This window comes from Seriola dumerili, unplaced genomic scaffold, assembly GCF_002260705.1.
Source record: "Seriola dumerili isolate Sdu_G_001 unplaced genomic scaffold, Sdu_1.0 BDQW01000036.1, whole genome shotgun sequence".
Lineage (NCBI taxonomy): Eukaryota > Metazoa > Chordata > Actinopteri > Carangiformes > Carangidae > Seriola > Seriola dumerili.
The window spans coordinates 5,146,749-5,270,997 of NW_019174291.1; the positions used below are offsets into that span (position 1 = coordinate 5,146,749).

The following is a 124,249-nucleotide window of genomic DNA, read 5'->3' on the forward strand; positions in this document are numbered from 1 at the left end:
TCCTTGCACCCAGAAACAAGCCACTACTCTGACACCAGCTTCAATGATTAGTTGATTGATTAATTAATTGCATGAGACAAAACTGATTGGCAACAATATTGATATTTGATCATTAGTTTTCTCTGACAGTTAACCCAACATCTTTTGGTTTTGGACCAGTGGCAGATCTAGAAAATTCTACATGGGGTGGCAAATGGGTGGCAAGAGGTCTTGGCAACGTGACATGGAAGGATGGTGTGTGGGAAACCCCATATATATGTAAATGGATCAACAAAAGAGCCACAAAAATACTTTCCAATTATTTATCGTTATATCATTCCCTGTATCAACACACTACACAAGGGATTTTAGTTTCTACAACGAAATTCAGTTTGGCATTCTCTTAAAAGCAGCAGGCACAAGATTAAAAATACAGACTGACACAAGACAAAAACTAGATAAAACAACAACATACCGTGGTCCAGCTGGAACTGCAGTAGGAGGACCCTCTGTCCCCCTGTCGTCATCATCTGCCTCCTCATCACTCCATGCCTCTGTCCCTCTTTCTGAATCTGAATCCTCATCTTCAGCCCTCACATTCATTTCTTCTTTTTCCTCTTCTCCTTCACTTATTTCTTCATCTATTCCTTCTGTGGCCTCCTCCTCTTCCTGCTCACTCCAGCATACTGTCTTCTCCTCCTTTTTCATTTCTTTCTTTCTCTTCCTCCTGTTCAGTCCTCAGCATTTTCATTTTTTACATTTCCTTTTCATTTTTAATCACTCCAGCTACTCTGGCCTGCAAGAGTAAAGATGTGAAAAGCTCTGGTTAAAATCCTTGTATGACATTACACTGTAGGGCCATGTAGCAAATAAGTATAAGAAATATAAATCACAGGCACACAAGCAGTTATGTTTAGACTACTTATTCCCATTGTATTTGCTATTTTCCCAGTTTGACAGTGAAGGATGTAACCTGGTTTTATTTGTGCAGCCTCATTGCTGTGATACTGTATGTGAGAGTAAGTGGATTCTATAGTTCTGCTTAGCTAATCAAAATAAAAATGATCAATGTTCTAGCACTGTCCCTGTCAGTTGTAACTTAACCCCAGAATCACAAGCGAGCAATTGATTTCACTTTTGGCTAATGATTAATGGACATGCTCTTATTGTTGAATTGCCTTTAGCATATATTACATTCATTACAAATTTAACTATAAGTTAAATTGGTGTGTTTAAACTTCACCTGGGGAAACCCACCTCCAGATGCTCGGAGCAGCTCGGTTGCTCTCTTTGCCGGGCTGCAGGCAGACTCGCTGTGTGTGAAGGCCGCTCTGTGCATTTAATGCTGGGCCATGGCTAAATACTTGAGCCTAAGATTACATTTACAATTATTCACTCTTGGTCAATTTATTGTTTGATTCAATGCTTTGGGAAGCTTGTGGACATAGTGGTGATTTCTTTTTACAAGTACAATTTTAAAAACACAAAAGTTAGGGGGGGAGCCGGGGGGGCTCTACAAGGCTCCTTGCCCCACTGTAGATCCAGCCCTGTTTTGGACCATTAGTCATAGAATAAAGGCAATCTAAATATGAATTGTGATTTATGATACAATCAATGGATCATTGAAGACAACAGGAGACCACAGTGGGCCCTTTGCTGCATGTCATCCCCTCAAAATCAGGATGGAGGATCCATTGAAGATGTTGTACTTCAGTGGTGTGAATTTATGACGTATTAGTGATTAATAAAATTAATAAATTAATATATAAATTATACTGTGTAAATCTGAGGCCTTTGCCTGGTTGGTAATCCAACTTGCTGTAATGTTATTTAATGACCCCTCAAGAAAATCAAGCGTTTAACGTCCAAATGTTTTTATATAATACGATCAAAATAATAATCAACACCAGTGTGTTTAAATCAAAAACAAAAAACTACAACTAAAGTTAAACTGAAATTATGTTAGAAAATAAAACTACCTAAAATTAAAAATGACAGCAGTTAATTAAATTCTACATGAGATATGTGGGAAAAGTCAAAGCACAGCCGTGATCTGATGTGTTTTATTGTGATTTAAAGCTGATCCCTGTACAGGAGGAATTCATTCATACATCCCACAGACATGAAGAACAGACAGACGTGTCTCTGATCTGAACTGCAGTTCAGCTAAAAAAGGTTTTTGGTTAATGAGCTTCACACGTCAAAGCATCCTTTCAAAGCATCCACCAGTGTGATATTTCAAAACAAAAAAGAGCTGATTTTTATAGAACATGACGCTTGGAAGGAAGATGAAGAATAAAAAACTGATGGATGGTTTGTAAAATGAACAGCAGGAATTTAATCTTGTTTTATGAGCTAAAACATGCAAAAACATTAAAAGTGGAAATGTGAGGAAATGCAGAATAAATCATTAAAATATGAGATGTTTAAGCCCAGTTAGTCCTCAGTCTGTCTCTGAAGAGTCTGTAGTTGTCCTTCTAATGTCGACAGAGTGAGCCCTCTCTCTCCTTTTATCTAAACTTTGAATCAACACCAGATACTATAGTAAAAGTCTATAATTCTACATAGAAAGAATAGAAATATAGAAATAATTAATCTCTGTTTATATCTAAATCTCACATTTAATAAACCTCATCACACCTAAGAGCTTGAGCTATAATCACGGCTTTAAATACACAATCAGCTGATAGAGACTCGGATCTTTGTGTAGTACCTTTGAATAAAACGTGTCAACATGTGTGCAACAATAAAACTACAACTGTCCAGTTTTGTCACAAAGCATCTCCAGGTCCTGGGATTAGAAACTCATCTCTGAAACCCTGAACTGTCAAGATCCCCAAAACAAATCCTGAAATTCATCTTAAATCCAGCTGCTGGTTCTCAGTCCTCTTGTTCTGGTCTTTTTCCCAGAATGCACTTCAGTCTAGAGTCCACCTCAGCACAGAGAACTGCTTTCCTTTTACTGATCCTCAATAAAGTGCCTTCGAGCTCAAAGTCCAGAAATCCTGCAGTTTGTTCTGATGTCAAACAGCAATGCAGTTGAACAGGTCCCTTATGTTAAAAAAAATCAAATCTGGAGCATGTGATTTAGTACAAACATGAAATGTAATCCTGTTAAAATCAACTAAAAAAACTTAACAAACCCACATGTAATGTCTCAAAAATGTGATTTTAAATAACATTACAGTGACTTTACATCATTGAGGCCTAGTCACAGCAGTTTCTATAGCAACACAAGTTTCAGAGCTAAGTCAGTTAAATTAAATAAAATTTATTAAACCAAATTTGAGAACTAAAAACGTTAAAAGAAACGTTACAGACTACTTTTAAGTTGTGTCAATGTCATGTTTTATCATCATTTATCCAAAAAAAAATCACTTGATACTCTTTCTTGTAGTGTGGTAGCTATGAAAAAATACTCTGCTAAATGACTTCAAAAATACAACCTGGTTAATGTTCCATTAAGTACAGGTAATGTTAGCCTGTTGGAGAAGCTAACTCTTTTAAGCAACAGTTAGCATTCAAGCTATTTGTTTGTTGTATTAATGCATTTGAGTGAGCAACTTTAATACACAAAACTGAACCAAATAACGTTAGCCCCACTCACTGTTAAAATGTTAGAGCCAGTGACTATGTCGCCAAATAACATTAGCCCTAATTACTATGATGCCAAATAATGATAGCCCCAATCACTATGTCAAAAAATAATTTTAGCTCCAGTCACTAAGGTGCCAAATATCATTAGCCCTAATCACTATGTCACCACATAACGTTAGCTCCAGTTGCTACATCACCACATAACGTTAGCTCCAGTTGCTACATAACCACATAATGTTAGCTCCAGTTGATACATTGCCAAATAATGTTAGCCTTAATTAATACATCACCACATAATGGTAGCCCCAGTCATTAAATAACATTACCTCCAGTCACTAAGTCACCAAATAACATTAGCCCAAGTGACTATATCACCAAGTTCTTAGTCCCAGTCTTTAAGTTGCCACATGTTAGCTCCAGTTGGTAAGTCACCAAATAATGTTAGCATAAGTCACCAAGTCACCAAATAACATTAGCTCCAATCAGTAAGTCACCAAATTACATTAGCCCTAATCACTGTCACCACATGACATTAGCTCCACTCACTACATCACCACATGACGTTAGCTCCAGTCACTACATCACCGCATGACGTTAGCTCCAGTCACTACATCACCGCATAACATTAACTCCTGTTGGTACGTTGCCAAATAACATTAGTTCCTGTCTCTGGCCAAGCTTTCAGCATCACCTGTGAAGGCAATAAAGACACACTAATGAATTTTGCTGTGACAGTTTTCTGGTGTGACCAGGCCTCAACCCTGTTTTCTCCACAGGTGAAAATCACATGTGAAGTTTAAATCCAAATAAATGATTTTCCATCCTTTATAATTTCAACAGAAGAAACCCCAGATTTATGGATTAATTTTTCTATCTACCAGAATTTTCTGATTTCAAATCAGTTTTTCATTAAAGAGAAATTGTTCGAGAGCTGATTCTTTTCTTGACAGAGGAGCTGATTTTTCAGGCCAGTTTTTTCCTCAGTTCTCTCTGTTATGTTCTTTATTCAGCCTCATTGTCATCATCATCATCATCAGTTTCACCCCATTCCTTCTGTTTTCTCTATAGCGTGACAAGAGACAAAAAAACAAAGGTATTTTTGGTGGATTCTGTTAAAGCGGCAGTCTAATGGAAGAATCCAGTCAGTGCTGGTTTAATGGATAATAATCAGGACTGGAGTATAATTAAAAATAAAAACCGCCATCATGCTATTGCAACTCAGTCAGGGGCTTCTTGGAAAATCTAGAACCTTGGAAATCGGCTCTTCAGAGAACATCGTCAGAGCTTTCCTGGACAGGTGCTCGGGTTTTGCGGCGGCGCGGTCGCAGCGTGGTGAAGCAGGACGAGGCGGTGAGCGCGATGCGGCTCAGGCCCACGTTCAGGCAGTGGACCTCGGAGGTGACCGGCACCTCGGAGAAGAGGGCGCGGTCCCGGGACAGCCGGGCCGAGCCGCTGCCATCACTGCTCTCGATGTCTTTGACGATGTTTAGGATCTCCTGACGCTCCGCCTGCCGAGTCAGTCCCCGAATGTTTAAAATGGCTGACACGTGCTTCTTCCTGTACAAACAGAGAGAGAGAGGATGAGGAATGAACAGGAGGTGTCACTCCATTTGTTTTCACAGAACCAAAACGGAGTAAACAACCTTATTTTGGAAGCTAAAGTCAATCACAGGCATTTTGAAATGTCATGAATGAAAGAATGATATCTATCAAAGACAACAACAACATTTTTTAGTCAATAGTTGATGACAATGGTGGCATCCTATCTTGATACAGCAGCGTTTGCACTGTTGCATTTCAATAATTAAACACGAATTGTTGATTGTTGGTGTTGTGTGCGATGTGACAAGGTAACACCAGGGACAGTGGTCGTGTATGATTGTGCTGCTCACACCCTCACACCACCTGCTCATGATGGCAGCCTGAGTATTTTTATGCTTCAGGTCTATTTTCCTCTGCTTCATGAGCAAAACTACAGTGACTGTGTATCATTATGTATAATTCAATACTGTACCTGAACACCTGTGTTATATTTATCTATGAGATCAGACATTTCTACTTTAACCACATTAAATAATTTCTGATGCTAATTTAAACAAATGTACCGACTGGAGCGTTTTTCAAACTAAATTTATTCTAACCTGGATTTCCTCCCATCATATACAGAACACCCTTTCATTCAAACATATGTAATAAGGCCCCAATATATCAACAGCTTTCTCATTTCTAGTCTCCTCTCATAATATAATCAAACTCCTGTTTAGAAAGTAAATATTCTGACTTGTATTTTCTCACTGTGTGGGATGAATGAGGAGTATTCATCCAGTAGAAAACAATGACATGCAGAAAATCGATCAGAGCAGATGGTTTCTAACTCACAGTACAAACCACATCCACCTCCAGTTAATATGAATACCGATGTTTTAGTGACATGAACAGAAACAGATTTTACCAGCAGAGCTCCCAGTCAATCAGTCAGTCAATCAGTCAGTCACTCATTCAGTCAGTCAGTCAGATATCTGCTGAGCTGAACAGCTCACAGACAGGCTCTCAGTGTGTGTACCTGAACATACTGCAAAGCTAGAGGAAGAAAAGAAGAAAAAAAAAAGAAGAACAGGAATAGTGTATTTTATTTTGTTTTTTGTGTGTTATTACCTGACATCTGGAAACTCTCTGACCAGAACTCCCACCTCCATCTGGATGGAGGGGACGTCCTCCAGCTGGATCATCTCTGAGATGTGAGACAGAGCGCTGTCCAACCAGCTGGACGGAGACTCCTGAGAGACAGACAGAGAGACAGACAGACGGATCATACATCTATAATTAATGAACTACAGCAGCTGATAAATCTCTCAAAGTTGTAACTAAAGCCTCATTCAGACTGAGTTAGTAAATGTCATCATGACCTTTGACCCTTAACACTGACCAGGTCTTTGAAGAGGACTTTGATGTGTTTGCCTTCGTCTCTGAGCCGACCAGCCATCCTCTTCCTCATCTTCATCGAGGTGCAGATGATTCTGCCTCGCATGACCGAGCGAAGGTACTCCATCACCACCCGCCGGTGGACCTCCGCTACCAGCAGCTGAGGGCGAGAGACACAGAGACACAGAGACAGACAGACAGCGAGAGAGAGACAGAGATGATTGAACTAATAAACTGTATCTGTTCTCAGTTTGATGGAACAACATGACCAAGATACACTCATGTTCACTCAGTGTCCAGCTGTGCCATGTGTGTGTGTGTGTGTGTGTATGTGTGTGTGTACCTGGTATGGAGGACTGTCCATCCTGTGATACTTCTTGAAGTGATCTTTGATCAGAGCCTCAATCTGCTCGTACGGCTCTGTGTTGCTGAGCCACTTCCTCTTCACCAGCCGCTCAAAGAACGGCTGAAACACACACACACACACACACACACACACACACACACACACACACACACACACACACACACACACACACACACAGATTATTATTATGACTGTTTGATTGTCATAGCTCAAATCAAAGAAGATGAGTGATGCAGCTTTGTGGACTTTTTTGTCTTGGATTTTCCAGGCTACATACATAAAATGTTTTGCACACTACTGCACATCTTTTGTGTTAAAAGATCTGTATTTCAATAATATTCTCCCAAAAGAACTGAACATTAGACCAGATTAGACAAAAGACTATTGAGTATAGTTATTATAATATCTAAGGTATAGACTATAAAGTCAAATATCAATACAGAGGTCACAGCATGTCTAGATTTTCTTATATCATATATTACATTAATATGGGAAACAGGTTAACTACCTGTAGTGTAATTTGTTATTTCCTCGATTGATTTAAATGTCTCATTTGTTGTTTTTTTCATTGTGAAACTGAAGTTGCACAGAAAACAGTGTGAGGACATGAACACACACAGGTTTGTGTTCAGATGTCACACAGTGAGGTAAGGCATGAGGCAGTGTTCAAGATACAGAACAGATGTTTGTTAAAGTAACCAAGATCTTAATTGAACTATACACTGAATATATGAATAACCGAAACTCCACTAATCAAAACTAATATTAACTGACCTGATGGAACATAAACAATAGATGAACAGTGTCTCTCTGTGTCGTGGATTCTGAGTGTTTCAGTAAACACACTCATTATAGATAATGGGTAAAAATTCAATTGAATTCAAAGCTTTATTGGTAAAGACAACAGAGGCGTGGCCTGAACGCAACAGAGAGAGAGAGAGGGTGAAGGGACTGAAGGACAAACACTGACTGCATTGTTCACAGGCTTGTATGTCAATGTGTGTGTGTGTGTGTGTGTGTGTGTGTGTGTGTGTGTGTGTGTGTGTGTGTGTGTGTGTGTGTGTGTGTGTGTGTGAATGTACCCTAATGTGCAGGTACAGCCGTTCAGACAGGACTCTGACTCCCTGCTGTACGATGTGATCCAGAGCTCTGTTGGCTCGACGTAAAGAGTCCTCAGTGACTGACGGGTCACACTGAGCACAGCGCTGCACAAAGCCTCTGCACACACACACACACACACACACACACACACACACACACACACACACAGAGATTATTATCAAGAACATCAATGTTACAGGTCAAAGACATCTGATGAAGGAACAACAGTGAATCTGATTCTGTAGACTCGGTTTGTAAAATGAATTTAAGGTATATGAAGGACAGAGTTTTGACAGGGAAGAGGAAAATCAGCTGATGCTAATTGATCAAACATGTCAGTCAAATGTAGCAGGAGAGATGTGTGTGTTTTAAGTCTAAAATATTTAAATTGCATCTTTTCATTTGCTGAACAGAAACCACTGAACAGTCATGGTGGGATTTTTTTACTATTTTAGTCATTACTCCTGAGCCACACGAACAGTGAGTGTGTGGTCCAGTCCAGTTCTAACACAATGTCAATTTAACACTCTGCAGATATGACAGAGAGCACTGAGGGTGCACCGACTCACAATGTGATCATAATCAGCAGAGGTCTACTACACAACAAATAATACATAAATCAGTTTCAGATAATGCAAAACAATTTGATAAATAAAGTTCCGTCTGGGAACCTTGTTCCTAATATTTTTATTTTCATAAGGAAGAACTTTCTCCTTTGTTTCCACTGAGGTACCAGCTGATGAGAATGCATTGAAATGAGCCTCTCTGTGAAGCTCATCACTGTGTCTGACAGTTATCTGACAGATTGAGGAGGTCCCTGGTGCAGCAGCAGGTCTCTGTGTGTCTCTACCTGAAGGGGGGGCAGCAGTTGACCAGGGCGATTGTCTTGGACACGTATCCGTCCTCGCTGTCTCCAAACAGGCCATTCTGCACCTTCTCATGGAACATCTCCACTTTACGCTGGAAACTGAGAGAACACAAGACTCATGATCACTGTGTGTGTGTGTGTGTGTGTGTGTGTGTGTGTGTGTGTGGTGTGTGTGTGTGAGCATGCGTGTGTGTGTACCTGTAGAGGAAGTCAGCCAGGCCGTTGAGGCTGCACTGAGCCACTCTGGAGCCCAGACTCATGTTGATGGAGGCAGACCGCTCCAGATCCACCTGCAGCCTCTGAAACAACACACACATATTCAGTGACTTCTTTCATATGACAACAACTTTTAGCAGATTAAAAGTAAATTTATTTGTACACAACTTTTCTTAGCACACTCATAGAGCGGTGCACACATTAATCAGACCAACACTTGATCCACATGTCAGGAACAAATCTGCTACCAGATCAGTGGTGGCCACTAGAGGACAGCAGCTGGTTCCATTTGAAATCAGTGTGTGTGTGTGTGTGTGTGTGTGTGTGTGTGTGTGTGTGTGTGTGTGTTTGTGACCAGGAAGTCCTCACTGTTGACTTTGGCTGCAGTTGAAGGACACACTCAGAAAACAATCAGTGTACAGATGCAGTGGAATCCATCTTTGCGTAACACCACTTCACTCTGATTCAATAACCTTTATTTAACCAGACAGGAAACTCTGATCAGAGCTGCTGGGTGGAGTTGGACTGGGGGGCGGGGGTGTGTGTGGGGGTGTACCTGTATGACGGTTTTGGCCAGAGTGATCTGATACTCTTCGATGTGCAGAGTCTCCATCCACCTCTTCTCCTCTTCATCCAGGACCTGACTCAGCTCTGTGGTCACTTTAGCCTGCAGAGGGAGGAGCCGGGCATCAAAACAAACACACCTTAAATTTAACCACAACCTACACAAGCTTCTAAGACTCAAATCATACTTTTAGATGATAATTTTTTGTTTGGTTCTAATAATTCATTGGAGAAAAAGATCACTTATCAGGCTTTTATTTTGAAAACTAAAACAGGAAAAGAAATTTCATTATTTATTTACACATCAGAGAACTTGTATTTACATTTTCTGTGTTTTTATATTTCTACTCCTTCTGGTTTCTTTTCAGATTTTTCAGATTATTTTTTCATACAAAACATTTGCTTTTATTGTTCAGTGAGAAACATCAGCGTCTTATATTAAGAAAAATATAGTTGGGGTATTTAACTTAACTACATGATCTGCACAGTCACTGACAAACACTACCGGTTATTACCTCCAAGGAGGTTATGTTTTCACCCGTGTCTGTGTTTGTTTGTCAGCAGAATTATCCAAAAAAAGATTTTGGGGCAGATCCAGATGATTTACTATGAATTTCACTTTTTTCCTCTGAAGTCTGTTTGATGTTTCTACAGGGATTTTAAAAGACAGTTAGAATTTCAAATAATAACTAACAGAACTAACTAGAATAATAGTAATGCTAATACATTATTATTCATCACAACAGTTGAGGGAGGAAATGACAAACCTTCAGAATCCTTCAGAAAACATCACTTTATGTGTGTGTGTGTGTGTGTGTGTGTGTGTGTGTGTGTGTGTGTGTGTGTGTGTCTCACCCTGACAGAGTTGAGACAGTCCAGCTCCAGTCTGTCCACAGTCTCTGACGGCAGCAGAGGACTAAGCTGAGAGCGGCTGAACGGGCTTGTGATACACACAGTCCCCAGAACATCTCTGAAACAACAAACACACACACACACATGATGTCTGAACATACACACATCTACACAGAACCTTTCTCAGAGAACCAGGAACCACTGAAGGAACGAAATCTGTGCTGTACAGTCCTACAGATATAACAAACGCTCCACTGGTGACACTTAAATGTGTGTACCTGTCGTAGATGTTGTGCAGCCAGTCCAGCAGAGAGTAGATGTCAGTGATCTCCAGCTGGTTGTCGGTGATGGCTTCCAGTTGCCTGGCAACCGCCTGGTGGTAACTCTGCACATACACCTGACAGGTCAAATATTAAAGGTTAAAGTTAGATGAAGTCAGAGAGTCACCTGATTCATCTTCTGAGGCTCATGAATGTTTTATATGAATCTATCCAACAGTTGATCAGACACCAGGTGTTTCTTTGTCCAGGTGTGTCTCACCTGAAAGGCCTGGAACTCTTCGGGGTAAATGGAGACCACATTTCTGTTGGCGGCCCCCAAGTCCTCCACCACACGTGCTCGGAGCCGCCCTAGGTATCCATCCAGCTCCCCAGCTGTGAACTCTGCTCTCTCAGGCAGTGAGCCCTCAGCTGCCTCCTCCACTGCCTCCCTCCACCTCTGTTTCAGCTGACGAGGCCTCGGGCCCCCTGGGGCTGCTCCCTTGCGGACGGCCCAGTCTTTATCAGCCTGCTCCTCCTGTTGCAGCACCTGCACACACACAGACAGACTCAGGTGAGGTCAGCCCTGACACCTGTGACCACCACTATAACCACGGCAGCAGCAGCCCTCACCTGAACCACCAGGCCCAGGTTCGGCCCAGCTGTGGGGGACCTCAGAGACTCCCGGACCACGGCCCACAGCTCCTTCTGCAGCTCCTCGTACAGCAGCTCCACGTCCTTCGCCTTCCTCCGCCCGCCGTCTTTGACACCCGGGCTGGTGCTGTCCTCCGGCTGTGTTGCGCCGCCCCGCTCAGCGGCGGCAGACTCATTACACTCCTGCTCCAGCTCCAGGATGTGAGAGTCAGCCAGGAACAGGTCCCGCTTCCTCACCAGCTGCAGGATCTCCAGGACTGAAGGACACAGACACAGAGAGAGAGAAGGACTGGTTCAGACTTTATCAGTGACTCCTCTAACTGTCACTCAGACCAGACTGTCAGCTGACACTCAGAGACTGGTCAAAGTGACATGCAGCAGATGTTCTGTCTGTTTGCTTCAGGTGCAGGAAGAACCAGAGCTGCTGATGTTTGTCTGGAGCAGATGATACAGTTTTCATCTTCATTACAGCTGTGGTTGTAATTAACAGCCACAACAGTCTCTATTTGTGTGTGAATGACTCTGTATTTGAGCTCTGACACTTATTCAAGTAAATCATTTGAGAATGATCTGTCATATCCAGTAGATAAAGTATATATGAAACATGAGACAGAGGCACTGGTGGTGGAGAAATGTTTCTCATTTTAACTAATACGCTAGAATTACCTCCTCGTGGTTGTTTCCCCTTGTTTCCCAAGTTACAGGAAACATGGTCAGTCTCTCCTTTCAGCGTTACAGCAGTGAATAATGACCAGATGTGTTTTTACAGAACATTATGGTGTCACAGTGAAGTTGACCTTTGACCTTTTGGATATGAAATTTCATCACTTAATTTTATGCTGTTAGACATTTGAGTTAATTGTGTCATAATTAGTGTATCAATTTGTGAGTTATGGCCAAAAACATGTTTTGTGAGGTCACAGTGACCTTTGACCTTCGCCAAAATTGAAGTCCAAGTGAATTTTGAAGAAGTTTCCTCAAAATGTTACTGAGATATCATGTTCATGAGAATGGGATGGGCAACCTTAAAACACAACGCTTGCTGCTATTACTTACAAACTGGTATTTATGAATGTATGTTTGGACATTTAGTTTGTTAAGTTTCTCATTTCTCTCTCTCTCTCACTCATACACTACATGTATGACTGACAGTGAACATGTTTTATATATTTATATATAAAGGTAAAAGCTTCTCTGGGTTTATCTACTCTCTGCACATACTACTTTTATTCATGTCTGTTTTGTGATTCTCTGACTGTTTAAAATGAATTGAAGTCTCTGAACTGTACACATTAATCATTATTAAAATACTGCAAAATACTACACACACACACACACACACACACACACACACGCACGCACACAACCCACACACACACACACATACATGTGTCCCCTCTGACTTGACTGAGCTCTGGAGGAGGATTCGTTTGATTTGAACATCAAAGCGGCCTCAGGAGGACGGAGCTGGAGGTTCCCACAGAATCACTGATCAGGTTTTCAGCGTCAGCTCATGAGTGTGTGCAGGGACACACGTCTGAGCTGATGTCAGACCGGTCATCAGGTCTCAGTGCAGACCACACCAGGTTCAGGTCTTTGTCTCTATGTGTGTATGTTCATGTACATATATGACATGCATGTAGGAATATGCAGCACAGAGAGAGTGAAGTAGTGAAGCCATGGATCTACATAAAAAAACAGCACCAGATGATGTTTTATTTCAGTGAGAAATGATCTAATCACCATGAACCAGCTGACAGGCAGTGAACCTGGGGCCTTCAGGGCCGTCTGGGGCCTGGGGCCATTTGATTTTGGTTGTATGATATATGTGTATTAATTTTTACTGCAGTGTGGTGAGAAGAGAACATGTGAAGCTTCACTGAACCTTCAGACTAATCTGAGACCAAACTTTAACTTCCATTGGTTTTTCCACCTTCTGTCTCAAACAAAGTTGAGATAACAAAGGTTGATGACCATGGACACTGACTGAAAGCTTCTCATGTAGCCAAAAAGATCTGAGCTCATTTTGAAGCAGAAGAAATGGTCCCAAACAGATTTCTCTCAGTGAGTTCACAGTCTGATCCTCTAGAGACCACAGAGCTGGTCTGAGGTCAGTGTTTACTGTCTGTCAGTATGAGGTTGTTCAGGGAGGATCCTCTCTGACTGTCAAAACTGTGATGATGTCACAGCAGCACTGTGATGACATCGTCTGAGCTCATTCATGCCAAGCTGACACACAAGGAGGAGCATTTCTGTTACACTTGGCTGCTTTAACGTCAGCGCTCTGCTGCTAATCATCGTTATTCACCCACACCCCAGTCATAATTACAGCCCCAGTGACTTCCTGTTGTTCTGTTGACTTCAATATAAACCACTGCTTACTGGTGGCAGAACAAGCTGTCACTGGAAGAAAACCCGAGGACTGTGAATGAAGTTGTGCAGCCTGGAGGTTTATTCTGATGGGACATCAGAGATAATGTCCTCAGGAAGTGGAAGTCATACTGAATCACATCAACATGTCTGTGAGTTCAGACCATTCGTGACTCTAAGTCACCTCACACAGTATTTTTGCCCCCCACCCCCAGTACACCCCCTTCAGCTTTTATCTTTCTATTTTGTCTTAGTCTTGCTCAACATTCAGACCAGACCAGGTCCTATCACCATGAGTGAATTACTGAGTCCCTCAATAGGAACAAAATAAGAGTCAAACCAGAAACAGACTGCTGATAATCAAAGAGGAAATATGACTCAGTTTTTCAACACATCATAATACTGCAGCCGCCGGATAATACACAGTCAGGAAGTACACACACACAGAGAGGGAGACAGGAAATGATGTCTTCTCCGACATAGACTGCTGCATCAGAGAAGAGCTTTGCCAGGGCTACTCTTTCAAAATAAAGGCTCTGCGTGTGTGTATGTGTGTGCTGGTGAGAGACAGCAAGGATGTGAGACTTCCAGATGTTGTTGTCTCCTTCATCCTCCTCAGTGTCGACACAGGAACACACACACGCACACGCACACGCACACGCACCCGCACACGCACATGCACACACACACACACACACACACACATACAGGTTCAGTTCAGGTCCAGGTCTACGTGAGTGGATTGTTAAAGCTGCTCACTGTCAGTCCTGGTGGGATTTTCTGTAGCAGTCTGATTCAGCTCAGACTGTTTCCTCTCATGCAGAGTCCACGTCCTGCCATGTGTTCCTGAAAACTGCTCTGAGGATTTTCTCTGAGAAAAGATGAAACATGTTCGTAGACTTCTTTTAAACAATGGAAACAGCAGCTAATAAAACTATTTTCAAACTGCATTGTGAAAGCTGGAGCTGCTGAGTCAGACTTTAACTGCTCAGATCAACCTGCATAGGGAGAGATACTTTTAAGAGTGCCTATTTAAATGTGTTTAATGTACATACTCAGTGTGTGTGTGTGTGTGTGTGTGTGTGAGAGTGAACAGTAGCTGTATTGTGTAAGTGTGTGCAGCTCGTAACCTGAGCTGTGTGTTCACATTTTCCTTGTCTCCTGTTGTAGGAGTCTCCAGAGGAGGAGAGCTGCTCCTCCTCTAAAGACTCACGACTCAGCAGCTTCTCACCTGAACTGTGACGCCTCCACAGACCAGTGTCTGTGTCAGTGTCTTTGTAGTGGAGGACGTGAGAAGATGAACCCTCAGGACTCTTCTCACATGTCTAACTGGGATCACTCAAACTGATTTGGGATAAACTCTAACCCTTATTTTGTTTTAACACAGAATGTGGGAGGTGGAGGAAGATACTGTCAACTGGCACCAGCAGGTTTCTGACACGTCATTCAGTCACCATTCAGTGACCTGAGGCTCTACCTATCATTATTTTCATGAATTAAAACCAGTTAACACTAAATCCAGTTACCAGTTTTCATGTTGTGTCTGATCTCTGTAAACCATTGTAAGAAAATGATCATTGTTTATTGAAATTGTTGTTATGTTATTGTATGTTTTTTTCAGGCATTGAATAAACTGATTAGTAAAGTAACACATGCAGTGAATGGTGGTTGATGATGTGACAACAACTGTCTAAAACAATTTTAATAAAAACTAAACATTATAATCTTCATGAAGGAGGATTTACTGCAGGACTGTTGTATTAGACTACATCAGTTTTAGTTGGATGTTTCTAATAAATTGCCTAATGTCAATAACGTGTGGTCACATGTTTGACCGTCCAGCCGATGCTTTTATTGTGAAGTAGCTTAATAAACCTCCTGTGACTTGGCGAAATCTGTTGTTATTTCTCCTCAGAGCTGCAGCTCTTCTTCTCTGCTTCTCTTCTTCTTCTCTCTCAGTGCGTTCGAGGCGTCAGTGTTAGGACAGTCCAGCTGCTTCCCTGCAGGCACAGCTGGATCAAACATGTTTCCTCTGATATTTCAATATATTCCTGTTAAACCCTTCATAAGTTCTTCATCTGCAGACACACTCCTTTACAAATATACAATAAAGTGAATGAAACTACAGAATCTGATCTGCTCTGGGTGGAGGTGTTGATAGACCTGCAGACTGGAGCTGCTCCAACTGTAATTTTCTTGGCTGATGGGTGATTATTATTATTGATGACCAAGACACAGCAGCAATGCTGGCAGTGTGGACACATGCATGTGAGATGCAGCAGCAGTTTGGCAGGTAGCTGTAATGCACAGGTGAGGTCAGAGGTGTGGTTCTATTTTTGCCTCTTTGCCTTCAGCTTCTTGAAACTGGAAATGTTCAGCAGGCGATGGAGCTTCAGTGTCTGATTAGTTTGTTGTTCTGCATGTTTTTGTGTTTGTTCCTCCATTTCTTACTTTGGCTTCACATAACTGCAGCTTTGTGTCTCCTTCAGTCACAGGAAGAACTTCCATGCTGACAACATGTGTGTGTAGCTGTGTGTTGTGTGTTGTGCAACATGACCCATCCTGTGATGTATGAGTGTAAATGTGACCGACACACACAATATACTTATTATTATTATTCTTCTTCCGTAAGAAATTTCAGCAAATAACTATTCCCGCAGCTTTGACAAAACCCAGACAAATTATGAATCAAAACTCCATGGCGACATAAATACCAAAAAACTGTGAAAAATCTCCCACAGAGAACGAATGGAGAGACGTCATGAAAATGACCAAATACACCCCTTTTTGGAGCCCTACTGCTTCGTCATATTCTAATGTGGAAACATGGCTGAAACTTTAAACAGGTCACAAGACTTGAGGCTTTTTTAGGTTGAATCAGTATTTTCATAACTATTATGGTTTTCACAAAATCACAGTTTAAGTTTTGTGTCATTTTTAGACAATTTCAGATTTTATGATGGGTGTGTATTACACTGAATGTTGAGAGACAGAGTGGATGACATCACGCGCACTCTAACTGACATCCCTGAAAATTTTCCTCCGAAAAAAAATCAAACTCCTTTAAATCCCACAATTTCCAACCATTATAGTTAATTTATATATAAAAACAGAGAAGTTTGTGCTCTATCACCCAGTGTTTGTCTCATCAGAAATCTTTTATGCTGTTCATTTTAAACTGAGCTCTGAAGTTCTTGCCAAAAACAGAGCTGAGGGGAGTTTTGACACTACGATAAAACCTCAACCTATCATTGTCTTTATTGAAGTCTTGGGAAGCTGGTAGTGAAGAAACTTTTCCGATGCAACTTGTAGTTTTCACCTTAAAAGCTGCTGTCTTGACTCACACAGAGACATGAGCAACAACAGGGGCTTCTATCAGAGACTGAAGATGCTGCAGGTTCAGCTTTTCCTCTTTGGGTGTTCATGGAGCAGTTTCAGAGAAAGTCTGTTTGTGTGTGTGTGTGTGTCTGTGTCTGTGTGTGTGTGTGCTGACAGTCAAAACAGAAGCCACTTTCCATGTGTCAGATAAGTGATTATCAGCAGACTGTGCAGGCGTCTCTGACAGGAAGTCATCAGCAGCAGACAGTTGGTCAGTAAGTGAAGGACGTGCTAATGATTGACAGGTCCTGAGTGTGTCTTCTTATCAACACTGAGTTACACAGCTGAGGAGCTGACAACAGTCCAGCTGCTGTGGTGAACGGTTTACACAACTTCAACCTGAGTGTGGTGAGTTCAGGGGCTGTAAGAGTCTTTAATGTGGACTTCCTGTTTCATGTTTCACCTTCTACCTGAGACCTGCAGCAGCTCGCCAACAAACCACCTGCAGAGCTGCTGCTGGTAATATGACCATGGATTAATGACTGTAGTGTACATTCCTGGTCTGGCATCAGTCACAAGCCATTGAAGAAGTCCATTGTAAGGACATACAGAGTTATGGACCCACGATTGACACTTTGTGACTCTTCCCACCATCAAACTATCAAACTGATAGGAAACAGAGACAAAGGACCCTTCTCTCACAAACAGACCATGCTGTTAGTAGGTCAGAAAGACACAGAACCAGACCAAGGGTCAAAGGGTCAGCTCCAGAGGATCAACCAATGGACACCGGGCAACTGGAGAATGTAGGCAAAATCTCCAGTTGTGATTAATTCCAGATTTGAAGGATGTAATATGAAATCAACACTTGTATTACTCCTATCTGTCATTATAAGTGCCATTAGGTTTATGTTATTTCATTTAATGTTTTATGGTCATGGTAAAAGACTGATGTTTATAGGTAAGCTTTAGAATTAAACTATAAAGTTTTGTGGAAAATTACTCTCTTCTCCAAGTTGAAACATAGGAGCAGAAGGGTGACGCCCCTGGAATGTGCGCCAGCCCCCAGGGGATAAAACAGTCATGATCAATTCACACATTGCAAAAAGCTCAAAGCCCGGCTCTGTAGCCATGTAAACTTGTAGCTCTAAGCTGCTAGCCACAAACTCATAGCTCTTAGCCATTTTTGCACTTTATTGTTTTGTCCGCATCCTTTCTTCTTTCTTTGCCACATGCTCCAAGTAACATTATTTTTGTCTACATGCGCGATCTTTCATTTTTATAAGCCAAGTCAAGACCAACTGAACAAAAACAACAGAAGTGCCTCAGAGTAATTTTGTAACTTTTAAATCATCATCAAGTTTTCTTTTTTGAAGATTCTGACAACTTTAGAGTCATCTGGTCAACGTCAGTCTCCTCTAAAGTTATCCAGCCAAAGTGAAGAGCATTAGAGTTATTTCGCATCAACCCACAAGAGACACCAGCAGATAACATCTGCACGACTGCCTGCAGAGAAGCCGAGCAGAGATCAAGAGTGCCCGAGACAGAAAGTCTCCTGGCAAACTCCACCAGAGCTGAACCGCTGAGACACCGGCAGAATCCGTCATCGTGATAACGGGACACGGCCTCCAGGAGAATCCACCTAGATCCCGCGTCTCCAGGGTTACCACAGCAACCACAGCCACCTGGGTTCCAGCCGAGGGTCTTCAGCTACAGCGCAACTCACAGTAGGCCGGTCTTAACACTCTGCTCATGACTGGGTTGATGTCGAAATATAGCAATATTTAATCATCAAACCTAATTCGTAGATGTAGCATCATTAGCTGTATAGCCATAGTGTATAGCCATAACATATTCTCTCCCACCATTGCCAACTCATCACACTGCTCATTTCATTATTATTTTCATCTTTATGATTATTACACCTTGCATTTACTCTGTAGATAGTAGTTTAGTTACTAAACTCCTTTATTTACACCCAGTTGTTGTCCTGTTGTATTCTTTTGATGTAGAGACTGGAGATCCATCTGATATGACATTGATCACATTAATCAATGAAGTAATTCATTGTTGCCCTCCCTGAGGACTGGTGCCCCTTTCAACAAGAGAAAAATTGAAATTATGGTGTTAACGCTACATGACACACACACACACACACACACACACACACACACACACACACACACACACACACACACACACACACACACAAAGAGAGAGTGAGAAGCAGGAGTTTGCAACGGGTAAATTCCACACAGTGTGTGTGTGTGTGTGTGTGTGTGTGTGTGTGTGTAAGGAACACTGAGCTTGTCTATCATCACTCTCTCCTTCTCTTCACCTCAAACATAAACTCTACCTGCAGACTGAACGAAGGTCAAACTGAGTCCAGCAACAAAAGCACCAACGAAGAAGTCCCCTGAGCTCTAGGTCTGAATTAGACTCAGTCTCACCTGAGGTCTCACCTGGATCACTGACATCCAGGAGACTAAATCCATCTTTCCATTTATCATCTGTATTTTACATTGACGACTTGTGTGTGAGCTACCAGCATCATGTGACGCTTCAGGTGACACAGCGATGTGATGCTGCCTGTATGTGTTGCAGTGAACTAGGCTGGTGTTGGAAATTCATAGATTTGGTTAATTTGTTTTTGCAGATGATAAACTTCTCTGAGCTCCTTCTTAGGGTCAGGCAATTATACAAAGAGTTACCAAACTGACATCATGACTCTCCACCTGATTTGATATGTTTGATGAATTCATTCCTTCATACAGACAACAGAGAATCAAACTCCACAGGCTCATGTACACAACCAGTGAAGAGATTCAGTGGGTTCAGTCGTGACAATGTTCTACCTGCAGTTTTTTTTATTATTTTTGGCCATTTTCTGCCTTTATTTCATAGAGATATTGGAGAGTAGGGGAATGATATGCAGCATATGGTCCGGCCGGCCAGGAGTCGAACCAGAGACTCGCTGCTCAGATGTAATAAATACTGTCACACACGTTACACGACAAACAAGCTAAATGTAAACACTGTTAGAAAACAGCAGTGTATCTCTGCACTCACTGCTCGGGAAATCAGCTATACAAAAGCAGCATTCCTGAGTGTTGTTTACCAGCAGCTGAACAGTGACATGAATGTTAAGCACACTGTGAGTCCCAGCCACAGGTTGGAGACTGAAATTGATTGTTCCTGACAGACCAGTCCGTGGACAAAAACACAAACACAACTGACTGGACTATAACTGAAGACATGCAAGTTTTAGACCTGTTCTCATCTATTTATAGTTCTTTAAACAGATGTTTAAAATATCACACAGTTAGAGTACAGTTGTTACTTCAGACTGGTACCTGTCTGTGTTTAACTATCGGTCTGTCCACAGTCACACACTCTGCAGCAGCATCACACCATCACTGATGGTGTGTAGTGTGTACTGGTAGAAAGACACACAAACAAGCAGGAGACAACAGCTTTTCCTCTAAACAGAAGCCCAGACAAATATTTGATTTCATAACAACTATGTTCTCTATGTGGGCTGTCTGAACCTCAACACACCACAGCTGTTTCGCTCGCTCTCACGCTCGCTCGCAGGCACATACGCTCAGGTTAAAGTTAATTATGGTTTATTACTACATCAACATTATGGTTGGTTGTGTTTATTGACAACACTGAGATTCATTGACAACATCTCAGACTTCGTTGAGGAGACAGAGGCAAAGTCCTGGACTTAGTTCAGCTTTAAGTTCATCATGATGGAGAAGAGAAGTTCTATATAAGAATCTCTATAAGAATATTGGACACTATCATCTAAAAACAGGAAAATCATAAAAGTAGAAATTCAGTAAAAATAATATCATTATAAATAATTTTTTTCTAAAGTCTCTACACATGGGAACTTCATGTTGGTGAAAGATGGTTATACACAGAAAAAGAAAACATGATCTGCAGGTCTGTAATGGGACTCATACTTCTGACTGACACTCACTACCACTTTTTATTATTAGTTTGATTGCTTCCCTGTTAGCCTCTGTGATAGCTGTTGCTAACCTTCCTGGGGTGTACACAAGGCAGAGATTGGGCTGGAGTTTGCGACATGGACTTGAGTCACTCACACACTGACTTAAGATGTCCTCAAAAGACTTATCTTTATTTTACTATCTCTCCCAAGGAGGTTATGTGTTTCCTTGTCTGTTTGTCAGCAGGATTACACAAAACCCACTGAACCCATTTGGATCGGACTTGGCAGAGGGATGGGACATGGTCCAGGGGAGAACCCAGTAAATTCTGGAGCATGTACAGATCTGCACTCTACTAAGCGCCTTTTCAATTCTTTAAAATGTTTTTGGCATTTTTACATTAAAGCTCCATATAGTCTAAATGTCTCTGTCCATGTGTAGTTTGATTATAAAGCAGGTCTAGGTTCTGTATTAATACTGTGAAAGTATCAAAGCCTCAGTCCACAGAGAAATGCACACAGCCTGTATTCAGAAACTGAGCCTTCAAACCAGCCGTCAGGACTTCTGGAGCTTTGTGATGTCACAACAAAGCAGTCACCGCTCTCAGCCATGCCCCAAGCCCCGCCCACCTGGACCCAACCTTGCAGGATTTGGTTTCTCTGAGTGTTTTTATGAAATCAGCTATTTTCAGCTGATCTCTATTCAGGACTCTTAGTAGTTTATATTCAGCCTTCGGTAGAGCATAGCCGGACCACTGTAGTCCAAATGTCTATTGGTCTAATTTCAGTGCTGACTGACCATCACCATTTGCATTTATTTGCATTTAGAGCCTCCTCTCTTCTGATTGGCTCACTAACCTGTTGTTACTAGAGCTGCAGAGAGAAGCCTGAGAGAGGAGATGTAAAACTACACTGAGATGGTTTTTGGTTCTTAAAACCACAAATATATCTTCTTATGGATCAACACTTCAAATAAAACACAGAAGAAGAGGAACATATTGAAAAGGAAATGTCTGAAAATCTGAATTTCATTCCCTACTTTACCATCATGTGTAAGTTATATAAAGGAGTGATGATGAAGCATGACATGGTTTGAATCCTTAAGATACTGTATGTTAGTACAGTGTACTCAGCAGACTGGATGCAGATCGTTCATCACAACCATTAGAGCTTGAGATTTGACTTGGACTTGTGAGCATCTGTGACACAATGTAAAAAAATGTGGCCTGTGAAATCGTCCACTTTGGATGATCCAACCACTTTATTTGATATATTGAAAACAACTGACAGCATTTGAATCCTACATGAACTTCTTCAGGTAGAATAATGGTTTGTGTTTGTCTTTATTTAATGATTGTTCAGAGCTTGTTGATGTCTCCTGATAACCATCATATGTGCAGGAGGATGATGGGGCTCATCTCCATCCACCATCCATGCAGAACAGAGCGTGGAGATGGTTGTGTTGATGTTTGATGCTATGCCGCTGAATACCTGCTGTGCAGAAGTGTGACTGATGTGTATCTGTCAGCTCAGCTCTGTATGCTTACATAAGACAGCAGAAAGCATGAAGGGAACCATAAGAGTGGACCGCCACATCTGTGTCAAACCGAGGTCAGACACCATCAGAACATGTCAGTAACTCTTTTTTTTAATGAATTTAATGATTAAACTTTTACTTTTTGCAGCCCTTGTTTTGTCTGGACTTTTTTGGGAGTGTTTTTAGAGTTTTTAGAGCATTTTCTGGCAAACTAAACTACATCATCTTCATGTGAAATGACTTTAAATGAAGCTACAGGTTCAACACTGCAGGTTGTGCAGCTGTACATGAGCTGAAGCCTCAACAGTTGAACAAAGTGATCGAGAACCACTGAACCGCAGAACAGGACTGTGTGTGTGTGTGTGTGTGTGTGTGTGTGTGTGTGAGAGTGTGTGTGTTTTGTGTTATTGCTAAACAAAAGTAGACGAGTCAGGGTTATTTGTACCTGCATCACTGTTATGTACCATTTACACACACACTCACACACACACACACACACACACACACACACACACACACACACACACACACACACACACACACACACACACACACACACACACACAGAGTAACCTGATCTGCTGACACGGTGGTTTATCAGCATCTAAAAACAAGCCCTTATCTGACATCCAGAACTTTCTGCTCTGAATAAAACTGAACTGAGACTCAGTGTTCATATTCCCCTCAGTGTGTTCATCATCACACTTCAGACAGCAGAGTGTGTTTCAAGGACTCTGGTTCCTGGTCTGGTCTCAGTTACTGGGGACCAAGCAGACCATTTAACTGAATCCTGTGTCACTGGGAGACTCCACTTTGTGATCACGGTGATAACAGTCATAGTGAGTGCACCAGTGAAGCAACATGTCAGGACTGAAGGCTTTATCTTACCTTTAATTACAGTTGTTCTCTGACTGGCTGCAGCGATAACACTGTTGCTACCAGGACAATGGCGCACATTGACCGACTGGTCCTAACATCTCCAAAAATACCAGAGGAAATTTCCAAACAAGATACCGTATATATGAAGTCTCAATAGAAAAAAAGAACGTAATGCAGTGATATAACAGTCCTTGGGTAAATGGTAAATGGACTTTACACTTATACAGCGCTTTTCTAGTCTTACTGACCACTCAAAGTGCTTTACAGTACTTGCCACATTCACCAATTCACTCATTCATACATCACACCCATACGGCCACAAACACAAGAGTGATCAGTTTGAAGGTGAACGGTGAATAGAATAATTACGTTCTACCAATCACATATTTTTAATTATTTTTAATAAAAATCAGCTGATAATGATTGGTCAGGAACTGTGTCTCCATCACAGAGTTCATCTACCAGTTGATTTTTACACTGTAAAATATCCCAAACACCAGAGACCTGGATCATAATTCTTAAATAACTACATTAAAGGATCCTTATCAAAAATGCTTTTTTCAAATCACCCAAATTGGTGCGGTTCTGCCTGAGAAGCCCATGGTTACATAAATAAACTCAGCTCCAAGCTCCAAGCTGCCGTCTTTACTGACACTTTAATATTGACACATTATTTTAAAATGGGAAACACCAACATCATAAGTGTTAATCTGCAGTTTCCTTCATCATTGGTCTGACAATGTCTGATAAATCAGGAGTCTTTATGTCAAAAAAGATTGGCTGATTTGAAAGTCTCAAATATTAAACTGTATGAGCTCCAAAAATCCAGACTCAATTGAGCTTGAATATTCATGTGTTCATAACATCACAGCTGCAATGTTTACATTTCTGATAACTGATCAATCATTTGAGAAGTTTCAAAGAAAATAAATTCTCTGGTTTCTGCTTCTCAAATGTAAATTTCTGCAAGTGTCTTTAGTCCTCTGTGACTGTAAACTGAATATACTGTTCACCTTGAACTCTGGGAAAACTGTGATCGACATTTTATAAACCAAATGATTAATTGAGGGAATTATTGATAAATTAATTGATAATGAAAATGAATACAGGTTATCTACCATACACAGTATGTATGATGTGACACAGTGGGGTTATAAAACAGAGCAACTGTTTTAACATGTAAACAAGGGTGTGGGGGAACTGAAAGCACACTGCACACGCACACACACACACACGCACACACAAACGCACACACAAACGCACACACAAACGGACACACACACACACAAACACATTTGAATCATTCATTAGAAAATAGGAGAGTAAACAGGGTGCGATAAACAATAGACGCCCTTAAAAAATTTCCAGGACCGGCCCAATACTTATGATCTTACACACACACACACACACATACACACACACACACTTCCCAAATACATTCCAGAGTTCTTGTGGGAACTCCTGGAGAATTACAGCATCTCAATGTAACCCAGTTGGCTTCAAGGTCACCTTCACTAACCTGTCTGTCCGCTCATACCTCTCCCTCTCTCTCTCTCTCTCTCTCTCTCTCTCTCTCTCTCTCTCTGTCTCTCTGCCCCCCCGGTTCACTGTCAGCGTCAGGGTCTAGAATAGCCTGCCGGCTGTCGACAGATGAAGATAAGATCAGTCAGGCTGGTGTGAAAACAAACTGGATGATAAAACTGGATGACAACTTTAACAGACAAGGACAGAGAGAGAGAGGGAGAGAGAGACTGGCAGAAGTCAGTATTTCTCTAAAAAAAAAGAGAATCTCCAGTCTCTTAACTTCTGCAGCACAAATGTGATACTCTGTCTTTTCAGACTTAATTAAACTCCTCAGTGCCTCCGTTGGATCCAGTCCAACTCTGGTCCTGGGTCAGATCTCCAGAGTACACACAAATAGCTGTAATCATAATCCCGGTCTGGGTTCAAGGTGGTCTTTAATAAAGGCCAGGGTATCAAACACACAACACCACCCTCAAAGTTTCCTCTGATGAAAGTCACCAAGAGTCATTTACCCAGTCAGTTGGACCAGCTAACTGTTGACTGGTCTAGCTGACGGGTCCAGGGTAAACAACTCTTGTTGACTTTCATCAGAGGAAACTTTGAGGCCTTTTTACATCGTCACATCCACATCACTATGGATTATCTATAAAGTCTGGTGAAATACAAAGTCAGCTTGAAGCCCCTTCTTGACTTGATGTATTGTGGGTTTGGAGAGTCCTCAACACACAGTGTGGTGAAATCCAGACATTTGGCCATTGTTTCCCGAGGGGAAGTTATTATCGCCACTCCCCACGCTCTGCTGTGCTAACCTGGGGTTTCCTTGTAGGCTGTGATGAGGTCAAAGAGTAGACAACAAATATTTCTGCATCGTCTATATTCACACCATAATCCCTGTGAGTTGGCTGACGGACATGAGTTGGTATGTATTACCCTCTCATGGTTTGTTTCTTACCTGATAGGGGCTCTCTGGGTTTGACCTCCTCCACGACCTCCTCCTGCACCAGCTGCTCCTCAGGGCCCTGAGATGAGTGGTCAGCCATGGACTCCCTCTTTAGCTTGCCAAGACCCACCATCTTCATGAAGGACAGGCGGCGGCTGGTGGAGTCACACTCGCTCTCCGAACAGTTCAGCTCGCCATTGGTGAAAGACTCCTTATAGGAGCTCAGGGTGTCACGATATTTCCCTGCAAACCTGAGAGTGACAGAAATGATACAGACTCTGCTCATCCTCTATTGTAGCAACAAAGTCCCATGATCCCTCCTCACCTCAACAAACTCATAAACTCTCTTTCCTTCATCACTTCCCACATCTCCCTTAACCCCAACAACTTTTACCCTGACAAACTCCCACCAAGTCCTACTGTAGCTCTTTACCCTAACAATCTCCCATGATTCCTCTCTACCTTAACAATCTCCCATCATCCATCCTTACATTAACTGAATCAACTCACCCTTTTTAACTCCAACCTTTACCTCAACAGATTTCCCTTGTTGCTTTTTATCTCAAAAAAGTCACCTGATAACTAAAACAAACTCTCATCATCCCTCTTTGGCTTCAGCTCCTCCCATCTTTCTTAACATCAACAAACTTTCATCATTTCACTTTCTCTCAACAGACGACCCTTCTCCCTGTCAACCTTAACAAGCTCCAATCTTCTCGCTTTACCTCAACAGTTTTTATCCCACCTTACCTGAGCAGACTTCCTTCAGAGCTCCTCCTCCCCCTCTTCTTTTTCTCTGCAGGTGATGGGGTTCCCTGCAGCGACCCCTGTGGGGAGGGGGTTGCACTTCCTTTGTTCCTCACTGACACTCTCAGGGTCTTCCCCAACTTCCCAAGAGTCTTCAGTGGCGACTTAAACTTGAAGGAACTCTTTGCTGAACCTCCTCCTCCTCCACTTCCCTTTTTCCCCTCGTTGGCCTCGTTCTCATCCTCCTCATCCTCAAATGGGTTGCGGTCCCTCGGCACGTCGCCGTCCAGGAGAGAGCTGCCGGGTGACCAGTGGTTGCCATGGCCGCTGCTGTCATGGATGCTGTCGTCGTCGTCGAAGGGGTTGTGATGGTGATGGTGGGGGGTGATGTTGAGGCTCATCCTGCGGAGGATTAAAGCGTTGTCTAGAGTTGGACCACCGCCTTTCAGGCGCACTGGGAGGTTCTTGAGGATGGGCATGATGGAGCTGGGGGAGGGGGAACAGGGAGGGAGGAACCTAGGGAGGAAGGGGAGGGAGATGAAGTTATCAATGTTCTTTGTAGCCATGTGACTCAGTTATAGAATCACCAGTGAAAGACAGAAACCATGACAGTCAGGCATGAAGTACAAGTCAAACACAAACTGTTCTACACAAAAAGAAAAAAAAAGACAGAGGACTCATCACCCTAAAGGCCAGACCCATCCAGATTCTATAACATCCAAATCCTGAATAGTTTCTACAGTCGAGTTAAGAAAATCTACAACCAGAGCTGAACAGGTGGGAACCTTGAGGTTACAACCAGACAGCACTACCTCAACCTGATCTGGTCAGACCGGGACAGTCACTGCTTTCTTAAAGCTCCATATAGTCTAAAGATCCAGTCTAAAGTCCATGTGTTCTTTGAGTATAAAGCAGGTCTAGGTTCTATATTAATACTGTGAAAGTATCAAAGTGCTCAGTCCACAGAGCAATGCACACAGCCTGTATTCAGAAACTGAGGCTTAAAACCAGCCGTCAGAACTTCTGGAACTTTGTGATGTCACAACAAAGCAGTCACCACCCTCAGCCATGCCTCAAACCCCGCCCACCTGGACCCACCATCCAGCCTTGCAGGATTTGGTTTCTCTGAGTTTTTACCTGAAATCTGCTATATTTTTATTGGATCACTCAGAAAACATTCAGCCAATCAGAAGAAAGGCTCAAAACCTCCTCTCTTCTGATTGGCTCACCGACCTGTTGTTATTAGAGCTCCAGAGAGAAGCCTGAGAGAGGAGATGTAAAACTACACTGAGATGTAGTTATATATTTTCGTCTGGATCAACACTTGAAATACAACACAGGAGAAGAGGAAAATATGGAGCTTTAAAAATATTATTATTACTGCACACTTTGACAAAACAGTGGAGTCTATGTCTGCTAAGGTTTCCAATCCACCACGTTCCTGAGATCAACAATCGTATCCTCTGTTTTGCTAAAGTTAAGATGAAGGAATAACTGTTGGCACCATCAGTCATTAATTTAGGCTACAAGCTGCAGAGGACCAGTGGAAAACTTTGCACTTCAAAATGAACCAAATATAATAAATGAGTAAATAAATAGTCCCCTGCCTCAGCACTGATTACAGCTGCTATTAGAAGCTGCTCAGCTAACTGCTCTCTGGAGAACATTTCAGATGTGTGCCCATTTAAATGACCTTTTATCTTTATTTCTTTATATGTCAAAGTGAAGGGAAATCAGAGGCACAAAAGTTAATAATTAATCACTGCACTCCAAACAAAAACTAGAACTTCTAACCTCACCTTGTCTTCATCTAATGCATGTGCTGATGAAGACTGTGAGATACAGCTGAAAGCCCTGAACAAACCTATAAAGTGAGCCTCCTTTGTTAAACATTTTTTATTAAAAAGAAAAGTTTAGTTTTTTTAAATTTGAATAAAACTGATACATTTAAATGATAAGTTATAAAATGACTTCCTGTGATGATTATTTCTTTTTACTGTTATTTTTAATGATTCAACCATGAGTCACTGAAGCTGTGAATTTGAAATATGTTGCAGTCCAGTTCTCTGCTCTTTCAAATGATGTACTCACAGCACAGCATCTCTTCTACATTGACCACACCTGAAGAATCGGTCTGTTGTGTTCAGACAATGTTGTGGTCTTTTAGCCTTTGAGCTGCTGATAAGACCCCACCCTCACTGAGACAGTCACTTTATGACAGCTGCTCAGATAACACAGAAGTCGGGACTGAAGCAAACACTTGGTGACGCACAGTCACCATGGAAACGCATTTGCCTCCTCCACCTCCTGAAAGATGCCCAGTTGAGTTCAGGTCAAGGACAGAGGAGGGGGCAGTTTGACCTTTCTTACAGTGGAAGATTCATTCATCCTTCTCAACCAATATAACATTCAACCAAAGACTCACAGACACAAATGTCCCTTTATAATCAACTATCTACACCACTGGTTTGTGAGTTAGTGCAAAATCCATTAGCATATTCATGTTAAAGGTACTATATGTAACAATGTGAAGCTATTAACATTTATTTATCACTTTTTTATTACTGCTGTGTGAACAAATTGTAACAAAAATTTAAAACTGAGACTTTCTTGTTTGCTTACAACAGCCTGTGGACTGATTTCTATGTGATGTTTATGCTTGATCCTGGGCCTCAAAGTTATAGGTTTTCATGAATGACAGAACAGTGAGTAGCATCAACTGGTAGTCAAGCTAGCTTCCAGAGACAATAGCCTACTGCTGCCATAAGAAGGCAGTGAATTACATGATGAATACAAACAGGCATCAGATCTTTTATGGGACAGAATGCTGGTCTTTTTTCTTTTTTTTTTAAAGAATTTTTTGGGCTTTTTGTGCCTTTAATGGACAGGACAGTAGAGGGACAGGAAATGGGGAATGACACACAGGAAAGGGCTGTCCGATGCAGGAGTCGAACCAGGGGCCAGCTGCAGTGAGGACTGTAGCCTCTATATATGGGGCGCCTGCATAACCCACTGCGCTACGCGACGCCCCAGAATGCTGTTCTGAGATGAGATGTAAGGAGAGACATCAGTTCTAGGGTTGCTCAGTTTGAATTTTTTTTACAACCAATAGATGACACTCGTTAACCTTCCATTAACCACTAACGGACAAGATTAAAGTGTACTATTTAGAATGGACGAGTGTCTGTGACCCATTAAAAAAATACCAATACAACAAATGTTTGGTTTTTTATAATACAGGGTTTATTTTTACATGTGCAGAACCGGCATAATAGCTTTGATCTATTCTTCCTCGAGTGAGCTGCTACCTGCTGTGCAAAGTAATAAAACAGATCTGGTCCTCCTGTAAAAGTTTTGGAGCTTCTGTATGAGATGCTTCGATCAGTGATTGTGTGTTTTTAAAACTTATCCGTGGGCTGCTGCTCACTCTTTCATCCTGGAGCTCAGTGTAGCCCCAGTGTTTGTAGTTAAACAGCACCGTGCTGGACAGGTGACAGGTGTGTCTACAGTGTCTGTGCTCTGAAAGATGTCACAGCTGGAAAAGAGGAAAAAAAGTATGTTCACTCTGGTGTTGTGTTTACATCACTGTTGATCGGAGCCGATAAATACCTGCATTTACTGCGGAATCATGTGACCCAGGTGTGAATGCTTTTGTTCCATTGTCTCCCGTGGAAAAGGAGCTTTAATGAACTAGAGGTGAAAATCACAAATCAAGTTCATTTCAAAGCCTCGTAGTCAATTCAACCCATGATGAAGCAAATCAAGACAGCACAGGTGTGTGGTTGACGCACATCACACTGTCAGTATGATGTCCTTCACACAACTGACTCTTCAAACGGTCCACATCAATGTGAAATGGCACTTACACCCAAACAATGTGAGTCCAAAAGGTAAAGTTTAACTAGGAACTTGCTCTGTTTTTTTCAATACCTGACTTTGTGCCATGGCAACAGATAATGCTCATTTCTGATTGGCTGCCAGGTGTCTGTTCTTCAACAACCACACTGATGCTTCAGGCTCTTTTGGCAGTTTAATCACTCAAGGAACCCTGAGCTCAAGGATCAGTTGAAACTTTCTGGGCTCCCACAGTTGTTTGACTCTACTCTGACCATAGTAACAGAAAACCCTAGTCTCTGATTGGCCAGCTCGTAATTACAGTTTAACCTTTGTTCAGAGATCAAGGTGTACTAACCTGCAGGTAACCATAGCAACAATATTGATGCTGGACTACAAACACACCATAAAACACAGAGGCGTCACTGACAGAGCTGCTCCTCAGTGAGCAGGTCGACGGGAAGTCAGGTCCACCCAGGTATAAAACAGCTGATGTCACATGGTCCCACAGCCATAAACTCATCAAACATTAACGGACGGCGGGTTTTTCCTGAGCAGAGATCAGCTCAGTCACGATAATGATTCATGAAAACTTCTCAATGACTGAGAGTTTCAGATGAATGAAAATACTGATAAGAATTTCGTTCTCTGTAAGTAGACGACCTTCTATCATGAGTACAGTCTCTAAAACTTTATCTGGGATTCATGTGAAACCACCGGTGCAGACAGGAAGTGGAGGACCCGGACAGTACCATGAGAGACCCGTGTTTTACCCTCCAGTGATCCAGACTTGTTCATTTTGTAAACTAGTAAGAGTGTGTTTGAGCTGATATTCAAATTCTTTTCTTTTTTGACTCAAATATGAAAAAAAAGATAGTGTCTCTGTATCAAGTCCTCTCACAACAGAACAATTAGTTTTAGACAATTTTCCATCCAATACATCTGAAAACCAAGAAGACCAAATTTATTAACTATCGGAGATGTTGGAGATGATATCTGGGTGTAATCATGGACCTGACACTTCCTCATTTATCTTAACACAATGTAAAGACAGCAAAGAAAGCAAGAACATGATGTTATTATGAGGCACTTTAAATGTTCTTCTTATTTTGCTGTTTTTAGTTCTTGTGATGATGTCGAAAGTGAAGGTAACTGATCCTTTACACAAAATATAGTAAAGACCATGTCTATGTCACAACACAAAAGAATCTGTGTCTTCAGTCTCTCTTCATATTAGAAACTGGACACAACAGGACCAGCAGATTTCTCAGAGACCCAATATACAGACAAACAGAGCAAAGACCACCTGAAGGATCACACTGCTGCAGTGGAGCTCATGAAAAAACAACACAATGGATGGGCCGAGCTGAAACATGAAGCCAACGCTGAAGTGACAAAACCAAAATCTAATGACCACTGGAGTCTGGCTCCAACAGTGAGTCAATCCCCATAGACTCCCATTTTAAACTGTCCAACCTTACAGCAGAAATAAACATGTCTACAGCCTGGTACAAAAACAGTTTTGGTCTCTAGAGCTAATTTCCTCCTTCATGACGACTGTTTATATAACTCACCTGTTTACATTTTATTAAGACTTAAAGTAGAATTGGTGTGGCCTCTTTGAGTGACAGGTAGGTGAACTCTGAGGTTCAAAACCACCCAAACACAACAGCTGCTTTTTAATAACTCATATCTGACATGTCCTGTTTTTTAGAACAGAGGTGAAACTAATGATCTTCATCATTACTCAATAACCAGTACTCAATTGTTCTCTTGGTTGGTTGTTTAGTTAATTCAGATTCATATTCTCAGTTCATTCTCTCTTGACTCTCAGAGTCGAGGTGATGTCTTCAAATGTCTTATTTTGTCCAAAAACCAAAGCCAAAGGTGAAAGGTAACTGAGTACTTTTTCTGCAGTACTGAAGTACAAGTTTGAGGTACTTGTGCTTTACTTGAGTATTTTCTGCCACTTTATACTTGTACTCCACTTTCTAAGCCTCATTTTTCTGTCAAACATATGATCAGTTTAAAATCTATAAACACAACAGTGTTTCACTTAGATGCTCACATCTGAACATAACAGTAACATATATAGAATAAACACACTTTTATCTGAACTAAAGATCCTGACTCTCCTCCCACCTCTGTTCAGTTCGTTCAGTTTGTTGATGGACTAATTGATTTACTGACCACGGATCATTTCACCTGGAGTGAAAAGAAATCTCAAACCAGAGAATCAAGTTTCAAGAGTGTGTGTGTGTGTTTGTGTGTGTGTGTGTGTGTGTGTGTGTGTGTGTGTGTGTGTGTGTGTGTGTGTGTGTGTGTGTGTGTGTGTGTGTGTGTGTGTGTGTGTGTGTGTGCATGAGGTGGACTGGGAGCGGATGTTGTTCATGCTGTTGGTTTCCAGTCTCAACAGCTCAGGACACACTGCTGCAGCCAGAAATAGAAACACACACACACACCTTCCATAACAGTGAGCATAAAGGAAAGTACTACACACACACACACACATGAACACTAAGGAAAACACACACAGACACACTGGTGCTCAGCGTGCAGGGCGAAGTGGGAAGTGATTCAGTAGTGTTGGTTCCATAAATACCCAGCAGCCCCGGCGGCAAGCTCAGGAAACCCATGCAGAGCCCAGTGGTGCTCACACACAATCTGTTTTCTTCAAGAGGGTCGCAGGGCATCGCGGAAGCTGCTGGACACAAACAATGGGAGCGGAAAGGACAGCGATAGTGTGACGGACCGAGGCGAGGACTCCTAGGTCTCTGAGCACCGCTGGGTGTGGTCCAGTCACAACTCCAGAATACCAGGACCAGGGTGGCAGGACCCGCAGCACGTTTTACACTGTTTGTTGAAGCTGAAGCTGGTCCTGGAGAACAGCTGAAAGCCAAAGTCGAGACCAGTTTTCAAACGATAAGATACGTCCACAAGGGGACATGGAGGGAGAGACATGAGACAAAGAAAGTGACAGGTGTGCACTAGCATCTTAAAAACTGGACGTGAATTAATGCACACACTGATGTCCCTCCAGAATAAACCTCCACAAAGCCACTAAGAAACTAAAGAAACCACAGGCTGCAGAACTTCATTCAGAATCCATCCATCCATCCATCCATCCATCCATCCATCCATCCATCCATCCATCCAGCCATTATCTATACCGCTCATCCTTATAGGTTCGCAGGGGGGCTGGAGCCAATTGCAGCTGACATTGGGTGAGGGCGGGGTACACCCTGGACAGGTCACCAGTCTATCAAAGGGCTGACATATAGAGACAAACAACGACTCACATTCACATTCATACCAGTGGGCATTTTAGAGTCAACAATTAACCTAATATGCATGTGTTTGGACTGTGGGAGGAAGCCAGAGTACCCAGAGAGAACCCCGCAGACACAGGGAGAACATGCAAACTCAACACAGAAAGGCCCCAAGCTCAGGTCTCAAACCCAGAACCTTCTTGCTGTGAAGTGACAGTGCTACCGCACCTCTGTGCCGCCCTCATTCAGAATCCTCCTGTTTTCAAGTTTCCTTCAGTATCACACTAATCCAGTGATAGCTGTCTGTACATCATGATACACTGCAGACAGGAGTTCTTCACAGATAATTTGGAAAAAATTTTCAAAATTTGAACAAATATAGGATAAAAAATGGGGCTCAAGTTTTTATCCCACAGTGTAACTCACAGAATCTACAGCAACAAAATCCATTAATATTAATAATAAAGTTAATAATCTTAACTTTTGTCCTGTGTGATTGATATAACTCAACAGTCTGTGTGGTGCAATGGAAAGGCCATTAAGCACAGGAGCAGTGATTCAAAGGTCTTAATACCACCACAGTCAAACTTTAAGAAAAGCAGAGAGTGAGACTGAAGACAGAATGTGAAGCCAAGGTCAGATACAACAGAGTCTAGATGATGCTGACTATGGCTGCAAAGACACATGTAAATGTGTCTACATATAAAGAGTGTTATGAGTAAATGGTGGTGATAGAGGAGCAGACATGCACAGTTGCCATATCTTTACAACATGTGCTGTGTACCAGGAGACTGAGTCAAAGAGAACATTTCATGTCTGTACAAGAGGAAAAGAAAACACACATGTTCAGACCTCACAGGTGTCCCACCTGTGTTTCATGTTATTCTGAGGGTTAAAAGATGGTGGTGATAACACACCAAGAGATGAGGAAGGACACACCTCAAAGACACAGACAGTTTTAAAAAGTCTGTCCATCAGTAAAACGTTCAGTCTGTGGAAGAACATCAAACTGCACAAACAATGAAATCAGAACGTTTGTCTCAGACTGAACATATAAGACAGCAGCCTGTCTGGTTTATACATTATTAAAGTAACACTGTGTAACTCTCGCTGAGCAGTGACAACAGCACCCTCTGCAGCCACAGATGGCAACTACAGGACACTGAGTGCATTTTCTGTTTTGGAGAGCTCTGGAAGCAGCGTAGCCCTGGAAGCTAACAGCTCTTGTACAGAAAACAGTCTGTCAGTCTCAGTACAAACCAGCAGTCACACTGTCCATTCATGTCAAGTCAGCATCCTGCTGACCTGAACATTTGAAGCCACAGCAGCTGTGTGCTAACATGTAGATGCTAGGAGCTAATGATGTCAGAACTGAATATACAGAGCTAGCTTCTTCTTTTAGCTAGCTAGTGTCACACACAGTATTGCACACTTCTCACAGGAGGTCGTACCTGCCCAACTCAAGAGTGAAAGAGGCATAGACATTTATAAATAGACGCAGCATCGGTCACTTCAGCCCCCTGCTGCGATATGTCAACATCGTTGCCATATTGGACCGGGCAAGACTACCCTGTAAACAAATAGGAATAAATAGAGGAGCTGTTGTTTTTCTGGATAAAAAGCTCTATAAACTTTATATTTCTCAATTGATTTCAATGAGTTGTTTTTATATTTGTGCAGTGAAAATAAAAGTTTAGTCACTAGTTACTTAGAATCGTGATAGTTTAGGCTGTAATCACTTATTTCCATAAGGATGAATGTGTATCAAATTTAGGTTCATAGAACTGAATTACATGGTGGAAAACAATTCATTATCATAAGGAATAGTGAGTAAAACAAATAAAATAAAATAAATGAAGTAAGATAGTGATACTATGGCTGTCAGTCTTCTGTCTATATTTTCATCAGTGAAAGGATGAGACACAACTTTATTGATCCCAGAGGAGAAATTCAAGTGTTAAAGCAGGATGACATATGTACATGATAGGCTATGGTAGAAAAAATAAGTAAACATATAATACACTTTAATATGGAATATATGTGTAATTTAGCATGAAGTGAGATGTAGTAGTAGTACAATATATAACAGTATAATACAACAGTATATATTATTATGTGTCTGCAATGCAATAGCATTATCCTCTAAATACAATGAGGTGTAACATGAATATATTTTAATATTAAAGCAGCAGCATAATATTAGATTAGGAATAGTAAATAGTAGCCTAAATTTAGCATAAATAGTAGTTTAATTTAGTAAATACAGTAATGTGAGTTTTAACTGTTCCTTATAACAATGAATTATTTTTCACCACATAAGTAATTCAGTTCATCCAAACCTAACGCTGATACACAGCTCCTTAGGAAAGCAGCGATTACAGCCTAAACTCTCCCGATTCTAAGTAATTAGTGACCAAACTTTTATTTAGACTCCACGTAGATCATAAACCCTGGAATATAAAAATGACTCATTGAAATATAAATGCTATAGAGCTTTTTATCCAGAAAAACTGAAGCTCCTCTGTTTACTTGCACTTGTTTACGGGGCAGGTCTTGCCTGGACCAATATGTCGGCATCGTTGACGTATGATCGAGTGGCCTATGTGGCATCTACATATCTATGTACACTATATAAAGAGGCACCATTGTCCCTGTTACAAGTCAGTGTCCCATCAAAAAGATTTTGCAGCGTGCACAGACCCACACTGACTGTCTGCTGAGGCATTTAACTGTAAAACCATCTTCAGATCTGTGCAGGTACAAGCGTTAGCATGTTGAATGTGCATGTGTGTCGTCCTCACACAAACGTCGATATGTTCAACACAACCTTTCAACATCACATGAAGTTGAAGAGGTAACAACCTTTCAACATCACAACACACAAACAGGAAACCAGGAAGAGAAGCAGATATCCAATCAGACGGAGGCCCAGCCCTCAGCCTTGACCTCCAGTATGGATGGAGAGTGAGTGTGTGTGTGTGTGTGTGTGTGTGTGTGTGTGTGTGTTCCATGACTAATGTGCGTATAGATAATCAGCTGATGTATGGCTGCTGGAGGAAGCAGTAGGAACAGTCAGTACGTTTAAAAATACAGACAGGAATCGTTTAAGAAAAACAGCTGACAGCTGATCACTGACTTCCTGCTCACACTTTATCACTCTGTCCTGCTTAACTGTAATTCATGACTCCATTATAATCTATTATACAACTGTAGGAAAGGACACTCTGTACAGCCTAATGTATGATGACTCTCATGGTGTCAAAGCGTCATAAATAATGTTGTCAACTGTTTCTGTTCAAGGTCTTGTGGATGAATTATTCTGTGTTGACACAACTGGCCCACAGCAGATTCATAACATACAAACATTTTTTACATTAAATGGTCTAACACCAACTAAAACAAGGCTGTATGGAAAAAGGTACGCAGCTCCCAGGGGAGAGAGAGAGGCAGCAGGTGAGCTGAACATCCACTCTGAAAATAAGTTGTGTCCCATGTCTTAAAACTCACAGCTCACTTCTCCTAACACCACAGTATTGAGAGCTCAGAGGAGAAGCTGCAGTGCAGGCAGAGGTCAAGCTAAGCTAACAGGCTAGAATATGAAAACATAGCTAAGCTAACAGGCTAGGCCAGGGGTATTCAAAGAGGTCCAGTTACAAAAATGTCCTCCCAGCAAAGATCCAAATCTTATATTGTCACTCGAAATAGTGCACCCTGATGTAAATAAAAAACAACATATGTACTTTTCTATGTCATTTATTGTCAAATTTCAAGTGTTATATACTTTAAACATACTGACAAGTCTGAACTTGTATGGCACTTGAATGGAAAACATTACTGTAGTTGTCTTTACTACATTTCAAGTAAATGAATTTCTTCTTCTTCTTCTAAACAAAAGACCTTTGAGCTGCCCACCCCCTATTTTAACCATGTATTAACTAGTGGCATTAAACCCAACAGGTCCTCACACATCTCTTTCTTCTCTTTGTGAAGAAATCTCACATTCACCAAAAGCTGGGCATTATCTGTTACATTGGTGGACTCATCAATGGCTAAGGATATGCATACTGCGTTTTGAACAGCTGCATCAGGCTGTGCCAGTACATCCTCTGCTAATAGTTCAGATTTTCTGGTTGTTGTTGAAGCTGACAATGGGATTTGCTTGATTTTTTCCACACGTCGTTTTTTTTTTACCGTCCAGTAAAGTCTCTGCAGCCTCAATTAAGCACTCCTTCACCACCCCACCCCCCCCACCCCCCAATCTCTGGTGCTGAAAGGTAAACAATCGATTTGATTGGCTTGGCTATTGATGACGTTTCTGTCGTATAAACTAAATTAGCTGCGCATGCACGAATGATTTATCTTTTTATTAGGCCTAATATTATAATTATAATATAATTTTCACGGGTCCGGGAAGAACTGTCACTGGGTCCGTGCCCGGATCGCGGTCCGCCATTTGGTGATGCCTGGGCTAGGCTATGTAAATGTAGCTAAGCTAGCTTTCATCTCCAGCAGCACAAGTTGTCCAAGTGGAACAGACTGACTCTGTCATGTTTCTGTGTAAAAGCATCACAGATAAAGAAAGTGCCAGAAGAGTGAACGTTGAATGAAAAGATGTTTTCTGTCTCTTCTGTCACGCAGTGAGGTCAAGTTGGGGTTTTTGTCCTGTCTCCATGTCTTGTCATTTCCTGTTTTATTTTGAAAGGTTAACTCTCCTCTCGTTTCAGGTCACTTGCCCTTCCTCATGTGTCACCTGTCTGAGTGTCTTCCCTAATTCCTGATTGTGTCCACCTGTTTTCCATTTGCCCTAATGTGTCTTATAGTCTGTGTCTCCCTTTGTCTTGTGCCAGAGTGTCTCGTTCCAGTCGTGCACCCCAGCCAAGTTATCACAGTTCTTGCCTTGCCTTGTCTCTGCCTTATCGTACTTATTCTTTACCTCCAAGTGAGTGATTTTTTGTTTGTATTTTCATAGTCTAGAGTTTTCTGTTTGTCAAGTTTGTAGCAACTTTTGTAGCCTCCTTGTAGAGTGATTTTCTGTTGGTTTATTCCTTTTTGTTTTAGCAGTTTTGTCCCTCCATTTGGAGTGGTTTTTGTTTATTAGATTTTTCCCCATAGCATAATTTTCATAGCTGTTTTTATTTGTCACTCTCTCTTGAGGTAGGAATAGTTAAATAAAGTCTGCCTAATTGTCACTCTGCATCTGAGTCCTCTTTCAAGTCCAGGCCTGACATCTTCATTTTTACTAATTAACCATTTAATTCACTGAGCAGCTCTGAGGCTACCGGCAGCTACCAGCATCTTTTAAGGTGGAATGTTTCCTTGTGTGTTACTCAATGCATGATTGATTTTTGGAAATGAATCAATACATCATATGACAAATTTGACCATTTATTTGTTTTTATTAGCTCTCTACATGACATACACTTGGGTGATGATCGGATCTTCAAACTCTTAAAATGTATTTCAACCAGATTATGTGAGCTGTGGATATTTTATTTCATCACCTGGAGAAAATAAGTGGCAGAGCATCACTCTGGTGCACTCCAGCAGCACTACACCTATACCAGTCAGATTAATACACATCTGACATTGTCAGTGGAAATATGAACTCTCATATGGTTTTATGAGTCAGTCAAAAATGACAGTAACATTCATTATGTCTTTGTTATTCACAGTAGACCTCTGTGATGCTAGATGATTTGTTTGACTGTGTTCCTCCCTCAGCTCCTCTGAGGCGGGTTAGAGTTAGTTAGGTGTGACCTGTCCTCGATAACCAGGTGTCCCAGTGAGTGTTGATAAACCTCCACATGCTGCAGGCTGACAGGCGCCATATATACTGACTACATACTGACGACTCCACATTTTCTCATCTATAATTCGCAATGATCCAGTGTGAAGAAGCAGCATCTTGGTGATTTAAGTTAAGTCACTTGGCAGCAGCTGAAACCAGTTATTAAGAAATAAAAAACAGCAGCTCAGCTTCTAGTTGAATTCATGTGTTTACTGTAATCTGTTCCCACACACACACACACACACACACACACACATGAATGGTAAATGGCCAGTGATGTAGAAACTCCCCTTCACTGACAGAAAGCACCAGACGTTCCCACAGAGCTGCAGACTGAGGTCACTGATGAACAGTCACAGCTCATCACTCAGCTCTTCTCTCTTCAGGGTTCCCATCAGTTAAAGGAGGGACTGAAATGTCTCATTACATAAAATAGCACTGATTTAGTCCTTCACTTCCACATTTTATCCTGCTGGTTTGACCTCTGGATCAGTGAGAGCAATCTTGTCGGGATGAGTAAATGTGCCTTTAAGTCCCAGCTGCTCCAGTGGAGCTGCTCAGGTCACACTGGTTGTAAAAATTTCAGGTGTGAATATGTGGAACTGTTAGTGAACAGAGGTTCACACACAGACACAGGTTAAAAACAATGATCCAAATCACCACTTTGGAGTCATTATGATGTTAATGAGGTTCTTGAATTTCTCAGGAACAGTGAGAACACTAAGTTTTATTTAAATACAACTTTAATGCAGGACTTTTAATTGTAATGAAGTATTTTCATACTGTTGTATTTAACTTCACACTTGAGTAAATGAGTTTTCTCTGCTGCTGGATGTGGTTTTTCTTGACAGCGGCTGGTTGGTGATGGTCGCTTGACAAGGGCTTCGGCTATCTTTACGTTGAAAGACAAGAGGTTATAACACATCTTCTAAGCAGCTACGTCTTCAGGACAGTTGGAGGCTACATTGAGTCGCTATAGGAAAATGACAAGACGGGCTGGGGCTAGCTGGTTAGCATACTAACTCCAGTAGAAGAAAAGGCGTGATAGAGACAAGAGTTAACATCTGTGTTTGTTTCCACCTCTGGAGACAGATGTTGGTGAGTAAAGGAATGAAGTGTGATGCTGAACTCACAACGTTTCTTCTAGACTGGTAAGTAAACAGCTGTTAATGCTAACATTAGCTATGTAGCGATAGCAAAACTTACATACAGCTCCTTTAATGAAACACTAGAGAGCAGGAAACAGATACCAGAGGACAGTGTCTGACAAGATGATGAAACATAATGAGTTCAAATCCAGGAAACATGAGAGATCATGTTTCTAAAATCAACTGTTTTCAAAAGTCCCACCTGACTCACAGTTGTCCTCGTTCACCAATATCAAAATAAAAGCATGGGACAAAGAAACTCAGTAAATATGTTCTGACATAGAACTATAACCTTGTACTGTAGGATTTTATCTACATGTCTACATGTCCTACTTTTTTAACCACACAACTCTACACCAGCAGTTTTAGAAGCAGGTTAACACAGTGACACCTCAGCAGAGTGCATGTATTTTTAACTCCAGTCAGAATCTTACGCCCTGAACTGATCAGAGATCAGACTGAGGGTTGCTGAGTGTTTCTAGTCAAGAACCATCAGAGTAGATGATTGATGAAAGCAGACCTGCTCTGATAAAGAAGAACTTTAGTGGTGCCAAAGTCCCATCAGCCACCTCTCCATGAGGTCTGGCCTAGGTGGAGCTGATCCAGGATGATTGATTATCTGTTTTAAATGGTCACAGTCCTGAGGACTGGGTGAGAGCAGCAGCGATGAGGAGGAGGTGAACTGAGAGGATGATGTCCACAGTGTGAATTCAAATGATCAACACAGTATGTCAATATGTCAACGGACAAAATCTAAAGAAGGACTGTTCCTTTACCTCTGGAACATCATAAATACACCATCATAACTGATCACAGCAGTTTCTCTCTTTTGTATCTCTAGATGTTGGTCAGCGTTCCCTCTTCACATATGAAGAGATTTAGAAGGTTTAGCAGGTATTTAATATTCAGGACACACAGAGGACAGATCGTCACATCCTGTAATAACAACAGCTGGTTGCATAAGTTTGCCTGCAGGCAGACGACAGATGTGAAGGAACAATGAGGGCACCAGCACAATGACTGAGCAGGACCTGACTGACTGATCACTCGGAGCCTGCAGAACTCCACTGTAGTTTTCAATGATTTGAGGCTCATCATCAAATCACATGACATCCACATAATCCAGCTGTGATTTCAGACATGAGCCTGCTCTGAATGAAGTCGGTTACCCACGCTGCATCTGTCTTTCATTAAGTTAAAACTGCTGCCTCAGCAGAATTTGTGAGGGAAAACAGCTGCTGAGAAAAATGTAATATAATCTCTTCCCTAAAGAGGGGCTGTGGCTGCAGTGGAGACAGGAAGCACTGAAACACTTGAGCAAAAGTGAAGTGATGGAGGTTGTTGCTGCAGCAGTCTGAGAGAATCAGATCCACCATGGAGAAAGTTCTGGAGAACACTTTGTTCATATGAAGCTGAACTGTGTTCATTTAAACTACGAGGGCTGGTCGCACAAAACACCTTGAGTTAACATTTTCTTTGAAGTTTGAGTTAAGGTTTCATTAAAATGTTCACTTAACTATTTAAGTGTTTCTCGTTATCTTAGTGTTGAACTTCAGGAATCACTTAAAAGTCAGTTAAACTGTTGCACAAAAGACCTTAGTGACCAACGTTCACCATGGTGAGGTTCCAGTCAAAACAACAAGAGGATGAGATAATAGTTGTCACAAGTGCTAATGGCAGCAAATCAACAGTCTCCATGGAAACAGTAGAATTTAACTGCTGTAAAATCTCTTTTACTGCTGAAAATTATTTAACTTTTTTCCTTAACTAAGGAAACCTTTTAAGAGATTGTGTTAAGTAACTCCCTCAGCTAACAGAATCCCAAATATGGTCAACCTGAACTGAAGTACTTTCTGTACTCTCAGATGTCTGAGTTACTCAGGTCGCGTCTGAACGTCTCACATGATTTCATTTAAATAACCTGAGACCCAAATGTTTTACAACAAAGCAAAGATTCAGTCCAAAGTCCAAAAACTGAACTCAGTCATTAGACGACCCTCAGGTTTATGTGACCCTCTGGAGCGGCCTGAGCCCTAGGTTGGGAACAAGTGGACTAAAGTATCTAAGTGTATATGACGTAGTCAAAGCAGCTGGAACAGTAACGTGTCAGATATGATGATATATCATGATGACACTTTTACTTTGATGGTTGAACTACATATTGTTGTCCCTTTGGTACTTTTATTTTTTGATGTAAAAGTAACTTCCTGTAATTCAGGGATCAGTTTACCTGCAGTTACACCTGTGTAACGAGTGTAGTGACGCTTTACAGACAAACCTGTGTGTCTTTAGTGAACCGTTCTGTGCTGCTGTTCCTCATCTTACATCACAGAAGGCCAGCAAGAAATGATTATTTTCACTATCAATTAATCCACCAATTTTTTTTTCAATTAATTGATTAATCTTACTTGATATTATGTATTCTATGTAATTCATTTTGAACTTATTTCCATTATTTTGTTCTACTTTTGTATGTTTTTCATGTAAAGCACTTGGTGCAAGTAATTTCTTTGTTGTCTACAAATAAAGTTTATTATTGTATCATCATTAATCGTTCTGCCAGTAAAATAGTAAATAATAGTAAAGAATTCTGTTCTAATTGATGTTTTCAAATGTCTTTTGTCAAAAACCCAAAGAGATTCTGTCACTTTCAGATCCATCCTTGTGAGAAGTTTAAAACAAGTTCAACAGTAACTAAACATCAAACACTGTGTAATGAAATGAATGAGCTCAATACAAAGCTACCCCCTGTTCCAATAATCAATAACCTCAAATCATTAGAGCTGCACAGGCTGTTGAGGAGTTTAAAGTCCACAGAAAACTAACAAAGAAAACCAGAATCTAAACACTTGTGTGCATGTGTATTCTGGGGGTGTGGGGGGAAACTGGACTTCATGACTTCAATTATGTCCAAAGATCCAGATCCACATCTGAAAATCCTGAAGCTCAGATTTGTTCCAGCAGAGACTGAAGAAATAAATCTGATGATTTAAACAACATCACAGCCTTAACCACAAAAACCTGAATAAGCATTAGCTTCACCTGATGTCTCTCCTGTCTGACCTGTTTCACTGATGCTTAGTTGTAGTTTTTGTGTGATTGTGACAGGACAGGATGTTTTCATGGTTCAGGTTATTAAGTTTCTTCATAAAGTTATGGACAAGAGATAAATTATGAGACAGTGTTTGTGTTTATATCTCTCTGAGCTTAAAGAGCTCCAGATATTGATCTGATGACTTTGCTGTGTTTAACGAGCTGTGATCAGCTGATCTTTTCTCTGGAGAAGAGTCTCCACTCTAATGAGCTATGAAAACACAGAGATATTACAGAGTGATGCGTCTTCAATCACAAACAGTCTTTGGCAGTCAGATAATGAAAATAACCAGCAGAAAGAAAATGTTCAGGAGATTCATTAGCATCAGAGCCTGACGAATCCGCTATCTAGCCAACCAGGAACTGCATCAAATCTAAGCCCAGTCCTAGAGACAGCAGCTCAGTCCCTGTTTCCTGTCTCCACTCGTCCACTCTAACCTTCGACCTCTGTATTTTTTCACTGAACTTCCTGGTTTTGTCCAGAAATACAAAAAGGTATTCAAAATCAGCCCAACAACAGTTTAGATTTATGTTCACTTGAACACCATTACCCAGAATCCCTGTCTGTCCTGTATCACAGTTTGGAGATTCTGTTTATCGACTGACTGGTCTGTTTGATGTGCTGCGTGTCCTTGTGTTGAGATAGTGTGGTGTGTCTTCCTTCTGCAGGTGAGTCGATTGTGTGTTGGTTAGTTTTATCTGAAGGTCATAAACTGAAGGTGTGTCTGTTTTATTTCAGTAAAACTTTACAATGTCTGATCCTGTGTGTGTGTGTGTGTGTGTGTGTGTGTGTGTGTGTGTGTGTGTGTGTGTGTGTTATTTCAGTGTCTACAATTTAAATATTAAGGAGACAGATAGAGGAGGAGACGAGTACAGCTAAAGATTTTTCTCTCTCATTGGTCCATAAGAACAATTTGTTTTTAATTATTCAGTTTGTTACACAAAAAGAGAAAAATTCATAATTTAATGTTTTCAGTTTTGTAATGTCTCTATTCATCTTGTGATTGCTCAGATTTTCCTACAGATACAGTTTATTTTCTGGTTCATTAGAAAACTGCAGGTTGTGATTTTTACTTTGACTTTGATGACTAGAATTTAGTGGATGATACTTGTTCCCCAAAATGTGGATTTTTTTCTATATATATAATATATAATATATATTTGTATGTATATAAAAGGCTTATTAAGGAGCGTTGACCTCAACACATAGTTGAGGTCATGGCTGTATTAACCTCTTCAGGAGCCCCAGAGCAGATATTTGTCGTTGGGCCCCTACTACACATAGCAGCTTCCTTATTTCCTCAGACACACAGAAATTAATTAATTTTGAAGGAAAATTCTTTAAGCAAAACTGTCAAAATTCAGTTTTTCCAGCTCCTCAAATGTGAATATTTGCAGTTTTTCTCAGTTTTCTATCACAGTCAACTCAAAATGTTTGACTTTTGACTGACTAAAAGACTGAATATGTTCACTTGAGCTTCATGGGAACTTCTCACTACTTTCTGACATTTTATCCATTTACTCAGTTGTATTTACAGTTTGTACAGGTCTCTGTGATGAATAATAGGACCTGAACTGAGGTTTTCTGTCTGTTAATGAGTTTACACAGAAAAATATGAAATCTATTTGATGAAACGGAACATATCTGCAGAACAGGATGGAGGATGGAGGACCTGACAGAGCTGATATTGGACTTAAGTGGCACAGAATTACAACAAATCTGTGATTAATCAAATCATATGGAGAAAACCTGTTGCCCCTGGGCAGTTGATCACTTTCCCTGTCCTGTAAAGCTTTTGTTACTCTTTCGTACCTATGTGTTATAGTGTCTTGGTGATTACCCAGTGTTCTACTGACAGTTCTTTGTTATATTTTTCATAGTTTTCGTTGTTGTGAATAAACTCCTTATTTATGGTTGGAATCTGGTTTCCTGTTTTTATTTGCTTGGCTCTCTTTATTTTTTTCATTATTACTTCCCTTTACTCCTAGACACTTTCTGGGAACGTTACAGTTACACAGAAAAATCTGGAAAAGAGCAGGGCAGGTGATCATCTGTCGATCGCCTGACGTAGTAGGAGAACGCCAAACACAACAGAACAAGAACCCTTAGTCTGCGGAGCTTTGAAGCTGGTTAGCATGTCACTAGATGATTCTTAAAAAGACGCTCTTACCAAAACAGTGGCTTCTCCGTAGTTGCCAGTGGCTCCTCCCTCACAGGACACTGGATGGATGGATCCTCACTTATGAGAAATCCAGCTCCCTCGTGACGTTAACTTTTCTATGTGTTAAGAGTATATACTGAATTGTGTTAAACCTGACTCTAATGTTGTTTCTATTCTTTGTATGGAGATTTGTTCATCACAGCCAGCTGATGGATCATATATAAAGAAAGATAACACTGTAAAGCAGAGTGGTACAACAGTAAAGGGGTCAAAGGTCAATGCAGGGGAGAGGAGAGTTCAGACAGAAACAGAAGTTCTGTCATTTCTGTTGTTTTTTCCGCAGGAAGTTAAAACATCTCACTCAGCAAGTAAAAACATAGAGGGGGTGGGGGGTGGGGGTGGGGCGGTGGGGGGGTAGGAGGGGCATGTTTCCATTACAGTAAGCACTGACTAGCTTAATGTGTGGCTTCTTTCACTCATTCATGTTCCTCTGCTGATTTTACTTTGTAATCACATCCAGAGGAGGAGGAGGAGGAGGGGGAGGGGGGAGAGGAGACATGAAGGAGGTGGAGGAATAAAAAGAAAGGAGAGACAGAGACAGATGGATAAAGAGAGAGAGTAGACTTTGACCACTCTTCATTCTTCTGATTGTTTGCAGTGTCAATAAAAAAAAAAACAGCCATCCAGCCTGAGCAGTATGAAGACCTGTAGTCGTGGTGTCAGTGAATCCAGCGCTGCAGGGTGACTGCTGAGGCTGAATGAGGCCACATGACAGAGATGCCTCTGTGCTGCAGGACAACACAATCACTGATCAGCTGACGTCAGTCAACAAGCTGAGCATGACTCCTGTTACTCACACAACAACTTCTTACTGTTTCTAACTGCAGCTTCTCTTCACATCCAGAGCTGACATCATCACTCCACTACATACTGTCACATCTCACCTGTCACCTCTCACCTGTCATCACATGCTGTCACCTCTCACCTGTCACCTTTCACCTGTCACCAAATCCTGTCAACTCTCACCTGTCACCACATACTGTCACCTCTCATCTGTCACCTCACATCTGTCATCTCATCCTCTCACCTGTCACCTCTCACCTACATGGAACCGTATCAATATCTGATTACTAAGAAAGTGGTGGAAGCTTCTTTCAAGAAGAATAGAATAGAATTCAGAAGATGTTGATATAAATTCTGTTACACTTCCACAGAGACTGTTGTTTGTGACAGCTGTTATTTATTATAAAATCTTGATTTGAAGAGTAACTCCTCCTCCTCCTCCTCCTCACGATATCTCCTCAGTTGTTTAGCAACACAGCACAGTTAACATCTGTTCTACTGTGTCTGACTCTCCTGCAGCAGGTTCCTGTAACGCCACATTCCCAGACCAACACCGAAGAAATCAGCTGATACATGTGATGATCAATAAACAGACTTCAGTCGTCTTATCCACAGAACCAACAGCAACAAATATCAAACTTTACTGTACTCAGTCCAGTGTCCCCTCTCTTCTAGCTCTGTGTTTGGTCTCCACCAGCTCCTCTTTAGCTGCTAAATGCTCCGCTATGTTCACCAGCTGTCTCTGACTGAGTCTGTCTGCTGTTTGCTGCTCAGCAGGTAGTGCAGAGGCTTTTTACAGATGTTTCTCTGACTGAGTCTGTTTGCTGTTTGGTAGAGGACAGAGTCTTTTTACAGATGTTTCTCCTCTGAAAACCAGTGAAACTTGACCAAACAGGAAATGAGCTGCAAAACCAAACCTAGGAGCTTAAATAGACTGACAATGTCCACAGAGCTGCAGAGATGGAAAGGATGCTATGTGAGTTCACAGCTGACCGAGGCTGTAATATCCACTGTGGCTAGGGAGAGGGCATCGTCCCCTGACTGACAGCTCATTCACTGATTCGAGTCTCCTTCAGTTTTACTGTGAGCAGCAGCAACAAGCCCTTTTCAGATATAATTTGCCCTGGGTTGTGTCTTTCAGGCAGTCTCCAGGATGCCCTCCCTGATTGCTGGAGGTCGTTAACAGGAACACCTGCAGACACTACTCAGGGCTGAAAAAGGAATTTACAAACTATCATTTTATCTGTATTTTTACACTGAGACTCATCATCAGTTTAACATAAACAGGTATTTGATTGACTTAAACATTATGTTGTTGTTACTGAACTTCTGAAAACAGCCCTACACCACTGAAGCTCCAGAGTCAGTCACTCACAGTTAACATAAAATATATGGATGAGTAAAGATGAATCATGATGCAGGACATGTGACAGGTGCATTTACAGTCCTGCTGGTATATTGACGTATGACCTCAGGTAGCTCAGGTATATACATGATGGCGGTGGTCTAGAATAAAAAGTCATAATTAATTAATCGTTCAATCAGTAAGTATGACTCTGAGTGATCTGCATCTCCCACAGTGTCTCTATCTGCACTGACTCCACCTGATCTAAAGGTTGAGCTCCTGAGCTGGTTAATCACTGACAATTCCTGCTGCCTCAAACACACCTTCTCTACTGAAAAGTCATGGCAGAGTCATGGCTCATCAAATAAATCTTTAAATAAACCTTATTTAAATGAACCTTCAGAGACCAAATGAAGGTTTAACCAGAGTCACTGAGCTTCACTGTCAGTCAGTCAGTCAGTCAGTCAGTCAGTCAGTCAGTCAGTCAGTCAGTCAGTCAGTCAGTCTCTGACCTCACCTGTCCTTCACACCTGAATACACCTGTGTCCAGTCCTGCAGCAGATCAAACTAATAACTACATAAGACAGCAAATATCTCATTCTCAGACACATCTGCAGGATACTACATCTGAATCAGTCAGACCAGATGATTAATGGAGACATTTTAATAACTTTTTCAATGTCAATTAATCATCAAAAGTTTCAGAACAAAAACACCAAATCTCCACTTTCAGCTTCTCTAATGTGAAGTTTCTACTTTCATCACTTTTTAATTACTGATATATTTGTGGGTTTTGAACTGACACTTGAACATGTCACCTTGGACTTTGCAAACTCATTCTAACAGTTTTATAGCATAGCTTAAATGATTAATCGATCAGTGGATTAACCAGTAGAAAACTCGGTCAGCTGCTGCCTGAATCAATGTGATTCTGATCAATCTGCGTTAAAGCTTTAATAAAAACCCTGTTCCTGCGGTGAACAAACCTCAATTCATTATCATACTACTTTTTTAATTCACCCTCACTTAACACCCATTTTTTGGAGGTGAGAACCGAGTTAGAGACAGTTTGTTGACTTACTGCAGGGAGCCATGGTGGCGGATCAGGGGCTCAAACTGTCACCAGAACCCGGACTGAAGCGTCAGACGCGGCGTACAGAGTCAGATTGTCCCTCAGTCCCTCTCTCAGCCTCTGCTCGACAGTGACTCGACCGGCGGAGAAGAAGCAGGGAGGCGTCGGGTGTACCGCTCATGCTGCCTTCAGGCGCGGTCGGAAATGTCGAAATGGGAAAGGGAGCGGCGCATTACAGTAAAAGCTCAACAAAGTGTCCAGTTGTTGATTTGAATTCATAGTGTTCTTTCCCTCACGATTCTTTTGTACAGCTGGTGATTTTTTTTGCCTCATATTTGTGATGTGTGCTGGAAATAAATATAAGGTAAAGGCTTTGATGAGAACTTAAAGAAGTTCTTAATAGTCTTAATATGACTCTGTCCTGTTCATACAGTCTGTGAAGGGATCTCTTCTGAGGGCACCACACCTGAAAGTCCAGACCAGGCTCTGAAGCAGTGTTCACGTTTTTGTTTCATTGAAGACAGTTTCACATAGAGTGCTGCAGGACTGAGTCCTTAAAGCCCAGAAATGAGTTACATTTCATCACTTCCTGTTCCCTGGTGCTAATCCCTGGTGTTTATCATCATTATTTTTCCTCTTTTACATTTTATACTGTACTCTCTTCACCTCGTCTGAAACGCTCCGTTAGAGCTCAGGGCTCTTTAAGGCCCCCCTCCTCCCTCTGGAGCTGTAGCCCAGTGTGCTCTGATTGGTCAGCTTGCAGCAACTACCATGAAAAGGACACCTTCTTGTGCAAACAAACTTCGGATGAAAATATTCATAACTTGGAATATTTTCATAAGAAACCCTTTTGATGTTTGTGTGTGGACACTTCCAGACTAAAGGAATATAAATAACGGAGGAACAGACAGACGGTCAACAGTTAGTGAGTCTCCACTGCTTCACCTCCTGCTGGTTTATGATGTTTAAGCATTTATATCTTTGCTGCTGCTTCTTACTGACATGATCTGGTCGCGATTGGGTCGTGGTAATGCGGTTAACATCCACAATGACGATGCAGACTGACAGGCCTTGAGCCTGAGTCCCCTGTTCGGCCACATCAAGTGTGAACTACAGAAATAACCGTTGTGAAAATGAAATGTCTAACTGTGCGTGGTTTCTGAAGAAGTCCTCCTTGAAGTGCGAGCTCACATTATACTGTTTGGGGCATTGGAGAATTGTGGAAAAATGAAGCAGATTTCTGCAGGAAATTAAAAACACTGTATTTTTGGCATGGCTACAAAACTAATGAAAACGTTTCACCATAAGTAGTTATGTGCTGCGCCTTGTGTGGGGGCAGTGGGCAGCTCCAAGGGAAGTATTGACATCAATAGGACCAGGAGTAATGTCTGGACCCCCAACAAGGCATTTCATACAAAGGAGAAATTCAGGTTTTTACTATAACAGTTTCTCCCTTTGATGTAAACTTTGATCCTTGTGACTCTGGAGACCATTTACATGCACAAAAATCTATATAACACACTATAAGAAAGGAAAAACTCAGAAAAGCATAACAGGTCCCCTTTAATTTTGGTCCTTAGGTCTGGACCGTGGTCCGTGAAACCTTTCACACCTGCTATTTTGGTTTGGGCCAAACTGAAGATCCAGACCAAACATGGTAAGTGTCAAAGCAACATCAAAACAATTTCCATTTACACAGCAGTTCATCAGGAACACCTCTACACCTGCTTGTTTATGTAACTATCCAATCAGCCAATCATGTGGCAGCAGCAGAGCCAGGTGAGGAACTTCAGTTAATGTTCATATCAAACATCAGAATGAAGAAAACTGTGACTCAGTGACTTTGACAGTGACACATTGTTGGTGTCAGACGCTGGTTTGAGTGTTTCTGAAGCTGCTCATCACAACAGCCTCTGGAGTTTTTACTCAGAATGGAGCAACAAAAAAAGCATCCAGTGAGCACCAGTTCTGTGTTGATGAGAGAGGTCAGAGGTCAGAGGAGAATAGACAGACTGGTTGGAGCTCACAGAAAGGCTACGGTCACTCAGATAACCACTCTTTACAACTGTGCTGAGCAGAAAAGCTTCAGAGTGAACAACACATCCAACCTACAACATGAGAAGACCATGTCGGGTTCCACTTCCTGTCACCAAGAACAGAAACCTGAGGCTGCAGTGGACACAGACTCACTAACACTGGACAGTTGAAGACCAGGTCTGATGGATCTGGATTTGTGCTGAGGCAGCAGATAGTAGAGGCAGAATCCATGGACTAGTGTTGAGATGTTTTTTTTTATTTCAGTGTTTTCGCTCAGATTTTTAAATGGAAGGAAAGAAGAAGTGCAGATGTCATGCTTAGACTCGGTGAGACTGTGGATCCTGTCCATCACTGACACTGGAGCAGCTCTCTCCTCAGGGTCAGTCTGAACAGGAATCATTACAGTGATGTTAAATGGTCTGAACATACATATGTAGGAATGTTGTTTTAAGACAGACGTGAAAAAAACTGAACGTTTCCTGTTCGACTCACATCGACATGAGGCAGTTTTGTCAGGTTTTGTCAAGACTCTATTACCTTCTGTAACTGGACACCTGGGACTGTTTTAGAGCTCTGATACCCTGGCCATGCTCCAAAAGAAAAACCAGAATCCCTCCTGGGTCCAGGTCTGGTTAAAGTCTTACTCTGTCACACGCTCTTTTATTTCACAGTCAAATGACTTCCTGTTTCTTGTTTTTAATTTTTTCTGCCAATCCTTTAAATCTGTCACTTCTCATTCAACAGGGACCTTATTACTGTGTGTGTGTGTGTGTGTGTGTGTGTGTGTGTGTTTGTGTGTGTGTTTGTGTACGCTACATTCCTGTAGCTGAGAGTCACTGGTCAGTCAGCTGGTGAAAACACACCTCACACAAAAGAGCTGACACAGTACTCATTAACTCTGCTTTCAACACACACACACACACACACACACACACACACACACACACAGACACACAGACAATAACCCCTGTCACCTTGCCCTGAGTCAAAGGCGACCATTAACTAGAAAAAGCCTGAATGCTGATCAGGTTCTGGACTGATTTGATGTGCAACACAGATGAAAATCCAGTGTTTAACCTTGTTAACGTCCATATGATGTTTTTATATAATACAGACATATGATGAGTGAAATAATCATCAACACCATGACTGAGTGTTTCCACCTTGAACTGCAGTGAACCAATGACAGTCTCATAAACACAGATTCAGACAGTCAGGGTTTCATACGTCACAAACCTCAGGAACCAATCCTGTCAACTTGTTGGGATGGGGGGCGGGGCTAAATAAACCTGAAACCTTGTCAGTATAGAGAGAGAGTTAGCATTAGCACAACCGCTGACACTGTGTTAGCCACTGCCAGTTACAAGCTAACAAACAACATTAACAAATAAAAGATGCTAACTGCGCTAACTGTTCTGACCCGTCTGCTAGTCTCTGGTTCTGGTCTCAGACTCCTCATCTGAGTCTGGGTCTGACTGAGGCTCAAACATGTTGCTGAGTCTCTCTGATGTTTCCTCCTCTAACCATCTTGATACTCTCTGCTCTTTCACCTGTCCACCTGAAGCAAGCAGGTGGTGGGCGGGGCTCAAGGGCTGATCCACATTTCTCAATCAGGAAGTAAGAGTAAGAGCTTCAGACCCAGTTTTTATATGTGAAAACCATGTTCAACTAAATATGAATCATAGGAGAGGAGTTTTACAGAGTTTAAAACATGTCGGGAACTTTTGCATCAGAGGTTTGGTTCATGTCTCACCCTCAGTTTTAACCGGAGGCCATTCTCAACACAGAAAACAAAAAGTTTGGTCCCCTGTAGATCTCTTGTGTCCAAACTCTCGAGGACAGGAGGACACAATACAATCAGTTCATACCTAACAAACCTGTGCCTGACTGTACCTGATGAAATCAATTCACTTCAAAGCTCCACTGATAGAGATGCAGGCTAAATTCCTCCTGTTCTCCAGTCCTGATGTAGATGAAAAATAAATCAGTATATCAGCCTCCACGGAGCAGCTCTGATGTGCAATAACAACATGAAGCTTCATTCACCTTCACACAAACTAATGTGGCAACAACAAACATCAGATTTCATGTCTGAGACCAAAGAAGGGAATGACATCATGAAGCTGAACAAAGAGCTGCTGAGAAGATGACCATGGACTCTGACTGAAAGCTGATCTCAGGAGGGTTAACGGCCGATATCCTTATGTCTCTGAAAATGTTTGAACATATCTGCATGTATGTAGACTGTATGACAAACCGACTGAGGTTACCATGGAGACACATCTGATGTCCTCTTTCAGTCCACAGTCTTTCTGCTGTTGCTCACTTTCCCTCTTTCTCTCTGATCTCAGGTCAGATCTCTGCTCCAACAGGGCTGTTGCATAACATCCCTGCTCTGTCCAGATGTGTACACACACACACACACACACACACACACACTCTTATCTTAATGACCACCAGAATCCTCCAGGGTCAGGGAACAGACTCTCTCCACAGTTACTCAACTCTGAGTGTGTATTGAGTAATTGTGGAGAAAACACTCAAATCTAAACCTTTACACTCTGGGAGAGATTTGTTTTGTTCATGTTCCCATGGACAGATGAAAATACAATGGGCAGACATGTAACAGGCCCCCACCCCTACTACATCAGAGCAAGACCCCCCAGACTAGAGACAACAAGGCTGTGTCGTTTGTAGTTGTTTACTGTCTTTGTGTCATTTTTGTTGACTTTGAGGTTCTGGACCAGGAGCCCCCTGGCCAGGCCAGGGGGGACCCAGGGCCTGTGTTCAGTGTTCTATCCATGAATCCAAGTCACTAAACTGCACACAGTTGTCTTAAATTAATTTCAACCTGATGAACAGAACGAATGTGAGAACTGAACGTTGCTGCTCTGCTTCCTCTGTTTCATTCACAAAAATGTTTCCAGACGGTAAAAACCAGAATGTTGACACACTCAGCTTCAGGTCCTGTTGTTGGAAACCAGAGGAAACGTAACTAAGTCAGTGGTCTGATCATGAGACTGAAGCAATTAGATAAATAACACAAACAACTTGAACTGATGCTCCTCTGAGCGTCACAGTCAATCTAAAATAAATCAGTGCTGGATTCAAACATGTGACAAATGACACACACACAACATGAATACAATGAGAAGACTCAGAAGATGAAAATATAAAACCGGGAAAATTTAAAACGAGAAGAAGATAAAAGAGGAGGAGGAGGACGATGACAAAAACATCAACTGATGAATTCATTTATAGTTGTTTTATTTTCTTATTTTCTTATTTTCTCCTTTAAACTTTATGACTAATTTTACATCAAACATCACTGAAGAAACTGAAAAACGTTACAACTCTAATGAGACAGTTTTTGGATCAAGCAGGTTCTGAAGCTCCGGGCCAGAGTTACTAATCACTGATCATTAGCATCTTCAGGAAACAGCTCTTCAGCTTTAGAAGGTTTGTAAAATCGATTTTATGATCATCAGCCTTCAGACGCTTTTGGGCAGTACTGTGCGCCGTTTGCAACTAATGAATGCCAAAATGAGCGTTGTTCATTTACAAGAATTAACGGTGCCCACACACCAGAAAGGGGGCGGCAATGCCCCCAGAAGCTGTGTGCCACCAAAAGATATCAGAAGAAGAAGAACTGTGTCCTACAGCACCTGGCATGTGTCCAGTGTCCTGTGCTGGCAACTCAAACAACACAGCTCCTGGTTCTGCTGAAACATATGAACATTTAAAGGACTTGAAGACTTTAGGACTATGAACAAATTAGTTCATATTTCAACTGAAAATATTTCACATTTTTATCCAAATTGTGTGAACATCAGTAATGAACGTGAAACAACACATCGAGTTGAAGCATCCGACCACTCTTTAGAAATATCTGAGTGAATGATGATTGCAAGAAATCATGAAGAAAGCGTTAGACCATGAACCAAACCTGCAGAGTTCCTCCACCTGAGTCAAACTCACATAAAACATTTACTCACATTGGTTTTTCTTGGCTTTTGAAAGTCTGTCTGAGCCTCAGTAGTTTACACTGATGTGGTAATGACCAGGGTGGGAAGAGGTTCAACAGAACAAAAAGAAATTAACATTTTGGACTGTGAACTTCAAATTCAAAATTGTGAACTATGACTGTAAACTAGTTCATTTAAATCTTTATGAACTGAATTTTGAGCTCCTATGAAGTGTGAACTTGCACAACACTGCTCTTAGAAATCGAGTTTTATTCTTACCAATAAGCAAAACATAAATATGAGAAAACCGATGAATGAAAACTAGTGAGAGAAGCTGGGTGATATCTCGTATTCATGTCAATGATATTAGAACTACAAAAATATTGTGTACTGTAAAAAAAATTCAGCTATGGCTTCAGTGTTCGTCTTCTCAGTCTGTAGAAAATCCTTCATGTTTTATTACACTGTAAGAAAATAATTTCAATAACCATTAAGGGCTGAAATGACCCTTGACTTTGAGAACACAACATCAAGAGAGACATACAGAGATACATGTTGAGCAGAGAGCTGTGAAGCAGAATCAGCAGCTGCAGATTTATTTAGAGAGAGTTTCTGTGGATGTGTGGGTCAGAAAAGGAAAAGTCTGAGTGTGGGTCTTATTTTGCTGCTGTCATTGGTTTAATAAAGTTTCATATTCAGGCTGTTCAGAGACAGAATCGAAACACAAAGCTCTGCTGTTTGTTTTCAGCTACATGGTATAGACTTCACTCTACACTTCACCTGTGTCTAAAATGATAATTTTATTTTTTATAATGACACAAAAGGACAAACCTCAGTCAACTGGAGAGACTGCAGGTTTTTGGTCTTTCAGTTGATTAATGTTTGATTAAGAGCTGTGGAGTTTTTTTGTCATGTGCAGAAAAAGAGAAATGATTGTGTCCACAGCACTGATAAAGAATATTTACTCTTCCATTTCTCAATCCACTTTTCCTCTTTTCTTTCTTTTCCTCTGAACCACACACTCCTCACATTCTCTCACATGTTGAGTCAGTGTTCAGCACACACACGTCCCCCAGAGGAGGAGCTATAAGGTCAGACACTAATATGACTGCTTAAATAAACCACAGAGGAGTCTGAACTCTGAGGGCTGATTGGTTCGAGAAGACAATGTTCATGGTTTGATTCTGACTTGTTATATGCTGTATCTCTCAAAAACAAATAGCATTAAAAGAAAATTTGTCCTCAAATTATCTTGCACTAAAGAGCAGTAAGGGAAGAATCACTCTGATACTTTACTTAGTGGTTAAGGTTGGGGGACTTGTGATTCTCTTCATGACAGCACATTTGACAGTTTAGATATAAATACAACAGTCCTGGATCTGACTCTGAGTCCCCTGAGTCCCCACTCCCCCATTGAGAGTTGTAACAGTTTTCTGTTTTTGCCTCTTTTAGATCAGATTGGATGTTATAGTCTTGAAACAGGAAGCAGGGTCTGACTGCATCATGTACAGCATGATTACTTCCACCCAGCATGCACTAGACTCACCTTGGCATGGTTTCCCAGTTAGTAGCAGGAAGGGGAATCAAGGTTTGGACAGGACTCGTATTGAGTGAGCAGGTAGTATTAATGACCTGGAGTCAACCCTGATTCTATCAGTCTGTCAGCATGCGCACACACACACACACGCACACACACACACACACACACACACAGGTTTTCAGAGGAAGGTGTCAGTCAGCACACACACTCAGCTGAGGAAACACACTCACTGGTAACAGGAGATACTTTAATGTACTGAGCAGGAAGTCAGTCGCTGTTTAAAAGGAACAGTACAACAGTTTCTGGGATTTCAGTTTCATGTCTGTGTCCAGTAGTGCAGGTCTGTTTCAGTTACATCGTCTGTCAGTACTGCTAAGGCTGAAGAGCAGTTACTGCCACTTAGGGGATCTGCATTTGCCGTTGCACTGCTGTTGCATGCCATCAGCTGGTTTAAATCTCGGCGTCTCCCCTGTGGAACATGAACATCCAGCAGATGTATAGGAACATGAACCAGTTCAGTTGCTGCTGGAAACAAAATGTGAATCTATGTCTGAACCATCAGTTGCTCTGCAGAGGACTGGTAGACTGGTAGATTTGCTAGTGTTAATGCTATGCTAATGCTAATTCTAATGCCAATGCCAAGAAGGTAGGAGTGACAGAGAGGGCATTTCATGGAATAAAAAGGAAACACCTGTTACCATGGTAACTACGCAACAGAGATGGAGACAGCTGTTACCATGGTAACTGTACACAACAGAGATGGAGACAGAAGTAACCATGGTAACTGTACACTACAAAGATGGAGACAGAAGTAACCACAGTAGCTGTACACAACAGAAATGCAGATGGCTGTAACCACAGTAACTGTACACAACAGAGATGGAGACGGCTGCAATCATGGTAACTGTACACAACAAAGATGGAGTAAGTTGTAGCCCAACTGTGCACAGCCATAGTTGCTGCACACACTAATGATTTAGACACCTGTGAGTAAGGTTACTGTGCACATCAGAAATGGAAGGAAGACAAGAAGAGGGAAGAAAAAATGACCACTATAGTCTCAAAATGTTCAGAAACATATATTATACTTATATTTTAGTTTTTGTGACTAAAACAAAACAAAATTGACTAAAATGATTTTTTAATCAAAAGAATACAACTAAATCAAAATCAGTGTATGTAGAGCGCAGTTTGCGCCGAGCTGGATTCAACACCTCTTAGTTTAGCATGTATGCTAACATTTGCTAATTAGATGTAACCACAGAGTCCAACTGAGGATGATTGGGATGTGATTAGTTCTGCAGGTATAAGACACATTAAAATGTGAGCTGATGATGGATCAGCAGAGTTATTACAACTGACCAACACTGTCCACAGTCATGAAGCTAACACGTGTGAATGTATGTGACACCCCAGCTCAGGTGTGAGCTGCTGTTTTAGCACACAACATAAGAGGGGGATACAGCTGCTGCTGATTAGTTCATGTTACACTGATGAAATAACAGACACATCTACAGCAGTCGTGGATAGAGCTCATGTTTGGAGAGGGTGTCTTTGTTCCACAGTGTATGAATTCACAACACACACTGACACAAAGACACACATTACAAGCAGACTCACATGTATTTTCTGGATTCTGGGGAGAATTCACAGGAAACACTCAGATCTGAATTCCCTGTGTTCAGCAGCAGCGCAGACAGAGACACTGGCTGAGCTGAATATAAATTATGATTAATGATGTGAAGGTTGTTGTAAAGGCAAAATATCATGATATTTCAAACACTGGAACCAAAAACATCAGTCTGAGCTGCAGGACTCCTTTCAGTTTGTCAGCACCTGCATCTGGTGGTTCAACTGGTTAAACACCGACTGACTGTTACTTTACACTGACACACAACGTTCATAGATTTCTCTCTGTAACATTTTGGGAACCTGCTTTTTGCCCCACACTGTGTGTGTGTACAAATATTTGTCTGTCTTCACCCCAGCGTTGTCAAGCCGGGCTCTAATAGTGCTACATATATTCCAGAGCTTTTCAAACTGTGAGAGAAGAGCAGAGGAGAGGGGTGAGGCAAAGACTCTGTGAGGGGAGAGGGACAGGTGCATGCAGGTGTTTGGCTGCTGGTCAACATGATCAACAGCAGCAGCTGCAGTGACACACTGCTCATTGTGGATATTGAAGGTAAATACTTTATAACCCAAAAAATCAAATCTGAGTCATAAGTCAATCAGATCTGAACACACATGCATGACACACGTTTTTAGATTCAGGGTGACTCAGACTTCCTGAGGATATCTTTATCTCTGCTGTGCCTCCAAAATTAACCTCCATAAACCCACTTAGAAATCAGAGAAAAAAGACGCTCGTAATAACTGCAGAACTTGTTTTTATGTTCTCTTCAGTATCACAGTAATCCAGTGATAGCTGTCTGTACATCATGATAGACTGCAGACAGACAGACAAACTTTCAATAGATAATTTGGCATAGTTCATTTTCCGAAATGGGAACAAATATAAGATAAAAATGGGGCTTAAGCTGTAGCCCACAGCGTAACTCACTGTCCATAGAAACACTGGGCCTCATTCACCAATATAAGTATTTTCTTAAATTCTTTCTTAAGTTGTTCTTAAGAAAGTTCTTATAAAAAGAGATTCATGAACGTGTTGTTAAACCACAGAACTGTGCGCACCTGTGTTCTTAGATTGATGAATGCCAATCTCCTGGTAAATTGAAAGCGTGCGCAGTTGGCCCTAACTAGCACAGGCAACGCCCAAAAATGCCCTTAAAAGGGCGTGAGACTGAAGGGTCGTGTGCAGACTCAGACAGAAGTCACAAAGAGATACCGTAAGGGAAAGTTGAGAAAATGCCAAAACAAAAATCTAAAGACGGAGCACCGGAATCAAAACGCAAAAGGAACTTTAGTAGATCTGAAGTGGAGGTACTGCTGCAGGAAGTGAGCCACAAACAAGCAATTAAGTGTTAATGTAGCGCTCATTTATTTTAAAAGATCATAATACTTTGTAAAATAACAAAAGTTTTTTTTTTCATATTAGAAATAGGTATTATTGTAATTTAAGTAATACATTATATAACTGTAGAACAGAAGAAAACGCAATAACAACTTATTTTGCTCAAACCTGGCAGCACTCAAATGTGCGTAAGAATGCTCTTGAGTGTGTGTAGATTCTGTTCTCACCTGAGAACAAGTCCCAAAGAAGAAAACATTGGTGAATGTCAGACTCTTTGTAAAAAGTGCATAAGTGGGTTTTAAGAAGAAATTTCTTCTTAAGAATGGTTGGTGAATGAGGCCCAATGTTCTTCCTGTTTGCATGTCTTCATACAGGTGAAGACTTTTAAAGTTTAATGTGACATTATCCAACAGATTTTGTAGGAAAAAAATCACTTGTACATGAAATGAACAAAATAAATGGAAAATGAAAAATTGATTTTATGATCCTTGGGGCAGATTCTGGGATCTGATTGAATGACTTTTTATCAGTCACATGTGGCAGCACTGTCTGTCTCCCGTGTCTTATGTAGCCCCAGCTTGGACACTGTACACTTACTTTAATGAAAAACATTTTCCTAATATCAGTGTTTCAGTGGATGAAAGAGGATTTCCCATTTCTTTGTAAATATTATAGTTCATGAAGAAACATGTTGATTTTGTTTGAAACAAAACTGTGAAGTCAGGAAACCTTTTCTTTTTACATGATTATTGTCTTTTGATTTGATGAACTTTCCTTTGTTTTTTGAAAAATCATGTTTTATTAATTAGTTTATCATGTATTATTTCTTTCTCAAGGGAAGGTGTGTGTTGATCTTTAAAAAAAACATAAGAGATGTCCCCATAAAATGAGTAATTACACACACACATACACACACACACACACACACACACACACACACACACACACACAGATGAAGGAGCAGCTCTTACCTTTTTCTTCGTCTTTTGCAGAATAAAAATATAATCCACAACTCCTCCTCACGGCTGTGACATCTCCATACAGTGTATGTTTGTGTGCACGTTGGTGTGTGTGTGTGCGTGTGTGTGTGTGTGTGTGTGTGTGTGTGTGTGTGTGTGTGTGTGTGTGTGTGTGTGTGTGTGTGTGTCAGAAAGTCCAGGTCAGCAGCTGTTGTGCTGGTTGTTTAAACTCCACAGTGAGTTTGTCTCTGATGTTTCTCCTCAGGGTTCTACTGGGTTCTATTATGATTCAGTCAGGCCTGATGTTCCTGTCGCGGGTTCTGCTGTTCTCAGATCAGCTCTACCCTGCTCTCTGCTGTTCTTTACTCTCTTGGTCTGATCGTCTTCCTCCTCTGCTCTGTCTGATGTTCTGTTCACCAGGTTCTACTGGGTTCTCCTGTGTTCTCTTCTCAGATGTTGTGTCTGACTCTACTGGTTTCTATCCACCTCCACTTGCTCCTTGTTGAGCTCTCTGGGAGCTCTGCTCTGTGTTTCCTGTTTGTTTTATTTTCTAGCTGCAGCAGGAAATGGTCATCTTTTCCTCTTCCTCTGACCACCACCTCCCGTCAGCCCCCAACCACTCACACACACACACACACACACACACGCACCCACACGCACACACACACACACATACACACACACCACACCCTGGACTTGGTTAAGTTGGTGGAAATACACACTATACACACTGATTACAGACAGTTTATGACACAACGGGCCGCTGGACACAGACATGTGAAAGGCCCCAACCCCTCCTCCATGGGAACAAGTCCCCCAGACTGAAAGACACAAAATGACGTTGTTTGGAGACGTCTTGTGTCCCTTTGTTGTTGTTTGATTGGCTTTACATCAAGAATCGATTCTTCGCGTTTTTGCTGTTGCACCACTCAGGAATAGCAATTTAAATTTCATTGTACTATTGTGCAATAATAAAGGCATTCTATTATATTCTATTCTATTGTGAGCTTTGGCCTACAGCTGTAACTAATGCTTATTTATGTGATCAGTTGATCTGCCAGTCATCTTTTCAATTAATTGATTAATGGTTAAGTCCATGAAACATCAAAAACATGTCAAAAAACAGCTTCACAGAGAAGAAGGGCTCAGGTGTTTTGTTTTGTTTGGCCAAAAGTCCAAAAACCCCAAAAAAGATATTTTGTTCATGTGAGTTGCGACAAAGCAATAAATCCTTCATCTGAGAGGCTGAGTCAGAGAACGATATTGTTTCACTTTTTTTGCTTGACAAAAGATTAATTGATGATTATTTATCGGTTGATTGACTAATCGATTAAACATCTAGTAGCTACAGCTCTACTGTAGCCACAGCAAAAACTCCTGTGGGACTTTAGGTCTGGACAATTTGAAGACACATCTCTGTTGAACATTTCATGTATTTTTGATGTATTTATTATTTTAAAACAGTCGCTGGTCAAGTAAGTTTTAAATCCAGATAAGTGACAACTTGCAAACACACTGAGAAACAGTTCTAGTGTCAACAGCATCTCAGATCTCTGTCATTGTTTCATCGCTGATAGAAAAGTGTTTCCTCGTCCTGACTCGGTGAAGTATCTTTACCACATCCCTGCTACCACACCACCTTCCTCTCCCATGTTCCCTAGTGGTTCCCATAAAAATAGAAAACATCTCCTTCAGTCTCCGGGTTCTGACTTTACAACCTGACAAATGCATCACTGTATTTCTTTTAAATATACAAGTGTCTTTTCTCTTCCTATAAATGTCAGAGTTTGACTGTGTGTCTCAAGGTAGAGCTCATATTCGATTTCCCTCCATTAAGATGTGATGAGAGATTCTGGAGTCATCAGCCAGATTCCCTCAAGTAAAACCTGCAGCTCTCCACAGAAAACAGAAAAGAGGACAAATCATCCAACTGTTTCCTGTCTGTATGAAATATGAACAAAAACATTTGTTTAAAATGTTCAATTTATCTTTTTATTTACAGGTTTTATCTTTAAAACAATTTTATAAAGACACAAATTACATTTAGTCATGTAGTTTTTACTCATATTACTGAAATATTTTACAGTATTGTGCTATGGAGTCATGGAAATGTGATCTCTGTGGGGAAAATAAATATCATATGCAAATAAATAAGTGCTCCAGAAATGTTACTTTTTCTTACTTTACTTTATATTTCTTTATTATGTATTTGTGTATTTACTGTTTCCCATGTATTTCTTGATTTATTTCACCATTTACTTATTTAAATGTTTCCTTTTTTATTTAAAAACGTATATATATTTATTGCATACTTGTATAGCATATTCATATATGATTTTTTTTTCTATTTTTTAATCTATTTGTTTTCATAATTTACAATTATTTGTTTTATTTCCTATTTCCACATTTATTTATCTAATTGTATTAACATATTCCTCCTGCTTTCTTTATTGATATGCTTATTGGTATTCATATTCATTTAAGCTTTTTGGCAAATTTTTAATGCATTGATTTATTTTCAGTCCATCAAGCATATTTTTTTATTTTTGTATGGATTTATTACCTGTGTCCCTGTTGGGGGAAATACAAATAGCCATATGAATTTTTAATATTTATCCGTCATCATGGTTACCGGGTTGATACCAAACTGATCCAGAGTCAGAAACTGAGGCTGATTTAAACATTTGAATGTTTGATCAGGTTTCTACAAAGTGTCATCTTTAGCTTCAACAACAGACTTTAAAGCTCTGTGATTGTATATTTGTTGCTGCAATGAATCCTGGGAGTTGTAGTTGACGTAGTAGCTCTCCTTCCGTTTGTATGCCTGCAGGTTTTTTTTTTTTTCAATCAAAGAACCAGATATTTTCTGACACAGCTGTTCATCTCTCTCACAGATGAGTTATGATGATAATAGATAACTAGAAAATTCCAGGGAAATTTTGAGTGCCACGGGGGCTACTGCCGGGATGAGTACATGATTTATTTCCAGTGTTCAAAAGTCACCCTGATCATATTCTGGTTTTGAGAAATGTCTTGATATAAAAGACTCTGATATAAAACAATGTCACATCCCTCGATCATGTATTATGTGGGAAATATCTCATATTCTGTGTTGTTTTTTTTAATAAAACAAGAGGCAACATGTCTTCAAACTGGCATTTAAAGGGTTAAAATCCTGAAAACTAATAAACATTTGGTAGGTTTGAGCAGAACTGAAGTGGTTTAAGAGATGTATGCAAAAAAAAGCAGAAAAAAATATTGATATATGATGATTTTATAGCATTTTCTTTGTGTGTCCTTTTTTGGACGCGAGGAACCCCAGAGGTTACAAAATGTGTTACCAGTGTATAATAGACCTGTAACAGTAAATGGCATTAGATTTTAAAAATATGTCAAAAAAGACACTTTCTTGCAGAAATCCATACCTTCAGCTGTAACACAGCCAAAATGATCAGCAAATCAAAAAACCGTGATGAAGAAAATGTCCAAAAAAGGACAGAGGGACCCCTGAGGGTTAATAAATCCCATGAACCGCTATTTAAATTACCACTATTATGTTTTTTTCGGTGCTAAATTTAACATTACTGGGGAGGAGAGCAACGCGACTAGAAGTGACAGCGAGAGAGGGCTAGTAGCTTCTCCTCTCCTCTGTCTCAGCGGAGACCGTCACAACTTCATTCACTCATTTAACAAAACAAAAAGAAAAGCAACAAAGGAAGCAGTAAATGGACTTACATATTTAAGACCTAACTAAATGTAATTTAAGACCTAACATGCGGCTAATGTAAAGCTAGCGGAGCTTGGAGAGTTGGTTATCTGGTTGCTAGGCACGCACACACGCACACAGGTCAGGAGCTGCCGTTGCCATGGCAATGTGAAAATCTGCCCAGAATTTGGCTTCTACATGGCTTAAAACAATTGCAAATTATGAGAAAACCGTTACTTCTTTTCAAAAACCGAAAACACCGTGACAGACACTGAAGCCAGAAGTTTCTTACAGTCTCTATTTTATTCAGATATTCCTTAAAATGAGTGAGTAAGCTCAGTGCGAAGACAGAGTGAGATTCTTTTGAAAAAAAAAAACGATTACATTAGGTGTCAATGAGAGTGAGACAGGTATTGCTGCCGGACTCGGCACCCCCGTTTAAATTTTGTGCAGACCCTGCCTGTCAAAGTTACATTTTATGAATCCCAACAACTATGTCTACATTTTCAGAAAGAATTATTTGTCTCCTTTTTACGGTTTGGCCGTGAGCTCGAGTTAAAAATAAAAATAAAGGTTATTTTTTACTGCTTCACGCACTCTAGCCAACTGACGCTGTCACTCTAACTTTGAAGAAAAAGTGATTTCCACTCCTCCTTTGAGTGCTCATAGTTTGAAAAGTTTACATGTTATATCAAAACAGTTGTTGTGTTTTGGAGAGAGCAGAAGTTTTCCTCCGTTTTATAGTTTGAATCACATTTCTACGTGCAGGTATGAGAGAGCTGGGTGACTACGAAAAAAGGTGAAATTTTGTAGAAAAAAGGTGAAATTTTGTGGGTTTTTAAAGAAAATTCCAATGCATTCCTAATGCATTATTTATTCCCAGTATTTTGGGAATAACTTTGGGAAAAATTGGAATTTTAACACCAAAAGTCATAGCGCCTCTTTCAGGATCAAGACGCACGTTTTGATGTATATATTACCGGGGTTTTCTCAAAATTTCCCAAAATTTGGCGGAAGAATAATAATAAGCCCGAAGGAATACTAATAGATGCCTCAGAGCTGAGCACCTGTGGCACTAATGATCTGTTGCCCTCTGGTGGCACAGAGTTGAACTGCATGCTTTTATCAAATAGTTAATATAAATAAATCATGTAAAATCAGAAAATATAAATATTCATAAATGAATGAACAATTTGTGAAATAACAGTAACATTTATTTAACTGTATAATCAGTGTATAAAGACCTAATAATTGGTTTTTTAATCTGTACAATCACCAAATAAAATAAACAGTTATTGAACGACAATATAGTACAACACAGCTGGAATAACATAAAATGGCTTCATGAGAGAAGTTAGAACAAATACTGAACATTAATGAACAACTGCAATGTTCTTAGAGCTATAGCTATAAATCATTCAGAATTGTTTATGTAGTGCTTTTGAATTCTAAACAGGGATCTATAGTTTTATGAACATTATTAAAACTCATTATTATGAAATTTGAAAGTTGTCATTCATTTTCATCATAACTGAATTCCATTGGATATCATTTTTATTTCATCACAGACGTTTTTATTTCAAAATGACTCCTCTGAAACAGTTTCAGATTAATAATCACGTGATATCAATTAACAATCAAATAACAATCAAACTTATTCAGAGGTTTTCATTGATGAAGTGAAATTTAGTGACATAGAAGAGAGGGGTCATAAAAAATAGAAAGTAGAATATACTCAGTCTCACACAAACTGTCCTGCTGCCACAAATACTCACTACAGAACCAAATGGAGATTAATCCGCCTCTGAACAAGCCCCAACAAATGCTCTAGTTCCTCCTGTTTGATTAATAAAAAAACTACAGTGAACAGTTGCTTTAGGCAATTATTGGGACATTGCACAAGAAGAAATTTACAGAATATTAAACTTTAATTATGAGGGACAAATATGACACAAGTATAAATAAATGTAGAAACAAATAAATACATAAATACATAACGTACATAACGTAACGAAAATGCTAGTTCTGTGTTTTTACACTTATTTATTTCTGCATTTATTATTTTTTAATTATACATTTATTTATTTATTCCCACATTTATTTATGTTTTTGTTTTTCTATTTCTACATTTATGTATTTCTTTATTTCTTGACTGAATGTTAATTGGGTAGGCGGTCCTATCTCAGTCTGAAGCCAGATTGGTTACAGCAGTGTGATCGATTGGATTGGATCTGCCTTTCCAGCTTTGCTTTGCCTTTCCAGTGTTGGCAACTAATCAACTTTTAGACTCTTCAGTGACATTTTTTTCATAAAGCACCAAGCAACAAATCTACTGACTATGAGGACAAACCATAGCTACTTTCCATAAAGAAGCGTCACCAGTACTGCCCCGCCCCTACCTCTCTCTGCCTTTACTGTACTGAGTGAGAGGCAGAGCAGCACATCCAGTCCACACAGCAGCTGACAGAGATGTGGATGAGCTTCTAACTTTCTCTCTGACTGATCATTTACAAGTAAATGTGTTTGGTGATGTTGTCAGACCATGTCGTGGCTATAAAATCAGAATTTTAGCAGCAGTTTTTTTTAGCTGTTCCTGGTCTCTCTTTCTCTCTCTTCTCTCTCCCCATCTTGCTCCTCTCACCTGGACTGGGTCTCTGTGAGACTCAGGGTGGGTGACACTCAGGATGTCTGGGGTTTCTTCCTGTTAAAAAGGAGTTTCTCCTCTCCACTGCCGAGTTCTGCTTGTGGAGGGGACTGTCAGGTTTCTCTCTATAATATTGTGAGGTCACTTTGTAAAGTGCCTTGAGATAATGTTTGAGCATTTTGCACTCCTCCACAGTTGAAAAGATGTTCCCATTAGACCCACAGCCGCTGAAGGTAAATATCTCACACCTTGTACTCCTCATGTTCTAGAAGAATTTGGGAAATTGCCCCCAGGCATCCACCAAATTCTCTGGGCCAATAACAGCAGACTGATGGGAGAAGGATGGAAGGAATAAATCAACACAGACAGAAAAGTCTTCAGTTTCCCTCCATGATGGAGTTACATGTTATAAAAAGCCACAAGTCTTCCTGATGTGACAAGAAATGATGTTAATTTAACCAGAGGGTAAAGAAGTGGTTTATTACTTCTGATAGCTAGCTAGCTAATTGACAATTCAACTTAGATGTCTAGGGTAATATGCTTATTTGTTTGCATTCTAATACAAATCATCCCACACTCTGACTGGGAAACTCTGACTCTGATATATCCAATATGCTAAATAGTAAGACGATGCCTGAAGAAGCAAACAAGCATGGACACTTTATGTCAGCCAAAACCCATCATTCAGGTAACTGACCCTGATTCTAACCATCCAAATGACATGAATGCAGCATGAGACTGATAGATCCTCTCATCTTCCCAAAAGTGTCAAACTATTCCTTTAACCTGAGAACACTTGTCAAGTTCTAAGAGTTTTGAATTGTGTTTGATGTTAAAATGTTTGAGAGATTTCATAAACTGTTCATTGCACAGAGCTTCACAGCCCTCCTGGGTTTCAAATGAGTTCCTGTTGGACCCGCAGCCACTGAAGAAGCGCTCACACCTGAAACTGGTGCTCTTGTAGAAGAACGTGGGAGACCCCGACCAGCAGCTGCTGTAATTCATCAATTCAAAACAGCGAACTGGGGGAGAAGCAGAGACGGCACAAACGAGTCATTCCTAACCAGACTTTCTTGTTTCACAACTTTTTGTTGTTTAACACTGACACACCTCCTGTATTCAGTTACTGTTGTGGATTTAATGAACAGTCACTTCTCTCTGGAAAACATTACAACATATTATACTCGTTGTTATGTAAAGAACAATTTGCGTGTACACGTAAAAAGAAAATTACATAAAATAATATTTAACATCTTTAAAGTATCCCAAACATGACATAATGTCATTTAACTGTCAAATCTGCATGTATATTGAAAGCTATATCAATGAGCCACTTGGAATACATGCACCATTCTGGATCATTGCGGCCCACTTTAACCCCTGGTTTGTGCACACAAGTTACAAACTAGTCATTTGAGTTTTTTCTCTTTCAGGAAAAGCAGAAAAAGTGGCTCATTTAATGTTCATCAGTATTTTAGAATGAATATAGGTTTGTACTCACATTTCTCATTAGCTAATCCATATCCACCTTCCTTGTAAAATTGTCTTTATCCTGTGGAATAGAAACATTTGAAAGCAGTCAGCAGGCAGGTCAGAAACAGTCGGGTCATGAACTCTTGAGGAGAAGAACTAGACACTCAGGAATCATTCATCACCACTTTTGATTGACAGATATATTGGACAATCAGTTTTTCAGTGCAGCCCTTCACAGTATAGTGTAGAAAATATGAAGCCAACCTACCGTCGTCAATGGTGCTCTTGGGGTAAACTCTGATCTCTGTGCTGGGATCTCTGGGGTACGAGTGATTGCCCTGGTTCAGACAGCTGACCAGCAGACACTGATCTGAGCCATTGACCGGTTTCTCCACCACAGCCATGTGACAGTCAGGCTCTGCAAAGCAGTCCTCCCAGCAGCTCTTCTCAGGTTGTCTCCCCAGCATCCGGACCAGACTGTAGATCCCAGAGACAAGGCACTGCGCTGGCTCAGGGACCTGAGCCAGACTGGGCCAGACCAGGGCACACACAGCCAGCAGAAAGAACCAGAGCCCAAATGATCCCTGCTCAGTCATTTTGTGGTACTCTGCTACGTGATGAGCCTAATGAAATCTACCAGAACAGATAGGATACATTCCCTGGTGTGGAGGTGAAACTTACCTGGTCCTACCCACAATACTCTTTATCAGACCTTTAATCACAGATGTCAGTGAACACTGTCATATTCTGAAAGGGAGTTGTCTCTGATTGACTTAACATTAGTATTCCCAACAAGGTCAACTAACCTATTTGAATACTCATTTAATGAAAGAAGTTTCCAACACTCTGTCTTCAGTGGTGATACATTTAAAAACATAATTTTTGCGGAGTATTTGCCTTTCACCCAAAGATTAGCCTGGGCACAGACCTACCAGAAAAATGTCTCCCAAGTGCAGTTGAGATGTTTGCAGCTGTACAAGCTGTTTTAACTTGACCCACAGAAATATTAACTCTTACATATCCCTTCCAACTTCATGGCAAACATTAAGTGATTACAAAAATCTCTATCAAGAGTCCACAGCTATGGCAGCAGTTCTCTGAGGCTGTGCTTGATGGTGCTGTTAGCATTGAACATATGGTATTCAGCACTAACTGGAATCCAGCTGAGGCTGATGGGAAGGTCATTAGTTCTGCAGGTCATAAAACAAAGAATTGGACACATTCAAATGTTGATCTGATGATGGTGTTAGATGAAAAGTCAGAGGATTACCAGAGTTTTTACAATTTATAGTGAAGGGACCATGAATGTCTGAAGCACATTTCTTCACAATCCATCCAATAGTTTTTGAGATATTTCACTCAAAACCATAAATATCAACCTCATGGTGATGCTGGAGAAAAGGTCAGAGGATCACTGAAGTCAGTAGGATTCATCTTCTGAGAACCAAGAATGTATGTACAAAATTTCATGACAATCCATCCAATACTTGTTGAGATATTCAATCTGGACCAAAGTGGTGGACAGAAGGACACTATTGTCCATAGAACCGCAAAGCTGCTGCTACTTATATTAGCCACACTCATTTAAATGAAGTTGAATATATACTGACTGAACATGGCTGAATACCTCTCAGTACGTAAAAACCTAAAATCCTAGTATATAGCTGGACTGCATAGGGTGACTGTGCAAAATTGAGGACATAGTTGAAAACTTATACAGTTGAATTCCTGGTTAAGCTGTTCTTTTTTTTTGTTTCTGTTGTTGACCAAGTATGAAGTAATGAGCAGTATGACTGTGCCGTGTGAGCGGTGGCCTGGATCACACCAGAGGCGCATTTCTCTGCCAGTCAACATGTGATTCTGCCGCTCTGTTCTTTTCTTAATCACACATAAAGCTGATCTTTATAATAACCTGAATGAATTCATGACGTAGAGATTTTGATGTGTTCCTGGATAAGCAAGGCATTGTGTCTGATACAACAATGAAGTTAAAAGGACCATCCACTTGTGTTATGATCTACAGCGAGGAGCTTCTCTCCTAGCGTGTGTGTGTGTGTGTGTGTGTGTGTGTGTGCTCAACTGTCTTGCTCTCTGTTTAGACACACAGATTTATTTACTTATTGATCAAAGGTGCCATTCCAGCCTCTTTTAATTCCTGCTGTAAACTCTCATCTATGGAAAATAACCACGGTTTGTCCAAAAAGTGCTAAACGTCCTCCTATACAAACTGTTTGTGCCAGTTCATTTTGAAAAAGCAATGGCCGATGGGGACTGACAAATAGTGTAAGTTCACAACTCAGTCACGTGGCATTTGGCTGACTGATGGTGGTCAGTCAGTCAGTCAGTCACAGACATTCACATTTATAGGGCTGCCAGAAAGAGCTAGTGTAATATGCCTGTTGTTCTAATTCATGTAGCATTCTACAAATGATCATGATTAATTTATCCACTCTTTACTGCATGATTGTTTTTCAGTGTGACACACGTCATTGCCTATGTGATGGTGTCTTCCAGATGGATCTTGGATCCAGGATCACAGGTCATAAAGTCTTTTACTTCCACTGGGAATCCCACTGGCCTTGGTGGAGCTCTGCACTCTACTGAAGCACATTTTCTATTTCTTAAATGTTTTTGTCATATTAACACTAAGGAGATGTCTGAAAAACTCACTGTCATTCCCTCCTTTATTATCATGCATAACTTTATAGATAAATGTGTGATGATAATGCAGTACATGCTTTGAATTCCTTAGATATGGCAATGCAGTGTCTTAAACAGGCTGGCTGGCATACAGCAGATGATAGAACACTCGTTACAACCATGAGAGACTTGAGACTTGACTTGGAGTTGGCCTTCAAAGACAAGAGTCCTAACTTGGATTCTAGCCCAAAGACTTGAGACTTGACTTGGACTTGCAAAAAATGACTTGTGAGCATCACAGGTTATGGAGACATGAGTATCCTGATTAGGTTACTCACAGTTTTCTAGAGCTTTAAAAGGCACAGCTAGATTCAGATGAGTTTTATTAAACATTTATGAGCCACCTCACCTTTTACGTTCATGTCTCAAGTAAATGAAGGCTCTCAGTCTCAAGTCTACAGTTCTGGCTACAGTGCCTTGAGAGGCAAATCACACAGAAGAAGAATGAGGATGAACTTTGCTGTGTACTGGACCAAACAACTCTGGACAAGCTAACGTTACTGTCACTAAACAGCTGTGTTCAAATAAGAGAAACCAAAACACAGGAGCTTACCTCAGTTAGAGCTCAGGGTATGATAATGACATTTATAAGATATTGAGTTACTGTGCTTGACAGATTTTCTCTTCCTAATCTTCCTAGTCCTAATCATCAAACTCTGAGTGCAAATTACAGACTACAGTGACAATCTAATTAGTAAAGCTGTCAAATAAATGTAGTGGAGTAGAAAGTACAATATTTCCCTCAATACACACTCAAATTAAGTACAAGTACCTCAAAATTGTATTTAAGTGCATTACTTATGGTAAATGTACTTAATTAGATTTTGGTGGGCAGGGGTGAGAAAAAGGGTGAGAAAAAGGGCCCCTCTCACAATTATGTATTAAAAAAATGTTTTAAAACAAAAAGTTAAATGTAGTTGTACATCTCTGCCTTACTTACCGATTTATTTTAATACTGCTACACTCACGCAAATGTTCAATACTCAACACATTTCTACAAAATGATCAGTTCACACGGAGACAACGGTCTTCTTTACTATTCACCACTCCTAGTTTTATCACAAGAGCAGGCAACAACAGAGGAAACTGCCACATTGTGCATGTTTTCTAGTCTGCTAGATTCAAGAATTCCACTAATAACTCATTTATTTTTGCATATGACAACAAGGACTTAGTTACTCTATGTACCTGCAATTCCTTCCCTTCACATTTGAGGGAGGGCTGTCTGTACCATGTATCTGTGGTCATTGATGACGATCTATTAGCATACAACAAACCAATAGAATGAATAGTTATTCAATTAAGAGCCTTCAATCAAAATGATGCAGTTACTGTTTAATGCAGGACACTACAGGCAAAAACATTGTTTTTTTATGGTCAATTTTGAGATTTTGGTCCATTTTGTTTCCATAACATGTTTTCTTTCACACTAATGGAAAGAAAACATCCAAAATACACATTTAGGTGGTGTTTGATTTTCTCCCCGCTATCTGTTTGCATCTGATTTCCCCAAAGATTTCCCAAAGTTCCGTGGTGATATCTTTTAGTTACTTTTTTTATCCTATTCACCTGCAGTGCCTTGGCCAATGTTTGCAAATTGGTGCATTTTAATTGGTTAACGTCTCATTTGCATAAACGGCCTGTATGCCCACCATGATAAATCATGATATTAGAGAACATTTATTTTCTTTAATAGGACTGAAAGAGTGAGAAAGGGAGCTAACCGTAGCTAATTAATTTATTACATTAGCGAAGTAGCTCATGTGTGCACATTAGCAAGACACAGGTTAGCTATATTTGTTTTTGTCTTTTGGTTTATTAGCTGTAAATTCAGGCACTGGCAGCTCAGTCCCTTGTTCATCACCACTCACCTCAACACAGGCCAAGGAAAACCACCACAATGGGAAAAGTTGAAGCGCTGGGAGGTGCTGCCTGCCTGTCTGACGTCACTAGCTGTGACTGTGTGTTCATTGCTGTGCAGGAGATGTGGGTAGAGAGTAGTGGTGTGCGATACTGCATATTTTGGTATCGATCCGATACCAAGTAAATACGGGCCAGTATCGCCGATACCGATACCGATACCTTTCAATTAATAAGGTGGATGAGTCATTGAATTGCTAAATCTCAATTAATTTTCATGACCTTAAGTGTTTTTTGTGATGTTTCCTTTTTTATTATTAAATAGTTAAAACCCAGGACAGAATTAGGACAAAGTTTATAATTAAATAGAAAATGCTTTATTATCAAATTTTTTCAGAAAAATCTTAAATAAATAAATAATGTTTTCTTTTGGATGGTTTTTTATATGTTTATATAAATTGGTAGTGTTTCCACTATACCTGACTAGCTTTTTACAAATCCCACATTTTGCTGTTGTCTCGTTTTCGGCTTGAAAATACAGCCACACGGCGCTCCTCTTCCTCTCTGCCATTCTTCTGTTGTATTTTCTCTGTGCGTGTGCTGATGAACCTGAGCCGGCAACTTGCTTGATTGTTTGCTTTGCGCGTCTAAGTCACGTCACGTGACTCACGTGACGGCGCAACATCTAAACACAAGAGGGGGGAGGGGGAGCAAAGTGTGCCTGCTCTGCGCTGACACAGGAGCGGCGAGTCTGGCGACCTGGCTGTTTCCTCTTTGCCGAAACCGCAACATTGCAAACAAGAGCAGAACTTAAAGTAAAGAGTCGATCTCACCAGGCTAGTATCGATCCGATACCGATACCGACTTGGTATCGATACTATCGATATTTGGATCGATCCGCCCACCACTAGTAGAGAGGGCATCACCACTAACCAGAGACTAAACTTCTGACCTGATATTTTGATTTTTTATTCAATGAACATATTTGTTCCCATACAGGGAGCTGTGCACAAACAGGAATATATGTAATAATTTATTTTTAGAAAAGCACCCCAGAAGAAGGGCACTTTCTCTTGAGGAAGAAAAAGGGCAGGAACTCAAGCCTCCTTCAATGTCTGTGTGTGCACATGCCAGCTGAGCAACAGTGTTTGCTGTGGGAGAGAAATCTTCACCCAGGCCAGATGTGTGCAGATCCTACACCACACAATTTTCATACTAAATTAAAACACAATCTTCTGAGTTAAAAGTGATGTTAGGTTAATTGCAAACAATCAAATACAATGCAATGAACCTGTTTAGTCCCATGAAAAAGTGAATTGTCTTTATAGCAAATCAGTTTATATGCCGGCCTGCTCCACAAGCTGTGGGGCACTATCTGGGTATTCACTCATCATCAAACAGTTGTATATTGTTTCTTAAATTGGGAGTTTCTCACCTTGGCTGATTTGCATCAGTGACTTTCTCTTTCAGTGGTAAAAAATACAGCTCACACTATATCCCTGAAAGCGACCCACTATCATTCCCAATTACATAGACAGAACACTGTCCACCCACTCCCTTCAGGGAATCCTTCAAAGCCAGTCCCCCAAAACACATGAATGCATACTTCTGGAGCTGACCAGAAAGAGAGAGTAGAGTTAGCGGGACGTAGCAGGACGAGGCGGGAAGTAGAGGGATGAAGTGGTACGTAGCGGGAATGTAGCGGAGATTGCCATTGTGGTATCCCAATACGGAATTGCTCATTCACAGGTAAGATAACATCAAAAATTACCACCATTTAAACAACCAACATGACTTGCTTGTACTCAATGCTGTCAAGCTAGTATCTTTGGTAATTATTTGTTGAAAATACAGTTAGATGCAATAACAGGCTAGCTAGTAGCCACCTGTGGTAAATATCAGGCAAAGCTAGAAACATCAAAGTTAGCTATACTACTAATACAGCTTAAGTATTCTATATTATATATTATCTTATATTTTCAGCAGCATGTCTATGAAAAAGCTCTAGCACTTATCTAGCTACACTGACGTTTTCCTTTACTATCAGTCACACATATTACATTTTGGATGTTAGAGCTTCCAGGATGACAGCATTTCTAGCTCTGACTCCAAGTACACTCCAGAGCCAAGCACTTCATATCACAGAGGCCAGACGAGGGCTCTGAGGCGAAGGTGATGCTGAGGAGGTCGTGGGAGAGGGAGAGCAACCGACAGTGTGTGAGGAATAGAACGGGGAGGCTGGACAGGAACAGGGAGTCTCAGAGAAGAAGACTTTTGACAGGTTAAAAATCTGCATGCTCAAGGATTGCAGATAAGCAGGTATCTGTAATAGCATATTACTATCCTTTTTTTCTGACCAACACCACAAATACAAAATTCAATTAATCTATTCGTGTTTGTTATCTGTTGTTGCACAGACCAGAATTCGAAGACTAGACCTGGAACAGTCACATCACCTGCTGGAGCTCTGTCCAACGCGTGACCTAGGACTTATGTTTTATCATAGAAATGACAGCAGCAGATGCTCCTCCACAGGTCAACCTACCTTGTCCTTTCCAACTGCTGCATATCCATGCATCCATGAAGCAAATATTTTGCAGGAGGGGGTCGTAGCTGCGCCTTGCCAGACATATCTGGAATAAGATCCTGGCAGAGGCTGATGGTCCAGGGAGATCAAGCAGCAGTTCAGCTATGCAGCTTACAGACAGTTTGTTGTGTAAGAACACAGAGCACTAGGACAGGGTAACAGCTGTTATCCCTAGTTGCTGTGTCTGGAAAATATGTGACCAGTACCCAGATCCTCATGAACAGTATCAAGGTGTCATCCCTAGTAGACTGTAGTAAACTGCAATAGCAGTCAGGCAATAATATGTGCATTATCACTCAATAAATAAAGTATTTTGCTGTCCTTTTACCCAGGAGGATGTAGCAATACAGAGTGATACTTTTTCTTGTGAAGTGTGAATATTTTAATTTTTTTTTTTTTTTTTTATTATTTATTTTTGCAATCTTACTTATGTGTATAATCTGTTCTATTTTAATAAAATCCTGAAATGATACATGCCTTATCCTTACAGCATAAACAATGACATCGTTACATTTCTTATGTCTTTATATACTACACAAATAATAACAATCCAATGTGGTTTGTAATTTGTTTATTATATATATATATATATATATACACACACATACATATATATATATACACACACACACACATATATATATATATATATATATATATATATATATATATGTATATATGTCCTGGCTCCCGCAACGTTAAGCCTGATGCCCTGTCACGGCAGTTTAGCGCTGAGGAGACCCCCACTGGACCTGAGAACATCCTGCCAGCCTCCCAGGTGGTGGCTCCCATTACCTGGGAGATTGAGTCCCAGATCCAGGAAGCACAACGCACCCAACCGGACCCTGGTGGAGGCCCGCCTAACCGTCTATTCGTCCCTGATTCTGTCCGGTCTTGGGTGCATGCCAGTAAATTCTCTTGCCATCCGGGAATCAACCGAACCCTATCCCTCCTCAAGCGCCACTTCTGGTGGCCGACAATGGATAGGGACACCCGAGCCTATGTCCAGGCCTGCTCCGTCTGTGCCCGTGGCAAAGCATCCCACTCACCCCCTGCTGGCCTGCTCCGTCCTCTACCTGTTCCTGGTCGCCCGTGGTCCCACATCACTGTTGACTTTGTCAAAGGCCTCCTAGTTTCCCAAGGTAATACCACCATACTTACCATAGTTGACCGCTTCTCCAAGGCTGCACACTTCATTGCCATCCCCAAACTGCCCTCAGCTAAGGAGACTGCAGAATTACTTACCACCCATGTATTTCGCCTGCATGGTATTCCTACAGACATTGTTTCTGACCGAGGGCCCCAGTTTACATCACAGGTATGGCAAGCTTTCTGTCAGGGCCTGGGTGCCACTGTCATTTTAACCTCTGGTTATCACCCCCAGACCAACGGACAAACAGAACGGGCAAACCAAGATTTGGAGACCTCTCTTCGCTGTATCACTGCATCCAACCCCTCTGCTTGGACCTCATTCCTCCCATGGATCAAATACGCTCATAATTCCCTTGTCAGCTCTGCCTCAGGTATGTCACCTTTTTGAAGAATCCCTTGGATATCAACCTCCTCTGTTTCCCTCTCCAGAAGAGGAGCTTTTGGTTCCCTCTATCCAGCATCATCTCCGTCGTTGCCAAAACATCTGGAAGAAGACCCGAGCCATTCTCCTCCAAACCTCTGCCAAGAACAAACAAGCAGCTGACCAACACCGTGTCCCAGCTCCCCAATATCACACAGGTCAGTCAGTTTGGCTATCTTCTAGAAATATTCCACTCAAGACCGATTCCCGGAAGCTGTCTCCCCATTACCTTGGTCCATTCAAGATTGTAAAGATATCAATCCCTCTGCTGTCCGCCTTGAGCTCCCAAAATCCCTCCGTATCCACCCCACTTCTCATGTTTCCCAGTTAAAGCCTGTCCAAAGCAGTGACCTTTGCCCTCCGGCGGTTCCCCCACCTCCCCCCCGGGGGCTGCAATACCTGGTCGACTGGGAGGGGTATGGACCAGAGGAGCGGTCTTGGATCTCTCGGTCCCTCATTCTGGACCCTGATATGGTGAGGGAGTTTCACAATGCTAATCCTGCCAAGCCTGGGGGTCGCCAGGGGGCTCCCGTTGGTGGGTGGGTACTGTCAGGATCCTAGTGTTTTTCTGTCTGGAGCTGGGCGGAGCTGAAGTCACCACTCACCTGCACACCTGCCAGCCGTCGGTAATCAAGCCACCTGCCAGCCATCAGCAATCAAGTCGCCTTCACTCCACTCTGCATATAACCCTGGTCCAGTTCACAGCTCTTCGCCAGATTGTCAGCTTACCTAAGTGGTATAGTGCATTGGCTCTCAGTATTTTTCAGTACTCTTTTGCTAGCTTTGTAGCTCAGTTTTGACCGTGTGTTTTCCCCGTTTCCAGGTCCTGCTTTTTGCCGCTACCCTTCTGGACCTCGCACGCCACTCCACCTGACCCGGCCTCACTCCGCTTTCTGCAGACTCCCCTGGATTACCTCTGGACACCTCCCAAGACGCAGCAACTCCTGCCCCGCTCCAGCCGCTCCAACCTTTGTAAAATAAACATTTGTTTTTGCTACAGCCATTCAGTGTTTTGTCTGCATTGTGGGTCCAGACCTCCATTCTTTGACAGTTAATAATTACAGACTTATCTCTAACCTCCCATTCCTGAGCAAAATAGTTGAAAAAGTCAAGTACAAGTGCAAGACCTCTACCAACCCGGCTCTCGTCCCAACCATAGTACTGAAACAGCCTTGGTCAATGTAGCTAATGACCTGAGAATAAATTGTGACAATGGCAGAGTTTCCATGTGAGTACTATTGGATGTAAGTGCGGCATTCGACACTATTGATCATGATATTTAATGCAGAGATCTGAGAGGTGGGTTGGCCTATCTGGATCAGCACTTGACTGGTTTTTATCATATATTAAAGGATGTGATTTTAATGTTCCTCTTGGGAATTTTAGCTTGAAAAAAATGTTTTCTACTGCTAATGTTTGTCCTACCACAACTATGCTCATAACATGCAATTATATATTTCCCTGTCCCACAAAGATGTGAACCCTATAAATACACCATTAGAATGATATTGATAACTGGGTGTGACAAGACAGAGGTCATGGTTATTGGGGCAGAAACTAATAGACAGGAAATCTCTGTTAAATTATCACAACTATCTCTGGAAACTGTCACACAGGCTAGAAACCTTGGAGTGATCCTGGATGCTGACATCTCCTTCCAGAGCCACATTAACAGCACAGTCAAAACAGTGTTTCATCACTTATTGTAAAAGTAAGGGGCTTTTATCCTAAGATGATGCTGAAAAACTCATCCATGCTTATTCCCAGCCAGCTAGACAACTGTAACACACTGCTCACAGGAATATCACAAAGACATCTGAATCGTCTGCAGCCACTACAGGATGCAGCTGCCAGAGTTTTAACTACGACCATATAATACCTGTGCTGTGGTTGTTAAACTGGCTTCCAGTCAATTTTACACTTGATTCTAAAATTTAAATGCTTGTTTTGAAGGCCTTACATGATCTTGCACCTACAGTATCCATCTAACCTGCTTGTGAACCAGCTCAACCCCTCAGGTCAGCTGGAACAGGCTGTCTGGTTATTCCCTGGGTCTCCATAAAAAACTAGTGAAACTTCCTTCAGCTTTTATGCACCAAGCCACTGGAACATGTTACCTAATGATATTAGAGGTGCTGCTACGCTATCATCTTTTGAATCTGATCCTTTTTAGTCTGCTCTCCAGTGGTCTGGTTTGCTGCTCTTAATTTACCTTTTTTTTTTTACTTTCATTCTGTTATTGGTTTTATATGTCTTATTTTTATTGGACTATTTATTATTTTTTATTCACATTTTATTCCTACTTTTTTAATTGTTTTATTTTCCACACCTTTTCACTGATCAGTTGTTGGTCTTAATTACTTTATTTTAGTAATGGTTTTTAATTCATACATATCATTTATGTGTTTGTTTCAGTTTGTGTCTAATGTTTTATTTTTACACTATCCACATAGTTTCTGTGGTTGTAACTTCCTTGATAACTTCCTTGATTCCACCTGGAATGAAATATGTATGAATAAAGTTTTGCTTACTTGCTTGCTCTGCACTGCACCGTTTACTCCCCCTGACATTTTTCAGGATTGTTCTTTAATTCATTTTGTGAAGAGTTACTGACTCTCTGTCAGTTCAACTCAATCAGAAATGGGATTTATTGTCTTAGCATCAGGAAATGAGTTCATAATAAAGATAACCTTATCAGACTTGTATCAGGCTTAAGGAATCTATGCCCTCTGAACAACACTTCGAAATCAATCTCCAGAGAATAGAAAACAGATTCAGGAAACATTTTATTTACAACATGTCCAAATCTAACACTTAACACATGGCTCATCCTCATGTAATTACACGTTTTTAAGTAGACAATCAATCAATCAATAATACAAAGGAATAGGCAAAAATCAAATGATCCGTGCCCTTCACAATAAAATTTCTTTAGTAGAAAATACATTGGTTTAATTGGTTCGGTTTAATTTTGTGTTTATAAAAAAAAGGTTTTGCCCCAAAATTCGAAGATTCTTTAAAGTCAACATGATCCTGAATGAGACTGTGATGTTTCTGAGTCTGTGCTGAGACAGTAGATCAGACAGGAAGCAGCAGTGCTTGGGAGGTTCAGACGTAAGCTTTGGTGCTGCCGCTGTCTGAGGCCGGAGCTGCTCTGTAGATGCTGTGTCCTCGACTTGTTGTGGAGTAGTTGTATGAAAACTGCCTGCAGGAGCACACAAGACAGAAGGCAGAGCGACTCAACGCCACAATAGTTCTGACTTACACCAAAAGACTTGTAATATTTCACATCTAAAAAGATACTCGCTGTATTCTCAAATACAAAAACAAGACAGAGTGGTGTTTCCTTCCTGTAACAGTCCATCTTTGGATAAACAGACACTGGCTTGTGATGCACAGCCAATTAATGATTCATGCACAACAAAGCTGGTGCTTCATTAAAGATTCAGAAATGTTACTATCATCTGCAACTTTTGTAGTCATCATTTTTCTTGTCTGTGTCATTGTTTTTACATGGAGCAACACATGCAGAATGTTGACCAACCAGCAGCCATACTGGACAGTAGAGAGACAGCAGGAAATGAGGGGGGAGAGGGATGACATGCAGCAAAGGCCTCCAGCCAGAACCAATGACACTGCCATTACATGGTCAGTGTCTTAAACCAGTAAAGTTATTAAAAGATATTTATTTTTACACACACAGGCCAGAGCTTTTGAGACCCAACCAGAGTCAGTCCAGGTCCAAACTATCTCCAGCCCCACCAGGTCTGGTAGGGTCTTACTGTATAGCTGCAGGTCTCAGGTCTGTGTATCAACATGTGTGATACCATAATGGATCCAAGGTGACTATCTGTCAGCACTGATCTGATGACTCACCTGGACCTGAGCAGACTGAATATAATTTGGATCTGTCCTAAACAGGTTCCGATGAGGAGACTTGGATACTAGGAACTGTGTGGACCAGAGAAGACCTCTGCCATGCTGGGGCTAGTACTGTTCTCTCTGCGTTTTGCTCTGTTCATGTCCCACACCTTTTAGGGTCAAGACTAATTGTGTCTGGGTCGTTCAGACTGGGGACTTCTCAGGGGTCCCTCTCAGATCAGGTCTCTCTCTGAAAATCTATTTATGCACATTGGGCTCTGGAAAGTTTTCCCACACGTCTGTTCTGGTTTGGGTCTGACTGACCACCCTTAAGCTAATCAGATTCCAGTATTCTCTGTGGCAGTGGTGTTGAAACTGACTGTATGATAGAGTGCATGATACACAGTCATAGACAGCAGTTCAAGTGGCTGATGGCGCCCCTGTGTGGACAACATCCAGTACTACAAGTGTGGTGCTGTGGGTTTACCCAGCGGGGGGAACGAGGGAGGTCTTCCTGCAGGAGCAGCAGAGCATAGATCCTCCCAGTACGGCCAGACAGGAGGCCGCCCAGCCCAGATACAGACCAGTACCCAGCTCGAACCTGCAGCACCAACACACGTCATCATCACTGACAACAGCAGATGTAGTGTGTGCGTGCGTGTGCGTGTGGGTGCGTGCGTGTATGCGCGAGTGTGTGTGTGTTTGTGTGCTTGTGCTTGTGTGTGTGTGTGTGTGTGTGTGTGTGTGTTTGTGCGTGTGTGTGCGTGTGTGTCGGTGCATGCGCGCGTGTGTGTGTTTGTGTGCTTGTGTGTGTGTGTGTGTGTGTTACTGACCTGACTCCTCCATAGAGCGGGTCATAGAAGTCGTTAATGACTCTAGCAGCATACCAGGACACAGCTGTCAGAGTGAAGACACCTGAGAGAGAAAACTGTCACTGAATATGATCTGACAGAAACATACATACATATACATGACAACACCACTGATTCCTCATAATGGTTGTACAAACTGAAAACTTGTTCTTCTTCCCTGTGGAGAAAACCTGCTGAGTCTTACAGACAGAGACTGAAACTGCAACAGTTATAAAAGAGCAAACCACAGAGCAAAAGGACAGCTCCATCCTGTCATCCCTGTATGGCCTCTTTGAGTGACAGGTGGGTGAGTACATGCCCCAACTCTTTGACCATTTTTGGATTAGCTTGGAGTTAGGGGCGGAGTCAGGTACTGCCAAGATGGCGATGGTGGAGCAGCTCTCTGAGCTTCAAAATCACTCTTCAGAGACCTGTGGGTGACGTCACAGAGGCTACATCCATCTTTATACAGTCAACGTGTGGAACAAGTTTGATAACTTTAACACAACGAAGATCATGCGTGGCATCATCCAGCTACTGAACTGACCATCAGGTGGGCTCCACCAGGATGTGTGTGTGAGATTCAGATCAGCAGCTGATTAATTGATCACACTCCACACTCACTTTGCAGTAAACTATCTGGGGCCTGTTTCATAGAAGTGGTTTATGTATAACTTACCCCAGCATCCTGTTTTACTTTTAACGACTGTCATTCACAAAATGCCAATTAATCTGAGAGTTCTCTTGCATGCTCATGCATTTTAATTAATTCAACGTGTCAAAATTAAATGAGGAAATGATCTCATGGTAAAGGACATAGCTCACAGGTTGCAGGTCTGATGAACGGGGGCCTTTTAATAACTGAATTCTCTCTTTAAACCCACCACAGTTCTAGAGCCACATACCAGACAGAATGAACATGATTCCTCCGCTCAGGGCGATCTGGTCTTTCGTGGGCTCCGAGGTTCTGCCGATCTTGATGCACTTAAGTCCCAGCACAGAGACAATGATGGAGGCCAGACTGACCAGCATGGACAGGATCATCAGAGCCCTGCAGGCCTGCAGGTGAGCTGGGACAGACCATAGTTTAAAGGGCTGCAGCTCACAAACGTCTGGGTAAAGGTTTACTTAAAGGCTAACACTTTCTTAATAATGAAGAAGCAGAGATAATGTTTATAGAATTCATGTAGCATTTATTACAAATGCCCCTGAAAATGTGTGGCACAAAGTGTTTTTAGAGACATTGAAAGTGTGTCAGAGACATTAGGACTTGATCAAAATATTTTGCCCCCCATTTAAGAAATTAAGAAATCGCGGGAATTATTATTTTTTATATATTATTAACAGCGAAGGACTTTTAAAAGCAGGCTGAAATCACTTTGTGATATTTTGATTATGGTTTTCGTTCATTTTCTGATGAATATTTGTATTTACACGGTGGGAACGCCTGGTCAGCAGAGGGCGCTGTGTCTACACGGTCTCGGTAGCTGACGCTGCTCAGTAGCGGAGCGAGCAAGACGTCAGACAGTAGTAGTGAGATCGTCAGACACAGATGCTGAGGACTGATGTGTGTGTTTATTGTTGTTCCTACAGGTAAGGGGTTCAGAAATCATAACCGGAAAGGAATAGAGAAGTGATATTGTGTGTAAAAGCCTTGGACTGAACGTGACACATGACAAACAGGCTAACACTATTAGAGCTCGCATACATTGCAGCGCTAGCTTGCGGCTATTCGGCTCGCGTGCATTGTGGCGCTAAAAAACGGTGACAATAATAAATACTTGGGTTTAAATAGAGTTCATTGGATATGAGTATTTGGGTTAAAAAAAGGTGTTCAGTACATGATTACATGTTGATACTTTGAATGTTGTTGACCTGTTTAAAGTGTACGGTATTGTGAGTTATCTCAGCTGCTCAGTAGCGGAGCGAGCAAGACGTCAGACAGTAGTAGTGAGATCGTCAGACACAGATGCTGAGGACTGATGTGTGTTTTTATTGTTGTTCCTACAGAATAAAATTTAATGTGCTACACAAGAGGATTGCCGTTCTTTTAAGTGTAACAAATGCAGGTAATCTCTGGCTGAAATGGCAACATAACTGCTGAAGAGAAACATTATTTCCATCTGAATGTTCATAAATATTATTTATGACTTAAGTTACTTCTCTGTAAGATGCTGCACAGATTGTATTATATCACAGAGAGGATGCATGAGATAAATATTGACATGTCATTTTCATGTTGGCATTGTAAGAAGCAAAGAGGTTGTTTTTTGGAAATCTGTTGCTGTTTTATCTCTGCACGCATCATGATTTATCATTAAATCCCAGACTCTGATTATTAAGCAGCAACAGACAGGACAGGTGGTGTTCACTGGATATGTTGAGTAGGAGGTTCAGAAAATGTTAACTATCACCATGGGCATCAGGTCAGGATGCATGATGAAAGAACAAAGGTCATGAAACATCAATCTAATCCAACGAAGGTTTATTCTCAAATACTTATTTCAAACATGAAAGGGAAGACACACATGGGCAGTGGATTCAATAACTGCTGCCCCACATGAAGGTGAAAAAAGTGAATGAGCGGAGTGAAGTGCTCAAATAATCTTCTAGTGCCCAGGTGAAATCTATCAGGTAAATGAGGGGTGGAGGGTGAAAACAAGAGCCAATCAGTAATAAGGAAAGGAAAGGAAGTGAGGTATGTGAAGAAAGGGAGAGGAAAATGAAAGAAATAGGGATCTTTACTACAATATATATACTAATCTCACACTATTAGCAGCTTGGAAATACACTCCTGTCCACAGATCCACAGTTTTGCAGTGGTGGATTGAGCTTTGACACATAGATCTTTACAGTAATAGATATTATTATTTGTTTGTTTAGTGGGGAATGTTCCCAGTGTAGGGTTGGTGAATGCAGCCCTGTGAGGACTCCTCCTCCCCTCCAGCAAATTCCCTCATCAGGGCCAGGTTATAAAACGAACCTGCTGGCTTCTGTGCAGTTTCTTGCTGGTTCCCGCAATTGTTGTGGTTGGGAACATTTGGATGCAGATAAGTGGTAAAACATAAATCATCATACATCAATATTTTTTCTGCTTTTTTTTCATAAATCTCTTAAACAACTTCAAACTTGCTCAAAACTACCAAACATTCAATCATTTTAAGGATTTTAACCCTTTCAATGCCAGTTTAATTATTTGAATTATTTCATTATTTATTACAAAAAAAACACAAAAAATTAATTATTTTCCATATAATAAATAGTAGGGGGATGGGACTTTGGTGGTGATTAGAGTCTTGGATATGTCAAAGATTAACAACAAAATTGATTTGATTGCATTAGTATTTTTTATGTAGTGCAAGATACTCCCTCTGGACACCTTCGTGGCCAAAAATGCCTCATTGACTTCCATTAAAACCACATTTTTTTAATCTCACTGCCATTACAGTATAAAACCATGCATTCTGTAATGTCAGCATTTCATTTTGAAGAAAAGTAGTGATATTTTACATTTTTACTGTATTCCACCAGATTCAACCATTTTCCCATTGTAGGCCGATGCATGAAATTCTTGTATTTTTACCTGTTATATTATGGAGCCATGTGACTACCAGGGGGCCCCAAGAGTTTTGTGTGTGTGTGTGTGTGTGTGTGCGGGTGTGTGCGAATCTGTAAGCACGCACTGATCATTTCAGGGGTGAAAAAAGGGCGTCTTTTGAGGCATGTGTTTCATGTGTCTTTGAAGAGGTGCTTGAGTAAAAACATGGGCCAATGCATGAAATTCTTGTACTTTTACCAGTTATATTATGGAGCCATGTGACTACCAGGGACCCAGATTTTCAGCCGCTACTTTGCTGGCTTGCTGGGCATGTACTGCCGGAATTTGCAGCGGCCTCTGAAGGTTACAAGCAGATGTCATCCCCTGGATTGAACAGGAGTGGGAGGCACTGTGTCCACATATTCCGGAAAGCAAAAAACTTTATGAGAAGGATGGGTGAGTCGGTCATCGAATCGGAGGCTGGCGCTTATCATTTGAAATCATTTGTGGGACATGGTGGCCCTGAAGACTGGTCTCCCACAGGCTGCAGGTAGATTCCCCTTTAGACCTGTACACACCTGCCAGGATAAGAAGTCCTATGTATGCTCAAATCTCTTGGGCATCCACATCACTCCATCCTGACACAGAGCGCCTCCCGTGTAGGTTTGTCATTTGCAAAATCAGCTGCATCACGTCAGGAGTGAAGAAAAGGGCAAAAGAGGATGCCACATCGTGGATTCTTGATATGGCATATCTCGTGGGCTCTGGCATCATGCTGGTGGGTGCCTGAATGTAACGCAGCGTCTCGGCATGAGATGAAGACCAGACTTGCCTGTTCTTCATTGTAACTCAGTGTTAGGATGGGCAGGATCCTCAGTCTCCTCTCGACTCTCAGCATTCCATGTCAGACTCCCCCTTGAAACTTGCGTCTTCTTCATATACACACTAACAGTTGTTTTTGTTTTTGAGTACAAAGGCAGGAGGCCATGTTTTTACTCAAGCACCTCTTCAAAGACACATGAAACACATCCCTCAAAATATGCCCTTTTTTCACCCCTGAAATGATCAGTGCGTGCTTACAAGTTCGCACACAACCACGCTCACACACGCACACACACACACACACACACACACACAAAAGAAACTCTTGGGGCCCCCTGGTAGTCACATGGCTACAGGTAACAGGTAAAAATACAAGAATTTCATGCATTGGCCTACAATGGGAAAATGGTTGAATCTGGTGGAATACAGTAAAAATATCAAATATCACTACTTTTCTTCAAAATGAAATGCTGACATTACAGAATGCATGGTTTTATACTGTAATGGCAGTGAGATTAAAAAATGTGGTTTTAATGGAAGTCAATGAGGCATTTTTGGCCATGAAGGTGTCCAGAGGGAGTATCTCGCACTACATAAAAAATACTAATGCAATCAAATCAATTTTGTTGTTAATCTTTGACATATCCAAGACTCTAATCACCACCAAAGCCTCATCTCCCTACTATTTATTATATGGAAAATAATTAATTTTTTGTGTTTTTTTTGTAATAAATAATTAATAATTCAAATAATTAAACTGGCATTGAAAGGGTTAAAATCCTTAAAATGATTGAATGTTTGGTAGTTTTGAGCAAGTTTGAAGATGTTTATGTGATTTATGAAAAAAAAAAGCAGAAAAAAATATTGATGTATGATGATTTAAAAGCATTTTTGCCACGAAGGTGTCCAGAGGGTGCAAAATGCATCAATAGAGTATAAAAGACATGTAAGAGTAAAAGACATTGGATTTCAAAAATTTTACTAAAAAGAAAAGTTCTTGCAAAAATTTATGCCACAAGCTGTAACACAGCCAAAATGATAATAAAATCAAAAAAAAAGTTGAGAAAAATGTACAAAAATGCCTGAGGAGGGCATAAGGGTTAAAAATCTATACATTTAACAAAATAGAGTTTTATCCATTATATATGCTGTGATTTTCATTTGCCTTTAATATCTTTTCCTTTTCAGCAGTTCCATTCCCTGCTATTTTATATTTTTGGTTCTAATAAAATATTTTGTCTTTAAAATCATGTCTGCCTTGTTTGTAACGACCCTGTGTCCTTGGATCCATTTGACACATCTAAGGTTTTGGGATAGTATATCCTGAGATGTTTCTCCAGGTGGAGTTGTTGTGCCCCTTTTACTACCATTTCTCCCCTAATTGGACACTCAAGCTACATATGTACTGAATGTTACCATCTGATCACCTATGTTAAATTTTAATAGTTTCTGTGCAGCCTATTCCTAGATTCCCTTTGTCAGACTCTGTGTGATGTAGTTGTGATGTGGTCTGTTTTTTTGTAATGTAATTTTTAATAAACTCAAATAAAAATAGAAAATTAACAGAACACAGTGTTCCAGTGTTGGGTCCTCACCTGGCAGTCCCAGCACCGTCTTGAACCTGCTGCACTGGAGTGACCCCAGCGAGGTGGCAGCACAGCTCATCCAAAGACCTTCAAACTGCCACTGGCTGCTGGTGAGCGACTCCACCTGACTCCTCACCTTCCACACCTGAGAGGACGTACAGCTGGACTGCAGACACCAGGACACCACCCCCAGAACCAGACCCACGACCTGCAGACCCACTGCCATGCTGCTATGTCGCCACACACACCTGGAACACCTGGAAACACAGCAGGACATCAACACCAACCAGCTGTGAGACCAAACAAACTGCAAGACAGCAAGTGTTCTTTAACTACGAAGGGGCATAGAGACACTCAGCATCTGACATGTTATGATCCTCTAAAACAGTTTTGGATAACACGTTAGCAACCATGTTGGCTGCCTACATCCACATCCAGAAGTCAGGATTTACCTATGGGGTTCCTCAGGGCTCTATTCTTGGTCCTTTTTATATTTCCACTCAATATAAAGGGATGCAACTAGCAATTATTTTCAATTAATCTGCTGATAATTTTTTTGTATTGATTAATTGCTTTGTCTATAAAATGGCAAACAAATTCCCATCAGTTTCCCAAAGGCTAAGATAACATCTTTAAAAGTCTTGAAGTTTTGTCCAACCCTCCTCCCTAAGGTTTTGTTTAGAAATGACTCAAAGGATTAAACTTTTACTAAAATGGTAATTTTCTGTCAGTTGGCTAATAAACAACAAAACAGTTCAGTGCCTTCAAAAAGGACCCAAATGACAGACAAATTGGTTATATTGGAACTTTCTCATTTAATCTGTACTCACAACATCAAACATAAAATATTACCATCTTATTAAGTAGTTGTGGCTCACATGAGAAGGTGGAGGGCTGATGTTCCCTCTGGGCCGTCTGGTTTAACAAATCCCAAATCAAAATTGTTTGTATTTGTTAGTCTGTCTCAACACTCTTTGCCTTCCCTTCTCTGTCTGGCTCTCAACTCTGAGCACACTGTTTCCTACTGAAGATGTAAATCTTTAAAACACCTCACAAATATATTGTTTCATGAAAAAAGGATCAGTAGTTTTCTAAAACAGCTGGACAGTGTGATTTCTATCATACAAACAGGAGGAAGTAGTGTGTTAGTTGGGGACTATTTTCAGTGGCAGTTGCATCTAGTGTGTATTTTGAGCAGCAGGGATATCCCCTGTGTTTGGGTCAGTTTTGGTCTGAACCGAGATGAATTCTGAGATGCAGTCAGGGTCTGACCATCCTGGGGTGCCTGTCAGACTAGGTCTCTTATTTTCTTTAAATTAATCTGTCAGTGTTGTGTTACAGTAGGTTTTCAGTGGTTTCCTTTGGATCGGGTCCAAACTCAATCTCTACTTTGTTGACAATAAGAAAAATACAGAATCCTTATACAGCAGCTTTATCCTGTAACTGTGTCATAACGTCCCACCTTTGCCACCAGAAAGTCAACAGTCACAATTCTTTCCTGAATAGTTACCAGTTTTTCAGGTCATCATGTTTCACTTCAGCATGATTACATACATACAGAGAATCAGGTCTATGGTAAAAACAGGTTGGAAAGCAACAATCAAATCCTGGTCCTGGTGGGTTCAGCAATACAAAGGTTAGAGAACGAGGTTTCAGCCTGGTTTAATCAGTTACATTAAGCCTATTGGTTGTCACTAATCTGACCCCGTTGACCTCCGTGTCCTGATTTCCACCACAACCCTTCAATTTAAAATTACTTCCCCAGTCAGTCACATGTTCTCATACCAAATAAAAATCTAAAATACATTTAATGTCAAGTTCTGCTGTCAAAAATTCAGACTGAAAACCACATCAGGTCCTAACATCCACATCTCATCACCAAACAGATTAACTTTGTTCCTGCAGAGACTGGCTTTAATCCGTGCTAACATCAGTTCTTACCGTCGGCTCAGCTCAGGAGGTGGATGTGAAGTATTTGTTGGGTTTCAGTCTCTGCTGTTCGTTCTTCTCTCCTGCTGTTTGTTGGGTTGGTTTCTGCGATGTGGGAACCTGGTCTGGTCCTCTGAGGTCTGTTGGTCTTCAGGGTCAATGAACTCTGGGAAAGGCCGAACCACCGCTGAACACACATCAGTATTGACATTCAGGAATCCCAGAGTTTCACCTCCAGCCCTGTTTGTTATGAGCAGGTTTCAGCCTCTTTACAGCCACCAGGCTCGTCTATATGACTGAATCTTATAAATCTGGAGGATAACATGGATTTGTTTATTTTGTTGGTTCTTCTTTAATGTGCTTGTATCCTCTCAACAAATACTGATTCACTGAGTTCAGGTTTTTAGGCAGCCAGCTGGTGTTAGCTTATTGTAGACACACAGGTACCTGTGATCATGTCTGCTGGTGAGTAACAGTAAACTGCAGGACAAAAAATATCTCAGATCATTTAGAAACTGTCTCCATTACAGTTTAGTTTTCCACTAGATACCTCTGACACATTTTGACTTTTATATTGCTCAGTGTGGATCTTTGTCATAATAATAACAATAAACTGGAAGGGCACTCAGACAGCTCAGACCTACATCCACCAGACTTCAGAGAAAAAAAGTGAAAGTCACAGTTAATGATCTGGATCTGCCCCAAAATGTACTGGGCTTGTCTGTGGTCCATCCCTCCAACAAGTTCGGTGAAAATTGGTTCTGGACTGTCTAATCTTGCTGACATACAAACAAGGCTGAAACCAGAACCTCCTTGGCAGAGGTAATAAAGAAATTTGAGAGATCAATATGAAGACTGGTTAGGATGCCTTTATGTAAATATATAAAATTACTATCAGCCAATATATTGATATCGGATATCGATATCAGTATATGAGGATCTACTGTTTCTCTTTGTCATATATGTAAACTGTAAACTGCCATAAATTCTACATCACTATATTGCCAATCAGCCCTGTGATAGACAGGTGACCTGCCCAGGTGAACCCTGCCTCTGGCCCAGTGTCAACTGGGATTGACTCCAGACAAAAGGATAAACTGGAAGATAATCCAAAAAAATCTGGAAGAATTTCCATAGATATTCTACACAGAGTAACTTTAAGAGCTCAAGTTTTCATAATGAATATTGTTACTTTTGATATTGAAATACACACATTTTCCTGCTGACCATTCTTCAGTGTCTCTGGAGATTTTTTGTATCCTGAGAGTTTAAAGACGTAGGGTATCGTATGCTCAACACATATCTTTGATTTTGGGCTGTTTAAATAAAACTGACCAAGTTTTATTTCATAACTAAATTTACTTTTAGGTGTTTTAATTCCAGACAGAAGGATCTGATTTCTCTTCTGAACTCGTCTTCTTAATATTCTTATGATACATAAACTTGTAGGGGTAAAATTGTAGGAGTAAAATATAATAAATAAATAATAAATAATTTACTAATAAAAAAATAATAATAGTATTTTATTGTTATCAGATCCCTTCTGAGAGTCACACACAGATCCACAATTGTGTACAGACAGTAAACTCTGCTGTGTGTGTGTGTGTGTGTGAACTTTAAACTGTTTCTCTGTTTATCGTCTGACGTCATATTTGTAGGTCACAGTGAATTCATCAAACTGCTTCAAGTGAAATTTTATGCTTACAGATAAATATCTGTAATCTTTCACTTTCATTCCTTCTCACAAATTTAAAAGATATTTATCCATTTTTTTTCTGACCATGGACCATCTGTTTTCTCAGTCACCTTCCTCTGAGCTGTGAAGCCGATATCAAAGTTACAGCAGTTTGTTTTTCTTCCATATTATTTTCTTTTTTGTAGCTTTTCACACTGGTTTGAAGTGGGCGGGGGCTCAGTTGATTTTCTCTGTGCACCAATCAGGATTTAGCAACATCTGAATCAAACAGCTGGATGGCCAATCAAATCAGATCAAAGTACAAACAGGCCTGGAAACAGACTGAAGAGTTTTTGTCTGTGGATAAATAACTGAGAAAATTGAATTCTGTTTTCATGTTTCATGTTTCATAAAAATACTTCATATTTTAATCCGAGCTAACCAAGCTGCTCTTGTTCCAGCTGTGTCTGTAAATGGTGCCCCTGTATCAGCACAGAAAATCACTGGCACACAGCTGCCTTCACTTGAGGACTTATACAGATCCTGATGCCTATGTCCAGCCACAAACATCAGCAAGGACACGTCACACCCAGGTGACCACCTTTTCACCCTGCTGCCCTCTGGAAGGCGCTGTAGGTCCATTAAGACCTGCACCTCCGCACTTAACAGTTTTTACTGAAACTGAAACATTTGAGTATGTGCAATAATATCCTGGTTAAATGCAATAATACTGTTAAACTGCTAAATTGGTGCAACACAGACTATTTATTATTCACACCTGCTTTGATAACTCATGTTTATGCTATTTATTGTGTTTGTTTGGTCTTCTTTTATATTTTTATCTTGAATGTTTGTGCCACTACAGAGATGCACTAAATTTTGTTGCCTAGCTGTGCAATGAAGAATAAAGGCATTCTATTCTATTCTATTTTATTCTGGTCTATTCTGAGGACATACTGTTGTGGGGCAGCTGTAAAACAGGAGAATAAAAGTGAGGCAGTTATTATGAATCTGCCTGGACACTGTGAGTCCACAGGAAGGTCAGACGAGATAACATCAACACGAGTAACGTCAGGCGTTCTCAGGCGTGATTGTGTTAATGACTCATCGTAACAAACCACAATGAGAGGTATCAACATATAAATCCTGTGGGCGAACACAGTGGCTCCTCTTTGCAGCAGAGTTAGTCAATGTGACTTCACACAGAGACTGAGTTCTGCATCTGATCATTTAGTTCAGCTGCAGATATGAAGTGTCAGTCCATGAGAGTCTGGAAACTGAGTCTCAGTCCGGACCACAGACCAGACTGAGACTGGGTCAGTTCTGATTGAAACAGTTTGTGAGGTGATTAATTATTCAAACAATAAAATAATGAAAAACTAATCTGAACTCAGTGATAAAAACCCAGACCCTGATTCTTGTTGGTCTTCATTTTAATCTGTGATCATACAGACCATAGATCTAATAACACCGCAATGCTGCTAAATTATTATTGAAGTAGGATAAACATTTTAAATCCAATTTAATAAACTGTATTTTTAATTTAACATTTATTACAGCATACTGTGATGTATGGTTAACTAGTACTGAGCTGTGTCATTTGCTTTTCGAGCAGCTGAGGGAGTCGAGCTATCACAGTCCTCAGTCAGAGAAGGAGCAGGATCAGAGCAGAAAACTGGACCTCAGGTCAAAACCTGATCTGGTGACAGCCCTGATCCAGAGGCTGCTTCGGGGTTTGTCTGAGTCCAGTACAGAGACAGAGACAGAGGAGACCACAAACACCCAGAGACCAGAACATTATCTGAAGTCATGTGTGTAATTCAGAAAAAGACAGATTTATAAACTCACTGTTTTCTCCAAATACACTTCTGATTGTACTTTACACTGTTCTTTTTTTCCTCTGGTATTTTCACACATCCTTTTGTCAGAGTGGTACAACTTTTAACCCATCACAAGTTGATACTCAGAGAACAGAACAGAACAGCTGTCATTTAGACCACAGTGAACAGTGCAGGCATCAGTATTAATTGCCATCAGAACCAGCAGCTTTTACTCTTTAACTTTGAATAAATCCAACAGACATAAATAAGCAGAAATAAAGACGTTAGAAGAGAAATGACTCTAGAAGGGAAGCTGTCAGAGAAGTGACTCTGTACTTCTCCTGCTGCTGCTGGTTTTAACTCCTAAAAAAACATGTCCTGGATATGTTCTTTATTTCTTTACATGAAACTCACAGCTGTATACAGCAGGTCCATCACTGGTCCATAGAAAACATGCACATTTCATTAGAGCCTGAAATCACTATTTAATCAACAAAAAACAAGTAAAAATCTCAAACAGTGTCTGGATCATTTCTTCCAGTGTGAGGACAAACTGCTGCTCTGAACGGAACTTAATGTCTTTAATAAAGTGTTTGGGAACTACACATGGAGTATAATGATACTGGACATGTCACTGGTCCAATAATTAACTGAGAAATTATTAGATAATTATTTATATAGGGATGGCATCTTTGACTTAAATCTGTTGATTTTATATATAAATTATATAATAAATATAGACATTAATTATTATTTTAAATCCAGGTGTATTTGTGTGAAACATCATGACTCCCTCATGCTTCCTGTACACCTGTCCTGGGGAAGCTGAATGGTGCATAAGTCCTGAGAGGAGCTGCAGCGGTTGTCTCTTCTCTGCACGTCTGTACATTTTATACATCTTTACATTCATTTACTTTAGATTTTTTTTCCCTCCATCAGTCCCGGTGTGTCAGTGCCTCACACGGAGCCTCCTCGGTCTCCTCCTCCTCCCGGCCCTCCTCGAGTTCTCAGGTTGTGCCAAAGGTTCACAAAAGGTTCTCGGTTTTTCCAGATCAACTCGTGACCGAACAGGACATACCAGCTGGAGGAGTGAGGGAGCAGAGAGACACTCAGATCACCGACACACACAAAAACAAGAAAAGACAAAACAAACCAAATCTAAAGATCAGTGAATAAATGATAAAGGTACGATAAGACCATCAACCATCAATCCACTGAAGATGACATGTTTTTCTTCACATTAAAAGCCTACCCATAAAAGGACAGCTTCAAGACTTTTAATGTGAAAATTGTTGTTGAGTTTCATTCATGGTTAAATGTTAAAGGTGAACAGCTGATGTGACTGTTGCTGTGGAAATGGAGATTATAGTGAACTTCTCACGACAACAGGGACCATGGAGGAGTGTTGAGACTGTATTAAAGGGAGGGGGGTTAAAATAAATGCCCGTCTACATCAACCTGTCCCAAACAAAGGCCTGGGGCTCCGGCACTGAGGAAAATAAAATAAAGGCCCTGGACTCGGAATTTTCAGTTCTTCTGTTTTATATGATTGAAAACTTCACGTCTTTGGATTTTGGACTAAACAAAGGCATCGCCGTGGATTCTGAGAAACTGTGATGGACATTTCCACCATCACAGTTTAACAAAACCAAAGAACTTATTAATCGAGAAAATATCCTGCTGATTAATCAATAATGAAAATAGCCCTGATAGAAACACAGCCATTTGGATGATTTGTTATTTATTTTTACATTCATCATTATGAAGAAAAACCACAGTCTCAGCTCTCCTCAAAACATCAAAATAAGTCAGATTAAAAATGAACATAATTTTATTTTAGTTTTGCAGGTATTCATTTCATGTAAGTACTGTCCACTGACATAAACAGCTGCTTCTGTTCTGGGACCAGTGTTTGATGTTTGACGATGATCCTTCAGGGTTGTAATACCTCTAATAGCCTTTCTACACCAAAATCAGTGGGTGACTGTGTGTTTTTAAAACTTATTTCAGGGCTGCAGCTCACTCTCAGAGGAAGGTGTAGGTCTGGTGTGTTTCTGGTTAAACAGCACCGTGGACAGGTAGCAGGTGTGTTCACAGTGTGTGAGCTCTGACAGAGGTCACAGCAGGAAAGGGGGGGGGGGGGATTACTGTGTTCACTCTGGTGTTGTGTTTACGCCAAAGCTGATCGGAAGCGGAGCTAATAAATACCAGAGACTACTGCAGAGTCATTTGACCTGAGTGTGAATGCAGATTGTTCCCTTTCACATTGCAGAGATGATAGTGGGTCTTAGCGGGTTTCTTGACCAGTAGAAAAAGGGGCTTCAGAAACACGCCACCTTGTGAGATTCTTTTGATTGAGGCATTAATGCAGCCATCAACCAGAAGACAGTAACAGAAGAATCAAACACTGTTACATATAGACACGGTCTCTGTTTCATAAGTAGATCCAGATGACCTTCATTGGGCAAACACCTGAACCTTCACTTAAAGAAGAAATCTCTTTCCTAATTTTACACAAACCCATAAATCTACATTTAAAGAGGTTTAAAAGCAACATGATGATAATTTTACTATATGTGGAGTATGTGCTGACAGGACGCTGCAGAGCATTAAAAACATCTCACATTCCAAACAGGGCTCCTCCTAAATGAGCAGCGTGGTCAAAGAACTTCCACCCCAGCACCAGACCTGCCGTATCCATGGCAACAATGGCCTTCAGAGCCTGCGGGGACACGGAGACAGAGGGTCAATTTCTGATGAGAGGAGAGCAGGTGAGTCAGGTGAACCAGGTGGGTGGAGTCCAGAGGTGGAAAGTAACAAAATACATTTACTCACGTTACTGTATTGAATACTTTTTGTGTGTATTTTGTATTTTTTAAGTACAATTTAAAATCGGTATTTTGTATTTTACTTGAGTACGTTTTGACTCAAGTATTGTACTTAGTTACTTTATAAATCCTATCCGTTACTGAGTAAAAATAACAATTCAACCTACAGGAGAAAAATACACGCCAGAACCATAGACAGTAAAACAATGGTCAGAACCAACAGTGACAAATGATGAGGGTGAGAGAGAAAACGTGAGAGTAAGCATGTTTAATGTTGTACCACTAAATGGATGAGCTCAACTAACTTTAAGCTGCTACTTAAACTGAACAAGAAGTTCAGTTGTTGTGAAGTTGTTGTTATTGCACTTACATTTGTTACACTTGTTCTTTAATAAAAAACAAAATAGTTTTGGATTTCTGACCCCTTGTCCTATTTTTACTACCCTCACACCCCACACAAAGAAAGTAACTAAGTAACTTTTACTTAAAGTACATTTCAAATGAACTACTTTTTACTTTTACTTGAGTACATTTTCAGATGAGTACTTTTACTTCTACTTGAGTAATATTTAATCAAAGTATTGGTACTTTTACTTGAGTACAATATTTTTGTACTTTTTCCACCTCTGGTGGAGTCTTACGTTGGCAGCAGTGAAGGTGAACATGGGGAGGAAGATGATGGCCAGTTTGGCTTCAGGCATTTTGGTGCAAACGGCAGCCAAGACGGTCATGATGGCTCCAGACTGAAAACACAGACACAGACACACACACACACAGAGTATGAAACAAAGTAAGACCTCACACATGAAGGGAAACAATGCAAATGCCGAATCCATGCCTCTCTGCTGGTGTCACTTTAACATAAGGTTATTTATTTATTTACTTGAGACCAAACAATTTTTCGTGATTTCACAACAAATAGGAAAAGACTGGAACAAAATCCTGAGAAATAAACATTCATTTGTGTTTTCTTATTCAGCCCCAGTCATCAATCAGTCAATAAATAAAGGTTAATAAATAAATAAATATATGTATACATCTAATTATTTTTATTTTGTTGCTCACCGCTCCCAGAGACGGGCCGAGTCTCCCTGTTGCCATCTTACTTACATAGCTGACGAACGTGGAAACAACACCTGAACAAATAGAAAGTAATATCAGTGACTCTCACACCAGAACTTGTCACTGCTGACAGTCTGCTCCGGTCTGTTACAGTCCAGAGTTTTCAGGTGCAGTACCTGCTGACAGGTACACAGCCAGGAACTGCTCCCTGCCCAGCATGGAGACAGCGCTGGTGGAGAAGCTCCAGAGGACGTACATGTTGGCCGCCAGGTGGAAGAAAGAGAAGTGACTGAATGTGGAGAGAATCATTGGAGAGCAGAGAGTCTCTGCAGGAAGATGACAAAAAACAGCCTCTTGTCAAACACAGCCACGAAAATCACCCTGTCAAACTGCTGCTTTGACTTTCCAGCTGCTCGTGTGTTTCTAACGTTACGAGCAGACAGACTCACTGGAGGCAGGGTTGGAGGTGAAGTATTTGATCATGGAGCGCTGCAGAGACGGTACTCTCCAACAGCAGAACACTATGGCATTAGCAGCAATGATCCCTGGGGAAAAAGGATGAGACAAGGAAGTCAGAATCGTGTCACCTGCTGTCAGTCAAACACAGAAAACCCAGTCATTTCACCTGTGACCGTCCTCTGACCCTCACTGAAGCTGTTCCACCATTGGTTGATCTGAAATACAAAAAGCCAATCAGGAATCAGGTAAGAGGTAAAAAGAGGACTAGTGGCTCCGCCACCATCAGTCTGACATATGACATGATGCATCAACACTGAGAAGTGAGGTCTACTTATCAAATCAGCTTCATTACACAGGTTTGTCCTCACCTCACCACCACCTTTTCTTTCATCCTCACCTTTCTTTTTATCCTCATCTTTGTTTTTACATCCACCTCACCTGTTTTCATCCTCATCTTTTTCATCCTCCTTCATTCTTTTCATTCTCCTCACCTCTTTTCTTTTCATCCTCATCTACGTTTTCTTTTCATCCTCCTCACCTTTCTCTTAACCCTCCTCACCTCTTTCTTTTCATCCTACTCACCTCTTTGTTTTTTCATCCTCCTCATCTTTCTTTTCATCCTCCTCACCTCTTTGCGGATGTCTCCTCGTTTCTGAGGATGCAGCTTCTCCAGCCAATCAGCTCTGATCTCATTGAAGAAGCTCTGGACTCGAAACTTGACAGACTCGTACTGCCAGATGGCTGCTGAGCCGAAGGAGCAGCCTGTAAACTGACATGGAGTTAACACCTGCCCGTCACGTCCCTCTGACCTGATGAAGTCACATCTGACATGAACAAGTAAACATCACCTACCCCCACAGTGAAGACCAGCGGTCTGATGAGCCGACTGAAGGCCCGTGGGGAGCTGGGTGGAGCCTGCTGGTCACAGTGTGGGGTAGAGGTCCGGCGCTGGATCGCAGCCTCAGAGGACTCTGTGTGGGGGGGTGCCAGCTCCTCCTCCACCTTCTTGGATTCTGGTTTTCTGGCGGCTTTTCTGAAGCCACATCTCCGCAGGAAACTGTGAGGCCACCTGGTGGACAGAGAGAGGACTTCAACCACAGAAACGACCACCTGAGGACATCTGCAGCCACACACAGAGCTGATATCATTAATCGATTAGCCGATCTACAGGAAAATTATTTTCTGTTATTTTGGACTGTTTAGACAAAACAACATCTGAGGACGTCACCTTGGATTATGCAAAGTTGTAATCAGCATTTTTCATTTGGACATTTTTTTGTACCAGCAGATGAATCCATAATGATACCAATAATTAGTTGCATTCAGTGAATGTTAAATAAAATGTTTATTAATACACAGGAGATAAACAGATACTGATCATCAGATTTCACTGGCAGATGTTTTAGAGGTTTAGACAACTTTCGATCTGATTTAACTCAAAATATCAACCTGTACAGTTTTATTTCTCATCCAATATCATTTTGAGTCTATGATATTTATTTTACTGAAAATCGTTCTCCTATGATGATTTTATTCGAAATCTAGTGGTAATTTAAGCAGGTGATGCAGCAATGGCCATCAAACTCAATTAATTTAATGTTTATTTGATTATCTAGGGTTGCTCTACTGAAGTGGCATGAATGAGGGTTAACTGGTGACTGCATTAGAAAATGACAGGATTTTGTATTTATACCAAAATATTCAGCGTTTTATAAAGATACTGACCGAGTAAACAGTCCAGTTACAAGATACGGCCGTTTTTATTTGTTTTGAAGGCAATGAGGACTTCAATTACTTTGAGCATTTGATTTTATTCACGGAAAAATTCCACATTAATTATTAGCAATCGACTCCAAACCAAACTTAAGAAAATTTACTTACAACACTAATTTTTTCACCAAATCCAACCTAATAAAGGAAGGGAAAATCCCCATGATGTTTTTACCACTGAAGCTACATTAAACAAAACTTCCGTGTATATGTCATGAAAGAACAACAGGTAAAGAAAAACACTCACACACAGGAAATGGAAACATAAGTCTGTTACTACAACTGAGACACGTCCCGCTTTAACATTGACAGCTATAACCGAACATTAGCAATAAACACTTTTATAAATAACTGATAAATAATCGATTAACTAACGAGAACACATGGAAACTGACATAAGTGAAAACAGTCACAAACAAACAACAGTTAGCTTTGTTAGCTGCTCTGCTAACGTTAGCTAGCTAACTCCAGTTAAACAAACTGTTCTTGACGCAAACGGAGCAAACTCCAAGAAGCGGAGCTCTGTCTACCGGAGCACGCTGCCTCTCCCCGGCTGTGCGCGCTCACCTGTCGCCCTTCACGGAACTCCGTAAAAAGTCTTCTCCGGTCAGTCTGAACAGTGCAGAGCAGCTCCTCCACGCCATGTTGGGGCCCGGTGACCCCGACCCATCGACCCAGCAGGTCGTTCATTTCCGGGTCAACACGAAGCTCCGAGGGGCGGATGACCCCTGGAGGACAGAGACCAAAACTGCACACTGGAATAATAAAATAAAAGGCCACTGAAAAGGCTGCGTCAAAAACACATACCCAATTTTCCGCCCAGGACTTTCAAAATAAAACACAGCCAAAGTGCATTAAATATTAAATTTCAAATAAGTAATTTTTACTTTTATTTTTTTTTTTATCATTATTATCTTTTTTGCAATTTGTGACTCTCCACCTACTTACCTTGCGCTATAAATATTCTCCATACTTATATCCTATTATAATAACTCTTTTAATTTTAATTGTCTTTCAGGGCGACAATGCAACATCAGTTCCAAATGGCCTTTTGACTTTCTGTCACATTTACAGCCATGTTTGATAATGTGTTCTGTCTTATTTAAAATAAATAAATAAATAAATAAATTGGTTATTTCCATACGTCTTATAAGTTTCCTGGAAAGAACCATGTAGTTTGGTACTAATTACATGAAAATAAAATGAAATAAAATAAAATAAGCACTGTCAGACATAAAGAGAAAAAAAAGGACAAAGTGGAAACAAACACATACAAAAGTTTGAGATTGAGTTTATTTTTGACTTCCAGATGAATCTGCATGAAAATGCTCAATTTGTTTATTTGTTTTGCATGTGCAGCTCATCTGCTGTCCAGTACAACCTGCCTCCTGAACGAACTAGCACTTTACTTTGAAGGTTGTGAGCAGCGGAAGTGGAGCCGTTGTTTCCGGTGGTTGTGTTTGGTGTGGTCTGGTTCGGCTCGGTTCAGCTCGGCTCGGTACAGACCAGCAGCTGCAGGACCAGCAGTAGTAAACCTGTGTGTGACCGCGGAGGAAAGATGGCGGCCCCTGCTCTCTCCGGTCGGACTGGCTCGGCGGGCAGCCTCGGGAACAGCCCCACAATGGCCGCCGGCAGGCCGCCGCACGGCGGAGGCGGCGTCGGGCCCGAGCTCGACTTCAGGTCGGCGGCCCGCATGGAGGACCTGAACCGGCTCATCCAAGAGTTCAGCAAGCACGACCAGCGGGAGTACGACGACCAGCGGGCACTAGAGATCCACACGGCCAAGGACTTCATCTTCTCAATGCTGGGTGAGGGAGGAAACGCACAAAAACCGAGCGAAAACCGTTATTTAACGGGTTTACGGTAAACGGTGCTGTCTGTCAGTTAAAGAATGTCCACTCTGATCCCCTAGACTCCAGCGCCCGGCTTATTTAATACCGCAGAGTCGATGGAGAGGCAGGTGTAGTCAGGTGTGGAGCTGGAGGATGCGGGTGTTTGTCCCGTGAAGGTGTTGAGGCTGATCTACCTGTGCACAGCTCAGGTGAGGCTGATGCAGACTGATGTGCAGGGACATCACATGTTCTTTGGAGCGTTTGCTTCATATTAGTAGTTGAGAGTTTGTCAGATTAGTTATCTTATAAGGTTTTAAATATATCTTCATCCATATCGAAGCCCTTCACACAGCTTGGGGGTTACCCGTAATGACATGTTGCTTTCAAGTACAGGTGAGGAGATGAAATCTGGTCCAAGAAGTCCAGCTAGATTAACAGATGAGTTATCTATTTCTCTGTTAATTGTTTGGATTACAAACAACAGAAAACACTGAAAACTGTCCGTCACAATATCCAGGAACACAAGGAGTCCTCTTCAAATGTCTTGTTTTGTCACAAATATTCAGTTTACTGTGATGATGTACGATGTTGAAACAGCAGATTCTCACCTTTGAGAGGCAAGAGAAATCAAATGTTTGACATTTTTGCTTTAAAAACGACTAATTATAGCATTTTAATTATCTTTCATCATGAGGTAAATAGCAGAAATACATTATTCATGTTATATCTACCAGGAATGTGAGCTTGCATGTGTGTGATTGCCGGATGACTTCAGTTTGAGGTGTGCTGGGTGACTCTAAAATGGTTGACACCACTCTTAAATCAGCACAGCATATTTTCACACAAGTGCTAGTTGGTCTGAACGCAGCCTAAAGGCGAGTACACACTGTTCAGTTTTGGATAATCCCAGACAGAGCATTACCTACGTGAAAGAAACGTGGAGATGTCTTTGGTCGTGGCTCCAAAACAGTGGTCCCACGTCACACTGGGACGGAGGTTCAAAGATGGCCATTGTCTTGGTTTTGCAATCAGAGATAGTCTGGGACAAAATTCAGTGACACTGTCAGAAATATAAGATGGCCATGTCACAATGTGACTGCTGCTACTACCTTCGTCCACTAACCAACCAATAGGAGTGCAGCATGAAATGATCATTGTTTACCACTATAGCAGCACATATGGATGATGCACAGTGATATTGACTTGTGTTGTAGCCTATGATTGAGAAAGTGTTATCGTACAGTCTAAAATCAAACTTGATGTCGTACCCAAGTTCATTAGACCCATAAGGCACAGTGTGGCCTGTAATAACCTTGTAAAATTAGTACAGTATAGGCACCTAAGACAGCACTCTGGCTTGCTGCCGTTTCAGAGCGGTTCACCTGTTCACCTGGGGGTTATCACCTTAAATGCTAACATCAGGAACAAATGATGTCTACATAGGTGGACGTGTTCTCACATGAACAGTTGGTTCTTGAAGTCATACATTTTGAGCTGCAGCCTCAGAGACGTTTACAAAAGGAAGAACAGTTTGAGCTTAAAGCCACAGACTCCATTAAAGATTGTACATGATATAGTATCACTGGGTAGGGCTGGGCAATGAAAAAGTATCTAAACCAACAATTAAAACCTCTCACCGACTTAATCTTGCTCATGATTGTTAATAAGACCAGAGACAGTTGAGAAAGGAAATGGCGCACTTACAATCATTTCCTGTATCCGTGTCCCGTGGGTTTCTCCACCTCTGCGCCCTTTAGGAGACCAGCAGCAGGTCTGAGTCTGTTCACTCCAATTAGAGAAGTGAACCTGATCACAGATTATCATTCTTTCCCCTCATAGTCACTGAAATAAATATTGGATCAATTTCTCACAAGCCACAGATCTTCCGAACATTCTGATATCAAAATGTCATTTTTCATCCAGATCAGGAGAAAATTTACTTTATTGGAGACCTGTTTCTGTCTCAGCAACAAAGTCTCGTAAGATCTCACGAACACAGATATCTTTGTTGGTTCTGGTTTCACTGCTGCAGTAGAGCCGATGTTGCTTCTAAACACAAGTTTAGAGGGACCTGTACGTGCAACCTTGAATTAAAAGTTAGAACTGAAATAAAACTTTTTTTTTTTACGTAATAACATCTTCACTGTCATTATTATTGGACTGTTTTTGGAGGGAAACTAGAATATTATTAGACTGATATAATATTGTAATCAGTTGATCAGATATAAATTAGCAGGTAAAACAAAATCAGATAATTCAAACTGTATCTAGTGTTGTATTGTGATGTTATGTTTTGACATGAGCAAGCAATAATGACCACGCCCTCTTAGGAGACAGGAAGTGTATACCATCTCTTACCATTGGCGCTGCTTGTAATGCGTCATCTTTTGCTCAAAGTGAAGCTGATGATGTGGACGATATGAGCACAAATACTGAGGCTCAGGCTGGATCCACACTGTTATCATTTAGTTTTAAAATACAACACTTCTTCTATGTTTACTCCTGGCGTCCACACGACTCCTGAGTTTCCAGCCTCTAAAACAGATGCTTCTGGAAACTCTACTGGAGCAATTGTAGTTTGAAAACTCTGGGGTTGTGTTGTAGTCTGGACAGACACAAACTGAGACGCCTCCTGATTGGCTCTCATCAGTCACAACTACCAGACAGTGGTGAATGCAACATGGATACAGACCAAGGGTAACACCACCAATTAGTTCAATCACTTGAACACAATCACATTGCTGAATATGAAGAGCATGGCTCAAAAAGAGACAGATGAGCACCAAAGTAATCGATCATTAATCGTAATCAAGGTAAAGGTTTGGAATAGTCATATATAGGAATACTGTGTATTCACAGTTTATCTGCTAATAGGTGTCAGTGATATGATTCATTGATCCTTAATATAATCGTTAGTGCAGCTCAAGAAGATCCAATCAGACGTCGTTGACCCCTCCTGCTGAGTTAATGATGTTTGAGACAGTGTGTCCTGACAGAGTGAGGTCACTCCACTGCTTTAATACAACTTTATTAACAGCAGAGAGAGTTCTGTCATGGAGATGATGACTGAGACGGTGTGAGAGGAAGAGGAAACATGCAGGCTGAACTGCGGGAATGTGTGATTTGATCAGTGAAAACATTCCTGAGAGTTTCATTATGTTGCTGGACCTCCTCCAAAATCTGGATTAAAACACACACACACACACACACACACACACACACACACAGCAGCAAAAATGTCCATCAGGCTAAGCCAGGCATTTAAATTTAGTCATGTTTTTTTTCTTAAACACACTGACAGTCTGCCAACAGATCTGTCAGGTTGGTTCAGTCATAACTCAGATTTGACTGAAACTCAACCATCAGTGTGTGGACAGATCTGTCTCATCCTGTCTGACGTCCACACAGAAATAACTAGAGTCTCTGAAATGCCCAGACAAGGAATAGCAAGCATCCTGATGTTTTCACAGCTTGTGTTTGTCATGTAGTGTTTATTTAGATCAGTGAAAATAGTGAGTGGGTAAAACAGGATTTAATGGCTGTAACTTTGGTGAAATTGGAGCTGTGTGAGTCCTGGACCTGCAGTTACCCATAATACCCCTGTTTTTGTGGACCCACATAATTGTTCAATTGTGTCCTTGAAGAACCATCGTTTGTTTCACAGGTAAAACATAAGACTTGACATTAAAGGACATGTCTGGTGATTTTCAGTGTTTTTCTCATTGTCAACAAGTTCAATGAAAACCAACAGTGAACTGATCCCACTGACAAGTATCACCTGTGTAACTTAAATCTGATACAACTCTATTGTCGAAATCTAATTATAAATGTAGGAATCTCCATCTGTCCTTCAATTTTCTTGACCACTGCTCATCCCATCAACTTCATGTGTTTTGTTGTAGGGGACTTGAGGAAGTGCAGTGTCACCTGGTTGAGCTGTTATCGAGAAACAAAAAGGGTTCAACATTAAACAACAGTTGGTCAGGGCTGAAGAAAAGGCAAAGGTGGAACTACACCACGAGGACAGTGCAGCACCTGGACAATTTACAGCATGCACATGCCTGCAAAGGTTAGGTTAGGGTTAGGCAAGCTTAGTTGTTTGAGCACAAGATTTCAGGGTAGATTTTATGCTTTATTGTGTTGAGAATTGCACACTTAGCAACTTTGATTTACTGTGCTTTTTAAACTAAATCAAATTATTTGAGTGTTTGGATCAGAGGGCCTGGATTTCTAAACCCAGAGCCTCTATATTTAAACATGGATCTTTTTCCCCCCGGCGTTCCCGGATTCCTCTTTACATCCTCACATTTGGTATGTTGCTGTGATGGGTAATTCTGCATGTCTTCCGACAGTGGCAGTGCAGTGTCAAGTTGTTTGGATGATGTGCTCAAGAAGCTACAAGATGGATTAATGCAGGCTAAGCTATTAGCCCCTACTGACCGACACACTGAGCGGGCACTGCACTAGTACTTTTAAAGATGCATTAATGAGGCTCACTTCTGCACTGGGTGGCATGTTACTTCATTGTAATGAACATGGATATTTTATTTTATTTTGGATCAAACCACACACTCCCCTGCTGTAAATTTTCACTATCCTCCTTACTGTAAAATTAAACTATATAATCATGATGCATTTTAAAAATTCATGTCCAGTAACAGTTGATGGGGAAGTTGGAAAGTGCTGATTGACCAGTTAATGCATTATTGTTTTGTTCTTTTCATGGGCTAAGTAAAAAAAAAATACAGCATACACCATTTAAGGCTGTTGTAGGAGTTTAGCTCACTGCTCTGTAGTTACTGGACTATAGTGTAACTGGGCAGAGGCCATGCTTATTGTGGTATTTTTACTACTGTGTTAAATAACATTTGTTCAATACACGTTCAAGTCAGTAACTATTGTCAGTGGTTTCAAATAAAGTCCCCAGTTGGTTGAGGTGTCCTCCAGGGGTCAGTATTTGGCCCTCTGCAATTTACTCTGTACATGAATAATATTTATTTTCCAGCTCAGCTCTGTGATGTCCATTTTTATGCTGATGATATCGTCTTGTATGTCACCGGCTCCACCGTAATCAAAGACCTTCTCCAGGATACAGGTTGTTTTCAATGACCTGCAGACCTCTACATTAATTTTAAAACTTGTTCTAAACTCCAGAAAGACAAGAGACAGGAGCACAAACCACTGATGTTCTAAATGTTATCCATACCGAAGATGTAATCAATACAACATCATAGATATTTAAGTAACTAGAATCGTCTCCTTGTGGTTGTTTCCTCAACCAACCAGCCAAGAAATCAGCCAGGAAATATGGTCACAGTCTCTCCTTCCTGAGTTACAGCGTATTTTTGCTGATCATTATGAGGTCACAGTGAAGTTGACCTTTGTGTCATAATTAGTGAATTTGATTAGAGTTATGGCCAAAAACATGTTTTGTGAGAGCACAGTGTGCCAGAAGTAATGAAGTTCCCTCTTGGCATCCCTAACATGTTAGATTCACAAGAACGTGAGATCACGGTTACCTTGACCTTTGACCTTCTACCAAAATCTAATCAGTTCGTCCTTCAATCCAGGGGAAAAGTTGTGCCAAATGTGAAGAAGTTTCTTCAAGGCGTTACTAAGATATTGCATCCATGACAATGGGAAATGTGCACGTAAGGAGTCACAGACGGATTGATGGACAACCCGAAAACAATAAGTCTCCAGCTCTTGCTGTTGTCGGTGCAGAGGCATAAAGATTTAAATTGGATTCTTACACCACAACAGAGAATAATAAAGCTTCAGTTGCTAAGTAATTAATTCATTTTTCTAGATGAGGTGTGTTAATGGGACAACATCTGTGGTTTTGGGTAGTTTTAAAAAATGAAGAAAAAGTCTATAGATAACAAAACCCAGGAACCACAAGCTCATGAAAAAATCAGGTAAAGAAGCTGTTTCGTGTTGAATGAAGCACCTCCTCAAATGTTCACTTCATGGGCCCGAATCAGGCTAATCAAAAACTTTGCATTTGGGTTCGGCCCACAACTTTTCTGTCCATATAAATGTCCAATAAGAAGAGTGTCTGAGTGGGTATGATTCTTTGTAGTACACACACAGACATGTCAGCCCCCTGCAGGTTGATTTTTTTGTTGTAAAGTCAGTGAAATCAGTGGTTGTCCGGAGAGAAGAAAGTCAATGTAAACATGGAATATTGGGGAAAAATCAGCAGCAATGTGAAGTTAGTTCTATCTTTAATAGGCTAAAGGCCTGTTGGTTTTGCTGTACAAAGGTTTAGTAGTAATGGATTATTGTGCTGTTAAAGTCAGCTCACACATCAGCAGGAAGATGAAGACTGAACACAACTAATACAAAATACAAGTATCCAGAACAGGATCCAGTCTTTCAGTTCAAACTGTGAGAACCAGTGAAAACCACCAGACAAACAGTGTGTGTCCACTCTACAGTACAGGAATGCAGTCATCAGCCAGGAAGTGTGTGTGTCTCCACTTTTAGCTCAGCAGAGCAGAAAACCAGTCCAGACTGATCCAGTCCAAATACTGAGGGTGGACACAATGATCTGTCCAGTCTGATGCAGTCCAGACTCTTCAAGCTTCCAAACTGACCCAGAAATTGACCCGAAAACCAACCCTGACCCAAAACGAGATCTGGTCTGAAACAGACAGAGAACAAAGCAAACCTGATCACAATGAGATTTGATCATGTCTGTGTTAAACCTGAAGAGTCCCAAACAGACAGCTCGTCAACATGATCCATCAGTTAACAGCAGCAGGACTTCACAGTACACTCACTCTCTGTGTGCCTCGAACACATTTCTTCCTATGATGATGATGATGATGATGGTGAAACACACTGTGAAGACTTACTGTAACTGTCTCTGTTGTCACCTAACAGAAGGACACTAAACAAACCTTAGGCTTAAGAAAAAACATAAACCAAACAAAATATTGCTTTGCTTGGTTGTAATATTTTGTTTTTCTGCTTAATGCTTTAAGACCTTTTGCTTCTCTGATGGTTACAATGCTAATGTGCAATAGTTCTTAATGAAGAGGCCCACAGCCTACAGTTTACTCACCACCTGTCTTTTTAATGGTTGCTGCTGTTTTGTCACTTTGTTGCATTCTGCTTGATACCAACTAGTTCGTACAAAATGTGGCCTGAACACTCGATTGGCCCCTCTCAAAGGCAGGGTGAAAACCCAGCCAGAAGGGGCAAGACGCTTAGAGCTTACTTTCTTACCTGTACAAAGTCTCTATGATTGTCAGATTGTCATTTTCTGAGTGTGTACAAGTTGTTGGACACATTAGAATGTGTGGGAGGAGGAGGTGTCAGGTGCTGTTACACATTCTGAAAAGCAATTTATTTGGCGACCCAGATGAGTCTATGAGTATTTTGGAAGCTTAAAGACTGGATCTGTAAACCCCTCACATTACCAGATCATCTGGGCCAAACATTGGTACAGACAAAGGTCCATATTGCCCCCATGCCAAACCTGTTGATCCACAGGAAACACCTGAACAAGATGCAGTTGCACAATAAAAACACTTTGTGTGCTCGCTTTTTTTGTGTCTGTATAACATGTTGTAATTCTTTATCTGTCTGTCATTTGTCCTCTGTCTCTCAGGAATGGTCCAGAAGTTGGACCAGAAGCTCCCGGTGGCCAATGAGTACCTCCTGCTCTCGGGAGGCGTTCGGGAAGGTGTGGTGGACATGGACCTGGACGAGCTGAGCGTCTACGCCCGTGGCACAGACTACGACATGGACTTCACTCTGCTGGTCCCAGCGCTCAAACTCCATGACCGCAACCAGCCGGTGACCCTGGACATGAGGCACTCAGCCCTGGGCCACTCCTGGCTCAGCCTGCGCCTCTTTGATGAAGGAACTATCAACAAGTGGAAGGACTGCTGCACCATCGTCGACCACATCAGCGGGACCACCAACTACTTCTTCTCTCCGACGCTAGTGGCTGACTGGTTCTACCAGTCCATCTCCCTAGTGCTGCTGGAGGTGCAGAAGAAGCCACAGAGAGGGATGCCCAGAGTGGAGAAGGTGGAGAGGAACGGCACCATCATCTCCGTCATCCTGGGTGTTGGGAGCAGCCGGATGCTCTACGACATCGTCCCCGTGGTGTCGTTTAAAGGCTGGCCGGCTGTTGCTCAGAGCTGGCTGATGGAGAACCACTTCTGGGATGGGAAGATCACTGAGGAGGAGGTGATCAGCGGCTTCTACCTTGTCCCCGCCTGCTCCTACAAAGGCCGCAAGGAGAATGAGTGGCGGCTGTCGTTCGCCCGCAGTGAGGTGCAGCTAAAGAAGTGCATCTCGTCCAGCCTGATGCAGGCCTACCAGGCCTGTAAAGCCATCATCATAAAGCTGCTCTCCCGCCCCAAAGCCATCAGCCCCTACCACCTCCGCAGCATCATGCTGTGGGCGTGTGACCGCCTCCCTGCCAACTACCTGGCACAGGACGACTTCTCCGCCCACTTCCTGCTCGGCCTGATCGACGACCTGCAGCACTGCCTCGTCAACAAGATGTGTCCCAATTACTTCATTCCCCAGTGCAACATGCTGGAGCACCTGTCGGACGAGACGGCCATGCTGCACGCCCGCAAACTGTCCTCGGTGCGCTCCGACCCGGCCGAGCACCTCCGCACCACCATCGAACACGCCAAGGCCGCCAACAGGCTGACGGTGGAACTGCAGTGGCGAGGAAGCTCCAACAACCTGCCGTCACCGCAGTCTGACGCTGGAGGCGAGAACCAGCCAGACGATCGGCTGGCCAAGAAGCTTCAGCAGCTCGTCACCGAGAATCCTGGGAAATCCATTTCAGTCTTCATCAACCCGGACGATGTGACGCGACCACACTTCCGCATCGACGACAAATTCTTCTGAAACTGAGAAACGTTCTGCCAGACCTCCTCCTCCTCTCTCTCTCTGCCTTCCTCCTCCTCACCCGGTGCCCCGCCTCCTCTGAAACTTTATTTTTTACATTTTTTATGTTTTTCTGCCACAGAGTGAAGTGAGGTGATTGTCTAGTTGTGTCTGCCACAGTTTTTTATTTTTATTTTTCTATTCCCTCTCCCTTCTTCCCTCCTCTTTCACTGTGTGCCCTGTGTTTTTTTACCTGCTGAATGCCTTTTAAATAGACAGCTGAATAGCAGCAGGTTGTTTTTAAAACTGAAGGATGAGGTGAAATCCACCTCCAGATGGAATTCATCTTCCTGTCCGACGGTAGTTCAATGTGATTATCAGGGATTCTGGAAATGAGACCAAACCCCCACCTCCTGAAAACATCACAGCAGCCTCAGTAACCTGTAGTAACCAGGTAACATGAAGGTAATATTTCCACCTTAAAATATGATGCAATCACTGGCCAGTCATTACCACTGAAAGAATAAAAGCTCATTAATACATCTTTATTTATTAAAGCAGTTAAACAGTAACTGATGCACAGCTTTGCAACAATTACACTAAATATTCTGTAACAAAGAAAGAGCAAAGATGTTACAAACGTTTGATCAGTGATCAATCTGATCATTTATCTTATTTATTTACTTTATTTTGCTGTTTTCTTCTCAGGAATTATGACTTTTATTGTAATTAAGTCTAATAAAATAATTAAGCTGAGGCATTATCTCTTATACATGCTCAGTATTCTTCTCCTCTCTCTTCTCCATTCTTCTTCTTTATTATAATCATGACTTTTTTTATATAAAGTTTCTCATAATAATTCAGTATGTCACCCAGTCAGAAACATTTCCTCATAATTAAAGGTGCATCATCTCAACATCTCAGATATGTACATATATACATATATCATAATTGTAACCTTGATAATAAGTTATAACGATGATGTGATATCTGAATTTTTCTCATAATAATTTGGTTATGAGTCAATGATAGATGCTAATTTGTCATGATTAAATTGCAAGATTTAATATGTGACATTATCTAATAATTAAAATGATAAGATACTGTCGTATCATTATAGGAAAATAATAAGAGAGCAACAGCAAGCTAAGATGGAGGATTTTTGTTTTTGCCCCTGATTGTTAAAACACTGAACCTGCAGCTGCATCAAGGCTGTTCTATATGAGATTGTACACACACACTCAGGAGGTGGGAATGCCAAATGGCACGTGGTGTCTCAGAGCCAGGAGTGAAGATGAGTTGTGTTTGAAGGTGGATTTTGTCCCTCTGAAGAATGTCTTAGTCCTGCTGGGGGACAATGGTACTAATGTCTTAGAGACTAACTGTAAATAGAAGAAAGCTGACTGAACACTGATGTGTAGACAGAAGTGAAATAGAGACTGATGACTCATGATGATGATGTGTGGACAACTCTTCGTCTAACTTTGCACAGAATGTAAAAAAAAAAACACTTTTCCTCTCGATGGTGGACGTCGTGTTCGTCCTGACTCTGAAATGTTGTATCATATCATCAGACAGTGACACTTTACTGAAGAGCTGTCGTACTGAGCATTTTAAATGTGCGTTAACCAGTGAAAAAGCAGGAAGTACACAGTGATACTGCAGTAACACTTCATCAGTCTGTCTTTAATGTGCTGACCACAGAGTGGTCTGCTTCAAACCATCGGCTTCACCTGAATTTAAAGTCTTAAAAGTTGATCTGACAGCAGGTCCAGGACCTGTTAAAAGCTCTTTTGAATGTGAATGTGAACACAAGGTGTAAAGTGCCCATGTGGTGTTTGGGGACAGCTATGAAAATCAGATTTCAATTGACCTACAGACACACACAGACTTTTTTCTGCTGCTCACTCGCAGAACTTCTCATAAGGTTCAGAAAACTGGTGACGTGAATGTTAGTTTCAGACTAACTCAGACCAGGAGAGGTGACGTGGTGAAAAAACTTGCCCCAAACAAGACTCTGTTGTCCAACATGTGGAGGTTGATAAAAGATTCAGTTCTGCAGATGATCTCTGTCCTGAGGGAAAGAGCTTGACTGTTCTCTGTGATACAACTTTAACAAGAGGCAAACAAGAAAACAAGGTGTGGAAACAGATCACTCAGGTGCTGATCTATGTTGTGCAGCAGTATTGTGGTAACAGGATAAAATCTTTCATTATCACATCACCTCTGCTAATGTCATATTATGGACTTTAAGCGGTGACGGTTGATGGGACAGCTACCGCATGATGCAATGATGTAGATTCTATGTCGACACTTCTTACTGATGCAGTTTAACTGTCTACTATGAGAGAAAGACTAGTTTGCCCTGTGATACGTTACAGACTTAGCAGGTAATTATAAATTCTTGTCTTATTTAACACTTTTATTTCATTTATATTCAATCATACCGTTAGTATTTTATGCATTATGAGTATATTTGTTAAAGATACTGATAATTTGACAGATTTTTCCAGTTTATTCATAGACAAGTCAGCCATTGCCAGCAGCACTCAAGATGCTGAGAGGTGAGAGCCAAGCTCATGTTCCAGTAGGCAAACTGTTGTTAACCTCCATCCTCCCTCTCCAGCCCACCACCTCACTGTGCTGTGTGTTGATGTCTCTGTCCGTGGTGCTGAAGTAACTTATTTATACAAACTCCTCATCTGATTTGAAATTGTCTGTAAAGCGAATAGCAAGAGCTCTCAGGACATTTAAAGAAACACTGTAGCAATGTTCAGATCGACCTTGGTTAGCTGAAGAAGTGAAGTAGCTGTTACCATTAGCTATTACCACGGCATCACGTTGGAATGTATACGGGCACCGTAGCCGTCACTTCACCTGTTGCTATTAGTGAGTGAGGCGTTTTGTTAGACAGTCTTCTGCAGAATGAACTGATCATAAGATTCCTGTAGTAAGGGAGCACTAGAAAAGAAGTGGTTTATACAACTTTGTGTCCGACCGTGTAGGAAATCAGATGAGTTCAGAAGCCTTCATACAGAGGAGACAAGATGTTGTAAAAAGGGGGATAACGGCAAATATTTTCATACATTGTCTCCAAAAAGACCTTGATATTATTGCGCTGGGTTGTTCAGAGAAATAACAGAGGTTTACAAAGCTCTGGCAGAGTCTACCTGACACTCAACACGGTCTGAGTCCACCTCCAGAGACTCCCAACCTAACTGCACATTTTAGATAAGTAGCATAATGTGGACAACACAGCTGCCTGCACCAAGGGCATATACTAAACTCTTGCCTATTTTAGGCTCCACTGTTGGTCAGTGTAACAGACAGGGAAATTCAGAGCAACAGCTTAAACACTGATCACTTCAGGAGATGTTGTAAAGGACATTTAATGAGGGAACACTTAAAGTAATGGTCAAAGGCTTCCTAAACAATGTGTGGACTAAATGGCTTAGAAAATGAACGAGTCTCAGTCAGAGCTGGGGATGTGAATTCGCAACAATTTATCTTTCTCTGTAGTAAACTTCAAATCCAACCTGTCAGTGAACACATCTAACAGCATCACTGTGTTTTCAGCCTGTCTCCTCCACTGTTTAACACTCAGGTGAATCTGCTGCAGTGTGAGCATGGTCTGTAGAGTGTCACTGACTCTCTCTTTAGACATGATATCACACGCAACTCTCTCCACTGACTCCTCTCACTCTCCTCCATGTTCTTTGTTCTGATCAGAAATGATCGCACATGTCAATATGCTTCGCTGTTTGTGTTTGACCTGCTGTTTTTGTTTAACCTGATGTTTTGTTGTCAGCTGCTTTTCTGTGTTTTGATGTGATGAAGATTCAACTCAACTCAACCAGCTCAGGACGTGAATCATAGAGGGACATGTGGTCTGATGGAGAAGTTTCAGAAACATGATTCCAGCCTTATTCTAAAAGGTCTGAAGCTCAGGGTGGAATGTCCCACCAGTCACACCATATTTTTCAGGTCTCAAGATTCTTCATAGGAATAACACTGATAGTTAAACTAAAGCCCAACCAGCTCAGAGTGGGTTGACCATGTCTGCAGCATTTACAGTGGGTACGGAAAGTATTCAGACCCCTTTAAATTTTTCACTCTTTGTTTCATTGCAGCCATTTGCTAAAATCAAAAAAGTTCATTTTATTTCTCATTAATGTACACTCAGCACCCCATCTTGACAGAAAAAAACAAATGTAGAAATTTTTGCAAATTTATTAAAAAAGAAAAACTGAAATATCGCATGGTCATAAATATTCAGACCCTTTGCTCAGTATTGAGTAGAAGCACCCTTTTGAGCTAGTATAGCCATGAGTCTTCTTGGGAATGATGCAACAAGTTTTTCGCACCTGGATTTGGGGATCCTCTGCCATTCTTCCTTGCAGATCCTCCCCAGTTCTGTCAGGTTGGATGGTGAATGTTGGTGGACAGCCATTTTCAGGTCTCTCCAGAGATGCTCAATTGGGTTTAGGTCAGGGCTCTGGCTGGGCCAGTCAAGAATGGTCACAGAGTTGTTCCGAAGCCACTCCTTTGTTATTTTAGCTGTGTGCTTAGGGTCATTGTCTTGTTGGAAGGTGAACCTTCGGCCCAGTCTGAGGTCCTGAGCACTCTGGAAGAGGTTTTGTTCCAGGATATCTCTGTACTTGGCCGCATTCATCTTTCCTTCAATTGCAACCAGTCGTCCTATCCCTGCAGCAGAATTAACCAAAAAGTTCAATCTTGGTCTCATCAGACCAGAGAATCTTATTTCTCATAGTCTGGGAGTCCTTCATGTATTTTTTGGCAAAATCTATGCGGGCTTTCATATGTCTTGCACTGAGGAAAGGTTTCCGTCGGGCCACTCTGCCATAAACTGGTGGAGGGCTGCAGTGATAGTTGACTTTGTGGAACTTTCTCCCATCTTCCTACTGCATCTCTGGAGCTCAGCCACAGTGATCTTTGGGTTCTTCTTTACCTCTCTCACCAAGGCTCTTCTCCCATGATTGCTCAGTTTGACTGGATGGCCAGGTCTAGGTCTTTTTCGATTTTAGCAAGTGGCTGCAATGAAACAAAGAGTGAAAAATTTAAAGGGGTCTGAATACTTTCCGTACCCACTGTATGTCTGTTGTGAAGGTCCACACTGGTAGCCTGCCATCATATCCTCCTCCTGGCTGCATCTCACTGACTCCATGATCTCTCCAACAACCCAGTGTCCCTGTTCAACGCCACGTTCACTCTAAAGCAACACAGTTTAGAGTGCTGGCCTCTAAAGAGCTTGCAGCAAAATTCAGTGTCAGAATTTTAAGACGAGATCTCCCAGTGGGACTTCTTCTTCTGCTAGTTTAGTTTCAGCAGTATTTCTAACAAGACTAGGTCTAAAACTAGTATATGGCTGGACTGTTAGCAGTATCAGCTGGTTTCAGAGAAAGTTAGAAGCAGTACTGACGACTCATCTACAGACATAGCTAAGATTTGTCGCTTGGTACTGTTTTGAAAAAAAGTTGCTAAAGGATTTGAAAAGCCAGTATATCTAGTGACGGGCCAAGTTTTCAACACTACTTAATTGCACCAAATCATTTTGAAAGAGCAATCACGGATGGATAAACTCCAACACTCAGCTGGCCGACCAATGATGTGTAACTCCATCACTCACTCATTCAGTCTGTCTTTCACATTTATACTGCTGTTGCCGTCCAGCCAAAAAGCTGCAATACGATACTTGGCAAACAAACATCTGCTGTTGTGCACTCATGACTAAGCATCATGGGAGCTGGTCCTGAGCTGGTCGTGTTGAAGGCGAGTCAGTCCCAGTTTTTGTTGTTTTTGTCCCAAGCATTTCCAGAAAAATGCCAAATAACCTAGAGACATCTGTCTGGCAATGTAATCTCCATATCCACATCCTCAAGTGCAATTAGTGAAAACACACACAGAAAGTACACACAGACACACACACTCGTAAATATATGTGTGTATATATATATATATATATATATATACACACACGTATATATGTGTATATATATATATATACATATATATATATATCATGTAGCATTAAGACTAAAAGACACCGAAAGAAGTTGAAACTGGTTTTAACAAAGATGCAAACAGACCACAGGACACTAACCCTCCACAAACCAACACACACTCACACACACACACACACACACACACACACACACACACACACACACACACACACACACACACTCTCACTCACTCAGAGGTTTCTCACACCATCAAAGTGCCACACACTCTCCTGCTAGGTGGAAATGTGATCAGTGTGTTGTTCTTCTGGGCTTCATGACCTTTGACCTTACTCCTCTCTCCGTTCAGAACCTTTGAACTGTGAGTTTTGAGTTTCTCTGTATCTTGCTGCTCTGCTTTATTCTGATGTTGGATTTCTTTATGCAACGTTGACATGGATGGTTTCCCTTCAGATGGCAGCTCCTCCCCCGTCTGTGAAGGTTCTTCACTATAATTCACTGTACAGTAGAGTCATCATAAAGTCTTTTAACCAGAAGCTCTCGCAGTCTGTGCTCAGTGACTTCTCTCCATATAAACTCTATCATTTCATCTGTTTGTTAATAATTCTGGACCTTTAGTCAAACAGGAACTTTAAGTCTTTCCTGTTGGTTGTTGTTTTCACACACAGTATATCTGTGGTACAGCGGTGACAGAGGTAAATCTGATGCGATGGTAAGCAGTCTCATTATCCTGCAGGATCTGCTGTGAAGGCAGCACATGTTGAATAACAGAGGCCCCAGAAACCAGCCCTGTGGAACACCACTCAGACTTGTGATTGTCAACAGCAAAGAGTCCCTGATAAGCTAAAATGAACACACAAACATTCCTCATTTACGAGTAGGTTGAGAAGATGGTCATTTTATATCTTGTACACAGTAGCTAATAAAAAGTAAAGTTATGTGCATAAGTTATTAACTTGTGTGCAACAGTAATTTTCCTGAACACACTTGAGGTTCCTATCTAGTGCATGTAAGGTGATAAATTGTGCTCAAAACTTAACTTGCGTCTGAAATTAAATTCTGCACAGAGGAAATAATGTTGTGCACAAAAATGGATAAAATGTGTGCAAAAGTTGTGTTGTACACTAAAATTATTATCTTCCGCATAACAGACAATAACATTTTTTTTTGTGTTATAAGTTACCTTGTGTCTGTACAAACAAGACTTCTGCATTACACTAAAATTTACCCTTTTATCTTGTGCACAAAAATTAGTGTGTATGGACTATTTACAGATGTTGTGGCCACAGGATAATGACTAAAGTAATTAGCATTAAAAAATTAATCTTGTTCACACAACGGGACCATGAGTCTCTGTAGAAAAGAGACATTAGGTTCACACCATGCAAACATAATGGTGCTGCAGTGTCCTGTCAGTACAATATACTAAATATGAATGTGAAAATGCTATTAGTCAAATTCCCTCCATAGCATGATGATGAATCCTGTGTAACTACACTGGGTGAGCTTTGCTCTGTTCAGGTGAGCATGGAAAAAAAACAGTTTACTGATGTCCTTAATACTTAAGTACCTTTCACTGCCACCAGGGGCCACCAGTGAGAAACTACAGGTGAAGAATCAGGCTCAGGTAACAAGCAGGGCAGCAGTCTGCAAAGAAGACTGTCAGTCCAGTTCAGTCCAGTTCAGACGAACTCACTGTCAGAGCAGTTCAGACCAGTTCTGTGTCAGTCCAGTTCACTGTCAAACCAGTTCAGACCAGCTCAGTCCAGCTCACTGTCAGTCCAGTTCACTGTCAGACCAGTTCATTGTCAGTCCACTCAGCACTGGATCACCTGGTCTCAGCCAGACTGTTGCAGCTGGGTCTCTGTGTTGACCAGTTGGCCTCTGTGAACCAGTCAGATCCTGTTGCTGTTCAGCCAGGATTTGATCAAAAGTTGTGACCCCAATGTGTCCTCAAGGTTAGTGATAAAAGTCTGAATTATAACTTTTTTCTCCATAGTAATCATTTCCAGTGAACTGATCTTCAGTCACTTGAAAGCACCACAATAGGCTGTGAACTCAACATGTGACAGATCATATGATAAAATGGTTTCTATTTCACATCCAGCAGAAATATGATAATTCATGTGTTGAGATGTCAGTGTCACCTGATCAGTCTCAGTTCACTGTTCCCTCTCTTGCTCTGTGTTTGGTCTCCATCAGCTCCTGAGGGAAATCAGTTTATTGTGATTATTGATTGAAGTATTGATTACTGATTAGTAGCTTAGAGAAAAAAAACCTGTGACAGTTGCAGTTCAGACCAGGTGAGATTGTTTCATCTTACAAGGTGTGAGGTTTAACACTGTCCTTGAATACATGAATATTCCCACTCTCCAGGTATTCTCAAACACAGCATCCTTCCTCCTCCTCTCCTCCTATCTGTCTCCTCTCCTCTCCTTCCTTGTTTCCTTCTTTTCTCCTCTCCTCTTTTTTCAGATTTGGCCCAAACATCCAATTGGACTCAAAGATGAACTATATTTTGGGGGTCAAAGGTCACTGTGACTTCACAACCTAACCCTCACAAAACAAGTTTTTGGCCACAACTCAAGAATCCATGCACTAATTATGAAACAATTTCGCATAAATGTGAAACAGGATAAAATGAAGTGATGAAGTTTTATATTCAAAAGGTCAAAGGTCAACTTCACTGTGACATCATAATGTTCTGCTAAAACACTTTTCAGGCCAATACTCAGGAACAGAGGATGATTTCACACCAGAGGCCTGTACTATGAAGCAAGTTCAGCATACCCAGGATAACTTTTAGTTATCTGGGTTAACTGAACCTAGCATTGTCCCTCCTGGACAACCTGTACTACGAAGCTGGTTATCAGCTGGCTCAGTTAACCCTGGGTTTACCTGTCCGGTTACGAGCGCGTTCCTGTGAAAGAGGCGGAGTTGTTAATTATAAGCAACATCGTCTGAACCATGAATGAAGTTGTTAATATGATATGAGAAGAAACGCTGATACTTCCCGGTCAGTTCCGTTATAGCAACGTCCAAAAGTGATATTCAATAAAGTGAAATGTAAACAATATGATCACATGACTGGAATAAAAAGAAATATTTCTAATTACAGTCACTATTAAAGTCAGACTAAAGATGTATTGTAAATAAGTGCATGAGTTGAAGTTTGAATATTTTTGCTCTTCAGTCTGATGATGAACAAACTGTTATGAACATGTGAAGCAGATAAAATTGTTTATAAAGTTAATGTCAGATTGTTTCTGCTGCAGAGAGGGGAGAAAAAAGAGAAGAGGACTATTTGATGTTTGATGAGTCAGACCGAAGGAAATGTTTGAAAATTATAAATCAGATTTATAATCATGGGAAATATTCAACAGGATGTGGATCATTGTTCTAATCAACAACATCAGAGGTTTAGTTTTTATTTCCAGTTGTGGTCACAGAGTCTCATATTATTCTGAGCTGCAGTGATGGAAGAAGAGTGCGAGCATCGATACAGTCAGGAATCCTGTCAGATTAAAGCATATTTGTTCAATTAAAATGCAGCTATCATAGTTATTATATATTTATTTAGTGTGATAAACTCTCCTCTGTTTGTTAGAAGCTCTGTTTTAAAACCAGTGGACACATGCAAGGTCTGGAACAGCAACACGATTCCACTGATAAATATCTACTACTCGTTTATTTATCACCTTATTGTAAACTCTTTTGTCCCTGTCAGGATCCTGTAGGAATGATGACTCCGTTTTTCCAGGCATCTGATTGGTCAGTAGTTTGGCTGTTGACAGGTTTTGATCTGATCCTCTAAGTTAACCGGAGCAGGTTAGGAGTTCAGTGAAAGTTACCATGGTGATTTACTCCAGTAACAAGTGAACCACCGTCGTAGGACTGAAAACCCAGAGTTAAACCTGAAATTACCTTCATAATCTCAAATCCTGCTTCGTAATACAGGCCTCTGGTCTCCAGCCGGATCCTGTGGTGACTGTGCAGACCTTCAGGGTTGAGCCTGTGTGTGAAGCCTCCATGTCTTCTTCTTCTTTGCACCAGCATCCACATCTGAAGTATCCTCTACTGTCATGGCTGCAACTTTATGTTCCATCAGGATCATCAGAATGATCTCACACACTAATACACACTAAGCCATTCACATCCATTTTATTTACATCACACATCCTCTGTCCTCAGACCCTCGACTCAGATGAGGATCATTTCCCATTAATGAACGTTTAATCTGATCAAGTTCATTTATCAGTATTAATGGATTCCCTTGTTTCATTTGTTTGTTAGTTACTGTGCTTCGGCTCCAGACAAACTGACCCTGGTGTGATAAGTGAAGTTGGTTGTATTGTGTTCCTTCAGTCTTCACTACATCTACTACAGGAGTGTGGACAGACAGCTGTAACCTCACAGGTTGGCGGAAGGACACGGCTGTGAGGCGGTGACTCTGCTTTACTGCTTCCTGTTGTCTCAGCACCTGTCCTCCACCTGCTCCCTCTGTTCTGCTCCTCTTCATCATCAAAGTGGTCACCGTGCCAACAGGGAACCATCACCCTCCAAATATAAACACAACATATGCTGTTGTTGGGTCTGAGCTCTGCCTCATGAGCTGGACACCACAAATGTTGAATCATCAGTTGTCTATTAATTTATTGGCTATCGTTAATTAAGAAAATACTACTATTAGCCTAAACTAAAAGGCAAAATAGCCAATATTATACAAACACAATGTCTAATCTAGTATATACAAGTGTGTGTGTGTGCATGTGTATGGAGGTGTGTCTGTGGGGACACAGACAAAGGCAAGATGGCCGACTCAAAGTGGTCACTGTGGTCACCACATGACCTGAACAAAGAAGACTACACAAGATGGCGATAAACAAAGAAACTACTCAAAATGGCCACTGAGACCACCTAGTGCGTGGAGGAGGGAAGGTGTGAGTTTCTTCGTTAGCGTAGCTCATGTAATCTAAAGGTACCAGGTTAGAGGGAGAGGGTTAGCTACATGCAGGTTGTAGAACTGAGGCGTACTACAGGTATGTGTGTGAACATACAAGTACCTGATTAACTGTATGACTGACCACAACCTAAGCAAACATTACAACAACAAGACATTAATCAACAAGTACATTAACAAAGTTAAGACTTCTGCTGCTTAGCTATGCTGTGCTGTGCTAGGAGAGTTAGGCCCAGTCAGTTAATGTTACCCAGTCCTTGGAACAAAACAAAGAGATCCTTTCCAGTGTTGTTGTAAAGTCCAGTGAGTTGGGAGGCTTCCTGGTGGAGTATAGTCCTGTCTGGCTCTGTCCTCACAGAGTTAGCCGTTCCTCGCTAACTCTGCTGTGGCTCCCGTTGCTTGGAAAATCAGCTGGCTGACCTTGCGTTGTAGCTGCTGATTCTAAGGAGAACTTGGTTCACTTAAGTTTGCAGGCTGCTGTGAGCAGGCCGGTAAGAGAGCTGGTTTCTCAGGTAGCAGGGCTGACCTGCGCTGGGGCCTTGGTGCTCCTTGAAGAGCCGAGAAGAGAAAAGAGGAAGAGAGAAGGAGAAGGTTTTGTTTGGTGACACCTTGGGGAGTCACATGTCACACACTAACCAACGCTGACAGGTAAGTGAGGTCCCTGGGGGAGGGTCGTCCCCAGGTGTGAACAGTGGGGAACTGTGGGGAAATGAGTTCCTTTGTCTGTGGAGCAAAGAAACATTTGGTCTCTTGAATGAATCCCAACACACACACGCACACACACACACACACACACACCCACACACACACACACACACACACACACACACACACACACACACACACACACACACACACACACACACACACACACACACACACACAGGATATCTCCCTGGTTACCTGCTGGTCAGGTAACAACAACAACAACAACAACAACATTTCAACAGCAACACAAACGGCAGCCAGTACAATCAACACCTATTTGCCGCAGGCTCAATAAAACTGAACATTATAACTGTTGGATTAGACTTCACTAGTTTTAGCTAGGTGTTCCTTATAAACTGAAAACTGAGTGTTTAAACAAGTAAATAGAGTATAGATAAATAAATGTGTTAGAGCTGCTCAAACAGTAGGTAATGTTAATCTAAATCAATTAATCCTAAATTATTCCAAACACTATTTAATTGTGGGTTTTTTGTTGTTGTGTAATTTTTTTAAAAAATTTAGCAGAAAACACTTCATGTTTTAACTAAGTGGGAGCTGTTTACTGGTGTATACAGGAGAAGTTTTCTTTTAAAACAATAATGTTCTTTACTCTTTCCTCAAGCTGCCATCCAGCTCCAGTTCTCATCAATGTCTATCTTTGAAGGTTAATAATAATGATAATATTAGTTGGTTTTACATGATGTCATATTTCAAACAGTCTGTCTTCTTCAGCCTCTCTGTCTCTTTTTCTTCAGATATCACACAGATTTTGTCTCGTTATGGGACACACAGTTTCACGACACATCACACACCTCTGTGTGTATTCATAAAATAAAATGACTGTCAATCAGACTGACATGGTGCTACATGTAAAATAAATTAAAAAAAACTAAACCTGCATTAACTGCAGTTGCTGTTTGAGACAATAAGCAGATCTTTTCATTCCTTGATGAACGACTTGTTCCAGGTGAGGAATGGGGGACAGGGGTGGCTGGATCCAGATCAGTCTGTATCTGTACTGGACGATGTGGTCACAGACTGGTTCACAGCCCACCCCAGGACTGTGTCACGTCTCCTTCAACTCTCCACCCCTTAGCCCCACAGAGGAACCCTCCTTTGGACAGTTTACAGTCAGACATCCTCTTGGACACAGTGGTGCTGGACGTCTGGACGTGTCTGCAGGAGACTGTCAGGACGGATCAGGCTGCAGAGAGACTGAAGAGAGGACAGTAGGTCTGATGATGTGGACGAAAGGCAGAACACAGGACTGACTGCTGTTGTATTTCTATAACTGAGCTAAACAAGTATGTAGTGAATATGTACAGTTTGTATTACACTGTGCTGGAGTTACTTTAGTTTCATTTTGTGTTTTCATGTCTGATTCATGTCTGTAACATCATCACTGTGAGACATAACAGTCCATGCAGTCTCTTTGTTTTGATGGAATCTGGTTTACATCAAATAAATCAATCAATAAGAGATCATTAAAGACAGTGGGAATCTGTACTGTAATGCTGCCTGTTGTTATAGTGACACAGTTTTCCTGTTGGAGGACAGATGTCAGAGTTCTGGTCCCAGAGCTGATCCTGAGATCTGGATCTGGTCTGTAGTTTAACTGTTGTAAAGAGAGCTGATGGTTTTCATACTGTCCCTGATTAAAACCATCAGAGGGTGTTTCCTGTGGTCTGATGTCGAGGTGATGATACTAATTTCTGTGCTACAAACTGAACATGAGTGGTTTGAGAAATGTGGCTCTGATGAAAGACACTCTCCAGGTGCATTGTGGAAAATCTAGGATAGGCTATGTGCTTCTGACCTCTGATTTAATCTGTCTCTCACACTGAACAAGATTCACTGAACCACTGCAGAACTGATGTCAAGGGGTTTGTATTGGCCACACCAGAGTGGAGACTCTTCTCCAACATTATCATCATCATCATCATCATCATCATCATCATCATCATCATCAGGAGGCGTATGATTGGTCCAGATTCATCCTGCAGCAGGACAGCCAGTCCGAACAGCCAGAGTCATAAAGAACTATCTTTAGAGACCAGGAGAACCAGGCGTCCTGCAGCAGATGGTCTGGCCCCACAGAGTCCTGTTCTCAGCATAATGGAGTTCGTCTGGATCACATGAAGAGACTGAAGAACTGAGGCAGGTTCTCTAAGAAGTTGGATCAAGCTACCTGACAAGAACCTGAAGAACTGTGAACAGGTGTTCACAGAGAATTCGAGCCAGTTTAAAGGTAAAGGGGAGTCACAGCAAATACTGGTCTGATTCAGGTTTTTAATAAAAAACTATTCATGGTTTGAAAACTTCCTCAATTTACTTTTTGAGCCTAAAACCTTCACACAGGAGCGCTCGCCCCCCCCCCCACACACACACACACACACACACACACACACACACTGTACAAGACTCAAGGTGGTCCAGATCATGATTCTGTTTCAGAGGTTGGGGATGAAATTCCCGCACAATGATGC

General features: G+C 41.2%; 4 protein-coding genes across 5 annotated transcripts; 1 reads left to right on the forward strand and 3 right to left on the reverse strand.

Annotated features, from left to right (window-relative positions):
- Positions 1 to 2,026: 2,026 nt before the first annotated feature.
- LOC111216875 (tumor necrosis factor alpha-induced protein 2-like) lies at positions 2,027 to 49,354 on the reverse strand. The gene is made up of 15 exons (XM_022738517.1): positions 49,214 to 49,354; positions 26,654 to 27,166; positions 25,916 to 26,154; positions 11,357 to 11,634; positions 11,007 to 11,273; positions 10,745 to 10,863; positions 10,470 to 10,584; positions 9,607 to 9,717; positions 9,033 to 9,133; positions 8,817 to 8,933; positions 7,948 to 8,083; positions 6,842 to 6,964; positions 6,503 to 6,658; positions 6,232 to 6,353; positions 2,027 to 5,133 (listed from the first exon to the last, which is right to left on the reverse strand). Exons 2-15 carry the CDS (start codon positions 27,127 to 27,129, stop codon positions 4,842 to 4,844), a joined length of 2,652 nt encoding a protein of 883 aa, XP_022594238.1. The 5' UTR covers positions 27,130 to 27,166; positions 49,214 to 49,354; the 3' UTR covers positions 2,027 to 4,841.
- A 30,634-nt stretch (positions 49,355 to 79,988) lies between these two features.
- On the reverse strand, positions 79,989 to 89,949 carry LOC111216935 (claudin-1-like). Of its 2 annotated transcripts, XM_022738595.1 has the most exons (6): positions 89,819 to 89,949; positions 87,887 to 88,134; positions 82,837 to 83,001; positions 81,914 to 81,995; positions 81,568 to 81,681; positions 79,989 to 80,424 (listed from the first exon to the last, which is right to left on the reverse strand). In XM_022738595.1, exons 2-6 carry the CDS (start codon positions 88,101 to 88,103, stop codon positions 80,328 to 80,330), a joined length of 675 nt encoding a protein of 224 aa, XP_022594316.1. In that variant the 5' UTR covers positions 88,104 to 88,134; positions 89,819 to 89,949; the 3' UTR covers positions 79,989 to 80,327. The 2 variants fall into 2 exon arrangements, with proteins under 2 accessions (XP_022594316.1, XP_022594317.1); XM_022738596.1 differs by lacking the exon at positions 81,568 to 81,681.
- Positions 89,950 to 93,061: 3,112 nt separating this feature from the next.
- parl (presenilin associated rhomboid like) lies at positions 93,062 to 100,099 on the reverse strand. Its single transcript, XM_022738680.1, has 10 exons — positions 99,988 to 100,099; positions 98,503 to 98,719; positions 98,279 to 98,419; positions 97,817 to 97,865; positions 97,641 to 97,736; positions 97,368 to 97,517; positions 97,195 to 97,265; positions 96,771 to 96,872; positions 95,926 to 96,023; positions 93,062 to 94,382 (listed from the first exon to the last, which is right to left on the reverse strand). Exons 1-10 carry the CDS (start codon positions 100,062 to 100,064, stop codon positions 94,259 to 94,261), a joined length of 1,125 nt encoding a protein of 374 aa, XP_022594401.1. The 5' UTR covers positions 100,065 to 100,099; the 3' UTR covers positions 93,062 to 94,258.
- Positions 100,100 to 100,795: 696 nt separating this feature from the next.
- On the forward strand, positions 100,796 to 114,238 carry mb21d2 (Mab-21 domain containing 2). The gene is made up of 2 exons (XM_022738537.1): positions 100,796 to 101,228; positions 108,871 to 114,238. Exons 1-2 carry the CDS (start codon positions 100,979 to 100,981, stop codon positions 110,133 to 110,135), a joined length of 1,515 nt encoding a protein of 504 aa, XP_022594258.1. The 5' UTR covers positions 100,796 to 100,978; the 3' UTR covers positions 110,136 to 114,238.
- Positions 114,239 to 124,249: the final 10,011 nt, after the last annotated feature.

Excerpts from the sequence above, each read along its gene's own strand:
- mb21d2 (XM_022738537.1), top strand. The coding sequence starts at position 100,979 with ATGGCGGCCCCTGCTCTCTCCGGTCGGACTGGCTCGGCGGGCAGCCTC. Across the intron at positions 101,229-108,870 it reads CTTCATCTTCTCAATGCTGG|GAATGGTCCAGAAGTTGGAC; the intron begins GTGAGGGAGGAA and ends TCTGTCTCTCAG.
- LOC111216875 (XM_022738517.1), bottom strand. The coding sequence starts at position 27,129 with ATGCCCATCCTCAAGAACCTCCCAGTGCGCCTGAAAGGCGGTGGTCCA. Across the intron at positions 11,635-25,915 it reads ACCCAGAGAGCCCCTATCAG|TCCTGGAGATCCTGCAGCTG; the intron begins GTAAGAAACAAA and ends TGTGTCCTTCAG. Across the intron at positions 10,864-11,006 it reads AAGAGTTCCAGGCCTTTCAG|GTGTATGTGCAGAGTTACCA; the intron begins GTGAGACACACC and ends TTGACCTGTCAG.
- LOC111216935 (XM_022738595.1), bottom strand. The coding sequence starts at position 88,103 with ATGGCAGTGGGTCTGCAGGTCGTGGGTCTGGTTCTGGGGGTGGTGTCC. Across the intron at positions 83,002-87,886 it reads GACGGTGCTGGGACTGCCAG|CTCACCTGCAGGCCTGCAGG; the intron begins GTGAGGACCCAA and ends GGTCTGTCCCAG. Across the intron at positions 80,425-81,567 it reads TCCCTCGTTCCCCCCGCTGG|GCAGTTTTCATACAACTACT; the intron begins GTAAACCCACAG and ends GTGCTCCTGCAG.
- parl (XM_022738680.1), bottom strand. The coding sequence starts at position 100,064 with ATGGCGTGGAGGAGCTGCTCTGCACTGTTCAGACTGACCGGAGAAGAC. Across the intron at positions 96,024-96,770 it reads TCACCTTCACTGCTGCCAAC|GCTCTGAAGGCCATTGTTGC; the intron begins GTAAGACTCCAC and ends GTGTCCCCGCAG. Across the intron at positions 94,383-95,925 it reads GGAGGAGCCCTGTTTGGAAT|CTGGTATGTCCTGTTCGGTC; the intron begins GTGAGATGTTTT and ends TCACTCCTCCAG.